The sequence below is a fragment of the Salmo salar genome, chromosome 13 (genome assembly GCF_965601325.2).
Source record: "Salmo salar chromosome 13, fSalSal1, whole genome shotgun sequence".
In the NCBI taxonomy this organism is placed as follows: Eukaryota; Metazoa; Chordata; class Actinopteri; order Salmoniformes; family Salmonidae; genus Salmo; species Salmo salar.
In genome coordinates, this window is record NC_138303.1 from 59,823,247 (window position 1) to 59,967,425 (window position 144,179).

The 144,179-nt window shown below is 42.2% G+C and overlaps 1 protein-coding gene across 4 annotated transcripts; it reads right to left on the reverse strand.

The window, feature by feature from the left end:
* Positions 1 to 27,600: 27,600 nt before the first annotated feature.
* Positions 27,601 to 100,688, reverse strand: gabrg2 (gamma-aminobutyric acid type A receptor subunit gamma2). 4 transcript variants are annotated; one of them, XM_014136810.3, is made up of 10 exons: positions 99,937 to 100,688; positions 93,277 to 93,419; positions 90,880 to 90,947; positions 76,176 to 76,396; positions 75,484 to 75,566; positions 73,516 to 73,653; positions 43,740 to 43,892; positions 38,277 to 38,482; positions 36,976 to 36,999; positions 27,601 to 34,346 (listed from the first exon to the last, which is right to left on the reverse strand). In XM_014136810.3, the coding sequence occupies exons 1-10, from the start codon at positions 100,050 to 100,052 to the stop codon at positions 34,068 to 34,070; spliced, it is 1,431 nt and encodes a 476-aa protein (XP_013992285.1). In that variant the 5' UTR covers positions 100,053 to 100,688; the 3' UTR covers positions 27,601 to 34,067. The 4 variants fall into 4 exon arrangements, with proteins under 4 accessions (XP_013992285.1, XP_013992284.1, XP_045549357.1 ...); XM_014136809.3 differs by having other exon boundaries at positions 27,601 to 34,349; XM_045693401.2 differs by lacking the exon at positions 36,976 to 36,999 and having other exon boundaries at positions 27,601 to 34,349; positions 99,937 to 100,687.
* Positions 100,689 to 144,179: the final 43,491 nt, after the last annotated feature.

Below are 144,179 nucleotides of genomic sequence, written 5' to 3' on the forward strand. Positions count from 1 at the left end.
TAGCTTAGCAATAAAGAGTGTTGGGCCAGTAACTGAAAGGTCGCTGGTTTGAATCACCAAGCCAAGGCACATAGTTAAACCTAATCGCTCAGGAAAAGAGACAGGAAAGTGTTCTTTATAGAACCACACAGGTTCCAATTTGAGCTGTATGAGCATGGTTTTTATGGAACCTTCAAAAAAAAAAGTTATATTCAGCACCAAAAAGAGATCCGCTATGGTTGAAAGCCAAATAACCCTTATTTGGCACTATATAGAACCATTTATTTTAGGTATGTGGGACAGACTGATCCTGCATGGTGAACCCAAGCTGGGTTTCTTAACGCCACGATATGTACAGCACATTGGATTTGGGTTGCGACGACTGTGGGCAGAGTGTACCTCTGACTACAATGAGTCGCTGTCAGACGACACGAGGAAACAGTTGGTGGTTGTATTTGACAAACGTTGTATTAAAAAGTATGTATTTCAGCAAACAAAGAAAGGCACGCAGCTACAGAGGACAAACATACAGTAGGTACAAGGCAAGGGTTTAAAACATTTACAAGTATGGACTGACAGCGACTCGATGTGGTAGGAGGTTCAGTCCGCCCACAGTCGTCTCCCCTCAACTCCATTGATGTGATGTACATGGTGGAGTTGAGAGAAGCTTGGCTAGGTGAACCCATGCACACTGACAAATGCAGCTTTTATTTGCCACCCTATTTATCGTCTCATGTCAAATTCTAGGAAACGCATGAAACGATGTACTGTCCAAAATGTTGTAGTATTTTGGCTAGTGTTGCAAAATGACTTGGGTTCATAACAAATTGTAGACCCTGGTAATGAAGACAAGATTAAAAGAAAAACAAAACACTCACAAGCGACATACATGCTACAAAATATGTACGTTTGACCCACATATACAAAAACTCTAAACCGCCTTTACTCCACACACAGAGACGAGTACAAAGCTCTCCCTCGCCCACCATTTGGCAAATCTGACCATAATTCTATCCTCCTGATTCCTGCTTGCAAGCAAAACTTAAAGCAGGAAGCACCAGTGACTCGGTTAATAAAAAAGTGGTCAGATGAAGCAGATGCTAAGCTACAGGACAGTTTTGCTAGCAAAAACTGGAATATGTTCAGGGATTCTTCCAATGGCATTGAGGAGTACACCACATCAGTCATTGGCTTCATCAATAAGTGCATCGACGACATCGTCCCCACAGTGACTGTACGTACAAACCCCAACCAGAAGCCATGGATTACAGGCAACATCCGCACTGAGCTAAAGGGTAGAGCTGCTACTTTCAAGGAGCGGGTCTCTAACCCGGAAGTTTATAAGAACTCCCGCTATGCCCTCCAACGAACCATCAAACAAGCAAAGTGTCAATACAGGACTAAGATCGAATCGTACTACACCGGCTCCGACGCTCATTGGATGTGGCAGGGCTTGCAAACTATTACAGACTACAGAGGGAAACACAGCCGAGAGCGGCCCAGTTACATGAGCCTACCAGACGAGCTAAATTACTACTATGCTTGCATCAGCTGTTCCAAACGAGTATGTGATCACGCTCTCCACAGATGATGTGAGTAAGAACTTTAAGCAATGGCTTTTTTCTGGTCACTCTTCCGTAAAGCCCAGTTCTGTGCAGTGTACGGCTTAAAGTGGTCCTTTGGACAGATACTCCAATCTCCCCTTTGGTCACTTTGTTGCCTCTCTGATTAATACCCTCCTTGCCTGGTCTGTGGTTTTGGTGGGCGGCCCTCTTTTGGCAGGTTTGTTGTGGTGCCATAATCTTTCAATTTTTTAAATAATGGATTTAACGGTGCTCCGTGGGATGTTTCTGATACTTTTTTATAACCCAACCCTGACCTGTACTTCTCCACAACGTTGTCCCTGACCTGTTTGTAGAGCTCCTTGGTCATTATGGTGTTGCTTGCTTGGTGGTGCCCCTTGCTTAGTGGCCTTTCAGAACAGGTGTATATATATACTGAGATCGTGTGACAGATCATGTGACACTTAGATTGCACACAGGTGGACTTCATTTAACTAATAATGTGACTTCTGAAGGTAATTGGTTGTACCAGATCTTATTTAGGGGCTTCATAGCAAAGGGGGTGAATACATATGCACGCACCACTTTAACTTTTTGTATTTTTTTGATTTTTTTTTTAACTAGTTATTTTTTTTTTTTACTATTTTGTGTATGTCCATTACATGAAATACAAATAAAAATCCATTCAAATGACAGGTTGTAACGCAACAAAATAGGAAAAACACCAAGAGGGATGATTATTTTTGCAAGGCACTGTAGATAGATAGACAGACAGACAGATAGATATATAGATATATATATATTTGTACTATTTTATACATTGTAGAATAACAGTGAAGACATCAAAACTATATAATAACATATATGGAATCATGTAGTAACCGAAGAAGTGCTAAACAGATTCTTCAAATGGCCACCATTTGCCTTGATGACAGCTTTGCACACTCTTGGCATCCTCTCAACCAGCTTCACCTGGAATGCTTTTCCAACAGTCTTGAAGGAGTTCCCAAATATGCTGAGCACTTGTTGGCTGCTTTTCCTTCACTCTGTGGTCTGACTCATCCCAAACCATCTCAATTTGGTTGAGGTCAGGGGATTGTGGAGGCCAGGTCATCTGATGCAGCCCTTACAGAGCCTGGAGGTGTGTTGTGTCATTGTCTTGTTGAAAAACAAATGATAGTCCCTCTAAGCCCAAACCAGATGGGATGGCGTATCGCTGCAGTATGCTGTGGTAGCCATGCTGGTTAAGTGTGCCTTGAATTCTAAATAAATCACAGACAGTGTCACCAGCAAAGCACCCCGACACCATAACACCTCCTCCATGCTTTACAGTAAAAAAAAAAGAAAGACACAAAAAATCTCCAATTTGAACTCCAGATCAAAGGAGAAATTTCCATGGGTCTAATGTCCATTTCTCGTGTTTCTTGGCCCGAGTAAGTGTCTTCTTATTATTTGTGTCCTTTAGTAGTGGTTTCTTTACAGCAATCGACCATGAAGGCCTGATTCACAGTCTCCTCTGAACAGTTCATGTTGAGATGTTTCTGTTACTTGAACTCTGTGAATAATTTATTTGGGTTGCAATTTCTGAGGCTGGTAACTCTAATGAACTTATCCTCTGCAGCAGAGGTAACTCTGGGTCTTCATTTCCTGTGGCGGTCCTCATGAGAGCCGGTTTCATCATAGCGCTTGATGGTTTTTGCGACTGCACTTGAAGAAACTTTCAAAGTTCTTGACATTTTCCATATTGACTGACCTTCATGTCTTAAAGTAATGATGGACTGTTGTTTCTCTTTGCTTATTTGAGCTGTTCTTGCCATAATATAGACTTGGTATTTTACCAAATAGGGCTATCTTCTGTATACCACCCCTACCTTGCCACAACACAACTTATTGTCTCAAACGCATTAAGAATGAAAGAAATTCCACAAATCAACTTTTAACCTCTCTGGGGTATGTGGGACACTAGCGGGACACACTATTGAACAGCCAGTGAAATAGCAGGGAGGCCAATTCAAAACAACAAAAATCTCATAATTCAAATTTCTCAAACATACAACTATTATATCCCATTTTAACCTGTTGGGGCTAGGGGGCAGTATTTGCACGGCCGGATAAAAAAACGTACCCAATTTAAACTGGTTACTACTCTTGCCCAGAAATGAGAATATGCATAGAATTAGTAGATTTGGATAGAAAACACTCTTCAGTTTCTAAAACTGTTTGAATGGTGTCTGTGAGTATAACAGAACTCATATGTCAGGCCAAAACCTGAGAAGATTCCATACAGGAAGTGCCCTGTCTGACAATTTGTTATCCTTCTTTTGCATCTCTATCGAAAATACAGCATCTCTGCTGTAACATGACATTTTCTAAGGCTTCCATTGGCTCTCAGAAGGCGCCAGAAAGTGGAATGACTTGTCTCCTGTCTCTAGGCGAAGAACAGCAGGAGATTTTGTGAGTGGTCAGGCTGGGAACAGTGACACTGGAGATGCGCGTTCATGAGAATTCAATTTTTTTTTCTTTCAGCCTTTGAATGAATACAACGTCGCCCGGTTGGAATATTATCGCTATTTTAAGAGAAAAATAGCATACAAATTGATTTTAACCTCTGGACGGGCTCCGTCCCGTATGCGGGACAGACATCCAGCGAAAAATCTTATCCCCATTAGCATAACGAAATTTTATATATATATTTTTTCAAATATAGGACTATATCGTTTAATAGATACACCTCTCCTGAATCGAACCACGTTGTCCGATTTCAAAAAGGCTTTACAGCAAAAGCAAAACATTAGATTATGTTAGAGGAGTATATCGTAAAAGTAGCCACATAGCCATTTTCCGACCAACCACATGCATCACAAATAACCAAAAAACAGCTAAATGCAGCACTAACCTTTGACAATCTTCATCAGATGACACTCCTAGGACATCATGTTACACAATACATGCATTCTTTTGTTCGATAAAGTTCATATTTATATATAAAAACAGCATTTTACATCGGCGCGTGACGTTGACTAACTATTTTCCCTCAAATGCATCCGGTGAAACAGCGCTACAATTTACTAAATTACTATTCGAAAACATTTTTAAAATGTAATATTGTCATTCTAAGATTTATAGATGAATATCTCTTGAAAGCACCTGTAATGCCAGATTTAAAAATAACTTTACTGGGTAATCACACTTTGCGATAAAAGGGGATGCGATACTCAGAAAAATAGGCTACCGTTACAGGTCAGGGCCATCTTGGAACAATCGCATATCAAATCTACTCTTGTATACTATTGTCAATAATCCCTTACCTTTGATTATCTTCATCAGAAGGCACTTCCAGGAATCCCAGGTCCACAACAAATGTATTTTTGTTCGAAAAAGTTAATCCTTTATGTTCCAATAGCTTGTTCTTGTTAGCGCGTTCTGAAGGCTGCTCCAAAAGTTCCGTCGTGCGCAGGACTCCTCTTTCAACAAAATGCATTTTTTTCTTATTTCTTATTTAGGTTCGTTCAAACATGTCAAACGTTGTATAACATAAATCTTTAGGGCCTTTTTTAACCAGAGCTCCAATAACATTCAAGGGGGACGGTTGCATTGTCTTTCAAAACGTTTCGAAAGGGGAGGGTAGCCAGGGGCGCCGGCGTCATAATGGTGATGGCCCTCCTCATGTGACCACGTTCCACAGACTCTCATTGTGTCAGTTTTCACAGTAGAAGGCTCAAACCACTTTGTAAAGACTGGGGACATCTAGTGGAAGCAATAGGAAGTGCTCAATGAACCATTGCTCACGGTGTGATTTATAGGCAAAGTGATGAAGTTGAGTCCGCAATTCAGAATTCCACTGGAAGGTGAACCTTCAGCCCTGTCTGAGGTCCTGAGCGCTCTGGAGCAGGTTTTCATCAAGGATCTCTTTGTAGTTTACTCCGTTCATCTTTTCCTCGATCCTGACTAGTCTCCCAGTCCTTGCCACTGAAAAGCATCCCCACAGCATGATGCTGCTACCATCATGCCTCACTGCATGACTGGTGCCAGTTTCCTCCAGATGTGACGCTTGGCATTCAGGCCAAAGAGTTCAATCTTTAGGTGCCTTTTGGCAATCTCCAAGTATGCTGTCATGTGCCTTTTACTGAGAGGTGGCTTCCGTCTGGCTACTCTACTATATAGGCCTGATTGGTAGAGTGCAGCAGAGATGGTTGTCCTTCTTGAATGTTCACTAATCTCCACAGAGGAACTCTGTCAGAGTCGCCGATTGCTCAGTTTGGCAAGGCGGCCAGCTCTAGGAAGAGTCTTGGTGGTTCCAAAATTCTTCCATTTAAGAATGATGGAGGCCACTGTGTCCTATATTGGGTCCCACAGTTGACAGTGCATGTCAGAGCAAAAACCAAGCCCTGAGTACGAAGGAATTGTCCATAGAGCTCCAAGACAGGATTGTGTTGAGGCAGAGATCTGCATCAGCATTGAAGAACCCCAAGAACAGGCATTTGTGTGCCTTTCCAAATCATGTTCAATCAATTGAATTTACCACAGATGGACTGCAAAGAAGTTCTGGAAACATCTCTAGGATGACCAATGGAAATAGGATGCACCTGAACTCAATTTCGAGTCTCATAGCAAAGGTTCTGAGTACTTATGTTAATAAGGTTTCTGTTTTTTATTTATAATACATTTGCAAAAATGTCTAAAAACCTGTTTTCACTTTGTCATTATGGGGTATTGTGTGTATTATTGCTGATAATTTTTTTTTAATACATTTTAGAATAAGCCTTTAACGTAACAAAATGTGGCAAAAGTTAAGGGGTTTGAATACTTTCCAAAGGCACTGTACTTCACATTCCCTTTCGTCTACTTGAGCACTGTACACTCTTAGAAAAAAAGGTGCTATCTAGAACCTAAAAGTATTCTTCAGCTCCATAGTAAAATTCTTTGAAGAACACTCTTTGGTTCCAGGTAGAACCCTTTACACATGGAACCCAAAAGAGTTCTCCTATGGGGACAGCAAAAGAACCCTTTGGAACCCTTCTTTCTAAGAGTGTAATCATCTAGTAGTTTGAAGGCCTTGTTACTTTTGAAAGGTTGTGAAATTCATGAATGTTTTTAACCATGTCATCAACCCAAAACTTCAAATAATTTCTCACTTAAAGTGTCAAAACCTTCATGAAATGTGATGTTCATTTTATTCATTATGAAAAAAGGATCAAAGCTGTGTGATCCCAATCATATCTGACAGTGTGACAGCAAGTGTCTTGCATTCGTTTTTGGCTGATAGGCATACATACGTACATAAAAGGCTATGACTCACAACCTCACATATAGCAGAGACATACTCCTCGATTGGAGATCCTTAGATTATCTGTGTCTGTGATTTGATTATTAGCAACAAAAAAAAGGAATCCAGAAATGGATCGATATCATGATGTCCGGACTCCAGGTTCACATTATGTCTGAGCTCTGAGTTTCATCAGAACTGTTAATATGGTGGTTTTTCCACCACTGCCATCTTAAGTGCAGGTGTCACATGACTCTAAAGCCTAGGGGGGCTCCCTTTCCTATCATTCACTCCCCCACTTCCAACAAAGCCATCCCCGCCAGCTGCCCCTCACTATCTGTCAGCAGAACTGACAGGTCCAGGCCTGATGATGGTGGGCTTTCTGGTCCACAGACAGCATGCTCACACCCAGTTCATCACAGGATCATGCTGCCTCTAGACAACGCGGGGTCTTGGCTTTGGTTATCTCAAGCCCATAACTGCAGAGACAGAGGAAAGCCCACAGAGACATACACTATATCCCCACCCACTGTCCACTTGAGGATAAACCACTGCTTTGAAAATGCACGTCCACAGAATTGGCCACTGTGGATGTTGCCCTTGCTGCTTCCTTGTACCACGTGAAGCCAAGGGCCACAGGCTCTGTCGCTCCAACGACATCTCTGTCTGCTTGTGCCGGAGTGGAACACTCCCCGAGGCTAGGGTCCATGGTCGGGTGCTTTTATGTCTCCTCCACTGCCCGTCTGCCGCCCCCAGGACCCCTGAGTCACCCAGCTGACAGCTGAGTCACTTCTACAGGGTCCAGATAGTCTCCCAGAGAGGTGTGTTTGTGTGTGTGTCTGTGTGTCGATTTTGTGTTGTGTTTGTGTGCATGAGTATGTATGTATCATCACGCGCATGTTATGGTTATTTTTCTTGACTTGCGTATGCATCAATATCAAATAAAATCGAATTATATTTGTCACATGCGCCAAATACAACAGTGAAATGCTTACTTATAAGCCCTTAACCAACAATGCAGTTGTAAGAAAAATACCTAAAAAAAATACCTAACAAAATAAATAAAAGTAACAACTAATTAAAGAGCAGCAGTAAAATAACAATAGTGAGGCTATATACAGGGGGTACCTGTACAGAGTCAATGTGCGGGGGCACCAGTTAGTCGAGGTAATTAAGGTAATATGTACATGTAGGTAGAGTTATTTAAGTGACTATGCATAGATAATAACAGAGAGTAGCAGCAGTGTAAAGGGGGGGGGGGCAGTGCAAACAGTCTGGGTAGACATTTGATTGGATGTTCAGGAGTCTTATGGCTTGGGGGTAGAAGCTGTTTAGAATCCTCTTGGACCTAGACTCGGCGCTCCGGTACCGCGGTAGCAGAGAGAACAGTCCATGACTAGGGTGGCTGGAGTCTTTGACAATTTTTAGGGCCTTCCTCTGACACCGCCTGGTATAGAGGTCCTGGATGGCAGGAAGCTTGGCCCCGGGGATGTACTGGGTCGTACGCACTACACTCTGTAGTGCCTTGCGGTCGGAGGCCGAGCAGTTGCCATACCAGACAGTGATGCAACCGGTCAGGATGCTATCGATGGTGCAGCTGTAAAAACTTTTGAGGATCTGAAGACCATTGCCAAATCTGTTCAGTCTCCTGAGGAGGAATAGGTTTTGTTGTGCCCTCTTCACGACTGTCTTGGTGTGCTTGGACCATGTTAGTTTGTTGGTGATGTGGACAGCTCTCAACTTGCTCCACTACAGCCCCGTAGATGAGAATGGGGGTGTGCTCGGTCCTCCTTTTCCTGTTGTCCACAATCATCTCCTTTGTCTTGATCACGTTGAGGGAGAGGTTGTTGTCCTGCCACCACACGGCCAGGTCTCTGACCTCCTCCCTATAGACTGTCTCATCGTTGTCGGTGATCAGGCCTACCACTGTTGTGTCATCGGCAAACTAAACGATGGTGTTGGAGTTGTGCACTGAGCACACACCCCTGAGGGGCCCCAGTGTTGAGGATCAGTGTGGCGGATGTGGTGTTACCTACCATTACCACCGGGGGGGGTGGCCCATTGTGAAAGTCCAGGATCTAGTTGCAGAGGTAGGTGTTTCGTCCCATGGTCCTTAGCTTAGTGATGAGCATTGAGGGCACTATGGTGTTGAATGCTGAGCTGTAGTCAATGAATAGCATTCTCACATAGGTGTTCCTTTTGCCCAGGTGGGAAAGGGCAGTGTGGAGTGCAGTAGAGATTGCATCATCTGTGGATCTGTTGGAGCGGTATGCAAATTGGAGTGGGTCTAAGGTTTCTGGGATAATGGTGTTGATGTGAGCCATGACCAGCCTTTCAAAGCACTTCATTGCTACAGACCTGAGTGCTCCTTGTCGGTAGTCATTTAGGCAGGTTACTTTATTGTTCTTGGGCACAGGGACTATGGTCGCCTGCTTGAAACGTGTTGGTATTACAGACACAGACAGGGAGAGGTTGAAAATGTCAGTGAAAACACTTGACAGTTGGTCAGCGCATGCTCAAAGTACACATCCTGGTAAACTGTCTGGCCCTGCTGCCGTGTGAATGTTGACCTGTTAATCCTCTTAAGGACCTGCCCTTTTTTTCAAATTTCTCCTAAAATGACATACCCAAATCTAACTGTCTCTAGCTCAGGACCTGAACCAAGGATATGCATTTTCTTGATACCATTTGAAAGGAAACACTTTGAAGTTTGAGGAAATATGAAATGAATGTAGGAGAATATTACACATTAGATCTGGTAAAAGATGTATGTTTTAGACTGAGCCAATTAACCATTGCATTTCTGTTCAAAATGTTGTATGAAGACTGCCCAAATGTGACTAGTTTGTTTAATAATACGTTTTCAAGTTCATAACTGTGCACTCTCCTCAAACAAAAGCATGGTATTATTTTACTGTAATAGTTACTGTAAATTGGACAGTGCAGTTAGATTAACAAGAATTAAAGTTTTCTGCCAATATCAGATGTCTATATCCTGGGAAATGTTCTTGTTACTTACAACCTCATGCTAATTGCATTAGCCTACGTTAGCTCAACCATCCCATGGGGGACCCACCGATCCTGTAGAGGTTAAAGAAAAAAATAAGCAAACACGTTTGGTGTTTGCCAAAAGGCATGGGGGAGACTCCCCAAACATATGGAATAAGGTTCTCTGGTCAGATGAGACAAAAATTGAGCTTTTTGGCCATCAAGGAAAACGTTATGTCTGGTGAAATATCTGAAAATGTAGCTAGTAGACTATCCTACCCGTAAACATTATGGATGGACACGTCTCCTGTCATGGATGCCATGGTTGCTCTTAGTTTGAAGATGTAATCCGGAGACAGGTGTTTCTCCATCTCCTTAGCTATTATACTCGAATTCCACTGATTTCAAAACTCGGTCCTCTGAAAGTGGAGAGCAATACTTATGCAGTTTTACTACATGATAAAAAAAATGTTAAATCCCTTGTACAGAATTACCTATACATACTGAGCAGCTCAAATAGACAGAAGTGTGCTATATGGCAGACCAATTCCAACTCATCTCTCAGCATGTCCAGCCTACTCATTATCTCAGCCAATTTACATTTTAGTCATTTAGCAGACACTCTTATCCAGAGCAACTTACAGTAGTGAATGCATACATTTCTTTTTTCCCGTACTGGTCCCCCATGGGAAATGAACCCACAACCCTGGCGTTGCAAACACCATGCTCTACCAACTGAGCCACACGGGACCAATCATGGCTAGCGGGAAGGTTGCTGACTTTTTCTGTGGCTAAACCAACTTGGCTCGTAACTTAACAATTGTATTCGTATATGCAGATGGCATACACATTTGTATTTAAGGCACATGAAAGTTCATAAGTTCGAGACGTCATCTCTGCCCAAAAAACACATTTTGATAAAAAAATAAGTTTACATTCAAATGGCTCTCGTGTGAAGTAGTCAAATGGCTCTCGTGTGAAGTAGTGACCCATGACATACGCCTATTTTCCTGAAACGGGTCACAAATTAGCAAACATTTATAAAAAACATATTTTTTGGGGGTCATTATGGTGTATTGTTTGTAGATTGATGAGGGAAAAAAACGATTTTATAGATTTTAGAATAAGGCTGTAACAAAATGTGGAAACAGTAAAGGGGTCTGAATACTTCCGAAGGCTTTGTATGTATGGGAAAGGTCTAAGAAAATACAGTAATGAAATATCTACATCTTCATCAAGCTTGAAAATGTTATATACAGTACATTATTTTGTTTGTTACACATCAGAATAGTTATTGCGGTGAAATATGAAAATATATTTATTTTGGAGGACATAGAAGAAGACATCTAGAAGAACCTTTACCCTTTACTCTGGCTATTGAATGCCAGAATGTCATAAACCTAACAACATGCTGAGAACACAGCCCCAGTTAGGCCTATAAGCCTTTTGTTTGTATGCTAATAAATTGCAATTACTAGACCCTCTGTAACCTCAGGAGAAGCGTTACAGCCCCTTCGCGGACCTTGATGTCTTGCTCCCAGAGGGCCGGCCTGTCAGAAAGTCCAGGACCCAAATGCACAGAGCGGGGTCGAGACCCAGGGTCTCGAGATTAATGACGAGTTTGGAGGGTACTATGGTGTTAAAATAAGTTTGCAGACGACACTACAGTGGTAGGCTTGATTACCAACAACGACGAGACGGCCTACAGGGAGGAGGTGAGGGCCCTCGGAGTATGGTGTCAGGAAAATAACCTTACACTCAATGTCAATAAAACAAAGGAGATGATCGTGGAATCAGGAAACAGTAGAGGGAGCACCCCCCTATCCACATCGACGGGACAGTAGTGGAGAAGATGGAAAGTGTTAAGTTCCTCGGCGTACACATCACGGACAAACTGAAATGGTCCACCCACACAGACAGCGTGGTGAAGAAGGCACAACAGCCCCTCTTCAACCTCAGGAGTCTGAAGAAATTTGGCTTGTCACCAAAAACACTCACAAACTTTTACAGATGCACAATCGAGAGCATCCTGTTGGGCTGTATCACCGCCAGGAACGGCAACTGCTCCGGCCACAATCGCAAGGCTCTCCAGAGGGTAGTGAGGTCTGCACAACGCATCACCGGGGGCAAACTACCTGCCCTCCAGGACACCTACTTCACCCGATGTCACAGGAAGGCCAAAAAGATCATCAAGGACAACAACCACCCGAGCCACTGCCTGTTCACCCCGTTATCATCCAGAAGGCGAGGTCAGTACAGCTGCATCAAAGCTGGGACCGAGAGACTGATAAACAGCTTCTATCTCAAGGTCATCAGAATGTTAAACAGCCATCACACATTGAGTGGCTGCTCCCAACATAATGACTCAAATCTCTAGCCACTTTAATAATAAAAATATTGGATGTAATAAATGTATCACTTGTCACTTTAAACAATGCCAATTTATATAATGTTTACATACCCTACATTACTCATCTCATATGTTTATTTTGTACTCTATACCATCTACTGCATCTTGCCTATGCTGTTCGGCCATCGCTCCTCCATATATTTATATGTACATATTCTTACTCGCTAGATATTACTGCATGGTCGGAACTAGAAGCACAAGCATTTCGCTACACTCGCATTAACATCTGCTAACCATGTGTATGTGACCAATAAAATTTGATTTGACAAAATATTTGTATGAAGACATTAGCATATCTCCTCAGCCAGTGTGATATGGCTGCTTAGATGATCCAGTCTGCATAGATTAGATCCTACAGTAGGTTAACAATGCCATCCTGTCTGATGTCGCTGTGGTGCCAGTAACTAGGGGTTGGATTAAAATCCGTATAGCTGAAGTATCGCAGAAGATCCACTCTAAAATGTAAAGGTAATTTCCGATTGAGCTGACGTATGCAGCATTTACCATGAATGCAGTCTCCACTACTGCGGGAACATTGCTTTTAATTATCAATCGAGCTATAAAGTGGATGTTCAGCACTATGGATTGAATAGAGCCCTATGTCTACTCTCCACTCCCGGGTGCATGGGCAGTAAACACAGGCCTTTGCCGTTTCACTGTGCTGCAGATTTGATTTCCCCTTTGACGTGGAGCCCGGGTGGGTGCTACAGAGGTGTAAAGCGCTCTGTCACTCCTGGCCTCACGCCCCATCAATCCTGCCAAAGCTCATTGCCATAGTTCATCTGGAACCCAAACTGTGAAACGGCTGGTAATGGTGTCTGCCTGCCTTATCAAACTTTGATTATCTTTAATAGTCACCCAACACTGAGCATGAAATGACGTGCAGCCCAGACCAGGTTTGGAGAGTCTTATTTCACTAGTTATAAATAACAATAAGACAGACACAACTGCAAGTGCTTGCTTTCACAGGAAAGAAGACAGAAACAGTGCAGTGATCTGCCCACCTGGGTCATATTCACTAGCAACCAAATAGAAAAATGTTTACTGAAACAAGGAGGAACTATGAACTTGTCCACTAAGAAACTCTAGTTTTCATTGGAAAACGTTTTGGTAGTGTGCAGTAATTAACATTACCCTGACTGTATGTAATGTACTGTAATAACATTACCTCTTTAGCATTGACTGATACAGAGCTTGTGTTCTGTAACTTCTAACTTCTCCAGGTTCAGTCATAGTGAGGAAGCCACCGTTGGCAGTCTGGCAGATTATGGATTAAAACATTTGCATACCTGGGGCCAGCCCAGCAGGGGGAGCATACTAATTAGCAGCCATAGAGAATGATAGAGGCCTCTAGTGTCCTAAAGCCTGTGTTAGCATAGGCAGCGCCATTGAGAGCTTCCACCATTTTTATGTAGTCAACTGGATGAGACTTCCAACTTATCCCTCCTGGTAACCCTGTTCTAGTCATGTCCAACCAGTTTATCAGGAGGGATCATCCAATCCTGAAGAAGAAAATGGACTACTTCAAAATGGAGATAGCCTCAATGCCGCTGCCCATGTTGTCACGGACGCTATAATGGCACAGATACAAAGATGAGTCTTCTATCTATCTCTATGTAAGCAGCATATCAGAAAAATGGGTGGAACTTCAGATCTGAAGAAAATGAAACACCGGTTGATATTATTTATTCCCAGGGAGTTAGCTTTCACAAAGTGTCAAAGTGTCAATTTAAACCAACGCTCAAACCAAAGAACTGTAAACGTGTGCTGTACCAGAATAGACATTTCATATGTATTTGCCATATGATTTCACCCATTTATTTTCAACATGTGAACTGAATCTGATGATGCCTGTTCAACACCTTTCATGGCTTGGGGATATAGGTTGCAATGAAGTCAAACACACACCGCAATATTTAAACACTTTTTCCCCATGTCACATGAAATTCACAGACTGTTATTTTTTTGCATAATAAAAATATCAGGTAGACTCCCTTTACAGGTAGATGCTTCTTGTTTAAAGAATAAGATATCCTTGCACTGTATGGACAATATTGCATACATCTTTCAATGGGAGTGTTGATGGTATCTGGTCTGTAGTTTAGATCTGGACATGATGAGACATGGATGTTAGTTATTTGGACATAGTAGTGTACTTGTCAGTCAGCTGCCACCATAGTAGCATGATATAAATATACACAAGACCAACCCACCATGAAATTGTATCCAAAGTTTCTCACAGCTATTTGCCTTTGAATTATATAATAATTAAAATGTGCATGTTTGGCATCCAAACAGCAAGCCCAATGAGGTAGAAAGTCTGCCTCTCTGCAACTCCCAAGTGTCTCTCCGTGATGACTGGCAGCTGATGCTTGCTATGCAGTGTTGTCAGTCCCCTTCATGGTCTCTTTCCATCCTGTTCTTTTTGAGGACACATTTTTCATAAAATATTAAATTGGATAAATTATGAACTTCCCCAAAAGCAAGATGGAATAACATAAATTTGAGATGCTTACATACAAACAGGTGTAAATGCCGTTGACAGCTACCCAATAGGGGTGGCAGGTAGCCTAGTGGTTAGAGCGTTGGACTAGTAACTGAAAGATTGCAAGATTGAATCCCCGAGCTGACATGGTAAAAATAAAATCTTTCGTATTGCCCCTCAACAAGACAGTTAACCCACCATTGAAAGGCCATCATTGAAAATAAGAGTTTGTTCTTATCTGACTTGCCTAGTTAAATAAAGGTTAAAAAAAAAAATAGGCCATGAAATCCACATCCCATTTTTCACTCCAAAGTGTAATGGGATCTTATTTTTCTTATTTTGCTCAATGTGACAAACTTTGGATTGGCCAAGTCATTCAGCAGGGGAAAGCAGCATCGACTGTTTTCTGACTATCACCCTAAGCGTAAACATTCAAGTTCAAAACAAAACACCAGCTGATGTCATCAATATTAACTGCATCAATATATTAATATGTCATCAATATTAACTGCATCAAAGATGTTTTTACAAGTTCAGCCAATATAGTATGGCACCGCTGGAGCTAATTAGGGTTAAGTGCCTTGCTCAAGGGGCACATCAAAAGATTTTTCACCTTGTCAGGTAATCAAACCAGCAAAGTTTTGGTTACTGGCCCAACGCTCAAACCACTAGGCTAACTGCTGCTCTAATCGCAACACATACTGTACAGTAGGGTACTAATCATAATCAAATGAACAAATAACAATGAGCAAACACTTTGGGAAAACATTTGGAAACTGCAATGAAAGTGGAAAGTTAAACAGCTCATGGATCTCAGAGTAAGTTTTGTTCAGTTAAGGTTCATTTAACTTCTGTGGCCCTTGAGTGCTTTAGGAGACTGGGAAAATTCTGTTCACAGGTGAGAAAGCATCATGCCTGGCTCTCATGGTATATGAGCAGAAGACTATACCATCTGGATTTAGGTCAGGTGGGTCTATAAATAGAAAAGCACTAACCTCTCTGCCGTGACATCATATATGCTATGATACGTATCTAAGGTGCTCAAGTGTCTTCACCTACTGTGCACCTACTGTGCACTATGTCTTCTGGGGGAAACGATCTTTTATCATGTGTTTATCATAACGTACGATCTCTGCCTATGGCATGTTGGCTAGAGTGGCTGGTGCGTCCTATCTCCTACCATTAAACTGATGTTGTTTTCTTGAACATAATCACCAGAGGTTCAATTAGTATGTAAAAAATGAAAGGCTTAATAACTGGAGAGCCCCACAGGTTTCCTCTTTGAACTTCCAAATGTGTTTGCTTTCAAAAATACACATTTAGAGGGAAATTAAGGGCATACCGAAAGTATCTTGTGGACTTTGATCTTATACCTAAATGGGTTCTCAGGCAGTTACAAAGTTTCATAATATTTTATTTATTTTTATTTAACTAGGCAAGTCAGTTAAGAACAAATTCTTATTTACAATGACAGCCTACCCCAGCCAAACCCTAACCCGGACGATGCTGGGCCAAATGTGTGCCGCCCTATGGGACTGCCATTTTAGAATAAGGCTGTAATTTAACAAAATGTGGAAAAAGTCAAAGGGTCTGAATACTTTCCAAATGCACCATAGGGGAGAGTGGTGTAAGTTGATTCAGCATCACTCCGTCAAGGGAAATATAGTATTATTTCAAACAAAGATATCTACATATTGGGGCAGACGGCAGGGAAAGGTGAGGGAGTGGTGATTGAAGGAAGATATCTTGCAGCCCGCTGGCTTCACCCCCGAGACTTATATGGACTTCCTGCCCCATCGCGGCAAGCCGGTAGTTCGTTAAGCCATTGAGTGCTTGGGGATAAAAGAGGAAGCAGGCTCCACAAAGAGGGAGAGGACCGAGAGGGAAACAAGTGTTATGGAGAGTGTGAGAAGCGAGAGAATTATCTGTACATTTACCCGTTGTGAGCTGGTTGCTGGATTCCCACCGTGTGCAAATATCCCTAATAAATTTCTAATTTGCATTCTAGTTGTGCTCCTTGTGTGTGTTTGGTTATTGAGCTTGGTGATGTGGAAACCCCACACACTGGTGTCTGCTACATTATATTTCACGATGTTGTTTATCCCTGGAAATAATCAGAATTCATGTAAACAGCGAAATTGTGAAAACATGGCTTTCCCCAGGGTAAATTGAGCCCCAGGACTGAGTAAGTAAATCAGCCTACACATTTCTGTACTGAATGAAATGTTACCACTACATTTTAAAAAGCAAACACATTTCAACACAATCACATTCACTTTTTTTGTCTTTTAATCATTTTAAGCATCTTTTAACACAAGTTTAACACCTAACAAAACATTATACTTTTTAAAACAATTTTAACATAGGCCAGATTTTAATAAGTAGCAGACACATCTCAACATCAACTGTTCAGAAAAGACTGCGTGAATCAGGCCTTCATGGTCAAAAAGCTGCAAAGAAAACACTACTAAAGGACAACAATAATAAGAAGAGAGTTGCTTGGGCCAAGAAACACGAGAAATGAACATTAGACCGATGGAAATCTGTCCTTCGGTCTGATGAGTCCAAATTAGAGATTTTTAGTTCCAACCTCCGTGTCTTTATGAGACGCAGAGTAGGTGAACGGATGATCTCCACATGTGTGGTTACCACCATGAAGCATGGAGGAGAAGGTGTGATGGTGGGGGGGGTGCTTTGCTGGTGACACTGTCAGTGATTTATTTAGAATTCAAGGCACACTTAACCTGCATGGCTACCACAGCACACTGCAGCGATACGCCATCCCATCCAGTATTGGGACTATCATTTGTTATTCAACAGGACAATGACCCAAAACGCCTCCAGGCTGTGGGCTATTTGACCAAGAAGGAATGTGATGGAGTGCTGCATCAGATGACCTTCCCTCCACAATCACCCGACCTCAACCCAACAGAGATGGTATGGTATGAGTTGGACTGCAGAGAGAAGGAAAAGCAGCCAACAAGTGCTCAGCATATGTGGGAACTACATCAAGACTGATGGAAAAGCATTCCTCATAAAGCTGGTTGAGAGAATGCCAAGAGTGTGCAAAGCTGTCATCAACGGTTGCTACTCGTTACTACGTGATTCCATATGTGTTATTTCATAGTTTTGATGTCTTCACTATTATTCTACAATACAAAAGTTAAAAACCCTTGAATGAGTAGGTGTGTTCAAACTTTTGACTGGTACTATATATATATATATATATATACACACACACACAGTTGAAGTTGGAAGTTTACAAACACTTTGGTTGGAGTCATTAATACTTGTTTTTCCACCACTCCACAAATTTCTAGTTTTGGCAAATCAGTTACGACATCTACTTCATGCATGAAAAAAGTATTTTTCCAACAATTGTTTACAGACAGATTATTTCACTTATAATTCACTGTATCACAATTCCAGTGGGTCAGAAGTTTACATACACTAAGTTGACTGTGCCTTTAACCAGCGTGGGAAATTCCAGAAAATGACGTCATGGCTTTAGAAGCTTCTGATAGGCTAATTGTCATCATTTCAGTCAATTGGAGGCGTACCTGTGGATGTATTTCAAGGCCTGCCTTCAAACTCAGTGCCTCTTTGCGGGACCTCATGGGAAAATCAAAAGAACTCAGCCAAGACCTCAGAAAAAGAATTGTAGATCTCTACAATCTGGTTCATTCTTGGGAGCAATTTCCAAATGCCTGAAAGTACCATGTTCATCTGTACAAACAATAGTACGCAAGTATAAACACCACGGGACCACGCAGCTGTCATACCGCTCAGGAAGGAGACGCGTTCTGTCTCCTAGAGACAGTACTTTGGTGCGAAAAGTGCAAATCAATCCCAGGACAACAGTAAAGGAACTTGCGAAGATGCTGGAGGAAACGGGTACAAAAGTATCTATATCCACATTAAAACGAATCCTATATGGACATAACCTGAAAGGCTGCTCAGCAAGGAAGAAGACACTGCTCCAAAACCGCCATGAAAATGCCAGACTACGGTTTGTAACTGCACATGAGGACAAAGATTGTACTTTTTGAAGAAATGTTCTCTGGTCTGATGAAACAAAAATAGAGCTGTTTGGCCATAATGACCATCATTACGCTTGGAGATAAAAAGGGGGAGGCTTGCAAGCCAAAGAACACCATACCAACCGTGAAGGATGGGGGTGGCAGCATCATGGTGTGGGGGTGCTTTGCTGCAGGAGGGACTGGTGCACTTCACAAAATAGATGGCTTCATGAGGGAGGAAAATTATGTGGATATATTGAAGCAACATCTCAACATATCAGTCAGGAAGTTAAAGCTTGGTCTCAAATGGGTCTTCCAAATGGACAATGACCCCAAGCATACTTCCAAAGTTGTGGCAAAATGACTTAAGGACAACAAAGTAGCCATCACAAAGCCCTGACCCCATCCTATAGAAAATCTGTGGGCAGAAGTGAAAAAGATTGTGGCCTACAAACCTGACTCAGTTACACCAGCTCTGTCAGGAGGATTGGGTCAAAATTAACCCAACTTATTGTGGGAAGCTTGTGGAAGGCTACCCGAAATGTTTGACCCAAGTTAAACAATTTAAAGGCAATGCTACCAAATACTTTTTGAGTGTACGTAAACTTCTGACCCACTGGGAATGTGATGAAAGAAATAAAAGCTGAAATAAATCATTCTCCCTGCTATTATTCTGACATTTCACATTCTTAAAATATAGTGGTGATCCTAAATCAGGGACTTTTTACTAGGATTAAATGTCAGGGATTGTGAAAAACTGAGTTTAAATGTATTTGGCTAAGGTGCATGTAAACTTCTGACTTCAACTGTATATATATACTCTACCATTCAAAAGTTTAGGGTCACTTAAAAATATCCTTGTTTTTTAAAGAAAAGCTTTTTTTTGTCCATTAAAATAACATAAAATTGATCAGAAATACAGTGTAGATATTCTTAATTTTGTAAATGACTATTGTAGCAGGAAACGGCTGATTTTTTTTCATGGAATATCTACATAGGCGTACAGAGGCCCATTTTCAGCAACCATCACTCCTGTGTTCCAATGGCACGTTTTGTTAGCTAATCTAAGTTTATCATTTTTAAAGGATAATTGATCGTTTGAAAAACCTTTTTAATTATGTTAGCACAGCTGAAAACTGTTGGTCTGATTAAAGAAGCAATAAATGGTGGTCCCGTGTGGCTCAGTTGGTAGAGCATGGTGTTTGCAATACCAGGGTTGTGGGTTCGATTCCCACGGCGGACCAGTATAGAGAGAAAATATTTTTTTTTTTAATGAAATGTATGCATTCACTACTGTAAGTCACTCTGGATAAGAGCGTCTGCTAAATAACTGAAATGTAAATCTGGCCTTCTTTAACCTAGTTGAGTATCTGGAGCATCAACATTTGTGGGTTCGATTACAGGCTCACAATGGCCAGAAACAAAGAACTTTCTTCTGAAACTTGTCAGTCTATTCTTGTTCTGAGAAATTAAGGCTATTCCATGTGAGAAATTGCCAAGAAACTGAAGATCTCGTACAAGGCTGTGTACTACTCCTTTCACAGAACAGCGCAAACTGGCTCTAACCAGAATAGAAAGATGAGTGGGAGGCCCCGGTGCACAACTGAGCAAGAGGACAAATACATTAGTGTCTAGTTTGAGAAACAGACGCCTCACACGTCTTCAACTGGCAGCTTCATGAAATAGTACCCGCAAAACACCAGTCTCAACGTCAACAGTGAAGAGGCAACTCCAGATGCTGGCCTTCTAGGCAGAGTTCCTCTGTCCAGTGTCTGTATTCTTTTGCCCATCCAGTGTGAGATATGGCTTTTTTCTTTGCAACTCTGCCTAGAAGGCCAGCATCCCGGAGTCGCCTCTTCAATTTTGACGTTGAGACTGGTGTTTTGTGGGTGCTATGTAATGAAGCTCAGTGCAAGAGGCGTCACTACAGTCAGCTGTGATTGGGAGTCCCATAGTGTGTTGCACAATTGGCCCAGGGTAGGCCGTCATTGTGAATAAGAATTTGTTCTTAACTGACTTAACTGTTTTATGACTGCCGGCACGCATGGTAATTCCAATAGTTTAATAATCTGCGCCGTGCAGTTAATATTCTTTATTCGAGGATGCATAAAAAAAGTCATATTATTGCAATGTTAATGTGTTGGCTACTCTTGTGCACCATGCACAATAGCTTGTTGATAGTATGGTGTTGGCTATTGAAATTAGTGCCTTTTCTCTTCTTGAACGCTGTTACGTTATGGTTTGTTTAGCAATTATTTCTAATGATTGTGTGCTTTGGTGGGAGTTTCAGGTGATAAGTGAGTCCACTTTGCTTGATTTAGTTGGGTGGCACCAGCCCGATTCTGCATGGAGAGCTCACAGCTCTGTTTTTTAAGAGGTGTGGTCATGATTTATGCTCTTATCTATTCAGTTGTGGGGGTTTGGAGTCAGACACATGCTCTGCTGTACAATAGACAGTTTACTTTGAGTTGAGTCGGGTCTCTCTACATCCTCTCTGTCCCCCTCCCCCTTGCTCTCTCCCTTTTCTCGTCTCTCTCTCGTGTTGATCTGGAGCAGTGGTCACAATAGTCTCCTACTTCCATTTTCTATTAGTTCTATTACTTCTGTTTTCTAAGAACTTTGCAAAAAGGGAATGGGAACAATGTTAAATAAGGAGCAAGGCACTCTCTCACCCTCGGCTTGCATGCCGGCTCCGGTCCATGTCAAACACGTCTTTCAGACTTGGTTAATTGTTTGCGGCAAATATTTCAATATAGCAGGCAGGAGTGAGTACACAATCATTTGATTGTGTTGTTGTATTGGGTGTATCTACCGACGGCCTGTATGGATCCGGAAAGATACGTTGTTTTGTCATTTTTGTTTTACTCTGATGGCAAACACGCTGGGTGATTCTGTGCAGTATTTTGTTTTTTTATGTATTATTTCATACATTGTTAGCCTATAAGCATTTCGCTACACTCGCAATAACATCTGCTAACCATGTGTACGTGACCAATAACATTTGATTTGATCATTCAGAATCCATTGAAGAGCTTGAACATCGACGAGAGATACTTACTAGCTCAAAGAAACATGTTGCTGGTTTCGGAGGATTCAAGCACCGTTAAAGACAACAAATCCAATCAACAAAACAAACCACAGCCAAGTTGGCCAAGCGGATCAATGATGGCATCAAACCATCCCCAAGCACGAGGGCTTGTGTGGAGAGTGGGGAGAGGTTTACGGATATGGATGTTGACTTGTTGAAATCCATCAATGAAAAAACTTGCCAAACTTGATATCTAAAACTAAGATTTTATGTCAACTCAACTGAAACTACTCACAGATGTCATGCGTAGTGTCACTTTCCCCAGAGTCCATTGAATGGGTAAGGCATTTGGGCTATTATTGCATGTTTGGAACATTTTAAGCAAAAGGAAATGGTGAAGAGCAGGGGCAGAAAACTCAGAAACACAGATTTTTTAATGAATGATCACTTCCCTACGGAGATCAATGAAAGGAGAAAAAAAACTGTATCCCATCATGAAAGAAAAGCATTGCCTGAACCAACGAGTCTCCTTGGTGATGGATAAAATGTGCACCAACGGGCAACTGTATTGGGACTCTAGAGCAACTCCCTGGCTATTTTAATCCAACTGTATCGGAACTCTAGAGTAACTCCCTGGCTATTTTAATCCCATGTTCAAATCTGTGTTTGTGTGTTGCAGTGTATCATGACAACTTCAACTATAACAAATACATCATCTATTTATCTTCACTTGACAAGAAAAGGGCTGCATATAGCTCGGGTTAAATGTGTGTAGCCTTCCTAACAAAATACATGAGGTTTTTAACTTGGCAAAAATAAATAATATTGATATTTTAGCTTTGACCGGAACGCATTTGGATGCATCTGTAAATGATGGGCAAATGAACATTCATGGATATAGTCTACTGAGAAGGGACAGGAATAGGAATGGTGGGGGTGTAGCACTGTGCATTCAGAATCCTATACCTTTTAAGAGGAGGGATGACCTTAATGTATGTCAAATAGATGCACTATGGGCTCAAGTACATCTAACTCACCAGGCACCCATATTGGTAGGATGTGTGTATAGACCTCCTAGCTCTAGTCTAAGATGTCCTATCTGGATGACTTATGCACTGGATTTCACCAGGCCACAGATCGTAACAGAGATATATTTATTGAGGGTGATTTTTATATAAATTGGAAGGATCCTAATAATTAAAATATAACAACTTTATTGAGATATGACGAGAGCTGTGGTTTGAAACAAATGGTTAATGATGCTACTAGATCCTCAACTAAGTTAGGTCACCGTTCGGACATGTGCATTGATCTGTAATATACCATTGCTATGCTTAAAAGCCAGATCAATGCCAGTGGGCTGGACAGACCATAATATTAAAATCAAATCAAATCAAATGTTATTTTTCACATGCGCCGAATACAAAAGGTGTACACCTTCCAGTGAAATGCTTACTTACAAGCCCTTAACCAACAATGCAGTTTTGAGAAAATGCAAAAAAAGTAAGCGATAAGAATAACAAATAGTTAAAGAGCAGCAGTAAATAACAATAGCGGGGCTATATACAGGGGGTATCGGTACAGAGTCAATGTGTGGGGGCACTGGTGTCGAGGTAATTGAGGTAATATGTATGTGTAGCTAGAGTTATTAAAGTGACTATGCATAGATAATAATAGAGAGTAGCAGCAGTGTGGGGGGGGGGGGGGGGGGGGGGCAATGCAAATAGTCTGGGTAGCCATTTGATTAGCTGTTGAGGAGTCGTATGGCTTGGGGGTAGAAGCTGTTTAGAAGCCTCTTGGACCTAGACTTGGCGCCCCAGTACAGTCTATGACTAGGGTGGATGGAGTCTTTGACAATTTTTAGGGCCTTCCTCTGACACCGCCTGGTATAGAGGTCCTGGATGGCAGGAAGCTTGGCCCCGGGGATGTACTGGGTCGTACGCACTACCCTCTGTAGTGCCTTGCGGTCAGAGGCCGAGCAGTTGCCATACCAGGCAGTGAAGCAACCAGTCAGGATGCTCTCGATGGTGCAGCTGTAAAAACATTTGAGGATCTGAAGACCATTGCCAAATCTTTTCATGCCCTCTTCACGACTGTCTTGGTGTGCTTGGACCATGTTAATATTGTAACCATAACCATGAGCACCAAGGTTCCAAAGAAAAAAACAAGGATTGTGGTCAAGAGACATTTTAAGACATTTAATCATGAGCTATTTCAAAATGATTTGGCTGCTGTACCCTGGGAGCTGATTTATCTAGAGGATGATTTAAATCATGCTACCGAATGTTTTATTGATTTGCTCACTGAGGTAATGGACCATCATGCCCCAGCAAGAAAGATTACAGTTGATGCTCGTCCATCTCCGTGGATTGATGATCTACTGGTTAAGGCATTTTCTCAAAGAAATGTGGCAAAAGTCTTAGCAGCCAAATCTAAATTAGAAATTGATTAACAGAATAATAGAACACTACGTAATTATGCAGTTCAATTAAATCGTAAGAAAAAAACATTATTTTACAAAAATGCTTTTATTGATTGTAAAAATTATTCTAAGAAGGTTTGGAATACAGTTTAGGGCTTACTTGGTACATCTATCTCACCATGCCCGTCTAGTGTGGAGGTTGACAGGAGAAAAATAACAAAACCAGCTGATATTGCCAATACTTTTGCTGATTTGTCTTACAAAGAAAATGTATTTACTGAGCGATAATGTAAACACCCATTCTTCCAAACAAGCTACTGTCCAATGGATTGATGATCATATTATGAGCAAAAAAATATGCTCTTTTAGTCTACAAATGGCGTTAGTAGAGGTGTTAAACCTGTTGAATTCCTTACCCAATGGTACTGTAAATCTACGGGTTATGATTTTATGGACAATTTTTACTTCGCTATGCTGCTCCCCAGATTGCAGCTCCACTGAAATACATATTTAATTGGGCACTGGAAAAGGGGACATTTCCAAATGTATGGAAGCATGCTAAACTGTGTCCAATCCCAAAAGACAGCAAAGAACCCATTATTCCTGCCAATAGTTATCCAATTAGTCTACTCCCTTTACTCAGTAAGATATTGGAGGGTATTGTGAGTAAACTAATATGTGAGTACATGGAAAAGAATGATCTGATCACAGCACGCTTATCACAAAAACCATTCCACCACACTGCTATCGATAATGGCAGGTTTGTGGGTGTACTATTGTTTTTTATTTTAGTGAAGCATTTGATTTAGTGTATCATGAAATCATTTTGACAAAAGTATTGAATTATGGGTTTAGAAAGCAGCATTGAATTGGGTACAGTCATAGCTAACTGACAGGAAACAGTCCACCTATATCAATTGGTCGTTTTCTTCCCCTCGTGCTATAAACTGTGGAATACCGCAGGGCAGCTGCTCTACAAGTAGATCTGGGAAATATCAGGGAGTGGGTTTGCTGGAACAAACTGGTTTTGAACACAAAGCCAACCAAGGTTATGTTGGTCTGTTCCACCAGGAAAAGGCCAACACAGCATGGGATACAATTATTAAGTATGGGGAGGACAAATTGAGGAAGTGGCAGAAAGTAAACTACTAGGGTTGCAGCTAGACAACTACTCATCTATGAACAATACTTTTTTTAAATGCATGCATGACCAGAAGGAGCTAAATATTTACCAGGAAAGATTCTTAAGCAAACAGCCCAAGCATTAATTGGGAGTCAGGTGAACTACTGTTCTGTGGTCTGGGTAAATGCATCGGCAAGTGAAATTAGGAGGCTGCAGATTGCACAGAACAAAGTAGCAAGGATTGTTTTCAGGTGGAGATGTCATGCACAATGCTCTTGGTTGGTCATCAATCAACAAGATAATTGAAAAAAACATGCTTATTTTATTTCACAATGTACAACATTTAAAAAATACTAGGAATAGATTGTCCATCATCTATTATTCAAACAGACAAGAGAAATAGGCTAAATAATATTTTGATTCACATAAATAAAGAAATGGAATAATTTATCTGAGCAAACCAGAAACCTTTCAATATATATATTCAAACAGTACTTTAGAACCAGGACTGTGGTAGATTAAGGAATCAATCTATATTTTCAGACTGTTAGAGTATTTATCTGGTCAATATGTGAAAATGTGATCGCATTATGAATTGTATTTAATTGTTTAAGGACTCTTGGAAGATTAGTAGAAATGAGGACTAAAATAAAATCAAATCAAACACGTAGGCTTGTTGCACTAGCAAGCAACAAAGGGCGTGTCCCCACCGGCGCTGGATCAAGGTGAGTGCTTTTCTCCTCGATGGCTCGTATAGGTGTCAATGGTCCAAAAAACGATTTGTTTTTGTGCTCAGTTTTATTAGGCACAATCTTGTGTTTACTAATTTACACACCACTATCATTTCTCTCTCTCTCTCATACACACCCATTGTAATAATTATGAAACGTATGTGCTGTTCACAGCAGGCTTTTTAAAAAACTTTTACCACATCTGGTCCTATGCTTAGGCTGCTCATCACTTTAGGAATTGTATTTTATTGTTAGTCTGCATAGATGCATGCAATGCTTTATTATTTACTTTATTTTATTTTACTAATTTAGTAGACACTCTTATCCAAAGCATCTTACAATTAGTGCATTCATCTTAAGATTGCTAGGTGAGACAACAACACATCTGAATCGTTTCATGTAAATTTCCCCTCAAACAAAGTTTTTATCAGCAAAGTCAGTGCTAGTGGGGAAGGGTGATTTCCCCTCAATTTTGGGGGGAGGGATCTACTCAAAACAACTTATGTCTAGGGGGCTTTTTCCCAGACATAGATTAAGCAACGTCTTTGACTAAAACATGCTAAATGGAGCTATCAACCATGTTTAATTAATCAATAAATGCAAATGCTGTGTTATTGACTCTCCAGGTCCATATAGTATTTTATAGGTAGACTGTAGGATCAGAGACATTTATTTTTTTGGACAAACTTCTTTAAAGTTCAGCATGTCTTATAATCCGCATGACTCTAATTCCTCTTTTGTTATGTCCCTGGAATTACTTTGCTCTCCAACCACCTAGCCTATGTAGGTTAGTTAACCTCTATCTTGGCTTGCCAAGCTTATGGAAAGCTACAATCCCAGTGAAAAGCAAGTCCTATAGAATTGACTTTATGACAACATTCCAGGGATATGCACACCTCAATCAACGACATACCTCAATCAATGTATTGTAAGAGTGAAATGTAACTCCAGCAGCATAATAAATCCTGGATATTGCCTCAACTCGCCATGGACCAGATAACAGAATGTTTGGCACCAAGATGATAATAATGTTAATTCAAAAAATGAGTGGCTGTGCTGCATTATTAATGGTGGACCCTTGTAGTTCCAGTTTTTCTTCAGAAGAGCCTGATCCTCTGCAGATGAAAGGCTACCTTTGATAGCGCGCTGTGTAATAACCAGGGGGATCCGCTGCCATCTCTGACCCAGCAGCTGCGACTCAACCCAGGGGATGAGGTGCCAAAGCAGAGGTCTCCCAGCGCCTGCCAGCCTAGCACGCTGCTGCCCTGAAACACATCAAACACTGGGCTCCCGCTAATGCTCCCATTACATCACTGAACAGTCAACCACACCTCAACTCGCAAACCAAAAGATTATTCACATGCCTCCAAATATGCATCTTGTTTTGTTCAGGAACAGCACCAACCACTTTATCGTATATCAATAAGGATTTGAACCTGTTCTCACAAGTATTCTATGGTCTATACAGCGTGAGAAATCAGCAGCAAATTTTAGTTTGTCATGTTTTGATGTATGGTCACATTTGTTTTGTTATACCATGCCATTCCATAGAATAACACAAGGCATTCATGTGACAAACAAGACACATTGATAATGCAATCATTTTATTGTAAAATTCCACAACTGTGTGCAATTCCCTTATGAAAAGGATTTTTTCAGTACATTTAGTATATTATGCAGACCCTAACAATAATCAATCAGTGTCCCTTTTGTACAATACTCAATAAATATACAGAGATGGCAAACAACTAAGATATCAATGGAATTCATAATAGATGTATTTTGTTTTTGGAACCCAGGTACCCAGTACTGCAATTATGGTGTGGTATACAGTAACAGTCGAAAGTTTGGACGCACGTATCATTCCAGAGTTTTTCTTTATCTTTACTATTTTCTACAATGTAGAATAATAGTGAAGACATCAAAACTATGAAATAACACATATGGAATCATGTAGTAACAAAATAAGTGTTACATTTAGATTTTCAAAGTAGCCACCCTTTTCCTTGATGACAGCTTTGCACACTCTTGGCATTCTCTCAACTAGCTTCACCTGGAATGCTTTTTCAACAGTCTTGAAGGAGTTCCCACATATGCTGAGCACTTGTTGGCTGCTTTTCCTTCACTCTGTGGTCTGTCTCATCCCAAACCATCTCAATTGAGTTGAGGTCAGGTGATTGTGGAGGCCAGGTCATCTGATGCAGCACTCCATTACTCTCCTTCTTGGTCAAATAGCCCTTAAGCAGCCTGGAGGTGTGTTTTGGGTCATTGTCCTGTTGAAAAACAAATGATAGTCCCACTAAGCGCAAATCAAATGGGATGGTGTATCTCTGCAGAATGCTGTGGTAGCCATGCTGGTTAAGTGTGCCTTGAATTCTAAATAAATCACTGACATTGTCACCAGCAAAGCACCCCCACACCATCAAATCTCCTCCTCCATGCTTCATGTTGGGAACCACACATGCAGAGATCATCCGTTCACCTTCTCTGCATCTCACAAAGACATGGTGGTTGAAATAAAAAATGTGGACTTATTAGACCAAAGGACAGATTTCTACCAGTCTAATGTCCATTTCTCGTGTTTCTTGGCCTAACCAAGTCTCTTCTTATTATTGGTGTCCTTTAGTAGTGGTTTCTTTGCAGCAATTCGACCATGAAGGCCTGATTCACGCAATCTCCTCTGAACAGTTGAGATGTCTCTCTTGAATGCTGTGAAGCATTTATGTGGGCTGAAATTTCTGAGGCTGGTAACTCTAATGACATCCTCTGCAACAGAGGTAACTCTGGGTCTTCCTTTCCTGTGGCGGTCCACATGAGAGCCAGATTCATCATAGCACGTGATGGTTTTTGTGACTGCTCTTGAAGAAATATTAAAAGTTCATGAAATGTTCCGGAATGACTGACCTTCATGTTTTAAAGTAATGATGGACTGTCATTTTTCTTTGCTCATTTGAATTGTTCTTGCTATAATATGGACTTGGTATTTTACCAAATAGGGCTATCTTCTGTATATCACCCCTATCTTGTCACAATACAACTGAATGGCTCAAACAAATCAAGAAGGAAATAAATTCCACAAATTAACTTTTAACAAGACACACCTGTTAATTGAAATGCATTCCAGGTTACCTCATGAAGCTGGTTGAGAGAATGCCAAGAGTGTGCAAAGCTGTCATCAAGGCAAAGGGTGGCTACTTTGAAGAATCTCAAATATAAAATATATGTTGATTTCTTTAACACTTTTTTGGTTTATACATGATTCCATATGTGTTATTTCATAGTTTTGATGTCTTCACTATTATTCTACAATGTAGAAAATAGTACAAAAAAAAATAAAAAATTGAATGAGTAGGTGTGTCCAAACTTTTAACTGGTACTGTATGCACATTAGACTGGTATATATTTTTTTTTCTTCTCCAGTCTGACAAAGTATATAACTATAGAAATTATTTACATGTGCTCTTCACATAGGTCTTATTTGTAGTTTCCCCCAAATAAAATATCTCTGTCTTCTTTTATCTTTGAATGCTCTGTCTTCCTCTAACCTAAATTAGGTCATGAGATGGTCGAATAGATGGAGGCCAAATTAAAATAAGCTGAGTAATACCACATTACCTAAATGTTAAATATATTCATATTTGTGATTGACCTATATATCGTGTGCACACTATCTTTTATGATTATCTCCTTCCAAGTACCAGGAGAATTCCAAAACCTTTAACCATGTATAATACTGTATGTACCATACCGTATGTGTGTAAACTAACATAAGAAAATAAAGAAATCACAAAAATACAATATCATGTTTTTTTGTGTATAGTAAAGCAACATTTAAATAGTTGATATAAATAATCAAATTTTGTATGCCAGCACCGTTCAATATGACTGGTTGGTCATTGGGTATTTATAAACCACACACATACACTTGATACCTCAGTAACTACTTTCTCACAGTTAAAAACATCTCTACTTTCTGAATGTGCTCGTTCAGCCTTTCTTACAAACAAACAAAAAAAGATGCCCTATGTTAACTCATTCTCTTTTTCAAAGGTTATACTTGAATTAATTAAAGTGTGTCTCTGAGACAGAGGCATTAAGATAAAGCTAATGCACGGTTTGGTCCTTGTGCTTTGATATTTGTTCATAAGCCATAGACCGTGAGATAATGTTATGAGATAATGTTCCGGATGGCTCAGTTAGGAGTGCATTGCACTTGCAACACCAGGGTTGTGGGTTCAATTCCCACAGGGGACCAGTACAGAAAGTGTACGCACTCACTACTGCAAGTTGATCTGGATAACAGCATCTGTGAAATGTAATAATGATAAATGAAGGTATACAAATAATGTCTCATGCTGTATGTGTTAATAGTAAATGATATCTGTTAAATATTATTTCTCTAAGAACACAAAACGCGTTTCTCCCATTCACACATATTTCTCAAAAATCCAGTGCAAAATAACAGTTCATTTTGATGAATTAAGAGATCATTGAATAATATGGGTTTCTGAATGGATGTATCACATTTGTGTCAAAGTTCGACACTTAAAGTTGTTTTTCCACACACTTACATTCCTCTACATTTCAACTGAAGTAAACTATCAAGTGGCCAAAAAATCCATTCCTTTCTGTTCAAGTGAGAAAAAAAACACACACCTTTAAGACAAAACCTTGTACTGAGTGATAGCTTCGCAACAGGTACAAAATAGAGGACCACTAGTGAATGCACAAGGGGAAGAGCTTCAAATTCCACTCACTTTCCACTTCATTCAACTGACAATGGCTAGTACAGTTGTTGCTAAGAAACTTTACAATTTAATGCAGAAACTCTGACGGTCACTTTAGACTAGAGTAGCACATATTTTCAGTACCTCAGGGAGTAGCTAACATCACAGTTGAATGTTTGAAAAGATATTGTCAATTGAGGCTGGTTAATAAGTAACTTTGCCACCTACCTTTTGAGTCATACCATTCAGTGAACTGACTATAACTGGTCTTTAGAGCCTATGTAGACCACAACATAGAAAATACAACAACAACAAGATAAATTCATTATAGAACAAAATTATGTCTCTATGATATTGTTGACAAAGGACATTCTCCATCTCTGTTTCGTTGAGGGCTTTCTAAATAGGGAAACACAATTTCCTTGAAAAATACCCTACAACACTCACTCTACTCTGGACCTCAAAGCCAGTTCCACTCCTTTTTTGAATTGTTCCCCTCTAATCAAGGACTTATTTAGACCTGGGACACCAAGTGGGTGCTATTAATTATCAGGTAGAACAGAAAACCAGCAGGCTCTGGAGCTCGTAGGGTAAGAGTTGAATACACCTGCCCTATAATATCCCACACAGTCCAGCATAATACAATGATAATAATGATATCAATGAAAGGGGATAAATGAAGAAAATAAAACATATCATTGCCCCTTTCAAAAAGTGAAGGGTTTGATAAGTGTTTGTTTCCTTTTGTGATCTACTATCTACATAATATCATGTGATTTACAATATGTACAGTAAAATGTCTTATTCATTTAGATCAGGGTTTCCCAAACTTGGTCCTGGGTCCTCCCAGGGGTGCAAGTTTTGGTTTTTGCCCTAGCACTACACAGCCGATTCATATAATCAAAGCTTGATGATGAGTTATTTAAATCAGCTGTGTAGTGCTAGGGCAAAAAAAAAACGTGCACCCATGGGAGGCCCCAGGACCGTGTTTGGGAAACCCTGATTTAGATTAAAGCACTGCTTTAACATCCTCTGGCTGCCTTTAGCTAAGGTACTCTTTTGGAACAGGTTGGCCATGATTTGGGTATACAAATACCCCATAAGTTGCATTGTAAGCGTTCCATTAGCATATGATGTGAAGCACAAATAGTTTGAGTACTTATGTTGACATTCACAATGTGCTACACTATAAATGAGTAGTGCTGTATTGACACATTAATGATTTAATGATCCATTGTAAACACAGAAAAACAAAACAAACAAAAAATTAATTCCTGAACTTCTCCCAGATCTTTCAATACATTTTCAGCGTCAGATCATTGTAATTTCCACAGTGTTTCTCTTCAAAGAGAGTAAGGCTTATGCATCTGGTCTGGTCACAAGCAGATGCTTTCTTCTCCATGGAGCTGTCATGTTCATCAATATTCCTCAAGTTAAATGGTTTGTTTTTGCCTTAAGTCCCTCTAAACCACCCATTGAGACAGATGGAATGGATCCTGTTTTAATGCAGTGACTAAGTAATGCAGTTCAGTCTTATGACAAATGGGAGTGTGTTTTCTGTCACTGAGCGTTTTGGCATTTTGATGGGTGTATGCATTCAGAACTACAGCCGCTTCCATTGTAGACACTCAATGTGCCAGCTGAATGAAGTAAAACACTGCTTGCTGTGTTTGCATGATATTCACTTCCACCAAGTGGTTGTGGGGGAGAGAAAGGGAGCATAATATGTTTTGATGTAAGAAAATATGTTTTGATGTAAGAAAACCATACATTTGTTTTGATGCCTATTTCTTATCTACACACTTCCCAAAGGAGCCAGCACAGCCATACTTGTGTGTCAATTGAAGATAGCCACCAATAGCAAAGTGTTTGAAAGGGAAGAGTTTCTCAGAGCAGTCTACAAGTTAATAAAAGTTGATATAACAAAGTTTTTCCTGTAGGGTCTGGATTTATCCTCTTGTAATACATATTGGTAGAGATTAACGTTAATTTATAAGACAAAATCTGACTTTGTTGTCTCATTTTCTACTTTTCCTAAAAAGTAAGACGAAATCCAGATAGATAATCAGCAGTGTTCTTTTTTGTATCTGTAGCCAACAATAGAAGACCTTAAATGGGCAATCCACAGTTTAAACAATAACAAACAGAAACCCCACTTCTGTCTTGGTAAAAAACTGAGGGATGGGCCTGCAGAAATGTAACCACTCTTAAATTTATAGACAGAGTTATTGATGCAAGGACTGACCATCCATGAAATCTAAATGATGGATTTAAACATATTTTGAGGCTATACAGTGTTTGTTTACATTTACAATGTTTACAAACATTGGAGTAAAACAAGCTTATATGCTGGGTTGTGATGGGGTACGACAGTTGAAGTAAGCTCATGAGGCCTTTCTAAGTTATATTCTTCAATTATCAATGAGAATATCATTAATTTATATGTCGGAAAATGGATGTAGCAACTGTGGATTGCCCCTTTAAAACGTGTTGATTTTGGGCCTGAAAGGTGCATGCAATAAATGTAAACCACTACATAATAATAAAATATATACAGTGTCTGTACAGTTGACCATTGACCATAAACAGCATTTTCTAGCGCTCTGACCACACATACATTTTTTTATGTTTAACTGTGTAAAAGTAATATTTTACAGTTAGATGAAAGAAACCTAGCTTTTAAATTATCATTGAAAATCATACTTACTGTTCAACCTATATATCTATTAAAGTGCTTTAGATTGAGCTTATTTTGTATTTTGGATGGATGGAATATAGCAATAAATAAATACATATTTTAAAAGATGGGAAAATAAGCTGATGTCAAATCTTCCGTTTGTCTTCTACGGCGCATGCGTGACTTGTTAATGCAAGAAAACGGGAACATGCCTTAATACTTTTTCAGTTTGAATGAAGTTTGTTTCCTGTGAAAATGTTTACTGTGATCTAATATACTGACTAAAGGGCAAATTCCAAAAAAACATTGAAGCGGCCCTGATTGTGATTACCTTCTACATAAACCAATTATCTGATCAAGGGGAATCTGGAAAATGTAGTCATGCAGAATCACTACGGTGAACTTAGGTTCTTGCCTTACCCAAAGCACAGTCGTAGTTCCACTATCAGACTCCAGATCCCTGCATGCCTAATGGTTTTGCTACAACTTTTGCCTCAACCATATAAAGAAATTCTGAGAAATATGAATTAACAAACATATAAAATCAAACAGAGACAAAAGGAAAAGGAAAACATTTCAGTGGGTCCCCTTCTGAAAAAATGGTCTAGCTGGAGCAGAGCGTATATTCTAAGTCTGGCTACACGCTGGATCTAGAGATAGAGATAAGAGATCCAGTAAACCAGGTTAAAGAGACCGAAAGCGGTGGGGAAACCGATGCGAGCGTACGAGTCTATCTTGGCGACACGGATATGTAACCGCCCATGCCGCCAGGCCCCAGAGCGGCAGTCCTCGAAACAGCAGAAGAAGCTGGTGCAGTCCTTGCCGTCTAGGCACTCGTAGCCATACTCCTCATCCCGCTCCTGCATGTGGGTGGCGTTGTTCATCTGGATGGCGGTGGCTGAGCGAGGGCGTATGTCCACCGTAGGTGTCTGCTTTTAACAGAGAGATCACAGTTAGCGACTAGAGTCTAAGAGGCAGCACAGGGGACCTAATTTAGTCTCTCTTTATGTTAGTATACAAAATGTAATTTGCACCTTTACTTGCCAATGGGATCTTTTTAAGCATGTCAGCAAATACATGTTTACATATCAGTGGTACCTGCATTTAATTAGAGTGGCTTAAAGATGACAATGGACTGTTCCCTTTGGAACACGTAATGCAAATTACACCTTAGGGTAAAGCCTGTGAGTACTAAGTTTAGCTTCTGTCAAAACATTGTGTAGTTTTGCTTTATTTAGCAGAAAGATGATGCTAGTGCTGGGCAACCCATTAGAAGATCTGCTGTTGCACATCATGGGAAAACACAAGGAGTATCGTGGTTATCATTAGTCCCAAAGCTAAACCATAGTCCCCTTTCGCATCATGATTCACTCAAATTACATCAGTCCTGCATTATTTGAAGTGAATATTATGAAGGCTTCATAAAGCAATTAAATAAGCTTCATAAGCACTAAATAAATGGGTCACAAATCACCTCTAGCCGTATTTCATGCAAATGTGAACAAATAACTGTACGGTTACGTCACACATATGCCACATTATGAATCTTTATAGAGCATGATATTTGTTAATAGACTATTTGTGAAGCATCTATGTAGTGCTTATGAAGTCTATATGAAGGCTTTATGAAGACTTCATGAGATGCACTTCAAATAAAGCGGGACCAATTCTTGTTCTGTACGTGGATGCCCTTGTATGGATTTCAGAGGGAGGAAATCGGAATTTATTGTAAATCGCTTATGATGTAAGCTGTATGATAAGAAAGACTCCTGAGCAGGGACTCACTGTTCCTCCATCCTCCATTTCCTGTCCCTAAATGGGTTAAATCAACTTCCATTTAAGCCTGCTCACCACTTAAGGGCACAGCGTTTTATTTCTGATGATTCCTAAAATAGGTCAGTGACATCAGTGAGTCCTTTGCTCCATCAGTCAAAAGAGGCACAATTAGCATTCAAATGGGGCATGTTCATGGGCTTTAATCTCAAAGCAACACGGCGCCTTTAAAAAAAAAAAAACTCTCATGATCAACTTTAAGAATGAGTTCTGACCCAGCATAATATTTTCTGTATGAGTCACTTAGAAATATAATGACGCAGTTACATATTGTATTGTCCCGCTTAAAATAAACTGAATGGAATCGCTACTAACTGAACAGAGACAAAGCCCCTAGCCTCTTTCAAAAGCCTTTTTGCTCTTCATGAGCCTTTACTGTAGCTATATTTACAATGTGATGCCGTGCCAGTACTATGTTTAGGTAATCATACTGCTTTCCGAATGTTTGGTCTTTATAAAATGATTCATATGTGTGTCAAGTACCACTTCTCAAATGCCATAAGCATTGGGGTAAATTGTTTAAGGCATGTGTCATCATAAAAGCTCAAAACACTGATTTGACTTTAACTCGCTCCCTGCAGCTCAAATTTGCCCAGCACTAGAACACAAGGGTTATTGTCGTCCCTTTGAAAACGATACATAACCATTGTGTAAAGCATGATTGGCTGGTTCCACAATACTGCCTGATTGATTGACAGCCGCCAGGGGATTTGCAGCAGGGAGCAGCATCAGGTCATGTGACTCGGTTCTCAAAGGGGGGTTGCACGGGAGAAGGAAGAGTGTGGTAGGAGCTAGCTCAAGCAGTGTAACAAACACAGATACTGCAGCGTGGCCGGGGTTTGCAAAACAAAACAGTGGCATTGCAGCTTTAACCGGATGAAAGTAGACAACCTCTAGGGAGGAATGATTGACGGAAACATAGGCTTCTGCTCTGGATCCGTACCACTTTAATCTAAGCTTAGTGTCAGCTGCAGTACATTTTTGTTGTTGATTATTTGTCAATTTAAAATAGCTATAGAAAATGCCCTTCCTATAAATGGCTGGTTCAAATGTTTACTGACAGTATTCTCTGACTAATGGTATTTAAATTCAGTCAAATGACCCATTAAGAAATGTTCTTTCATACCATAGATTAAGGGTGATTCGGGTTTTGAAAGCACACCATCTTCTTTATTCGAGTGTTAAATATAGCTCTTCAGTAGCACCCTGTGCAATGTGAGCGTATCTACTCTGCTGCGTGTGTAGCCATTAAGATGATCACTACTAATGAGGCCTAGCACAGTGTAGGGGTTGTCTACTTCAGTCTGTTAAGGCTCTGCTGACTCTATAGGAAGCGTCAGGTTAAAAGCCCCACAAATACACGGGGTAGGTTAACTGATAGCGGAGAAAAAGATGCCACCGGTTTACAGTCAAAATTGCACAGTGTGAGGCAGAAAGAAATGGGGGAAAAGCCAGAATGAAACCATTGCGTGCCATCTTTTTACTAGTGACGTGTGTGGGCTGGTTGAAAGAGCGGAATGTTGTCACTACACAAGTACGTCTGGCTGCCTCCGCACTTTCCTGTGAGCACTTTGTTTGATGGTATTGCGGAAGAGATTCTGAGGTAAAGGTAAAGAAAGGGTATCTAAAACAGACAAGTAGCAGTGCGATGCGCTAGCTGGGGCCAGAAAGAGGCAAAATGCAGCAGACACATGCAGTCAATAGTTGAAACTAAAGGCAATATACCTTTGAGGAAAAGAGCCGGAGGAGCTTTTGTCCCATCAGGAAACAAAGAATATGTGGAATTAAAAGAAAACAACACAAAAAAAATAACACATGTAAATAAACAAAAACATAGAGAACATCAAAAGAACACAAAAGTAGAAAGAGAACAGTATACTGTAGAGAGACACACATACAGGAGGAGGAAGGTGCATGACAGGATACATCACACTGGAGACCAGGTTGATCCCCAGCCAAATCTACCTTTAGAGATGTGCTATATCCATGATAAAAACAAACTTGACATCAATGGTTTAGGGGTGATATTGATCCTAGTAGGGCTCAAAGCTGACCCGTTACACCAACAAGACAATGTCATTTTTTTGTACAGATAATGGCATTTGTATCTAAAAAAACATATTGAATATGGATTTGTAGTACTTTATACTCTCTTTCTCCATCTAACTTAAAATACCTTAGATTACCTAATCAGTTCCAGTACGCATACATTTAGTAGATTGATTATAAATAACCTGTTGTTGTCCTCATGCATAATGCAAATATCTGAACAAATACCATCATAACATGAAATAGGACATTATTATGTTTTATTTTTCATGAAATGGTTAGACCCTTACACCCAAAGCCTATGAGAAATTAAAGGCTGTTATTTCCTCGATTTCCTGTTTTATTCTTAGCTATTCATGAAGATCAAAAGGAGCTCAGTCAAAGGCTTCTGCATCATATCTTGGCAGACCATGTGAAGAACCTCAGGGAGAACAACCTCGGTGAGAACATCCAGATCATTACTCATTCATCCTGCACACATGTATATCCAAAAGCAAATCTTAGTTACAGAGAAGCTGAAACTGCAGCATCCCATAGCCTGTTCAGTACCTTGCTAGCTAACTCTGGTGCTTTCACTTTAGCCACCATGATGTTGTGGGGATTTGAAGCCCCTAAGAAAACGTCTAGTCATGTGACAAAGGTCTAAATTACAACTGCACAGCTGTGGTGTGGATTAAGGACAGGTTCAATCTCTCCCGTGCCTCTCATGCAGACTGCATGGCACTCACAATGTCTTCTCCCTTAAGGGAACCTAGTAGTAGTAGGCTATACATTACAGTAACACAGTAATACAGTGAGAGTGATTGGTAAAGCTTTCAGAGGCTGGAAATAAGAACTCTGTGAAAACACACTAAGCTCAAATGCTAAATTCTTTGAGGAGAAATGTACACATATACTATAAGTTCCCTGACAGATAATCCGGCAATTTTGTATTCACTACTTGTGGGCCTATTTTGTTTTGGATATACAACACTCACCGGGTTTTTATTTTTCTTGTCCTTTTTTGTGCTTGGCTTCCTGTTGCTCACAAAGTAGTGCAGTGTTCCATACTCTATCAGAGCGGCGAAAACAAAGATGAAGCACACGGACACGAAGAGGTCCATGGCCGTCACGTAGGATACCTTAGGCAGCGACTTCCTGGCTATGGTACTCAGCGTAGTCATGGTCAGCACAGTGGTAATGCCTGTCAATGGACAAGAGCGTCAAGATGAGGGTATAGAGATGTTATAGCAGCAAAGGGTAACATATACCATTTGTGACCTATTTTAAGAAGCTAGGCGAACAGTTGAAGTCGGAAGTTAACATACACTTAAGTTGGAGTCATTAAAACCTTTTTTCAACCTGTCACAAATTTCTTGTTAACATACTATAGTTTTGGCAAGTCGGTTAGGATATCTACTTTGTGCATGACACAAGTAATTTTTCCAACAATTGTTTACAGACAGATTATTTCACTTATAATTCAATGTATCACAGTTCCAGTGGGAATTAGTGTTTACATACACTAAGTTGACTGTGCCTTTAAACAGCGTGGGAAATTCCAGAAAATGATATCATGGCTTTAGAAGCTTCTGATAGAATAATTGACATCATTTGAATTACTTGGAGGTGTACCTGTGGATGTATTTCAAGGCCTACCTTCAAACTCCGTGCCTCTTTGCTTGACATCATGGGAAAATCAAAAGAAATCAGCCAAGATGTCAGAAAAAAAAGTAGACCTCCACAAGTCTGATTAATCTTTGGGAGCAATTTCCAAATGCCTGAAGGTATCACGTTCCTCTGTACAAACAATAGTACGCAAGTATAAACACCATGGGACCACGCAGCTGTCATACCGCTCAGGAAGGAGACGTATTCTGTCGCCTAGAGATGAAGGTACTTTGGTGCAAAAAGTGGAAATCAATCCCAGAACAACAGCAAAGGACCTTGTGAAGATGCTGGAGGAAATGGGTACAAAAGTATTTATATCCACAGTAAAACAAGTCCTATATCGCCATAACCTGAAAGGCCGCTCAGCAAGGAAGAAGTCAGACTACGGCTTGCAACTGCACATGGGGACGAAGATCGTACTTTTTGGAGAAATGTCCTCTGGTCTGATGAAACAAAAATAGAGCTGTTTGGCCATAATGACCATCGTTATGCTTGGAGGAAAAAGGGGGAGGATTGCAAGCCGAAGAACACCATCCCAACTGTGAAGCACAGGGGTGGCAGCATCATGTTGTGGGGGTGCTTTGCTGCAGGAGGGACTGGTGCACTTCACAAAATAGATGGCATCATGAGAAGGGAAAATTATGTGGATATATTGAAGTAATATCTCAAGACATCAGTCAGGACCTTAAAGCTTGGTCGCAAATGGGTCTTCCAAATGGACAATGACTCCAAGCAACCTTCCAAAATGGCTTAAGGACAACAAAGTCAAGGTATTGGAGTGGCCATCACAAAGCCCTGACCTCAATCCTATAGAAAATGTGTGGGCAGAACTGAAAAAGCGTGTGCGAGCAAGGAAGCCTACAAACCTGACTAGGTTTACACCTGCTCTGTCAGGAGGACTGGGCCAAAATTCACCCAATTTATTGTGGCAAGCTTGTGGAAGGCTACCCAAAACATTTGACCCAAGTTAAACAATTTAAAGGCAATGCTACCAAATACTAATTGAGTGTATGTACACTTCTGACCCACTGGGAATGTGATGAAAGAAATAAAAGCTGAAATAAATCATTCTCTCCACTATTATTCTGACATTTTACATTCTTAAAATAAATTGGTGATCCTAACTGACCTAAGACAGGGACTTTTTACTAGGATTAAACATAAGGAATTGTGAAAAACTGAGTTTAAATGTATTTGGCTAAGGTGTATGTAAACGTCCGACTTCAACTGTATGTCACACGTCACAATTTCACAGGAGAATCAATTTTTAAATGTTTATTATTATAATTTTTTTTAAGTATTTGTTTTTTGGCAGAAATCAAATTGTTTTGGTCACATACACATGATTAGCAGATGTTATTGCGAGTGTAGCGAAATGCTTGTGCTTCTAGTTCCGACAGTGTAGCAATATCTAACATGTAATCTAACAATTCCACAACAACTACTTAATACACACAAATCTAAGTAAAGGAATGGAATAAGAATATATACATATAAATATATAAATAGCAATGACCGAGCGGCATAGGCAAGATGCAATAGATGGTATAAAATACAGAGATGAGTAATGCAAGAAATGTAAACAGTTTTAAAGTGGCATTATTGAAGTGACTAGTGATCCATTATTAAAGTGGCCAATGATTTCAAGTCTGTATGTAGGCAGCAGCCTCTCTGTGTTAGTGATGGCTGTTTTACAGTCTGAATGCCTTGAGATAGAGAAATGCCTTCTTGAACATGTGAACTCCCATGTGCCTTAATAACAAACTTGTATGCCATCTGTAAATACGAATACAATTGTTAAATTACAAGCCTAGTTGGTTTAGCCACGGAAAAAGTCAGGAACCTTCCCACTAGCCATTATTGGCTGAGATAATGGGGGGCTTGACATGCCGAGAGATAGGTTTGGATTAGTCTGCCATGCAGCTCGCGTCTGTCTAACATGAACTGCTCAGTATGTGTAGATAATCTTTGCTACCGCAGCTTTTTTTAAAGATATAATGTTAGCCATGGTGAAGTGTTGCTACTACTCTCAACAAAATTACTGTCCTTAATTTAGCAGGCACTATCGACAAAGACGGGGAAAAAGGAAAAAGTTGTGATAGACTACTTTCTGCACACGGTCAGTGTAAACTGGAGTGACTTGACACAAAGGGCCAAACAAGCTGTAGCTAGCTACACATTAAACGGAAAAGACAAAGGACGTCTTACTTAAAGTGGTTCCAGTCTGCCATAATGTGTGCCGTCATCCACGTATACGGGTAAGAGTCTAGCTACATTTTCAGATATTATAAGTTCATAATTCTGTCAGGAAGTCGTTTTTTTGCAAGTTAAATCGTACTGTTCGCTAGCTAAAAAAACATTAGCTCGCTGTCTCGCAAGCTAATGTTACGTGTATAATCTGAGTAGTAATATTATTAGTATATCAGAAAACCATTTACATTGCTAGTTATAGCTTAATGTTAGCTAACTAACATTGAACCTAGTTGATTAGCTTTAGCTACCTGCAGATTCATCCTACAGCATTTCATGCATGGTGGCTAGCTATGACATTCAGTTTGTACTGTAGCTATGGGGTTGGGATTATGGTTTATGTTTAGCTAGCTAACTTCATTGTTTAGCTAGCTAGCTGTGACCAACCACCTAATCGAGGTGGTCGGTCACATTTTTAGGGATGTTGGTCACATTTTTAGGGATTTTGGATTCTAGGATTTGGGGATATTGTGCTGTGGTGGCATTAAAAAATGTAGGAGATGTAGAAGGCTAACATGAAAAGTTGTGAGAGTATTCCTTTAATTATTGTTGATTTATCTACTTATTCAATGGTCTCAGAGATGTGAGAAAATAAGATACAAAAACTCTAAATAAACTTTCTGAAAAAAAATGTATTCTCATAGGAGATTATTAGAATGGAGGAATCTCAGACTGGTTGAACAAAATAAAATATGTATGATATACAGTGGGGATGGTTGAACAATTTTAGCATGCTGCAAATGAATAGAGCTTGCTATTTTATCCTTATGGGTTTTAAATGCATTACATACTTTATTCCAGCAGGTTATACCAAAGTGCTTTATCTGGACATGTAACATATAATCCATATAATACTTATACCCCAAATAAAAGGAACCCAATGAAACAATATCATTTAGTATAGTGATCAGAAAAAAATATTCCGGAACGGGTTTGAGTACAGCATTACGTGAAACTAAAGGATTATTTAATGCAGTGTCTGTTTAATTGCAACCAATTGACACAGTATGATGTATAGTCTCCCATAACGGATGGCATAGCGACCAGCTGTTTTGGTTTGCTTGATCCACAACATATCCATGCTTTCGAATTCAGCCAATATGTTCATACCATGCTTTACCACCAGCCATCTGGTGCATGTAAGAGACATGATGATGTTGAGGGAGACACTTCATCAGGGGAAACCCTTTAACGAAGCACACAGATAGTACAGATATGTCTTTATCGTGTACATCTTCCAACATCCCTGCCTCAAACACACACTCCAGCTCTTCAACAAGTCACTCTAATATATCATGAGGGCTTTAGGCTAATCTGGTTGTTATTTATCTATTTTTTATTCAAAACGAGAGACATCATCATGCCTCAAGATTAATGTTGTAATATCCATAGGGGTGCCTGGAGTGATTGTGATATTTGGTTGGATGGCACTGAAGGATTAAGAATTATGTCACAGCCATTAATCCTTCCAGCTAGCGAACCAACATTTACCTCCCTGTTATCTTTGGGAAGGAAATTAAGCTATTTGACTCCATTTACATTTTGGCAGGCAACTCAATTTGTCATGATATTAGTAAAATGTTATGAAGATTATATAAAAAAATATATATATCTAAGACATAGACACAGGCAGTACATTTACAGGTGTTCCCTGTAGCTCAGTTGGTAGAGCATGGTGTTTGCAACGCATGGTGTTTGCAACGCCAGGGTTGTGGGTTCGATTTCCCACGGGGGGCCAGTACGGGAAGAAAAAAAAAATGTATGAAATGTAAGTTGCTCTGAATAAGAGCGTCTGCTAAATGACTAAAATGTAAATTTAATAATAAATTAACCTCTCACAGTAATAAGGTATTACATTGTTTCTAAAAGTCAAAAAGCACTTCTCTGGTAAGATGTAAATGTAAGAAGTGGATGTCTGTGAACTGGATTGATTTACGTTCAGCAATACTTCCAAAGTTCCTGGTGTGACTGCTTGTGGTCAGGGTCGAGAGGCTTGGAGGTGCATAAGAAACTGACTAAGGAATATGTAACTAAAAGATGACGTTCTCTGAAGATGTCCACCCTTTTGGAGACAAGGGCAGGTTCAATAGCTCACACATTCTCCTCAAACGTTCCCCCTTTTGCTTCAAGCAAAGTTCGGCCCCTGCATTTTTACGCAAAGGCTGCATCTCCCCTGAGCTTTGCATAAAACATATGCGTCAGGCTGGGCTCATAGAATCAAGATGGACTAGTTGCTGAAGCAGCTGCCCTCTCTGGGCGCTAAAGGTCGGTCTCGGACCACAACGAGTCCTATTTTATGAGAGACAGAGATTAATTAGGGACCACACTGCTAATGAACTCCACTGATAAAGCCGCAAAAACGTATGTTTGTGTTGGGGCTAGGTTGGCTGATTATGAAAATGAATGTTTGGCGTGAATCTGATGAGATTAAATACAGGGCAGAGGCAGAATTATCACTCTCTTTTATTCTCTGCTTATTTATCTTGAATTCGATTGAAATCAATGAATTATGGATGAGATTTGTATTGCTTTGTTGTTACCTAAGGATGTTCTAGCAGGTACAGCATCCTTGTTGATCCAGAAGGAGACCCAGGAGAGGACAACGATGAGGGTGCAGGGGATGTAGGTCTGAATGGTGAAGTAACCCATCCTCCTGCTCAGGTCGAAGAAGACTGTCAGAACAACGTAGTCTCCTAAAGACGAGAGACAACAAGAGAGAAAGCAGAACATTGAATCACCATATGGAAATTACACTGAACTAAAATATAAACGCAACAAGTAAAGTGTTGGTCACATGTTTCAAGAACTGAAATAAAACATCCCAGACATTTTCTATATAGACAAAAAGCTTATTCCTCTGAAATTGTATGCACAAATGTGTTTACATCCCTATTGGTGAGCATTTTTCCTTTGCCAATGTGTATGGGGTAAAGGTGGTTTTGCAATGACCAAATGTCGTTTTATTTTACTTTTGTATCTGTTTTGATTGTTTCTCATCACAATTTATTTGTGCTGCTGAGGAGTATTTATGTCTGTAATAAAGCCTGGCTCCCCATTGGGTGAGCCTGGCTGCCAAGTGGTTGGTCCTATGCCTTCCCAGGCCCACCCATGGCTGCACCTCTACCCAGTCATGTGAAATTCATAGATTAGGGCCTAAATGAATTAATTTCAATTGACTGATTTCCATATATGAAGTGTAGCTCAGTGAAATTGTTGCATTTGCGTTTATATTTTTGTTCAGTACACATAATATGCAGGAAGGCAATGCAGTCAATACAACTTGAATCACCATAGAGAAATACATAAATGCCATACAGTCAACACATAAACAGTAGACAGAAGTAGGTAAATATGTGGGATTTTAGTATTGCGTATACTGGAAATCCGATGTGCCCATAACAGCACAACATCCATCCTGAAGACTACATCTCCCCTTATCACAGGGTATCCCTGCCTCCTACACCTTCCGGGATCTGCTCTATTCTGTCCGCTATACGGAGTTACAAAGTTCGTAAGAGTGCCAGCAGCTCACCCTGCATGTGTAGGTTTACAGAGAGCTCACCGTATGATGTACACTAATTGATTAACACCACGATGTAAGCTGTGTCAGAAACCCTCCTGTCCCCTACTATAGTTTTGTGCTTGTAAGCCTGTGAGGCATTGAGCATACTCTCCTAGCCCCTTTTCTGCTCGGCGAGTGGGGCAGCGCTGCTTCTCAGATGGAATGAGAACAGCTGGCTTTATTAATAAAGCACCAAGCAATTTGGAAACCTGGTAATTTATCTCACGAGTAAAAAAAAAAAAGAAACACACGTTGTCTGCCATTTCTGCAAAACACCAACATCTGTGTGCACACAGCAGGACTTTGTGATCAATCCCAGGTTACACCTTTCCTCACCCCCACACTGATGGCATCATTAGATAGCCGAGTACAGCGGCAGAAAGGGAGAAAGAGCACCATTACCGCTCTTATCTCCGTGTTATTTTCTGCTGATGAGGCAGTTGGTAGGAGGAGAGAGAGACATGAAGGATGATCTGAGGGGTCTGTGGTCCACTATTTGTTTTTATTAACATTACATAAGTTAAGGCCTGGAAGTTGCACAGAGAGCCCCTGGCAGCTGACAAACTGCCAGTTAATACATTTATTGAGCTTGGTCAGCAGTGGCTTAGCCACATTGCATTACCCTCCACTATTTATAATGAAGGGCATCGCCAACGGACTCAAATACTACCTTAGTGTAAGACATCCCCCGCTGCGCAACAGTACAGAACATCTCTGGCAGTGTTTCCTACAGTCACTACAGAGAACAGTGCTCTCTTGATAGAGACTTGAGGTGAGGATATCGACAACCTCCTCCATTAGGGATCATGGCTAATGTATCAGCATCAATTCAATAATGCCTTCCTGTTGTCCTGAAACACTCAGCTTTCTTGTTTATCGCCTTGTCTATTTGTTTAGCTCAGAAACCCATTATCTCTCACCACGGCAAACATTATTATTCCGTCAGTGGACAACACAAGAGTTGGAGCTAGCAAATGAATGAGAGGTAAAATGGAGATACGATAGCTAGATATACAGTTGAAGTCGGAAGTTTACATACACTTAGGTTGGAGTCATTAAAACCTGTTTTTCAAACACTCCACAAATTTCTTGTTAACAAACTGTAGTTTTGGCAAGTCGGTTAGGACATCTACTTTGTGCAAGACACAAGTCATTTTTCCAACAATTGTTTACGGACTGATTATTTCACTTCTAATTCACTGTATCACAATTCCAGTGGGTCAGAAGTTTACATACACTAAGTTGACTGTGCCATTAAACAGCTAGGAAACTTCCAGAAAATTATGTCATAACATTAGAAGCTTCTGATAGGCTAATTGACATCATTTGAGTCAATTGGAGGTGTACCTGTGGCTGTATTTCAAGGCCTGCCTTCAAACTCGGTGCCTCTTTGCTTGACATCATGGGAAAATCAAAAGCAATCAGCCAAGACCTCATAAAAAAAATTGTAGACCTTCACAACTCTGGTTCATCCTTGGGAGAAATTTCCAAACGCCTGAAGGTACCACGTTCATCTGTACAAACAATAGTACAAAAGTATAAACATCATGGGACCACGCAGCCGTCATACCGCTCAGGAAGGAGACGCGTTCTGTCTCCTAGAGATGAAGGTACTTTGGTGAGAAAAGTGGAAATCAATCCCAGAACAACAGCAAAGGACCTTGTGAAGACGCTGGAGGAAACAGGTACAAAAGTGTCTATATCCACAGTAAAACGAGTCCTATATCGACATAACCTGAAAGGCCGCTCAGCAAGGAAGAAGCCACTGCACCAAAACCGCCATAAAATGGCAAGACTACGGTTTGCAACTGCACATGGGGACAAAGATTGTACATTTTGGAGAAATGTCCTCTAGTCTGGTGAAACAAAAACATAACTGTTTGGCCATAATGACCATCGTTATGCTTGGAGGAAAAAGGGGGATGCTTGCAAGCCGAAGAACACCATCCCAACCGTGAAGCACAGGGGTGGCAGCATCATGTTGTGGGGGTGCTTTGCTGCAGGAGGGACTGGTGCACTTCACAAAATAGATAGCCTCATGAGGAAGGAAAATTATGTGGATATATTGAAGCAACATCTCAAGACATCAGTCAGGAAGTTAAAGCTTGGTTGCAAATGGCTCTTCCAAATGAACAATGACCCAAAGAAAACTTCCAAAGTTGTGGCAAAATGCCTTAAGGACAACAAAGTCAAGGTATTGGAGTGGCCGTCACAAAGCCCTGACCTCAAACCTATAGAAAATGTGTGGGCAGAAGTGATAAAGTGTGTGCGAGCAAGGCCTACAAACCTGACTCAGTTACACCTGCTCTGTCAGGAGGAATGGGCCAAAATTCAACCAACTTATTGTGGGAAGCTTGTGGAAGGCTACCCAAAATGTTTGACCCAAGTTAAACAATTTAAAGGCAATGCTACCAAATACTAATTGAGTGTATGTAAACCTCTGACCCACTGGGAATGTGATGAAAGAAATAAAAGCTGAAATAAATCATTCTCTCTACTATTATTCTGACATTTCACATTCTTAAAATAAAGTGGTGAACCTAACTGACCTAATACAGGGACTTTTTACTAGGATTAAATGTCAGGAATTGTGAAAAACTGAGTTTAAATGTATTTGGCTAAGGTGTATGTAAACTTCCGACTTCAACTGTATCTGGTTAATCCCATTTACGCATTACATGAGTGCAGTAGACAGTGTGATGAACAAAGTACATAGGGTGTAGCTTTGATACACACACCACTGATGAACACAACCCACATCATGTTTCGATGGGGCTACGCACGGCACGGCAGCAGTGACACATCACACATTATCATGGCCCACGGCTCACCATTCCTGGCTCTCCTCTTTTCTTTTTTCTGTGTTTCAGTAAAAGCCCTAAAAATAGCCCTCCCAAATTATTTAGTGAAATGTAATATTGGGTCCTTGGCATGTGCTGCATAGGTCTCCCTCTATCTCTCCCTCCACAGAATCTACAAAGCTTCTGTGAGGGAAGTAGCCGGCTCATCCCAATGCATTTCTCAGTGCACTCCAGGACATCAAAGGGCCCTGTCTGCTTCTCCCTAATGACAGCCTAGCGTGTGCACACGAATGCCCGCACGCACACGCACACGCACACACACACACCACACACACACACACACACACACACACACACACACACACACACACACCTCAAAGCTCCTCTCTTTCTGTCAGAAGATCTGATCTGTCAGCCCACAAGATAATGGAACAAATGGCGTAGGTGTAGAAATGCCTGTCCTCCTTTAATCTTCACACCGTGGGAATGCATGAAGCAACGCTGCCTTCTCACAGGCAGGCAACTCTTCTGGTGGGACTATACCTAATATATTTATCATATTTCTCTTACTTCTCTTTGACGTGAGAAAATGCAAGGCCCTTATCCAGGAACATTAAAGATGGTTGGAAATCGGCTCAATGGTTTTGGTTGGGTCATGCCAATGAAGATGAAGCCTCTTCAATATTCATGTTGAGATACTGTAGATCTTGGATTCAATTAGCCTATGTGGGTTAAAATATTTCTTCCTCGTCTAATGGTTAGCCTAACTGGTGGGCTATTGGTTGGAGATGTTCTGTTTTGTTCTATTTAAATAGACCTCTTGCTCTACTATAAAACAGAACATTTTAGAAAAAATGATAATGCTGTGAAAAATCCACCATATAGTCTAAACAATGACTCAAAATCGAACTCATTGTTTATATTGAGATATTGTTTTCTGTATTTGTATTAGTATAGCTGCACATTTTCCTGATGCAGGCAATTTAGTAAGAAACCTCACAGATGTAATCGTCTCCTCCTGTAAAGATTTATGGAATGCAATAATAACTTGGCGAGGAAGATCATTCAGAGCACACTGTTAAAACCTCTGGGACTGCTAGATAGAATTAAACACACAACCCAGGCCTCGCTCTGCTCATACTCCAACCATCCCAGATCCCACTGCAACAAGATTACTGTGGTAAAAAAGCAGTTAAATTTCCTATTGTAGATGGAAAGAAATATTGTCTTTGGATGGGTGGAGGAAATGCTGAAACATCAGTCCCAGGTATGTTGCTGGTTGCATATTGCCGGGTCGACTGGTTTCAGGAGATGGGATATGGTAATCCCAGGTTGGGTTGCTGACTAGTAGAAAAGCTGCTGCCACAGGAGAATCTCTCTCACCCCCTATAAATTGGCATGATGGAGACAGGCAGGCTTGGACCTGCGGCACATGTTGTCCGTCCCACGGTCAGAGGCATCTGGTGACAGGATGGCATGATGTCTTGCTATGGCCTCAGCCTCGCTGTCAAGGGTCGGCTATGAGAGGAGACGGTATGCATAACCACAGAGCACCGTCTATGAGAAAGGATAGTAAGCATGACTGTGGGCTCAGCTACAGTATAAGAGGAGATGTTGAGCAGCACAATACACTGGGGAGTGGGGACAGAGCAGTTACAGTGTCTGTCTAGGGTCTTTATTAATGCCTATGTGCGGAGGATTATACAGCATGTCTTAGTCAGGGAATAGTGTGCCCGCTGTTCAAAGAGATTACCACCATGGTCTCAGGTCCAGGATCGGACTACCACATCTGGGGTTTACGTAACCACCCAGATCTGAATTTTAACTCCCGTCCAGTCAGTCCCCACTCCCCATATCTAATACATTTATTTCCTTATCTTCCTCCGCTTGCTACCCATTTGAAGTGGTTTAGGGGGAGACTTATCCCCTTCACAGAACAATCAGAGCGCTGATGAGCAAACTCTAATCCCGGATGTGCTTGGAAAAATAAGATAATCTGCAATTCAAAAAGACAAGATCTAATTAGTGAAGGCAAGCCAATGCGGTGGTTGTCGGTAGACCTGGAGCTTCGACAGTAAGGAGATGCACCCTTATAGCTTAGAGGTATGCAGAACAGTGCAATTAGGGCAGGCTTTCCAAACCCAAAACAGAAGGCATGGGGTCTGTTCAATCATACTCATACTGTACTGCACGTGCTGTCATTTTCTAGTTGTCATAGCAATATTTTCTCTACGCACGGATCCATCCTCGCAAAGTAATAAGTTTAGAGGGGTTTTTCGAGGAGCTCCTACAAGCTGAGAATATTTCACATTTCATTTGGACATGGGAAAGGTGCAAAATAGCTTACACGACAGCTCAGCTGTAATAGTGGAATTATATCACAGAGATTCATGTTGAATGTACCAGCTACCACTATCTTAGAGAAAGGTAATCCTCTCATTGCCTGCAGTCTAAGTGATCTGACATCTAATGTATAGTCTCAGAAATATGATCTGAGTTGGTTGCTCAGATTTCCATGAAGAGATTACATACTATATTATAGTACTATGGAGCACACTTTCTTTTGTAGTAAACAATAAAACGTATGTCAAAAACTAATCAGCGAGCCACAAGTTAAAGTGAGACCAGCAAGTCTCCTCTCACCTCATAATTTCCTTGTTTATTAGCTTGGAGAGCTATTAGGGCTAGAGTGAGTAGGGAGCCATAGACTCCTGTGTCATGTCCATAGGGGTTACTAAGGCACGTGCCCCCTCAGATTTGTCCTGTTCTACATTTTTTAGATGTTTTGACTAAACTTCATTTTTAAGCACACACTTTATCATAATTCATTCTCCCAAGTAAGTAGTCCATTTGTAGGTGCACGGAACAAAGATACCGGACGCTAGATACTCTAGTGCCTGCAGTATCGTCAGTGGAGGAGGAGAGAGAGAATAGAGTGACACTCACAGCGTTGGATTTGATTTTAGCTGCCGGTGATGGGCAAGAGGTATGTTCGTAAATTCATTTGATCAAGTTATGAAGCCTATTGATTCCTTGATGAATAAATAAAACAAACATGTTTTGTTTTTTTCTCTGTAATACTAGCCACCTAGCAATTTTATTGTATGGAAATTCATAGACTGTGAATACAATCCATAGACAGAGATTTGAATACATTTAGATTGTTATTTTCAAAACTCAAATTACAATAAATATATACATAATTATTGACTAAAATGTATTTAATTATTCGGTTATGATACTATATACCAGTGTGGTAATTCTACTAAACTTCTAAAGATTAAAAGTTCTTAAAGAATCAACATGCAACATTAATAAAAATTACAATTAAACAGGCAAAGAGATAAGCTTAGACAGGCAAAGAGATAAGCTTAGACAAACTTTGCGGAAAAAGATACATTTTTTTTACATGGAAAAGGGCATAATGATTATGGTTCTAGATTGCAAGAAAAAAGCTGTTTCAGGTGTTTGAAAAATGCTAAAATCCCCTGCTCTGGATGGGGGCCTGACACCGCCCCCCCACCCCCTCCCCTCCATCCTCACGTACTTCGTGCCCCTCTAAAACAATGGGTGCATGATGTCCCTGCTAGAGCCAAAAGGGAGCCCTGGACTCCTCCCCTCGGGAACATGATGGCAATTTACTGAGCTCTCATAGACTTTGTTTGCCGATCTCAACAAACTATTTCTGTACGGGCCTCGCTTTGTGCACAGGGGCATTGTCATGCTGAAACAAGAAATGGACTTCCCTCAATGTTGGAAGCACAGAATAGTCTAGAATATTATTGTATGCTGTAGCATTCAGATTTCCCTTCACTGAAACTAAGGGGCCTAGCCCAAACTATGGAAAACAGCCCCAGACCAATATTCCTCCTCCACCAAACTTTACACGTGGCACTATGAATTGGGGCAGGTAGCGTTCTCCTGGCATCCACCAAACGCAGATTAATCTGTTGGACTGCCAGATAGTGAAGCGTGATTTATTGATTTTAGGCTTGTGTGCGGCTGCTTGGCCATGGAAACCCATTTCATGAAGCTCCTGAAGAACAGTTATTGTGCTGAAGTTGCTTCTAGAGGCAGTTAGGAACTCGGTAGTGAGTGTTGCAACCGAGGACAGATTAATTTTATGCGCTACACACTTCAGCACTCAACGGTCCCGTTCTGTGAGCTTGTGTGGCCTACCACTTCGAGGCTGAGCCGTTGTTGCACATAGACGTTTCCACTTCACAATAACAGCACTTACAGTTGACCGTGGCAGCTCTAGAGGGGCAGAAATTTGACGAACAGACTTGTTGGAAAGGTGGCATCCTATGACAGTGCCACGTTGAAAATCACTGAGCTCTTCTTTAAGGCCATTCTACTGCCAATGTTTGTCTATGGAGAGTGCATAGTTGTGTGCTCGATTTGGCTGTCAGCAACGGGTGTGGCTGAAATAGCTGAATCTACTAATTTGAAGGGGTGTTCACATACTTTTAATTATATAGTGTATGTGGATTTTTCATATCGGCTTTCTTTTCTGAGTGGCGACATTACATCTAATCAAACATCAAAAATGTTCTATCCCACAAAGGGGAACATTCACTGTAAGCAGACCATTTTCTCTTCTCTCTTGTCATGTAGTTGCCTTGTCAGTGCGCTTAATCCCCATCAATATATCATCTTTGATAAACACATGGGTCAAAACTTTTGGTAACACTTTATTTGAAGATTAGCGTCATAACACCTTATAACACTGTGATAACATGTTATGAAAAGTTGACATAACTTTTCATAACCTGTCTTAACATTGTCATAAGACTGTCATGACACATATTTAGACCTGTTCTGACATATATTGCAACATTTTATGGCTGGTTCTGACACCTACATCAAAACCAACAAAACCTAACAAACTACGAAAACCACACTATTCCAGCATAGCCTACTTGTAAAATAAAATGTTATATAACATTTTCTGAAATTGGCCATTTTATTACCATGTCACACACATTGATGTCATACATGTGCTTACCTCAATGCTCTGTTGCTCATGACTGGAATGAATGCAGGGGCAGGACAACATGTGTGACGTATGACTGACATATGGGGGATGCACTGTGTATACAGTTAGGTCAAATATTATTGCCAACCTTGAGCAAAAAAGACTGTATAAATAAATAATACATACCATAGCACTGCTTGGTATATGATAAATGGCATTGGCACTGTCACAACTTCCGCCGAAGTTGGTGCCTCTCCTTGTTCGGGGCGGCGTTCGGCGGTCGACGTCACCGGCTTTCTAGCCTCCACCGATCTACATTTCTTTTTCCATTTGTTTTGTCTGTATTGTTCACACCTGGTTCTCATTACGTTTTAATTATTTCCATATTTAACCCTCTGGAGCCATCGTGGTTTTGTGCGTGTTTATTGTTGTCAGTTGTCTCATTTACGTGATTCTGGATTTTTGTGACTCTGGATTTTCGACTTTGAAAGAAACACGCACCTTCAAATGGAATCAGCAGGTGAACACAGCCCTCCTCTACCTATGGAGGAGCGCGTCCAGCAGAACACGACTATGTTGCAAAGTCTCGGCACAGCCATGGATCGCGTGCTGCAAACAATGGAGCGATGGAAGAGAGGGGTTTTTCCAGCAACCCCATCATCATCCCTCCAGCTCCCACAACAACCCACATCGCTGTCCACCCCTCCTTCACCTGGATCCAGTGGGATTCGGCTTGCGCTCCCGAGGGTATACGATGGAACGGCTGCTGGGTGTCAGGGCACGTCTTCTGGCACTACGGGGTGCCTGAGGATTTAAAGTTTCTGATCGGGGTCCCCAGTTCACGTCTAGGGTCTGGAGGGCGTTTATGGAACGCCTGGGGGTCTCGGTCAGCCTCACCTCAGGTTTTCACCCCGAGAGTAACGGGCAGGTGGAGAGAGTTAACCAGGATGTGGGTAGGTTTCTGCAGTCCAATTGCCAGGACCGGCCGGCGGAGTGGCCGGCTTTCATCCCCTGGGCAGAGATGGCCCAAAACTTCCTCTGCCACTCCTCCACTAACCTATCTACTTTTCAATGTGTATTTGGTTATCAGCCGGTCCTGGCACCGTTCCATCAGAACCAGACTGAATCACCTGCGGTGGACGAATGGTTTCGGCTCTCGGAAGAAACATGGGATGCTGCCCATGTGCGCCTGCAACGGGCCATCAGGCGGCAGAAGGCGAGCGCCGACCGCCACCGCAGTGAGGCCCCGGTGTATGCACCGGGGGATCGGGTCTGGCTCTCGACCAGAAACCTACCCCTCCGCCTGCCCTGCCGGAAGCTGGGTCTGCGGTTTGTGGTGCCATTTAAAGTCCTGAGGAAACTGAACGAGGTTTGTTATAGGTTACAGCTCCCTCCTGATTACCGTATTAACCCCTCGTTCCGGTGGTGGCTGGTCCGCTCCAGCAGTCTGAGGCACGGGAGGTTCCTCCACCCTCTCTGGACATCGAGGGGGCCTCGGCGTATACTGTGCGAGCCATTATGGACTCAAGGCATCGGGTCTTCAGTACCTCGTGGAGTGGGAGGGGTACGGTCCGGAGGAGAGATGCTGGGTGCCGGTGGAGGACATCCTGGACCCTTCCTTACTGCAGGAATTTCACCGTTTCCACCCGGATCGTCCTGCGTCTCGTTCTCCAGTTTGTCCCCGAGGCCGGTGTCGGTGCACTGCTGGAGCCGCGCGTCAAGGGGGGGGGGGATACTGTCACAACATCTGCCGAAGTTGGTGCCTCTCCTTGTTCGTTCGGCGGTCGACGTCACCGGCTTTCTAGCCTCCACTGGTCTACATTTCTTTTTCCATTTGTTTTGTCTGTATTATTCACACCTGGTTCCCATTACGTTGTAATTATTTCCCTATTTAACCCTCTGGAGTCATCATGGTTTTGTTTTTGTTGTCAATTGTCTCGTTTATGTGATTCTGGATTTTCGTTCTCCTTGTTGGAGGATTGATTTTGAGTAAAGTTACTATTAGTACTCATCTCTGTGTCCTGTGCCTGACTCTGCCTTACCCACATCACCTAGACTCTGACAGGCACTTGGATTGGAACCGGTTTATGGTCAGATGACATGAAAATAGAGCCAGTGGTGGGTTGGGCATTGAAAACCAGAAGCATTTGCAGAAAAGTACCTCATATCTTTTGTAAAAGTTGGTGGTGGATCTTTGATGTTATGGGGCTATTTTGCTTCCACTTGTTAAGGTCAATGCGATGGCATTGTTAAGGTCAATGCGATGGCATCATGAACTTTATCAAGTACCGGGACATTTTAGCCCAAAACCTGGTTGCCTCTGCCAGGATGTTGACACGGTCGGAGGCCGAGCAGTTGCCTTACCAGGCGGTGATGCAACTGGTCAGGATGCTCTCGATGGTGCAGATGTAGAAATCTTTGAGGGGAACCCATGCCAAAGCTTTTCAGTCTCCTGAGGGGGAAAATATGTTGTCGTGCCCTCTTCACGACTGTCTTGGTGTGTTTGGACCATGATAGTTCCGCTACAGCCCGGTCGATGTTAATGGGGGCCTGTTCGGCCCACCTTTTCCTGTAGTCCACAATCAGCTCCTTTGTCTTGCTCACAATGAGGAAGAAGTTGTTGTCCTGGCACCACACTGCCAGGTCTCTGACCTCCTCCCTATAGGCGGTCTCATCGTTGTCAGTGATCAGGCCTACCACTGTTGTGTCATCAGCAAACTTAATGATGGTTTTGGAGTCATGCTTGACCACGCAGTCGTGGGTGAACAGGGAGTACAGGAGGGGACAGGGAGTATTAAGCACACACCCCTGCGAGGCCCCAGTGTTGAGGATCAGCATGGCAGATGTGTTGTTGCATACCCTTACCACCTGGGGGCGGCCCGTCAGGAAGTCCAGGATCAAGTTGCAGAGGGAGGTGTTTAGTCCCAGGGTCCTTAGCTTAGTGATGAGCTTTGTGGGCACTATGGTGTTGAACCCCGAGTCGCTGGTGTGAAAGGCTAACACCTTACGCATTGAACCAATAGGGTTAACCCACTTGGTGGAAAATGCAACATGGCTCATATAGCGAGGATCGCTAACCTGCCCCTTTCGAACGGGAAAGCAAGTCCCCTTCCTTTGACTGCTGAGCCCCCTTACATGTCTGGGCCATGCGTTCCGATGCCTCATGACCGCCATCCCACTTCTGACACCAGTGTAGCGAACGACGGGGCAGGGAAGTGATCCCTGGTCACTGGCTTGATGGGCAAACATTCCTATGCATCGCACCAATATGGTTAACCCACTTGGTGGGAATTGCAACGTGGCCCATATAGTGAGGACCGCTACAATATATTCAGGTAACTGCCAAAATATAGGAAACACCAACATAAAGTGTCTTAATAGGGCATTGGGCCACCACGAACTGCCAGAGCCGCCAGAATGCGCCTTAGCATAGATTCTACAAGTGTCTGGAACTCTTTTGGAGGGATGCGACACCATTCGTCCATGAGGAATTCCGGAATTTGAGATTTTGTTGATGGTGGTGGAAAACACTGTCTCAGGTGCTGCTCCAGAATCTTCCGTAAGTGTTCAATTGGGTTGAGATCTGGTGACTGAGACACACACACACACACACACACACACACATGGAAAGAGATAGCTTGTTTATCTAACTGTGATGAGTTTTCATGTCATTTCGAAGTCTATATTTGGTGTTTGACAGAGTGAAAAACTTGTTGGACTTGTGTAGCCAAGCTAGCTAGCTAAGTCAACAAATGATGGCTCATATTACGTGTATTTACATGTGTATATATGAACCACGCTAATGATATCTATTTTAGAATGTTACTTTTCATGAAATGTTTATCTTACGGTGCACGCTAAGGTTAGCTAGCTAGCCTAGCTACCATTTCGCCCTAGCTTATGTTGTTGTTAGCTGTCCATGGGTTTTTGATACATTTAATACATAGGTGTCTTTTACAATTTGATTGTACAATTATTACTGTATAAATACAGTTAATTGTTAATTGTTGCCTATACAATGCATGGGTGTATATTTAGCTAGCTAGTGGTATTGCACACCACCATCTTTAGTGATTAACAAACACTAGCTAGCCAGCTAAATTAATAGTTGAGATCTAATTACTATTGTAATATGTCATGAAGACATTGTATTTGAGAATGTGTGCATGTGTTTGCTATTGGTATCTAGTCTTAGCTGTCAGTGTATATTTCTTTAGCGGTAACACTGCATTATTCTAATTTCTGTTCTTTACTTAGCTAGCTATTTCTTCGAGAAAGTAGCTAGTTGCGTCTGCATCCAGGGGTGGAGGTGAAGACCTTGAGGGAGAATGCTAGAAACAAACTTTGAATCTAACCTCCTGTGAGTGACCTCAACGATAGAAGGCCTGTTCCAGCCCACTCACATAGAATTACAGTCAAATTACAATAGTTCAATAATCAATGTAATGATTGATCATTATTCTTTGTTGTCTTGGTCTGAGATATCATGGATCTAGTAGCTTTGTCTATGTGAATTTACTTAGTTTTTTTAACTAATCAGGATGCTGAAGACTATATGATCCAAGAGAACCTTTATCAATATGAGCTGAAGGTCTTTGGGGTCAACAAATGGATGAGGGACCAACATCCAGAGCATTTGGAGATCTGCATCCAAGGAGCCAAGGTCTTGAACACTCTTTCTGAAACAGTATAGTTATTTTGTGACTGGGTTTGATGCTTTCATTCATTCAACATGTCACGTCCTGACCAGTGAAAAGGGTCGTTTGCCATGGTAGAATGGTCCGGGCGTGGCAGGGGGGTTGTTTTGTGTGTTTTGGGGGTTTTTGGTTCTAGGGAAATCTGTTCTAGTTTTCTATTTCTATGTTTCGTTTTCCATGTTTGGCCGAGTATGGTTTCCAATCAGAGGCAGGTGTCTTTCGTTGTCTCTGATTGGAAGCCATACTTAGGCAGCCTGTTTTCCTTTGGGTTTTGTGGGTGGTTGCTTTCTGTTTAGTTTGTTAGTATACCTGACAGAATTGTTTGGCTGTCGTTTGTTTTTCTTTGTGAAGTGCTTTCATTAAAAGTAAAAGATGAGCACTCAACACGCTGCGCCTTGGTCTCCTCAATACGACGCTTGTGACACAACAACGTTTAGTTTTTTGATACATTATTCTGTTCTCTTTTAGACAAGCCACATGGAAAAATTAAACATGCAACGATAGTCGCGTCAATTATAGGGATTGGATGAAGCTCAGTGTTAAATTAAAATCTTCCTTTCACCATATCTAAGCCCATATGACACCAATCTCGATGAAAAATCCTAATCAACTTGATTGGAGGTACACAACACACTCGTCATGAGCCGCTCAGCCGTTACCAAGAACCACATACCGTATCTGTTAACAGGGTCATTGGGAATTGATTTTTAAGAGAATTTCTTGCGCTTACCTAGCTCAAATTCTAGACATCCGATTAAAACGAGACTATAGCATCCATAAAGTGACCATTGGACAAAAAAAATTACTAAGTTTGTAGTTGCAACATTTTTATTAAATGTATAATTTATTGCTCTCACATGCTCATTTCTGTCCGTGAAGAACCAACTATGTGCTACCTTTTTGTAGCATTTCTGAAAATGCTAACATCTCTTTTAGCCGAAACTCAGAGTTCTAACACAGGGTTGGTTGCTCGGCAACAACACAGCTGCTTGCACAATGCTGCCACTGCCAGTCATAAGAAGTGTATGCGAACAAACCTAGGCTACTGTTTATAGCTAGCTATATGGTGGTATTCAAGCTTAGGTTAACCAATAAAGGCAAACAGATATTTTGATTAACTAGGTAGCTAATGTTACGTAGCTAACGTTAGCTTGATTATACAAAGCCTAGCATCTAGCTTATGTACCTAGCTAACAGTAGTCAGTTGAAAGCTTGCTAGCTAACACACAGGCAAATAAAGGTAACTAGCCAATGAATGTTTTTGTTTTGATTAGCTAGGTAGCTAGCTAGCTAGCTAATGGAACGTTATACCAGTCAGATGAGAGCTAACATTGGCTAGGTAGCTAACCAACAAGTGAGAAAAGCTATCTAGCTATATTGTTCAGAGTAAGGTTTTTCAAATAAGGCTGAAGTTGTGTAAACTGCTGATCTAGACATTTGTGTGTAATCGGAGCACAAACAAATAAGTACAAATAAACTAGTGAATGTCATTGGCTGCTATGATAGCCAATTAACTTTAGCTAGCTAAGTAACCTTAGCCAATATAGGATTGGAACATTAGCTAATGTGTCTAGCCAGTGTATGCACCACAATAGATTATACTTTCTTACACAAAGCGTTAAGTTTAAAACCACCAAACTTTGGGAAGCTGCCATGATACTCACGTTCATTTGCATTGCACAGACCAAGCTAAGCACGGTAAAATGAGGTAGCCAGATTTCAGACAGGTCAAACACTGCAGTTAGCTATGCTACATTTCCTCGAAGAACAACCAAGACCACTCAAACCATAGTTGAGAAAACAAATAGTTTTGTTAAGAAACATTAAGCTAGTTATGAACCGCATAGTAAATGGCTGAACCCCAAATGCACATGTAAACAGGACCTCAGTTGTGCAGACTTGACTGACAGCATCACTATTTCAAACGTGTAGAATAAATTCCAGCTCCGACATAAGCTCTTTCTCCTGCTGTCTTGTCATTCTTATAATCCAAATGTGTGCTGACTGATCAACACAGTGTCAAGTTACTGTTCAGTTTTCAAGTCACCATGCACAAGTAAAAAGTAGTCAGGGGCCTGCACACAACGGACCAGTGTAAAACAACAACATCAAAATCACTGCATGTGCAACATGCTGTGTTGCAGCCTGATCCCATAGACTAGACGTAACATAGTAAATGTAAATCCGGGACACTGAAATTAGTAGATATATTACCTTTGGTATGGTTACTTAAGACAGAAGGCTACTTAAGGCAAAAACAAGGGTGGTTGGTTGGGAGAAAGGATGGGCATATAACACGAATGTCTAGTAACCCAAAGGTTGAGTTTTCCAATCTCATTATGGAAAACTTTATCCTTTTAGCTAATTGCAACTACTTTCTATTTTTTAGCTACTTTGCAACTAGCTACTGTAGTAGGTCAAAGCTGTGTGCTGGAAAACCTTGGCAGAGCATGGGTGGAATAGGCATTGTGGTGCTCATGTGAATTTCCTTTCTTTTTCCACTTTAGACCAATGCCTATTCTCACTTAAAACATAGATTTTAGTTTTGAATAAAGTTTACACAGGGAAACAATTGCCATTTGTAAACATTATGTTATTTAACTGAACCCATTACATATTTTATTTTTATGCTGTAACTTTAACTTCTCTAGGATAGGGGGCAGTATTTTGACGTCCGGATGAAAGGCATGACCAAATTAAACTGCCTGCTTCTCGGGCCCAGAAGGTAGAATATGCATATTATTAGTAGATTTGGATAAAAAATACTCTGAAGTTTCTAAAACTGTTTGAATGATGTCTGTGAGTATAACAGAACTCATATGGCAGGCAAAAACCTGAGAAAAAATCCAACCAGGCAGTGACCTATAGTTTTTCTATCTAATCCCTATCAAAACTACAGTGTCTGTGGGGTCATTTTGCACTTCCCAAGGCTTCCATTGGCTGTCAACAGCCTTTAGAAACTTGTTTCATGCGTCTACTGTTACTGGGCAGAGAATAGGAGCTCAGTCAAATCAGTGGACTGCCTGGGACCAGTGAGTTGTTTACTGCGCGGGTACACTGTCACGCCACTCCTTATTTTTCCGACGGTAATGAATACGCTATTGTCCGGTTGGAATATTATCGAAGTTTTATGTTAAAAAGACCCTAAGGATTGATTGTAAACATCGTTTGACATGTTTCTACGAACGGTAATGGAACTTTTTGACTTTTCGTCTCTGGTTTTGCGCTCTCGCGTTATGCCTTTGGATTAGTGATCTGAACGCGCAAACAAAATGGAGGTATTTGGACATAAATATGGAGTATTTTGAACAAAAATAACATTTCTTGTGAAAGTGGGAGTCCTGGGAGTGCATTCCGACGAAGATCAGCAAAGGTAAGGGAAGATTTATAATACTAATTCTGAGTTTAGTTGACTCCAGAACATGGCGGGTAACTGTATAGCTTGCTTTGATGGCTGAGCTCTGTACTCAGAATATTGAAAAATGTGCTTTCGCCATAAAGCTATTTTAAAATCTGACACAGCGGTTGCATTAAGGAAAAGTGTATCTATAATTCTTTCAATAACTGTTGTAAATTTTATCAACGTTTATGATGAGTATTTTTGTAAATTGATGTGCTCATTCACCGGAGGGTTTTGGTGGGAATACATTTTCTGAACATCACGCGCAAATGTAAAATGTTTCTTTTTTTATTTAAATATGAACTTTATCAAGCAAAAAATACATGTATTTGGTAACCTTGAGTCCTGGGAGTGTCATCTGATGAAGATCATCAAAGGTTAGTGATTAATTTTAGCTGTATTTCTGTTTTTTGTGACGCCTCTCCTTGCTTGGAAAATGGCTGTGTGGTTTTTCTTGTCTCGGCGCTGTCCTAACATAATCTAATTTTATGCTTTCGCCATAAAGCCTTTTTGAAATCGGACACTGTGGTTGGATTAAGGAGAATCTTATCTTTAAAATGGTGTATAATACTTGTATGTTTGAGAAATTTGAATTATGAGATTTTTGTTGTTTTGAATTTGCCGCCCTGCTATTTCACTGGCTGTTGATAGCTAGCGTCCCAGATGTCCCAGAGAGGTTTTTAACACCTGTTTAATAGTCATGCTGTTAACATTATGTCAATTTATGTTAGTGTCGATTCAGGGCTGTGCTATAGATAGGCATTAAAGTGTTATGACCATAACCATATTGTGCAACATTACCTGGACTAGCTAAATACACTTTATGCCACTGTCATGAAGCATTATGACCTTCATATGTGACTTTACTTGAACTAAGTAAATACACTTTATGACACTGTCCTGAAGCATTATGACCACCCTGTGTCACTTTACTTGGACTAAGTAAATACACTTTATGACTCTGTTAAGAAGCAGTATGACCACCCTGTGTCACTTTAAATGGACTAAGTAAATACACTTTATGACACTGTTAAGAAGCATTATGACCACCCTGTGTCACTTTAATTGGACTAAGTAAATACACATTATGACACTGTCAAGACAATTATTGCCAATTCAGGAAATGTTATATAACAAACATACTGTTTACATGTAAGCTATGGTGTAATAGAATGACTTGCCTTGTGGGGTAGCCAAAAAATAACACAATATTTGCCACAACAGGTCTAAATGTATTTGTCATGACAGTGTTATGACAATATTAGGATTGATTATGACAAGTTATGTCAGCTGTTGTGACATATTACGACATGGTTATGACTGTTATAACATGTTATGATGCTTCAAATAAAGTGTTATCAAACTTTTATATCTACGATTTCTGATGACACCCCCATTCTTTTGTGACATCGTTTCACACTTTTCCCAATAGTAAAGTCCAGGAGAAAAGGTGATTTGCACAGGTAATAGTATGAATATTGACAGTTTTTATTTTTGAAAGCAACCGTGAAGTGACATTTAGTTGACAAATATACTGAACAAAAATATTAACGCAACATGTACAGTGTTGGACCCATGTTTCATGAACTGAAACAAAATATTCCAGAAATATTAAATTTTTCTCATATTTTGTGCCTGTTGGTGAGCATTTTTCATTGCCAAGATAATCCAAACATCTGATAAGTGTGGTATATCAAGAAGCTGATTAAACAACATGATCATTACACAGGTAAACCTTGTGCTGGGGACAATAAAAGGACACTCTAAAATGTGCAGTTTTGTCACACAACACAATGCCACAGATGTCTCAAGTTTTGAGGGAGCGTGCAAATGCCATGCTGACTGCTGGAATGTCCATCAGAGCTGTTGCCAGATAATTTAATGTTCATTTCTCTTCCATAAGCCGCTTCCAACGTCGTTTCAGAGAATTTGTCAGTACGTCCAACCGGCCTCACAACGCAGACCACGTGTAACCACGCCTGCCCAAGACCTCCACATCTGGCTTCTTCACCTGCGGAATTGTCTGAGACCAGCCACCTGGACAGCTGATGAAACTGAGGAGCATTTCTGTCCTTTTGTAGGAAAAGACTCATGGCCTGGCTGCCCATGGCTGCTCCCCTCCCCGGTCATTATGGCCTAATGAATTTATTTCAGTAAAATCGTTGAAATTGTTGCATGTTCCGTGTTATATTTTTTTCATTATTCACTTCTGAATCAGCCAAATGATGGCTTAGAGAGGTGTATTCTCAGGTTGGTGTGGCATGAGCCTTGCTACATGAAGTGATATTAAAGTGTGTGCTGGCTGGGCTAGTCTAGCCCCCTGACGGTCCCCAGTGCAGCTCTCCCAGCTAAGATAATGATATGCCAGGATGTGGCAGCGTGGCAGCCTTGCCTTGCTGGCTGCACCAGAAGACACTGGGGAGCGGGCCAACCAGCAGCTCCCTAACAGCCTGGCCTGTTTATACACTATACCCCTCTCGCCTTGCAGCCTCCATCTCGCGCCAGCAACAAACAACTGTCACGCAGCCTCAAAATGTCCCACACTCACAAATGATTTTATTTCTGCTCAATGTATTCCTGTGTCCTAGTTTATTTCTCTGACTCGCGACGAGGCAGGATGCTGCCGTTACACTTTAGAAAATGAGGGAGAGAATCAGTGGAAAGTCAAAACTGTTTGGAATTTCACATTTCAATTTGTCTGTTTCTCTCTAGCCCCCCCGCTCCCTGTTTCACTCTCTCTATTTTGCGATATCCCCCTCTCTGGCGCTACAGAAGCTCCTAATATGCAGGTGTTAGTCAATAGTGAGGAAAACAAGCGGTTATTTTCCCAATTCAATCTCTTTTTTGGCTTATCAGGAGCATCAATGTCCAGGTGTTAATTATAGGCTTATTATAGGACTGTCACAGGCTGGATGTAGAGGGAGGTATTTTACTCAGCAGAGAGGATTGTGTCTGAATCACAGCCTCAGTCTCTACTCTTCTCATCACTGGCATCACCCAGGAGGAAGACAGGGGTTCAGAGACCTGCTCTAGCACAGCTGTTCCGCCTTGGTAAATTGATTATGCAGTACATTCGGAAAGTATTCAGAACTCTTCCCCTTTTCACTTTATTTGGAATGGCAAGCCAGACAAAATAAAACATGCTTATTTATATAATGAATATGAGTTTGGTAATGGTATTTTATTAGGATCCCCATTAGCTGTTGCAAAAGCAGCAGCTACTCTTCCTGGAGTCCACATAAAACATGAAACATGACATAATACAGAACATTAATAGACAAGAACAGCTCAAGGACAGAACTACATCAATTTTAAAAAATACATACAATGCTTTCGGAAAGCATTCAGACCCCTTGACTTTTTCCACATTTTGTTACGTTATAGCCTTATTCTACAATGGGTTAAATAAAACATTTACTCAGCAATCTACACACCATGCCCCATGATGACAAAGAAAAAAAGGCATTTAGAATTTTTTGCTAATTTATTACAAATTTTTAAAATAAATATCTTATTTACATAAGTATTCAGACCCTTCGCTATGAGACTCGAAATTGAGCTCAGGTGCATCCTGTTTCCATTGATCATCCTAGAGATTCTACAACTTGATTGGAGTGCACCTGTGGTAAATTCAATTGATTGGACATGATTTGGAAAGGCACACACCTGTCTATATAAGGTCCCACAGTTGACAGTGCATGTCAGAGCAAAAACCAAGCCATGAGGTCGAAGGAATTGTCGGTAGAGCTCCAAGACAGCATTGAAGGTCCCCAAGAACACAGTGGCCTCCATCATTCTTAAATGGAAGAAGTTTGGAACCACCATGACTCTTCCTAGCGCACGGCCAAACTGAGCAATCAGGGGAGAAGGGCCTTGGTCAGGGAAGTGACCAGAATCTCTAGAATTCCTCTGTGGATATGGGAGAATCTTCCAGAAGGACAACCATGTCTGCAGCATTCCACCAATCATGCCTTTATGGTAGAGTGGCCTGACGGAAGCCACTCCTCAGTAAAAGGCACGACAGCCCACTTGGAGTTTGCCAAAAGGCACCTAAAGGACTCTCAGACCATGAGAAACAAGATTCTCTGGTCTGATGAAACCAAGATTGAAATATTTGGCCTGAATGCCAAGCGTCATGTCTGGAGGAAACCTGGCACCACCCCTACGGTGAAGCATGGTGGTTGCAGCATCATGCTGTGGTGATGTTTTTCAGCGGCAGGGACTGGGAGACTAGTCAGGATCGAGGGAAAGAATAACAGAGCTAAGTACAAAGAGACCCTTGATGAAAATCTGCTCCAAAGCGCTCAGGACCTCAGACTGTGGTGAAGGTTCACCTTCCAACAGGACAACGACCCTAAGCACACAGACAAGACAATGCATGAGTGGCTTCGGGACAAGTCTCTGAATGTCCTTGCGTGAACCGGATCGAAAATCTCTGGAGAGACCTGAAAATAGCTGTGCAGCGATGCTCCACATCCAACCTGACAGTCGTTGAGAAGATCTGCAGAGAAGAATGTTAAAAACTCCCCAAACACAGGTGTGTCAATCTTGTAGCTTTAAACCCAAGAAGACTCAATGCTGTAATCACTGCTAAAGGTGCTTCAACAAAGTAATGAGTAAAGGTTCTGAATACTTATGAAATGGTGATATTTCAGTTTTTGCTAACATTTAAAAAAAACTGTTTTTGCTTTGTCATTATGGGGTATTGTGTGTAGATTGATGAGGGGGAAAAAACAATTTAATCAATTTTAGAATAAGGCTGTAACGTAACAGAATGTGGAAAAAGGGAAGGGGTCTGAATACTTTCCAATGCACTGAATACAGTGTGTATCCTTCCTAACCCTTTTAACATAAAAGTACGTGGGTCCTGGACTTTCTGATGGGCCGCCCCCAGGTGGTGAAGGTAGGAAACAACATCTCAACTTCACTGACCCTCAACAAAGGGGCCCCACAAGGGTGTGTGCTCAGTCCTCTCCTGTACTCCCTGTTCACCCATGACTGTGTGGCCATGCACGCCTCCAACTCAATCATCAAGTATGCAGACGACACAACAGTAGTGGGCCTGATCACCAACAACGACGAGACAGCCTACAGGGAGGAGGTGAGGGCAATTGGAGTGTGGTGTCAGGAAAACAACCTCACTCAACGTCAACAAACAAAGGAGATGATCATGGACTTCAGGAAACAGCAGAGGGAGCACCCCCCTATCCACATCGAAGGGACAGCAGTGGAGAAGGTGGAAAGTTCCTGGGCATACACATCACAGACAAACTGAAATGGTCCACCCACACAGACAGTGTGGTGAAGAAGGCGCAACAGGATGCTGAAGAAATGTGGCTTGTCACCCAAAACCCTGACAAACATTTACAGATGCACAATCGAGAGCATCTTCTCGGGGCTGTATCACGGCCTGGTACGGCAACTGCACCACCCTCAACAAGCAAGGATCTCCAGAGGGTGGTGCGGTCTGCACAACGCATTACTGGGGGCAAACTACCTGCCCTTCATGACACCTACAGGACCCGATGTCACAGGAAGTCCAAAAAGATAATCAAGGACAATAACCACCACTATCATCCAGAAGGCGAGGTCAGTACAGGTGCATCAAAGCTGGGACCGAGAGATTGAAAAACAGCTTGCATCTCAAGGCCATCAGACTGCTAAACAGCAATCACTAACTCAGAGAGGCTGCTGCCTACATTGAGATCCAATCACTGGACACTTTAATAAATGGATCACTAGTCACTAAAAACAAAGCCACTTTAAATAATGCCACTTTAATAATGTTTACATATCTTACATTACTCATATCACATGTATATACTGTATTTTATACCATCTACTGCACCTTGCCTATGCCGCTCAGCCATCGCTCATCCATATATACTGCTCAAAAAAATTAAGGGAACACTTAAACAACACAATGTAACTCCAAGTCAATCACACTTCTGTGAAATCAAACTGTCCACTTAGGAAGCAACACTGATTGACAATAAATGTCACATGCTGTTGTGCAAATGGAATAGACAACAGGTGGAAATTATAGGCAATTAGCAAGACACCCCCCAATAAAAGAGGTTCTGCAGGTGGTGACCACAGACCACTTCTCAGTTCCTATGCTTCCTGGCTGATGTTTTGGTCACTTTTGAATGCTGGCGGTGCTTTCACTCTAGTGGTAGCATGAGACGGAGTCTACAACCCACACAAGTGGCTCAGGTAGTGCAGCTCATCCAGGATGGCACATCAATGTGAGCTGTGGCAAGAAGGTTTGCTGTGTCTGTCAGCGTAGTGTCCAGAGCATGGAGGCGCTACCAGGAGACAGGCCAGTACATCAGGAGATGTGGAGGAGGCCGTAGGAGGGCAACAACCCAGCAGGAGGACCGCTACCTCTGCCTTTGTGCAAGGAGGAGCAGGAGGAGCACTGCCAGAGCCCTGCAAAATGACATCCAGCAGGCCACAAATGTGCATGTGTCTGCTCAAACGGTCAGAAACAGACTCCATGAGGGTGGTATGAGGGCCCGACGTCCACAGGTGGGGGTTGTGCTTACAGCCCAACACCGTGCAGGACGTTTGGCATTTGCCAGAGAACACCAAGATTGGCAAATTCGCCACTGGCGCCCTGTGCTCTTCACAGATGAAAGCAGGTTAAAACTGAGCACATGTGACAGACGTGACAGAGTCTGGAGACGCCGTGGAGAACGTTCTGCTGCCTGCAACATCCTCCAGCATGACCGGTTTGGCGGTGGGTCAGTCATGGTGTGGGGTGGCATTTCTTTGGGGGGGCCGCACAGCCCTCCATGTGCTCGTCAGAGGTAGCCTGACTGCCATTAGGTACCGAGATGAGATCCTCAGACCCCTTGTGAGACCATATGCTGGTGCGGTTGGCTCTGGGTTCCTCCTAATGCAAGACAATGCTAGACCTCATGTGGCTGGAGTGTGTCAGCAGTTCCTGCAAGAGGAAGGCATTGATGCTATGGACTGGCCCGCCCGTTCCCCAGACGTGAATCCAATTGAGCACATCTGGGACATCATGTCTCGCTCCATCCACCAACGCCACGTTGCACCACAGACTATCATCAGGAGCATGCCCAGGCATTGTAGGGAGGTCATACAGGCACGTGGAGGCCACACACACTACTGAGCCTCATTTTGACTTGTTTTAAGGACATTACATCAAAGTTGGATCAGCCTGTAGTGTGGTTTTCCACTTTAATTTTGAGTGTGACTCCAAATCCAGACCTCCATGGGTTGATAAATTGGATTTCCATTGATTATTTTTGTGTGATTTTGTTGTCAGCACATTCAACTATGTAAAGAAAAAAGTATTTAATAAGATTATTTCATTCATTCAGATCTAGGATGTGTTGTTTTAGTGTTCCCTTTATTTTTTTGAGCAGTGTACTTATATGTACATATTTTCATTCACCCCTTTACATTTGTGTGTACTAGGTAGTTGTTGGGGAATTGTTAGATTACTTGTTAGATATTACTGCACTGTCGGAACAAGAAGCACAAGCATTTCGCTACACTCGCATTAACATCTGCTAACCATGTGTATGTGACCAATAACATTTGATTTGATGTGATTTTTGACCAGATTAAAGGCACTTGATAAATGTGCTATGAACATCACTGTCATCGCTGAGTAACTGTTTTTATCTGGAAAGGAGAACCTGAAATAGCGTAGATGTACTGTAAGTATAGTTTATGCACTTGTGTTTCAAGTGGAAATATCTGTTGGCAGGAATATGTGTTTTTTATTTCTACTTCATTCATTCCACTGCCCTGTGAAAGGGCAACTTTGAGCTTTCACTTCTTCTTGGTCATCTTCTTTAACAGTCTGACACCTTCTCTCCTTAATCTGCTTTTGATTACTTCTATCGAACCAGGTGCAAGACCATTACCACGGTGCCCCTGGGATGATTCCCAAACCTCTCCCCACCACAGTCACTATATTTCCACAAGGTTTGTCTCTTCACCCTAAGTGGGGATTGCCTCAGTAAATATCCCGTGTTGGTATTTGGGTTTTGTTTGTTTCTTTGCCGGCCCCCATTGCAGGACTGAAGGGCTAAAGAGCGGAGAGAACAATGACGCATTAACCAGGCGGGCGGGCGGCGTTATGCCCTGTGTGCTGTGCTTGTCCCTCGTCCCTCACCCCTCAACCCGGTCACTTCCTTTCATCCACAATGCCTCCAGATTTCATCTGCAAACTGTGGGGCTCCATAATCGGAGGAGGATGATGATGTGTCCCGAGGCTTTTTCGACTCCAGCTAAATCACACAGACTGACGCACACAGACAACAGAGCTGCACGCCACAGTATCTAAAAGGTCACTCTAAGAATAGCACTCGCACAAAAAAACACACACACAAATACATAACAAATTAACCATCAGCTACTCTGTTTAAAACCATACTATGACTCATCTTAGAGAGATAGAGGGGGGGAATGTGGAATATGGAAATTGAAACATGCCGAATGCGATTGATTCTTTTTACGGTTGAGAGTATAGCTCTAACCCAGGCTCTGTTTAAACAACGGTTTTCCAATTCATTTATTCTGTTAATGTGCTAAGCAGGAGACTAATGAATGTGATACACCCATATACTAGCCCTACATGTCCTTTTTGATACTCATAGACCCCAGTTCCTTTGCCAATACACCTCATCCCTATTACTTGCCTGTCTCAGCCTTGTTACCCACTTTCCTTAGGCCTGTGTTCCCCAAATCACAAACAGTAACCTATATTCAGCTTTTTGCTGCACATCCTAATCCTGTTATTTGCATATCTTAGTCCTGTGACCTCCGACCTGTATACGCTAATCATCTTATAGAAAACTCATAGCACAGTGGTATAACACATGTCCCAACCCCATTCACTTTTTTCCTACCGCAAACTTGAATGGACATTTAAATGGACAATAGACATCCATCCAGACCCTTTACCAGTATGAGCCTTGTGTATCCCTAAACCCCATTACTCATATAAACCAGGTAAATCCATGGGCATACTCATATAGAATAGGTTTACCCTAGTATTCTTACAGACCAGGTGTACACTTGCATGTCCAACCCAATATTGATAAAAAAATATACAAAAAAACAGGTCAACTGAAACATGTCAGCCTCAATTGTCATAAAAATAGGAGTACTCCTGCATTTCAGCACCAAAATGTATACAAATCAGGTCTACACCTGTATTTCAGCTCCAAGTTACTTACCTACAAAGTCTGCGCCTGTGCTTGAACTCAATTAGTCAACTTAGCCAGGCCTTAATGTGCTGAAGCCTGAATACTCATAAAGTGTATACCAGGTCTATCCCCTACACCTCAGCTCCAGTACTCCTACCAACCAGGTCGACACCTTTGACTGAGTCCCAATACTAATATAAACCAGATCTACATCTGCATATCTCAGCCCAAAAACCCATACGAACCAGGTTTACACCTGTGGCTATTCAGCAAGATCTAACATTGTGCAAAAGACACTAAACAAACCTATTGACATTAAATATGTGTTTAGTTATTACCCAAGTTCAGTTTATGGGTCTATACATGGCCAATTCCCCCTCAAAAATAACAAAATATGGCATTTTACAGTCAAAACCACTGATTTAAACAAATGTAAAGGCTAATGGATAATGGTACAATCATCTGTAACATCATCTTGATCAAGTATATCCGTAACCCAACATCAAAAAATAAATAATCTGCTATGATTAAATATACTGTATATAATAAGTTAGAGCCACTGTATTTTCCCATTGGTAACAATTATATTTTCATATCCCACAAGCATCATGGATTCAATGTATTGAACATGAAGGCCCATATGTAAACTAGATCCTTTAAACATTATATTTACAAAGAAAATATTTTTAAATGTCAACAATGTATGTGTTTTTTAAGCTGTTGAATAGTGACTTGTGGTGCCAAATTAGTCTCTGAAAGTGCAACTTTTTGATTGTGGTAACCTTAATAAAGCATAGTATAGGACTTATTTGTTGATAAGTACAACTTTAAGTTCTCTAGAGCCTGTAAAGTACAACAAAACATTTTCTCTCACTATTGTGACCAATGGGACTAAATAGGTCAACGCAAATGCTCAGAAATGTGTTTGGCAAGGGACTAATCAAATGGAAGAAAACAACAAGGTCTGACACAACTTGCTCTCAAACAACTTTATCTTCCAGCCCCCCCCCCCCCCCCGGCTTAGCTGGGTGTAGCAGCTCCGTACCCCCGGCTTAGCCCGGTGACTAAAGGGTTGAGTTTGCATTAAGGTTACCCAAGTATGGAGGCAGACACTGCAATGACTTACAGACAAATCCTCTAGTGTGTTGTCTGTTTCTCACTCTCGGACTGCTTGCCCATGTAAAGCTAGTTCCTTAGTTGTCAGCAGCAATGGGCAACAGCATGGGGCTAGATCAGGACACTGTCTGAGGAGGATGTAGGGATCCGCAGGTAGACTGGTGGCCCTCAAGGGGCCTTAATGTGATGTGACATAGTGAAGGTCTAAGTTTGTTGACATTGCCAGAGGATGAATACCAAATCAAAGCAGACACAGCCTCCTTATAAAGCAAACCTTAGTAAGAAACAAACATCTTGTTTCTCTGTATCCTTGTGCTCCCCCTAACTGACCTATTTTACAACCGGTACAGAACTCAATAAATCACGCTAATCAAGTGACTCTAATGTCTTTATGTGCTTATGGCCAAACTTGAAATAAAACTCCAGCTATGTGCTCTGAATGTACAATATACCTAATGCCCTACCAGTAGTCAACATTTCCCATATCAGCACAAATGGAACGGTAGTTAAAATACAGAGTGCAAGGGCATGATCCCTCCTCTGCTACCTCTGAATACATTTTCACCAGATGGTGTGTTCCAGAATCTTAAACAGAGGCAAACTCCACAATGGACTACACCATTACAACAGGGGCATTCACTTTCCCTTGTTACGTAACAGAACACCTATTTTGTTTATCTAACCAATATGTCATTAGAATAGAAAAATACTTTCCACTTAGTCCTCCCCCACACAGCATCTATTGCTTGAAAGCAAAATCAGTCTGATTATAGTACACTATTTCCAATCAATGTAATTCCCTCTCAGTTGTATAGACAGTGAGTGACTTTCCAAGACATTGTATCGTACCTCTGTTTTGTTCACCGACTTCAGAGAAAGTATTATCCCGGGGATCTAAGGCTAGCATGTGAATATAAAAGGCAACAGCTGTCGGAGCAGCTGTGCATGGTAGATATAGAGCGCTTCTTTGTCATTTATTATTTGTTTTTAATCTTTACGAAAATGATGCGTGCCAGGTTTCGTCACACTGTACGCATACACTGACAGGTCTGAATGACTGTGGCTGCCCATTCAGTTTATCTTCTCCATACACCGCTTTACACTTTCAACAGGTCAGGTTACCTTTCACTATCTATACATGCAATAGTTCACATGATATACAGGCTACTTATTAAAAGAGTACCTCAAACACAACCTCCTGATAACGGCTATATGCCGAAAGGAGTTGGATCTGTTGTCATCAAAGACATTCTGTTCATCTTTCACAATACTAGTTAGGACCACGACATGGAGTTTTTGAAAAATGAATAGGCTATCTGACATCTGTACCCTCTTAGAAAAAAATGGTACCAAAAGGGTTCTTCGGCTGTCCCCACAGGAGAACCCTTTTTGAGCCAAAAAGGGTTATTCAAAAGGTAATCCTATGGGGACAGCAGAAGAACCCTTTTAGGTTTCTACGAGTGTAGCCTAATCATATGTGTAATGACACCAGTATTAAAATCAATAACCAAAAGAGTCAATATAATAAATGCATCGTACATTATGTCCCCTTCGCAGTAAATGGAAAACTAACCGGAAGTGTCTTAGAACATAGCAAAATGTGTACCTTCGGTACAACAACAATTGCCTTCTAAATATACAGAGATGTAATCTGAAGAAAATGTAAGACCTAATTGCTCTACTAAAGCATGTCGGATACAATCACGTCTGTTTCTTTAGGCTAGGGAGATAGTCCTAAACAGATGAAATATAGATCCATTCTGCGTGATCAATATCCATTTAAGCGAAACATCTAAATAAATGAAGTATCTTTTTAAGATCTTTCTTAATTTGCACTCCATCCCTCCCTCCAGAAGCCAAAAAGACTCTTGCCACATTATATGATAATTGTAACAGATTGTGTTTCCTCTGGTTATCACTTCTGTAGCTGCCATTTAGGGGAAATAACTGCTAAAATGGCATTATATCTTCATGACTGTCACTATTTAGGTTTGGCCTTTTAGAGGAAACTTGTCAGCCATTTTGTGTTGGCCAAAGGAGAAGCTCCCTGTCAGGCTGTACACCAAAGAATATCACTGTGACTACCCAACCAATCCACGCATTTCTATACAAGCCTCTTAGCACACCACCACATATAATAAGCATTCAACAACTAAAAACAGCCTCTGATAAACTTTAGCTGCCGAGGAGCCATTTTCCTCAGGTTAATTCATTTCCTGCTTTGTTTCTAGTGGAATGCACCAACAGACAATGTGTGCATGCAAAATGTCCTGTGTGGCTCAGTAGGTAGAGTGTGGGGGACCAATACAAACAGAATACGAAAATGTGTGCACTCACTACCGTGAGTCGCTCTGGATAAGATCATCTCCTGAAATAATGCATGTGTTTTCCTCTGTTACTAGGCACAGAGTATTTTAATTCACCAGGGTGCACATATCATGCACGCTGCATGCGCCAGAAAGGGGGGCTCCTTGAGTAAACCACAGCACATTCAGAACAGGGAAGCTCAGAGAGAGAGAGAGAGAGAGACAGAGAGTGAAAGAGATAGAGGAAAAAGAACGAGACCATTACCTGACACGGTCCTGACGATCTCGGAGGTGTTCCTCAGGCCAACAAAGGAGAACTGGTAGAGCCTCCAGGAGCGGATGTCTCCCACCTCCACGGAGCTCCTCTTCCACTTGTACACTATCTCCTCTCTGGGGTAGCCATCTGAACAGGGGGGTTGACCATTAAGCTCTAGACATTACTACCTGGTGGTCTATGACTGAATTCATCCCATATTAAAATGTGTTGCACAGGTGATGTGTTACACTATGTACTTCTGTAGCACTCCAGTGGTTATTAGGTTTAAGGCCACTGTAATGTAAAGTGGACAATGAATATTCAGTAACATCGTACGGTGCAATCCTAAATAGTGACTGGACACTAATAACGACTGACCTTGAGTCAAGTCTTTGTTGATTTCTGTCCAGAGAAGAAAACAACAATGCTACATCATGCTAAATGGGGTGATTTAATGCACCTCAACTTTCCCAAGTGCAAGTTTTTTTTTTTTTTTTAACACATATGATTGAAGGTTGTAGTCTTTATCTGCTGTCCACATTAAGGCCATTCTATCCTTCCAAAGATGCTTCCATGGCTATGCTTTCAGGATACATTACAAAATGGTTGCAGTGAATGTGGCACTCTTTCTCAGTGTGTGCTGAAAAAGATATGCTGCATCGTGTGCTGCAACTGAGGGAAGCTAATGCACTTCCAACTGATTTCAGCCACTGGAATCATCCGTGGCTTTCATCAATTTTAAATGTGTTTTTCTCTTCTGTTTTTAGAGCTTCAACTCTCATTTCTCTTTCTTGTTGCCCTGGAGCTATTTAGGAACCTCTCTCTCTCTCTCTCTCTCTCTCTCTCTCTCTCTCTCTCTCTCTCTCTCTCTCTCTCTCTCTCTCTCTCTCTCTCTCTCTCTCTCTCTCTCTCTCTCTCTCTCTCTCTCTCTCTCTCTCTCTCTCTCTCTCTCTCTCAAGACTGTCCCATGGTGCATCTGTAGCTCACTTACAGGCTCATTACCACGAATCCCATCCCCACCAGCTCCTCATGAGGAACACTGGCTGTGGTCTCTCTCACCAACCCTGCCTGCCTGGCTACTGTATAGTGGTGTAAAGTACTTAAGTAAAAATACTTCAAAGTACTACTTAAGCAGTTTTTTTTAGTATCTGTACTTTACTATTCATATTTTTGACAACTTTTACTTTTACTTCACCACATTCCTAAAGAAAATTATGTACTTTTTACTCCATACATTTTCCCTGACACCCAAAAGTACTCGTTACATTTTGAATGCTTAGCAGCACAGGGAAATGGTACAATTCACAGACTTATCAAGAGAACATCCCTGGTCATCCCCACTGCCTCTGATCTGGCGGACTCACTAAAGACAAATGCTTCATTTGTAAATGATGTCCGAGTGTTGGAGTGGGCCCTTGTCTATACATAAATGTAAAAAACAAGAAAATTGTGTCGCCTGGTTGACTTGATATAAGGAATAAGAAATTATTTATACTTTTACTTTTGATACTTAAGTATATTTAAAACCAAATACTTTTACACTTTTACTCAAGCAGTATTTTACTGGGTGACTTTCACTTTTACTTGAGTCATTTTCTATTAAGGTATCTTTACTTTTACTCAAGTATGACAATTGAATCATTTTTCCACCACTGCTAAATGTACTGGATCTAAACTCCTACGGTTTGGAGGTCAATGTAAAAACGTATTGCTTCTCCCTTCTCAAAATGTACTCCTGTCTCTTTCCTTTTCCCCTATCTCACAATAGTAAAAAGGGAAGAAAAAAACATGGGAGCATTTTGTCCACTGTGCTGATGTCTTCATCAGCATGGTATGGTGCTTGTTTTTGGCTGCCACTGCTGTTGCAGTTGGAAGCGGGCATGTGGACGCCATGCAGAGAGATATATAGAGTGTATGTGAGCAAGAGAGAGAGTGAGCGAGACGGTGGGGTAGTAGAGAGCATATGGCCAGACTTACAGCTTGAAAACTCCAGGGGACAGGAGTGCTCATCCATTGGAAAGTTGTTCAGTTTAAGCTGGCACTCGGCATCAATAGTCAACCTGCAAACAGAAAAACACACCGTTTACTGTGCTGGTTGGGGTTGTCAACAAAGCGTCTAACATACTTCTGTTTTGTAACAATCCTGTCTGATTTCTACCATTCAGCGGACTTGAAAGTCAGACTCATTAAACCTTCTAAATGACAAAATGGGCAATAATGACATTACTCATCCATCCACTTTTGTCATGTATCATTCTATTCAGCATTAGGACGATACAATTAGCCATTGGTGAGGTTGGAGTTCCCCAATGAATTAATGAACTGCGGTTGCATTCTGGGAGAACATCAATCACAGCTGGGTTGAGGAGTCCAGTCCAGCATAGTTCCTCCTCTAATTAGACAGTATGAGAGAGTTATCTAGCTAGATAGTAGATACCGTTCATCCTAGACCACTGCGTTCTCTAGACTAGACCACATCAGTACTGCCAGGCCGAAGCTACTCTCCTTTCTTAACCGGGGGCACCAAATTAAGATAATTAACGTGTTCCAAAGCTCAATCAGTGCCGATAGAGAACTACCGCCTGTCAGATACAGTCAACTGGAAACAGTCTCTGTTCCCTCATTTGTGTCAGGGTCATCCATCGGTGCTTCTTCATTGGACATCTCACCGCAGTGTGTAGAGTATCCGTCCATCATTCCAGATCCGAAGCATGCGATTGGGCGTGGTGATCCAGTGGGCATCGGCCTTCTTGGAGTTGCGAAAGAAGGTGTCAGGGATCCAGATCTTGCCCACCATGTTGCTGTTGAGACGCAGGACCTTCATGGTGCTGTTGAACTTCAATCTCCGGTCATACCACGTCTGGGCAAAAAAGATGTCGATGGTGTACTCCTGCGGAGAAACAAAAACACAGGCTCGATTCAATCAAACCGGCATTGCGGTATTACGCAGTAGCTATTTCTCCTAAGGCCAAATGAGATCAGATAATGTTTTTTTGCTACTGTAACAACCTGCTACTATTACAAGGTAGACAACCCTCACAGGTAGATGTATCCCATTTCAGAATAAGAACTACGTGCACAGGCAGTAGTTCATAAACTATTGGGCTCTGTGTCAAAAGACACAAAGCCCATCACTATGGCAGTTTTGAGTGAATTCCATCCACAGTCATCCTTTATATACATGTTAAAGTCTGTGTTGAAATTTAACAACGAATAAAAACATTACCATTGAGCACCCTGGGATCCTTAACTAGATCCGAGTGCCCTGAGACCCTTAACAGGAACGAGAGTCATCCAGAACTGTTAATACAAATCACTCTCCAGGTTCCACCAAAACGGTTTATTCTGAGGGCAGTTTTACAACTACATTTAAGCGTAATGCTATGTTGGAAGAGCACTTTCTCTAAGAAAAATGGCTTCCTTTCAGGCCATGAATCCTTTGTCCTGATGAAATAGTGGTGCTGAACTGGACCCTATCAACCTGAAAATGAAATGTTTAACGGGGTAAAGAATGGCTTCCCTGGGGCGGCAGGTAGCTTAGCGATCTAGCAACTGGAGGCTTGCCAGTTAGAATTCTGGGTCTGACAGGAAAAAATCTGTTGGGAAGTGAGCTGGCAACCGGAGGGTATCAAATCCTAGAAGTCATTGCCTGCTGTTGTGCCCTTGAGTAAGGCGCTCAACACCCCACAAAAACAGCTCCCTGGGTGCCCACTGTGGCAGCTCATCGGACCTCTCCAAAACCTGTGTGTGTGTCTTTCGGAGGGGTTGGGTTAAAAGTGAAAGTCACATTTCGGTTGGATCTTGTGTGCAATTGACAAATAAAGTGATCTTAACTTTCCATTGTAAAGCAGTAGCATTATCTAACCTCATAACCTCCCTGAAAAGGGTTTTCTGCAGTGATCACTGTCTCCCATTCAACAGGGCTGGGATATACAGGTAACTTCCTCCACTTCTCACAACTCTTCCAGTCCTTCTCTCTCCTCCTCCCCTCATTCTCGTCCTCCTGGCTTGGGCCACCACAAGCTGCCAGGACAGCTTCAATGCACCTTGGCATAGATTCTACAAGTGTCTGGTAATCTATTGGAGGGATGCGACACCCTTCTTCAATGAGAAATTAGATAATTTGATGTTTTATTGATGGTTGTGTTAAATGCTGTCTCAGATGCCACTCCGGAATCTCAATTGGGTTGAGATCTGGTGACCGACACACACACACACACACACACACACACACACACACACACACACACACACACACACACACACACACACACACACACCACACACACACACACACACACACACACACACACACCCTTAAAAACCCCTATGCTCCTTTGAGACCCCTCTTTCAAAGACACTGAGAACTGTTCTTCTATGGTAGCCAAAATAATGGGCAACTGGGCAGTTTTGTACATGATCCTAAGCATGATGGGATGTTAATTGCCTATTTACCTCAGGAATCATACCCGTTTGGAAGCACCTGCTTTCAATATACATTGAATCCCTCATTTACACAAGTGTTTCCTTTATTTTGGCAGTTACCGCCATGCAGTGCCTTCAGAAAGTAATCATACCCCTTGACTTATTCAACATTTTGTTTTGTTACAGCCTGAATTCAAAATGGATTAAACATATTTCTGTTATCACCAATCTACACACAAAATCCCATAATATCCCATACATTTTGCAAATGTAATATATCTATATATCTATAGCTAGATCTAATGTGCATACAGTACCAGTTAAAGGTTTGGACACACCAACTCATTCAAGGGTTTTTCTTTATTTTTACTATTTTTACATTGTATACAAATAGTGAGAACATCAAAACTATGAAATAACACATATGGAATCATGTAGTAAGCAAAAGTGTTAAACAAATCAAAATCTATTTTATAATTGAGATTCTTCAAAGTAGCCTCCCTTTGCCTTGATGACAGGTTTGCTCACACTTGGCATTCTCTCAAGCAGGTTCATGAGGGATGCTTTTCCACAGTCTTGAAGAAGTTCCCACATATGCTGAGCACCTGTTGGCTAATTTTCCTTCACTCTGCGATCCAACTCATCCCAAACCATCTCAATTGGGTTGAGGTCGGGTGATTGTGGAGGCCAGGTCATCTGATGCAGCACTCCATCACTCTCCTTCTTTGTCAAACAGCCCTTACACAGCCTGGAGGTGTGTTTTTTGTCATTGAATGTTAAAAAATAAATGATAGTCCCACTATGCGCAAACCAGATGTGATGGCGTATCATTGCAGAATGCTGTGGTAGCCATTCTGGTTAAGTGTGCCTCGAATTCTAAATAAATCACAGAGAGTGTCACCAGCAAAGCACCCCCACACCATCACACCTCCTCCTCCATGCTTCATGGTGGGAACCACACATGCAGAGATCATCTTTTCACCTACTCTGCGTCTCACAAAGACACGGAAGCTAGAACCAAAAATCACAAATTTGGACTCATCAGACAAAAGGACAGATTTCCACTGGCCGAATGTCCATTGCTTGTGTTTCTTGGCCTAAGCAAGTCTCTTCTTCTTATTGGTGTCCTTTAGTAGTGGTTTCTTCGCAGCTTTTCGACCATTAAGGCCTGATTCACGAAGTCTTCTCTGAACAGTTGATATTGAGATGTGTCTGTTACTTGAACTCTGTAAAGCATTTATTTGAGCTGCAAACTGAGGTGCAGTTAACTCTAATGAACTTATCCTCTGCAGCAGGGTCTGGGTATTCCTTTCCTGTGGCGGTCCTCATGAGAGCCAGCTACATCATAGCACTTGATGGTTTTTGCGAGTGCACTTGAAGAAACTTTAAAAGTTCTTGAAATGTTCTGTATTGACTGACCTTCATGTCTTAAAGTAATGATGGACTGTCATTTCTCTTTGCTTATTTGAGCTGTTCTTACCATAATATGGACTTGGTCTTTTACCAAATAAGGCTATCTTCTGTATACCATCCCTGCCTTGTCACAACACTACTGATTGGCTCAAACGCATTAAGAAGGAAAGAAAGTCCACAAATTAACTTTAACAAGGCACACATGTTAATTGCTGAGAGAATGCCAAGAGTGTGCAAAGCTGTCATCAAGGCAGAGGGTGGCTTCTTTGAATAATCTCAAATATAAAATATATTTTGATTTGTTTAACACTTTTTTGGTTACTGCATGATTCCATGTGTGTTATTTCGTAGTTTTGATGTCTTCACTATTATTCTACAATGTAGAACATAGCAAAAATAAAGAAAAACCCTGTATTGAGTATGTGTGTCCAAACTTTTGACTGGTACCGTAAGTATTCACACCTCTGAGTCAATACTTTTTAGAAGCACCTTTAGTAACAATTACAGCTGTGTTTCTTTCTGGGTAAGTCTAAGAGCTTTCCACACCTAGATTGTGCAACATTTGCCCGTTATTCTTTTCAAAATTCTTCAAGCAATGTCATATTGGTTGTTGATCATTGCTAGACAACCATTTTCAGGCAGATTTAAGTCAAAACTGTAACTCGGCCACTCAGGAACATTCACTTTCTTCTGAGTAAGAAACTAGATTATTGTCCTGCTGAAAGGTGAATTCATCTCCCAGTGTCTGGTGGAAAGTAGACTGTACCAGGTTTTCCTCTAGGATTTTTTTTGCCTGTGCTTAGCTCCATTCCATTTCTTTTTTACCCTGGAATACACCCCAGTCCTTAACAAGTATAAGCATACCCATAACATGATGCAGCCACCACTATGCTTGAAAATATGAAGTGGTACTCAATAATGTATTGTATTGGATGTGCTCCAAACATAACACGTTTTATTCAGGACTGAAAGTTAATTGCTTTGCCACATTTTTTGTAGTATTACTTTCGTGCCTTGTTGCAAACAGGATGCATGGATGTTTTTGAATTTTTTTATTCTGTACAGGCTTCCTTCTTTTCACTCTGTAATTTAGGTTAGTATTGTGGAGTTACTACAATGTTGTTGATCCATCCTCAATTTGATACTATCACAGCCATTAAACTCTGTAACTGTTTTAAACTCACCTTTGGCCTCATGGTCAAGTCCCTCAGAGTTTCCTTCCTCTCTGGCAACTGGGTTAGGAAGGATGACTGTATATTTGTAGTGACTGGGTGTACGGATACACAATCCAAAGTGTAATTTATAACTTCACCATGCTCAAAGGGATATTCAATGTCTGTTTTTTTACCCATCTACCAACAGGAGCCCTTCTTTGGGAGGCATTGGAAAACCTCCCTGGTCTTTCTGGTTGAATCTGTGTTTGAAATTCACTGCTCAACTGAGGGACCTTACAGATAGTTGTATGTGTGGGGTACAGAGATGAGGTAGTCATTCAAAATCATGTTGAACACTATTATTGCACACAGAGTCCATGCAACGTATTATGTGACTTGTTAAGCACATTTTTACTCCTGAATACTTATTGACTCAAGACATTTCAGCTTTTCATTTTTAGTTAATTTATTTAAAAAACTCTAAAATCATAATTCCACTACGATTTTATGGAGTATTGTGTGTAGGCCTATGACAAAAAATCAAAATTGTATCCGTTTTAAATTCAGGCTGTAACACAGCAAAATGTGGATAAAGTCAAGGGGTGTGAATACTTTCTGAAGGTACTATATATGAAGGGTATTCAATAGAGCACTGAAGGAAGGGGAGAGCAGTGCATGTGGTGTGTGTGTGTGTGTGTGTGTGTGTGTGTATAGTCGTGTGCGTGTGTGTTTGAGAGAGAGAGAGAGATGAGATTGAGAGAGATGAGATTGAGAGAGATGAGATTGAGAGAGAGAGAGATGAGATTGAGAGCGTGAGAGGAGAGAGAGAGAGAAAGGAAGAAAAAGAGGGAAAGCGAAAGAGAGAAAATAGAGATGGGCAGAGAGGGGGTATATTATTTGATTACTATTTGACAGTTTTATTTTTTTCATTATGCTTTATGGAACGGTAGAGCCCTGAGGTTCAAAAGTGATGTGCGGGTAAAAAAAAAAATCTGGGGAGTTGTGTGTGTGAGAGGGCATAGAGGCATTACATTTTCTACAAAGCTTAGCCTAACAATAAAGCCCAAATCCACACCAAAGAGTCATAAACGAGATAAAAAGCAACTCTGTTACCCAGAACACACTTATGCCAATGCAATAGGCCACATAAAAAATATATAAATAAACAGACAGCCCAAAGCCAATGACATGGCTTTTCATTTGGGCCTTGCCAAGAGGGAGCTCAAATTTTCTCTCTATCCCACCTCTGTCTCTCAACACAGTAGGGGGGTCCATACCATTCCACCCCAGCCTGATCTACAGTGAGGGAAAAAAGCATTTGATCCCCTGCTGATTTTGTACATTTGCCCACTGACAAAGAAATGGTCAGTCTATAATTGTAATGGTAGGTTTATTTGAACAGTGAGACACAGAATAACAACAAAAAAATCCAGAAAAAAGCATGTAAAAAATGTTATAAAATGATTTGCATTTTAATGCGGGAAATAAGTGTTTGACCCCTCTGCAAAACATGACTTAGTACTTGGTTGCAAAACCCTTGTTGGCAATCACAGAGGTCAGACGTTTCTTGTAGTTGGCCAACAGGTTTGCACACATCTCAGGAGGGATTTTGTCCCACTCCTCTTTGCAGATCTTCTCCAAGTCATTAAGGTTTCGAGACTGACGTTTGGCAACTCGAACCTTCAGCTCCCTCCACAGATTTTCTATGGGATTAAGGTCTGGAGACTGGCTAGGCCACTCCAGGACCTTAACCTGTTAGGGCTAGGGGGCAGTATTGACACGGCCGGATAAAAAACGTACCCGATTTAATCTGGTTACTACTCCTGCCCAGTAACTAGAATATGCATATAATTATTGGCTTTGGATAGAAAACACCCTAAAGTTTCTAAAACTGTTTGAATGGTGTCTGTGAGTATAACAGAACTCATATGGCAGGCCAAAACCTGAGAAGATTCCATGCAGGAAGTGGCCTGTCTGACAAATTGTGTTTCATCTTGGCTCTTTTTATTGAAGACTGAGGATCTTTGCTATAACGTGACACTTCCTACGGCTCCCATAGGCTCTCAGAGCCCGGGAAAAAGCTGAACGAAATCGAGGCAGCCTCTGGCTGAAACACATTATCGCTTTTGGCAAGTGGCCGATCAGAGTACTATGGGTTTAGGCGCGTGCCCGAGTCGACCGAATGCTTTATTTTCTTTCGTCTGTTTACCTAAACGCAGATTCCCGGTCTGAATATTATCGCTTTTTTATGAGAAAAATGGCATAAAAATTGATTTTAAACAGCGGTTGACATGCTTCGAAGTACGGTAATGAAATATTTAGAATTTTTTTGTCACGAATTGCGCCATGCTCGTCACCCTTATTTACCCTTTCGGATAGTGTCTTGAACGCACGAACAAAACGCCGCTGTTTGGATATAACTATGGATTATTTTGAACCAAACCAACATTTGTTATTGAAGTAGAAGTCCTGGGAGTGCATTCTGACGAAGACAGCAAAGGTAATAAAATGTTTCTTATAGTAAGTCTGACTTTGATGAGTGCTAAACTTGCTGGGTGTCTAAATAGCTAGCCCTGTGATGCCGGGCTATCTGCTGAGAATATTGCAAAATGTGCTTTCACCGAAAAGCTATTTTAAAATCGGACATATGGAGTGCATAGAGGAGTTCTGTATCTATAATTCTTAAAATAATTGTTATGCTTTTTATGAACGTTTATCATGAGTAATTTAGTAAATTCACCGGCAGTGTTCGGTGGGAATGCTAGTCACATGCTAGTCACATGCTAATGTAAAAAGCTGGTTTTTGATATAAATATGAACTTGATTGAACAAAACATGCATGTATTGTATAACATAATGTCCTAGGGTTGTCATCTAATGAAGATCATCAAAGGTTAGTGCTACATTTAGCTGTGGTTTGGGTTTATGTGACATTATATGCTAGCTTGAAAAATGGGTGTCTGATTATTTCTGGCTGGGTACTCTGCTGACATAATCTAATGTTTTGCTTTCGTTGTAAAGCCTTTTTGAAATCGGACAGTGTGGTTAGATTAACGAGAGTCTTATCTTTAAAATGGTGTAAAATAGTCATATGTTTGAAAAATTGAAGTTTTTGCATTTTTTAAGAATTTGAATAACGCGCCACGGGATTACACTGGCTGTTGAGTAGGTGGGTCCCACCTAGCCCATAGAGGTTAATGTGCTTCTTCTTGAGCCACTCCTTTGTTGCCTTGGCCGTGGGTTTTGGGTCATTGTCATGCTGGAATACCCATCCACGGCCCATTTTCAATGCCCTGGCTGAGGGAAGGAGGTACTCACCCAAGATTTGACGGTACATGGCCCCGTCCATCGTCCCTTTGATGCGGTGAAGTTGTCCTGTCCACTTAGCAGAAAAACACCCCCAAAGCATAATGTTTCCACCTCCATGTTTGATGGTGGGGATGGTGTTCTTGGGGTCATAGGCAGCATTCTACCTCCTCCAAACACGGCGAGTTGAGTTGATGCCAAAGAGCTCCATTTTGGTCTCATCTGACCACAACACTTTCACCCAGTTGTCCTCTGAATCATTCAGATGTTCATTGGCAATCTTCAGACGGGCATGTATATGTGCTTTCTTGAGCAGGGGGACCTTGCGGGCACTGCAGGATTTCAGTCCTTCACGGCGTAGTGTGTTACCAATTGTTTTCTTGGTGACTATGGTCCCAGCTGCCTTGAGATCATTGACAAGATCCTCCCGTCTAGTTCTGGGCTGATTCCTCACCATTCTCATGATCATTGCAACTCCACGAGGTGAGATCTTGCATGGAGCCCCAGGCCGAGGGAGATTGACAGTTCTTTTGTGTTTCTTCCATTTACGAATAATCGCACCAACTGTTGTCACCTTCTCACCAAGCTGCTTGGCGATGGTCTTGTAGCCCATTCCAGCCTTGTGTAGGTCTACAATCTTGTCCCTGATATCCTTGGAGAGCTCTTTGGTCTTGGCCATGGTGGAGAGTTTGGAATCTGATTGATTGATTGCTTCTGTGGACAGGTGTCTTTTATACAGGTAACAAACTGAGATTAGGAGCACTCTCTTTAAGAGTGTAAGAGTGTGCTCCTAATCTCAGCGCGTTACCTGTATAAAAGACACCTGGGAGCCAGAAATCTTTTTGATTGAGAGAGGGTCAAATACTTATTTCCCTCATTAAAATGCAAATCAATTTATAACATTTTTGACATGCATTTTTCTGGATTTTTTTGTTGTTATTCTGTCTCTCACTGTTCAAATAAACCTACCATAAAAATTATAGACTGATCATTTCTTTGTCAGTGGGCAAACGTACAAAATCAGCAGGGGATCAAATACTTTTTTCCCCTCTCTGTATGTCTCAGAGCTAATGAGCTTTCACAGTCTAAAAAAACAAGTATAATCAAAGTCAGGATATCGAGGCCTACTGTACATGAAGCCTCAGAAATCAATTCAGTTCATCCTGCATTGCTGCTCCTGTACATCAGTATAACATTTACATCACATACTTTGTAGCATTTTTTTTTTTTAAGAATAAGCTACTTAATAACAAAGCAGTATTCTATACATAACAATGGTTGTTGTAAAATATACGTCAATACATAAATACGTGTTCATAAATAATAGTCTACACTTGGAATAAAAACATAGACTATATATACAAAAGTATGTGGACCCCTTTCAAATTCAGATATTTCATCCACACCCATTGCTGACTGGTGTATAAAATTGAGCAGACAGCAATGCATCTCCATTGACAAACATTGGCAGTAGACGATTCTGTGCTTCCAAATTTGTGGCAACCGTTTGGGGAAGGCCCTTTCCTGTCTAAGCATGACAATGGCCCCGTGAACAAAGCAAGGTCCATAGAGAAAGGGTTTGTCGAGATTGGTGTGGAAGAACTTGACTGGCCTGCAAAGAGCCCTGACCTCAAACCCATCGAACACCTTTGGGATGAACTGGAACGCCGACTGCGAGCCAGGCCTAATCGCCCAACATCAGTGCCTGACTTCACTAATGCTCTTGTGGCTGAATGGAAGTCCCTGCAGCAATGTGCCAACATCTATTGAAAAGCCTGCCCAGAAGAGTAGAGGCTGTTATAGCAGCAAATGTGGGACCGAAACCGTATTAATGCCCATGATTTTGGAATGAGATGTTTGACAAACAGGTGTCCACATACTTTTGGTCATGTGGTGTATTATGGATAACCTATACGTTACCTGTTCGGCTGACATGTTTCTTTCTTGAAAATATTTATTTTAACTACTGATAGTTATTAGGTCGACTACTGTAGGCTGTCTGTCTCGTAAAGGGAAAACACACCGCTACTGTTGCTGCTTGCTGGCTGTCAATCAAATGGCAAGGGGCTTGCCCAGATTCCGTCTGTCTGTCTCATATCAAACAAGGGATTCCGTGGCTAAGGTAAAACAGTAATTAAATTAATTGATTATTCATGTACATGAACTATACATTGACACATTAAACCCAAAACTAGAGGTATAACCTGGAAGCGGTCTTTATTGTCGCGGGAGATTTTAACCAAGCAAATTTAAAACATATTTTTCCAAAGTATCACCAACATGTATCCTTCCCCTTGAGAGGAAACAATGTGCTGGACCATGTGTAGCAAACATGCATGATGTGTACAAAGCCATCCCCCGCCCCCACTTTGGCCAATCGGGTCACGTCTCTCTGTTCCTATTCCCCACCTACAAGCAGCAACTCAAGAATTAGCCACCAACACAAAGAATAGTGAGACGCTGGACAGAGAAGACAGACTCAATGCTGCAGGACTGTTTTGAGAATGCAAATTGGAAGATTCATCCACCCAGGACTCATCTATCAACATTGAGGAATATACAGTACATAATCAGTCACAGGCTTCATTAGGAAATGTGTTGATGATGTTGTACTCGCAATAATCCGGACATAGCCCAACCAAAAACCCTGGATGAACAGAGAAATCCGTACCATGCTGAGAGCCCGTACTGCAGCATTCAATGTCAGCAGAACGAACCCTGATGACTCGGTGACACGCGAAATGTACAAGGCAACCAGGTACGAGCTCCACAAATCCATTAGAGATGCAAAAAAAAACAATACAAACTCAAACTTGAATCGATGTTCGACAAGTCAGATTCACGAAGCATGTGGCAAGGACTACAGGCTATCATGGACTACAAAGGCAAATCCAGCTGTGTGGTGCCCACCAAAGCTTCCCTCCCAGACAAGTTTATCACATTCTATGCTCGCTTTGAGGCAGACAATATCGAGCAATCCAGGAAGACTCTAGCTGCTCTGGACAACAAGGTGCTTTTGCTCTCAAAAGAGTAAATATTCACAAAGCCTCCAGCCCAGATGGTATCCTTTGCCGCGTCGTCAAAGTGTGTGATGACCAGCTGGCTGGCGTCTTCTCGGACATCTTAAACCTGTCCCTGTCCCAGTGCCCAAGAAAACCAAGGTGACATGCCTAAATGACTATCGCCCCGTCGCACTTACCGCTGTCACCATAAAGTGTTTTGATAGGCTGGTCATGGCCCACATCAGGGCCAGCATGCCAGGCACACTGGACCCAGTCTAATTTGCCCACTGCTCCAACAGATCCACGAAAGATGCCATTTCCATCGCTATTCACACAGCCCTAACACATCTGGAGAAGACGAATACCTATGTGAGAATGCTGTTCAATGACTACAGTTTGGCATGTAACACTATTTTTCCGTCTAAGCTCCACACCAAGCTCAGACTCCTGGGTCTGGACACTGCAACTGGATCTTCCTGATGGGCAGACAACAGGCTGTGAGGATTGGCAACAACAGCTCCTCCACACTAACTCTTAACACAGGGGCCCCCCAGGGGTGTGTCCTCAGCCCTCTGCTGTACTCCCTGTTCACCCATGACTGTGTGGCTTTGCACAAAGCTAACTCCATCATCAAGGTTGCTGACGACAACATGATTGTAGGTCTGATAACCAATAACGATGAGTCAGCCTACAGGGGGGAGGTAAGTGAACTGGCCTTTTGGTGCCAGGACAACAACCTCTCCTTCAACATCAGCTAAACAAAGGAGTTGATTGTTAACATCAGGAAGCAGAGGAGGGAACACGCCCCGATCCACATCAACGGGACTGCAGTAGAGAGAGTCAGCAGTTTTAAGTTCCTCTGCATCCACTTAACATGAACCAACAACACCACCACTTTTGTCAAGAGGGCACTGTCGTGGAAAGTCATGTATCCTGAGAGAGACCTTGTCATTTCTTAAAACAATCATCTTTATTTAATATAATTATTGCAATAATGTAGCTGGTCGACCACACACTCCAAAGTGTGTGTTGCAGAGAGCTTAACCTTTACAGAGGAATCCTGGTTCTTATATAGCTGACACTAAGAATGCTTAGTCGTGGCTGGTTCCACCCATCCCATGCAGGCCACGGGGCATCATATGCCACTTTGGGTTAATCTCGTGCTTATCTGCACTTGATGTTGTTTTAACCCCATCCGGTTTAGTTTCCCAAATACAAGAATGAATAGGAACAATGAGGGATTGTTCTACTCCTAGGCTATCGCAATCTCGGTTATACCCACCACATCTTGTCTATGGAATGCAGGCTGTAACTGTAATTGTCAGCTCAAGCCCCCAGAGGCCCAACTCAGTCCCATAGACACAGGTGAGAGAGTACTCGTTGTAGCTATTCAATGCATTATAACATAATCTTGTCATTTTTCTCTCATAGTGCAACAGCGCCTCTACTTCCTAAGACGGCTGAAGAAATTTGGCATGCCACCCCTGGTCCTCTCCAAATACTACCGCTGCACCATCGAGAGCGTCCTGACCGGTTGCATCACGGTCTAGTATGGGTGGTGAAGATGGTCCTGTACATCACTGGGGCCGTGTTCTAACCCATTCAGGACATCTACTCGAACCAGTGTGTTGGGAAGTCCCCCAACATCATCAAAGACCCCACACACCCCAGGCATGAGCTCTTCACTCCCTTACCGCCGATCAGACGATATTGGAGCATGAGGTCTGATACCAACAGGCTCAGAGACAGTTTCTATCTACAAGCCATCAGACTGCTAAACACTTGAACTGGACTGACCACCTACACCTTAGCACACATGCACTCACATGCACTCACTCACGCACTCACCCACACAGACATCCACACATCCACACACAAACACACACATATATACATGCATGTTACACACACATCACAAGTGCTGCCACCAGACTCTTATTTACTATTACTAATACCGTGCAATGTAAACCCTGATACATGTGTAAATATTGGACTATAAATGGTGTCTTCCTGTATTATACTTATGCTAAAATGTCTATTCTATTCCACTGTGCCATTTACTTTATGTTGTTAATCTTATTTTAGAAAATAAGGAAAAGCCGCACACTCTAAGAGCTCAGATGCAAAAATGTAATAACCAACGTTTCGACAGCAAAGCTGTCTTCATCAGGGTATCATCACAAACACTGGGAGATGAGTCATTTATATAGTGTCAAGAGACACACAGGTGTTTGTAATCATGGCCAAGTGTGGCCTAATATCATTGGTTAACTCAAATATATATGTAAAAAAAAATGGCATACAAAGAACATACAAAAAGACAAACAAATGGATAGCATACGATCATAGCATTTGTAGTCTAAAATGTATCTAACAAACAATTACAATGGCAAAATCACAATAATCACAAGAATGGCTTCAGATCAAAGTCTATGTTGAGACCGAAGGGAGCAAGGGTCTTTAAATTAAAGATCCAGGCAGCCTCTCGTTTTAACAATAAATTATCAAGGTCACCCCCTCTCCTCGGGAGGGTGACATGTTCGATGCCAATATAACGCAGAGACGAAATCGAATGGTTTGCTTCCAAAAAGTGGGCCGCAACTGGGTAAGTCAAGTTTTTGCACCTAATGGTGCTACGATGCTCTGAGATACGTACTTTTAATTCACGCTTTGTTTTACCCACATAATTTTTACCACAAGGACAAGTTATAAGATAAATAACTGCCTTAGTGGAACACGTAATAACACCTTTAATTGGGATAGATTTCCCTGTTTGGGGGTGTTTGAAGGATCTACATTTATAAGTGCCATTGCATTGAGCACAGCCATTACACTTGTAATTTCCATCCAGTATGGGCGCAAATAGGCGTTGTTCAGGAATATCTTGGGGTGGTAAATCAGAGTGTACCAATTGGTCTCTGAGATTTCTGCCCCGCGAGAATACGACCAGGGGAAGGTCAGAAAACACATTACCGAGATTATCATCATATTTCAGAATGTGCCATTCTTATTTTATAATTTTTTGTTGTCGTTGCATTGTTGAGAAGGAACCTGGAAGAAAGCATTCATATGACAAGACAAAAAAACTCAAAAATATCTTCGTACAGGACATTTCAACTGACGACCCACCCAAGCAGGCCTTGCTCCAAATGGACGGTCCTAAGAGCTCTGGCAGAGTGAGTAGTCCTAGTGCATACCATACTATTCTCCATTATGTTCATGCTTTGAGACACCCCTGCATCATCAGTCGACCCATAATCCTCTTCTCTTTAGAAAAGCTAGCATCCTCACCCCAACAACAGCTATGTGATTTATTGTGAACGTACCTACAGCACTGATTACATCTAAACGTACAGAGATCAACGTGGTCTTCACACATGCATGTGCATGCACACACATAGGCACGCTCACATGCAGACAAACACACAACGCACACATACACAGCCTCAAGGTGATTAACAGGAGATCAAAACCGTGACTGTCTCTTAACCCTGTGATGACAGTAAAAGAGCCACACTTGTGTTAAGACTTTCTGTGGCTTGGTGCTCGCTGATGATGGAGATGAGAGATTGTTGTGCTGAATTACAATGAAATACGAACCTCAGCAGGGATTTCAGTTAAAGTACAGGCTCTTCAAGCCATACCCATCCTGCCCTATTTTTACAGCTCAGCTTAAGGCCTGTACTCCGTCTACAAATAGCAACAAATAGCTTATTCCATCAAGTTAGTATGGGCTTACTCCATTTAATTCTATATGTTTATCCGACAACCATAGCCAAGTAAATGCAACAAAAGCCATGATATTACCTTGAGCAGGAATTAGGCCATATTATCTCAAGTTTGATGTATGCAATCCATGGCATGACATGAAAGCAACACAAGCACAACACGATTATGTCATTCATTACATAACGCAATTCATCAACATTACAACTTCAAATGAATCTATGATGCCAAATGTATGGAAAAAGTGCTATGATGAGACGATAAACAAAAAGAATTCACCAGCTACCGAGATAAAATATTACTGTAGCATCAGAGTGTAATTTGAGAGACGGGACTAGTATACTCACCATATTGATAGCATTTACTGGGCCGATACTGTTGACAAACATGTCCGTGTGGATCACGGTTGGTTTGACTGAAAGAAGAAAAAACAAGTGTAATGATGCACATTCGATGAACGATGGGGTATTCTGTGTTTAGGTGTTGTTGATGTCTATCTTTCTGTCTTTCTTATGTCAAGGCTATATAGCTTCTGGTGCTGTAGCAGTTAGTGTGTATGAGTGTGAAATTATGGTATGGTGTTAACTGTCCATGGTGCTGAAAATAGACTTTTCCATACCCTGAACTGAATGCTCTCTCTCTCTAAATATATATATATATATGCGTGTGTGTGTCTTTGAAAAACACCCAAAATATGGTGGCACACAAAATTAAATAAAGACATTCCACGCCACTTTTGAGAATGATAACATTAATGCGGTTATATAAACAAACTTCTACTTTCATCCTTGGAATACTCATCAAAGGTGCAATGACGTGTAAAACCTAAAGCAAAACAATAAATGAAGCAAACTATCAGTACGTCCATTTGGATGTCCGATTTCATTTTGCTCCTGGATGGCTTCATATTATATCTTGTTTATACCTGCACTCTATGAAGCACACCATTTATTTTCACCCATAACGACAATCCATACTGTGCCCTTGTGATATCATAAATCGAGTAAAGGAACATGTCTTTCCCCGTCTATCTCTCTTGTTTGCTCTATTGCTATACATAGACTGCAGCGGCATTAAAATTGAATGAGCTGCAAAATGGACTTCAAAAGAACTTTGGCACAATCTGCAATGAATCCAAATCCCAGTTTTCAGTGCTTGGAGGAGAAAAAGCACTCTTGGTTGTTGTTAGCTAATTATAACCCACTGTATCTGTGCAGTGGTGTAAAGTACTTAAAGGGATACTTTGGGATTTTGGCAAGGAAGCCCTTTATCTACTTCCCCAGAGTCAGATGAACTCAACAATTTTTATGTCTCTGTGTGCAGTTTGAAGGAAGTTGCTAACTAGCGCTAGTGAAATTACTAACTAGCGTTAGCACAATGACTGGAAGTCTATGGGTATGTGCTAGCATCCCAACTGCCTCTGATCTGGCGGACACACTAAACACACCGGCTTTGTTTGTACATTTTCCCCTGGCTATCCATAAATAAAACAAAAACAAGAAAATTGTGCCGTCTAGTTTGCTTAACATAAGGAATTTGAAATTATTTATACTTTTACTTTTGATACTAAAGTATATTTTAAACCAAATACTTTTTGACTTTTACTCAAGTAGTATTTTAATGGGTGACTTTCACTTTTACTTGAGTAATTTTTCTATTAAGGTGTCTTTACTTTTACTTAAGTATGAAAATTGGTTACTTTTTCCACCACTGTATCTGTGTAATTCTGACAGTATGGGAGAACATGACAGGGTGCAAAATCAGATCATGTTTGATGGTAAGATGGTGGCGGCTGCCTCAGTACACTCTTAGAAAAAAAGGTGCTATCTAGAACCTTTAAGGGTTCTTCGGCTGTCCCCATAGGAGCACCCTTTGAATAACCCTTTTTGTTTCCAGGTAAAACACTTTTGGGATCCATGTAGAACCCTTTCTACAGAGGGTTCTACATGGAACCCAAAAAGGTTATACCTTGAACCAAAAAGGGTTCTACATGGAACCAAAAAGGGTTCTGCTATGGGGACAGCCGAAGAAACCTTTTAGAACCCTTTTTTCTAAGAGTGTAGATATACTGCAGCTACAGATGTAGGATCTTAATCTGATCACTCTGTTGTCGCTGAGAATTTTCCTGCGCAGCAGGAAATGCAGATGAGCTTAATGATATACACACATTCACTGAACACCTGCACTAACACATGGTTACATTAACATTATTGCACTTTTCTCGTAGCCTAATTTTGGTCAGTTAGTAGCCTAACCACTGATCATGCAACATTATGGACTAAACATTCAAATCCTGTCACTGCAGAATAATTTTCCTGCGACGATATGGGTCAAATTAAGATCTTACACCCGTATATGCATTCTCTGTCTGAACATGGGAGCTGAGCCCAGCTGCCAGGGAGAGAAAGCTACTTCGCTGGCTCTATACTTGGCCCACAGCAGTGCAGTGACAGACAATGCTAATAGGCCCATGATGCATTACCAGCCAGTCCAGGTTTCACAGCTGACGCTGCCTCTGCATAACAATGCTGCATGAGTCATACTGTGGTGGGCCTATGGTCCTGTAGTCTGAATGGGCTCATTGAAATGAGATGGCTGTCTTTGACGATGCTATCAGTGATGATGGTGTCTGCTCATCCCTCATGGCTTGTGTTGACGATGTTGATGAGAATGAAGATTGGTAACGGGGAGGGCGGCCATAGCAGCAGCAGCAGCCAATCAATGTGCGTTGGTATGACACCTACCTCCTATATCTGGTCGCAGTTTGTTATCGTAGCCATCTAGTAGGCTGTTTAGGATGTTGGTGACATCGCTCTCGTACACTTTGGGAGTCAACACCCAAGTTTTGTTTGTCACTTCATCATCGTCATTTTCAGTCTGGATGGAGCTGAGGAGAGAAAAAGGGAACAGAGGAAATATGAATAAATGATTTTTCCACCAGCGCTATAAGCAGCGAGGTCAAATGAAAAGAGAGAAAATCAGCGACTTTCCACAACATCAGCACAGCAAAGACCACCACATCACGCTAGGCTACGCTTGCTATGCGTTGAGGCTCCGTTCTTACAAATGTGCACTTCCCTCTGGTTGAAATTAAAGGACAAGCCAGAAACGGGATAAAAGGGAAGAACTCCTGCTGATTGCAACTGATCTCTATGTGTTGCCCTACATGAAAGTCCTCACAAACTTACACCAGTCCTACAGCGCGGCTGGAACTGAGGATAATGGCAATGAATAGTGCCATAGTCCCCAAAAACACAGTTGTGAGAAAAGCATGGCGAGAGAACATTCCGTTACCAAAACCCTTTCATAAAACATTGAATAAATGCAAGGTACACACAGTTGACCTGTTGTTCCATTTCTGAGATTTTGTAAAGACAACCAAGTCCCCAAAAACCCAGTTAGGGGAGAAACATGGGGAGAGATAATTCCGTTACCAAAACCCTTCCACAACCCTGAAGAAATACAAGGTACAGACAGTGTTTCATTTGGGAGATTTTGTAAAAGGATTCTTTGGTTTTTCTGCACTCTTTTCAGTGCTCAAGCAGAAGGGTCAGTCTTGAGACTTGGCTCACATCTGTAAAACGTCTCAATGCATTAAGACGTCTCAACAATCCTCATAAATGTTTGTTTCACACAGCCAAGAGTCAGCTAACTGAATTGCATGCTGAATAAAATGTGTTTTGAAATGGGTCTGGGAAACTGAGGCTGGAGACAGATATATAGGCTAATAATGGTGCATTGGAGTACACCACAGATGAGCTTGATCTAGAAGTGCTAATGGCAACAAACTGCCATGGAGTGTGTGATCAGCCTAACAAACACAGATTGTGGGTTCTGGGAGGTTGTTACTGCCAATGGCACAATACGATGGAATATGAAGGATTTCCATTGTATCAGAACTCACAGCTCCAGAGCTCACCCCAACTCAGTAACCATGGCATCTGAGGGATATATAATAAACAACCTTGAGAACAGCCAGCCACCGGAAGCCCTTTGAGCAGAGAGAGGCTTTTGAGCTTTGAATTTTTTTTTCTTCCATGGTGCAAAAACAAAAGACACACATCACATATCTCTCTAATGGCTTTTTCATGCACTTAGGTATGGTGCAGGATATCGTGTTTTGACTACCAGTCTTCCTGAGGCAGCATTAAGTGCTCAATATTCCTATGTGGCGGCACCACCCTCACATTAAAACTTCATAGACGGATTCAGGACAGCTTGGATCTTTTTGGGCCATCTTGGACACTGTAAATGGATCTGATTTGAATCATAGAACTAGAATGTACATTGAAATAGAATGAACATTTTAGATCTGTGGTTTTAATCTACTACAGAGTTGAGCCAATAGCATTCAGGTGCTGTTACTCGGTTATAACAGAACTCTGTACTGTCAATGGAAATCCTCCAGAAGTGGCTGGATGAAAGAGAAATCTGTGCATGTACCTCAGACAGATCTGAAGTATCAGTGGTTCATTTGGTAAAGGGAGGCCCATAAATATGTCCAAGCTAGAGTGTGATGCTGGAGTGCACTGGAGTGCACTAATGTTATTGTAGCTACCTCTATTGAGAAGGGCCTAGCTAACCACAAGAGGACTGTTTCCTACTGTATACTCAAATGTTTAAATTGTCCTTTACAGTGGTTGCATCATGTGAAAACTGTTATCAGATGAAAAGAGAACTCAAACGTCAGCATGTGAAGCACGGTCTTCATGAAACCATTTAGGATGTATTTGAAAATGCAGGTTACGTGAGTACTGTTAAATATGCTGTCTGATTAAATGTTTATCAAAACCAAGAATTCATCAAATACCAATATACATTTAAGACACCCAAATCAGTGACTAAACCATCATTTCAAATGTTACAAAAAAGGCTGTGATAATTTTGATGTGTACTTAAAATGGTCTCTTGAGCATAATATTATTATGTGGAAAAATCCCTGCTTCCCTGTTGATAGTATGTCACGTTTCCGTAAGCTATCATTTCCCTGTGTTTGCGATTGTGGCTAATGCTGGCACGGCCCTCCGAACTCTCTTCCCATGCAGCCAACCACACACAAGACACTAGGCAATCACTAGTCACCATTCTTACAATCATTACACCTAATGAAGACTCATTATGCTAGCTAGCACAATCTTAATGAAATACAATAACACAGACTGCCTTAATGGAGGTCCTCACACCAGTTTGCGTGTTATTGCTATAGTGAAGGTACTAGGATATCCCTGGTGGAACAATATGAAAATGCCTATGTTTGTTCATTTCATGGAAAGTGAGATTGCAGTTTCGCAGAGATTTTGTCAAATGGCTTCCCTCCCGGTGCCCTGTCCTGAGGACACAGAGCTATTAGTGACAGATCAACTGACCTGTGGTGGCCTGCCCTGATTATCTCACCTCTTGCAGCAGCGATATTCGTGAACTCAGATGATCCTAACTAAATGGAATCAGACAGATTAGAAACATGAGGATTTCTTTTCCAACAATACATTTTTTTTAAAGAGATGTTCTCAATGAGACTAACCTGGACAAATAAAGGTTAAATAACTAAATAAACAATGATGAAATAAAACTTAGGGCAGATTAGGCCAATTTGAGAGGCACAAGACTCTTGGTTTAATTTGTATCAACAGTTCAGATAAGAAAAAAAGGAACGGCAGGCCTACACACAGGTTTGTGAGGGAACTAGCTAGCAGAAGATGGTAAATCCAAGTCAAAATCCAATAACACACTGAAGCTCAGTCCCTGCAGGATTTCTCAGGGATTTTTTTGTGAAATTTGCAGGCAAAAATGTTTGATTTAGCTGTAGCGATTCGGACATTTTGCATGGAAATATGCAATGGTTTTGTCCAATTTGTCGCGAAAATGCACTGATGAAGGAAAACGTTTGCTGACGAGTCGCTTGATTGAACCATGTTTTGCGGTAAATGTGCGGATTGGTCGAAATTGCAAGCCTTATTTTTGTACTGCGGTGATGGGTCAGTTTTATGCAATAATATTGTGAGTAACTGATTTTTTTTATGCGGAAATAGTGCGGCGATTGGTCAAATTTGCAAGCCCTACCATAATATGCAGGGAATTTTGCAACAAAAAAAGTGATCGCAGAATCCTGGAAGGACTGAAAGCTGATTGGTTAAAACAGAACAGCTCAACTGAAAGATGGGACTACGTAGGCCTTCTGTAATTCTCTACACATTAAGTGTCATGCAGGTGTGAATTTAAGGAAGTAGGTTATATGTATAAATACTGTGAAAAAGTATCATCCTCAGTTTACCCACTACAGTAGGCTTATACCCTGTGCCCTTTGAAAATAAACTTGCTTTTTAGGATTAAGAATAGGCCCAGCGGCCCATATTCAGAGTGTCTTTCAGGATAATTGTAAAACACTACCCACAGGCTAACACAGCAGTGACCATCCTGAGATACCTCACAGTCAGCGGTACCTTATGCACCAGGAAAATGAAGTGTCCAATGCAAAAGTATATATAAATCCCTGTGGTCCTACTTCAGGATTATTGTAATACTGACTGGAAGGTCCTGGCTACATGTGTTATCAGTTCAACACTGAGACCCAAATCACAGTCGTATCCCAGAATCTAAAACTGTCCTCACATTTCCCCCATGGGTATCTGAGACGACAAACTCTGAGTCACGGCGGAGAAGTAAAGTCCCCTCAGGTTTTACCAATACATTACATTAAATTACTTCACATTACATTACCTATATATTACATGACATTACATTCTTCACATAGAAATGCTTTCAACCAGGGAGAGAGAAGCTTCATCTCTTCATATCTTGTGAACAATTGTAAAAATGTGTTCTCAAAATAATGCAGAAATACCCAAAGCACATAAATAGATGTGCATGGCCAAACCTACAGGCCTTTCTATCTCCAATTCCTTCCATCAAGGAAAACAGAACGAGCCAGCCACTTCATTCATTGAAGTTTTGCCCAGTAGAGACACGAGACACCTGTAGGTCATTGTAACATAGACATTCTGAGGGATCACACTATAGATGCAGTTCGTCTGACATATAAGTTGTGTAATAGCAACAGATGCTATGATCAGGGCCAGTTTAACCCAATGGGCAACATGGGCTCCAACCCAGGGCATTGCTTCTGGCATGCAATACAGTGATTTACTTGATTTAAGCCCTTGGTTCTTATAAGCCGTTGACAAATGTACTCCATATGCCATACTGTAGTTGTGTATTGTTGTCATCTTTGACAAAAGGCTATTCAACCTGTCCAACATACATCCAACATTGTTGACTATGTCAAGTGAGATGAAAGAGAGTATACAGCGAGAGGACACATCGAGAGGAGCAAATTAACAATAGATATTTTGACAGTAGCGCCATGCTGAGTTTTGCTGTACTGGAGCTCTGACTTGACCATCTAGTTAGTACATGGTGTGGGTACAGTGTGTTTGCCTGAAATGGTTGCATAATGTACCAAACACGACACATTTATTTGATAAGGCACACCAATGAGATACAGCTTAATACACCTATTGTTTTCTATGCTTCTGGCCTAGGGCCCACCTTAATCCAGCACTGTCAGGGCATGGCTTAATAATCATATTGTGATAATCCACTCAACACAGATTACCTGACCTGTGATGATCTATTGACCTTTTGAAATCAGAGACATCACAACAGAAAATGCCTGGGTGGGGTGGGGTCCAAGGGAGGGCCACTAGGCTACAGGTAGTCTCTCATTGTGACACTACTTTGTACTGGCAAAGCCTTGGAACTTCCTGGGCTTACAGATACTTCCTGGGGATTACATCAGAGGGCACGTGTTTCCCCTGGGTGCCGGTGCTACCAACAGTGAACTATGGGTGGTCGTTGGAGCATGGCCCAGTATACTGTAAACCAAATAGTTGGAGTGGAAGTTTGTTATTGTTATGAGTATCTTATTGTATGAGTATGTTATTGTTATGAGTATCTTATTGTTATGAATATCTTATTGTTACTAACAGTGGTTTCATAGGTCATACTCATACTCAGTATTGAAATTCAAATAGCTAGTAAGGAAATTGTAGTAACAACTTTACCCTTCAAATAAATGTGTCAAAATAAAATCCCTATGTCTTTTGTAGGGACAGGCCAAACCTTACGTTGTACCTAGCCTTGACAGCCTATACAGTGTTGCTCTTTCACAGGTGCCTGTGTATGTATCATGTAAGTATTCTTCCTAGAATATACTAACTAGAATGCACATTTACAGTGTCTTTCTTTGATAAACATGAGCTGCAATCAAGGTGTTCATTACATTTCATGCATCTAATTAACATGCTCATGTGATCTGTGATATGATATAACCAAAGGTCCCAGATGCATATGCAAATCCTACTGTACATTTCGGAATTCTTAACCACAGAATCCTATTCAATTAGGGTCGAATCACGTTAAAGGCTGAAATATGTGTGAATACAATTGCGCACACAGTGCAGACATTTTAATCTAGGCCAGAGAGCTCCATGGTCACATTTTCCACGATGGTGATTGAATGAACACTGATCTATCACCCTCCATTTCTCACCCTCAAGGAGCACACAAGACAGAAGCGATGTGAGCCCTTAAACCATCTGCTTCCTTCTCAAGTGTTCACATTTTCTTGGTGCAATGGCTGCCTTTTCGTGACAAGTCAACTGAGAATTTTCTTTCCACAGATTCAGGAGTTAGCAGTGAATCAGTATAATATTCTCAAACGTTAAGACATCGGGATGGTTTGTAGTCACAGTCCATCACCTTAAAAACATTCTGGGAATGGTGGTGCTTTGGAACTTGGAACATAAGGAACATACATCAATAGACTATACCCTCACCAGGTCTTCACATATGCAATTAGGTTATACAGTACATGCAAAAAGTCGCTTACATTTGCAATGGTTCAATGTATAGATATGGTATGCTATTTTATACATATTTGTTCTTGTTCATGGCAATGGCTTGAAATATTATTCAGATCTGAATAGCTTTGCCCAGTAGCCTACAGAACCGTGATTATATTCCTTCTACAACGAATACACCCGTGAAAATAATGGACATCCTGCAGAATCTCCCCAAAAACGGCTCTATTGGAATCACGTTAAACATTACAGTGAATGACCTGGCAGGGCCAACACTACCTAACCAACCTGTTAACATATCATTGCAATGTGCGAAAACAATGGTTGACATGTAGCCTAACTAAACGAGTTCTGGTTCTGTAACAAGCCCCCTGTAATAAGCGACAGTGTTTGATCGTGTATGAGAGAAAGCATAAGACGAAGATTCGAGAGAACATAACATATTGAAATAACTGGGCTGGGCTCTCATTCTAGTAAGGGAGGAACAAAAACATATTCGCCCGGCCATACATGTCTCTGGTGACTGCATTTTAATAAAAGCCTTACCTTGTAGGAAGATTAGCGAATAAAAACACCCAGAGAAATAGCTTCACAGGGAAGGAAGCATTCGCCATCGCTGTCGAGCATTTAGATGCTACATTTGTAGGAGCCATTATCACCATCTTCTTTTCCTCTTTATTGCAGATGGACGGGTCCCCTTATTTACTGTCTATCCTCACTGTGATACATTACGCAAATAGCATAAGCGGCTCGCGTTAGCATTCGGTTCGGGAAAATGTAGACCTGCTGCAGTGTTGAGGAAAACGGTCACAAAACTGATTGAATCGAAGCAAGCTTGACCGATCATACGAAATAATAGTAAAAACTACATAAATACAACGGTTCCGGAATAGCCTAATATCCCAATTCTGAGAAATATATTGGATCGTCAGTCTGAATGCAGATTAACTCTGGGGTCAAAGAGGAACGGATGCACGTTGCTGCACCACAGATCAACACATGCGTGGTTTCATCGCGCGGAAGCAGATATGTGGAGAGATGAACATAAAACCTTAGCTTGCTACTGTCCTTAAAAAATGCACCCTAAATTGTTTTGGGTGTTATTTTGCTAGACCATTAATGCCGCATAAAATGTTGAGAGAGAGTTGGTTTGGCAGGTTTGAGCGTGCGACAGACGTGTATTCAATTGGGTGCTACTAAATAGATCCAGCAAACAGCTGATATGGTGGTAAGAAGTATCCTATAGCTAAATCTTTCACATCGTAAACAATGGAAACAATATGTATTTCACTGAGCTGAATATGTAATCTAGGCTATAGCCTACGCGACTAGTTGCCACCATGCGCAGATCCCTTACGGTTTTGCTTTCAGCACCCCGGACAGCTCCCCCCCAGGTTTCCGCCTGGGATTGCAAACCTATTATCAAGAATTACGTTACGATGGTTGTGATATGAAGATTTTTTTTAAAATGAATCTTCAAAATGGAAGCTAGAATATGACACTTTTTTTTTTTTTGCAAATGGGTAGATTTCCATAGGAAAGAAAATATATGACACGTTTTAGTTGTCAAGGTGCTTGATGTAGGTTACGCTCTTAGAAAAAAAAGGTGCTATGTAGAACCTAAAAGTGTTCTTCGGCTGTCCCTATATGAGAACTCTCTTGAATAACCCTTGTTGGTTCCAAGTTCATGTTCTACATTGAACCAAAAAGGGTTTTACCTGGAACCAAAAAAGGGTTTTCCTATGGGAACAGCCGAATAACCTTTTATGAACCCTTTGTTCCAGTAGTGTAAATGGTCTTGGAGGTTTGTAGTTCAGGGCTATTTTAACAACTGTCTTGTTAGCTGTAATGTATGAGCACTGTGGTGTTCACTGGTCTCTTTTAGTCTCCAAATGTGTTTAACACAGGGATTAATGTTCTTATTAATGTTCTTATTTGCTGTAATTCATTCTGAGGTCACATTGGGTTATTTACTATAACATAAAATCAGATAATATAATTTGTCTGACAGTTATAACTAAATGGTCAGTCCCCATTTACATTCACCTGGGGGAGACCCCCCCCCCCCCCCCCCCCAACACACACACAAAAAAAATGTGTTTGAGAAGTGTCTACAAGTTTGTGATGTCATCAAAGGCATCACATGTGCTTAGCAGTCCTTTGAGGTTTGCCACTTTGGCTCTGATCTAAAGCAGTATTGTGCTCACTGGAAGAATATGTACAGTACAATATATGCATACATTAATTTGTGGAACATTGGCACATCTAAGCAGCATATCCTATGGTACAGTAGCCTACATTTCTAGAATCTATTCCACGGGAAATTGTTTCAATTAATGTGCAACAAGGTATGTATTTAAATCAACCAAATGCATAGCCTACACCATGAGACAACACATGACATTTGACCCTGATGTCATGTGCTGTCCTAGGGTTTGTCTTGTGTTTTCCCTTCACAAATCAAATATTTTTGCCCAGCACTAACATGCTCAGTGTTTCCAAAGAAAATATTCTGAATTGAAAACAAACAAACATTGTCAGAAAATCTTTCTCACAAAAAAAATATAATCTTTCTCATCTGAATTCAACAGGAACAGATGTATCCAGTAGTCTACATCTTTTAATGGGATGCTTGCCAAAATCCCTCTGAACACTTAGCCCACACGCATACACAACAACAGACACGCAACGCTGAGGGTCCTATGAGGATAGCGGCGAGTAATGTTTGCATGTATCAATTCCACGTTGTATAGTAAATACTGTTTCATTCAGATACACATCAGGATCCAGTGTCCTTGCATCAACCCCTATGCATATTAGCATTGACAGATCAGTTTAGTTTCACTATCTGGTTAAAATTCATCCCATTGAATGGCTAGCCTTACCAGCTGCCTGTGTCATGCATAGATAGTGAGGTGCCTTGGTTTAATTAACAAAACCATGTACTCGTTTGTAACAATTGAAGCTCGGAGGGATATAATTATCTGTGGGAAATTTGAATGCTGGTTCACCAGGTCTACAATAATATCGTCAACAAGCACTTTTAATGAAAAGAAAGGGAGTATGCTGTCATATCTTTTAGCGCCACATGAATGGTTTTGAACCCAATTTCTCAGCTGCGCCTGATGCTTAAGTTATCAGAGTCACAAGCAATGTACTGCACGCGACATGTGGAAATGCTAGAAGTTTCAGTCTCATCGCCACCCACATATCTACACTGATGAGGAACTACATTTAGAGTGATGATAACAAAACCTCACGTGCCCATGTTTATATAACCCAGCAAACTTGTGCTTTTTGCACTGACCTGGAAAATAATTGGGATTTAATTAATTACAGAATCTAGTCTCAGGCAAGCCTCATGTTCCCCAGCCACGCCGGCTATATAACGCTACTGGATCTGTGTTGCTCCTAAAATTCCATTGTGTTTCTATTCGATGACTTAAAAAAAAAAAGGGATTCTGAATTCTTTACCTATCATAACCCCAAATAAATACAATCGAATGGTACCAGTGTAAAATAATTCTTCGCTGTTCCGTTGTTTTTAGACAAATTACATAGTTTCATCTGAAAAAAAAGAGGTCTTTGTAGATTATATGCGGTACAGTGAAAGAGCTCTGCGATGTGCAGAGAGGAGGTCTTGGTTTGATCTACAAGGGCAAAGAAGACAGAGGACAGCATTATTATTCATCTCCTACTGTCGTTGTTACTTTATATTCTCGCAATGACCCCTTTAACCCTTAGCCAACACATGGTACATTGACATCCAATGGATAGTGAAGAAGTCTATACTTAGCTTTCAACCTGTGTAGAATAAAACTTCCTGTTGGAGGCTAATTATAATACATTTACAACTAGTGGGTGTAAAGTCCATAAGCATTTAATGTCACCTGGAGCAACACCACGAACCACATAATACAGGTATGAGCCTGTGTATTATTTATTTTATTTCTTGAGGGGAGGCAGATTACACAGCCTGAGTACACAGCCCAGGTTGAGGGCTTTATCAATCAGTTGTCTGCAGATTAATTCAACTCTTATTGTTTAGTTCGGTGTTATATAAATGACACAGCTCTCCTGGTCACCCCACATAGACAGACATGATGAACAAAGAGCTTTACAACAGCTTGGAATGATTGCTGGATTAATATACAGATTCTAGGGCTTTATGTCAATTTCCTGTCAGCTAATCTGTGTACCATACTGGTGGAGCACGAATTCCAATAGTTGGTCACATACATTGTTTGCATTTTCATATATGAAAGGGATTAATTAATTATCTACATGGGCCCTTCATGCTGATATGAAGTCAACAAACATGAATGTATAAATAGGAACATTTGTTTAATTTGCATAGTGGGGGAAACATCCTTTTTGTACAGATCACTGATAGACTTAATTCTTTATCAGCTTCAGTAGAATCAGCCACGGCATAACTCACTTCCACTGTGGTCTTTGTCTACAAAGTAGTAATACAGTCTCAACCACTCCTTCCCATACCCAGCCTCCATGTTCTGAGGTTGCCAGAGCCCTCTCTATTTGTCATCATTAAACACAAGATAATAAGGCACCAGTATGCTAATGTGAGTCTGGCTAACTGCTCACATGGACCTAGACTCTATAGTCTGTTGTTCATCTGAAAACATCCATAATAACACAGACCCCAGGGACTGATGCATCAGCATCACACTCCCAGGCAGGCCACCATGTCATTGGTACTGTCATGGACACTGCTCAGGTCACTGCTAATCCCCAAAGATGGTACAGAGATATTGATTTGGTTGGATGTCGATTAGATGCTTATTTTCCAGTGGTCATTGCTGCTCGTTTTAATTCATTCAATATTTCGGGTAAAGTAACCTCTTATGCACTTCTACAGCTACCTTTTATGTAGCACCGCACGTGTGTATGTGTTTGACAATCAATGCATAAAACTGTAACTGTGTCCTTTCAATGAACACGAGTGATTGTAGTTACAGTAGCTTAAACAGGCAAACTGCAGTTGCACAGTACACAATAACCATTGGAGATGGATCAAGATAGGATTTTCCTCATAACACTGTCTGGGCACTCAGTCAAGTCAAGCACAGGTTATTTTGGATTTTAAGAGAGGCAGGTTGCATGGTGAAAGAGTTGGTTCAACGGTCACAGAAGGAGAGTGATTCGGGAAATGCTCCCTCCACACGCATTCATCTGTCCTGTCACGCATACACCTGTGCTGTACTGCCTCCCTGGATTCTCTCCCTGGGCTCTCTCCGAAGAGGGCCTCCCTGTACTCTCTCCCTAATACTCACCTGGAAATGCACCTCAGCAACAACCACTTTCCATTTCAGCCTCCTCTTAGCTACACCACCCCTTCACACTCTATTGACTAGATTAACTGAAGGAATTGGTCAATTGTTGTGTTAGGTTGTTGTTCCTGTTCAATGTGCATCTTTGAACACCAATCATAGCGTTAAGTGCATCACCAATATTTAAAATGTTTTTTTTCCCCCTTCTTGTATCATGTATTTTTAAGGGCATTCTTTTAAGGGATTCTTATTAATCTTTGATAGGCTGCCATTTTGGAGACCGTGCAGTTTGAATACATTGCGAAGATGCCACACTTAGGTTACACCACTAGCCTTTCAGGCGGATATACTTAGAACATTGTAATGAGGGTAATCGGTTCTGAATCATTTACTCTGTAGTTTGGTGGTTCCAAACTTCTCCCATTTAAGAAAGATGGAGGCCACTGTGTTCTTGGGGACCTTCAATACTGCAGACATTTTAGGTAACCTTCCCCAGATCTGTGTCTCGACAAAATCCTGTCTCGGAGCTCTACCGACAATTCCTTCGACCTCATTGCCTGGTTTTTGCTCCAACATGCACTGTCAACTGTGGGACCTTACATAGACAGGTGTTTGCCTTTCCAAATCATGTCCAATCTATTGAATTTACCACAGATGGACTCCAACTAAGTTATAGAAACATCTCAAGGATGATCAATGGAAACAGGATGCACCTGAGCTCAATTTCGAGTCTCATTGGAAAGGGTCTGAATATTTATGTAAATAAGGTCTTTTTTGCATAAATGTCTAAAAACCAGTTTTCGCTTTGTCATTATGGGGTATTGTGTGTAGATTGGTGAGGGAAAAAATGAATTCAAACTATTTTAGAATAAGGCTGTAATAACAAAATGTGGGAAAAGTAAAGGGGTCTGAATTCTTTCCGAATGCACTGTATACACAGCTAAGTTTGTTCAAGTCAGAGCATTGTTTTAAAAAGTAAGGTAACGCCAGAATTACCATTGGTAAGGGAGGAGCAGACATATTTGTCTCCAGTGAGTGCTTTCTTATGTACATGGACTTATGGGGCCATTAGAGATACTAGACCATGCATTGTCTGCCAGACAGAGTTTACCTCAAAATCTTTGAGCGGTCCGGGTTATGAAAACTCATCTCGGTACATATCAACTGCCTTTAAAATTGCAGATCACGACATGTCTAAATTTTTATGTTGGTTTTCAAAAACTATTTATGTACTCACCAATGGAGGCCCTAAAATTTGAGATAAAATCAAGAGGAATATGTACTTGTTTCCTAACCATCAGGTAAAAAGTACATATTCCATTTGATTTTAAGTCTCTGCACCTATAGTAGTTGATCAAATCAAATCAAATCAAATGTATTTTTATATAGCCCTTCGTACATCAGCTGATATTCTCAAAGTGCTGTACAGAAACCCAGCCTAAAACCCCAAACAGCAAGCAAAGCATGTGAAAGAAGCACGGTGGCTAGGAAAAACTCCCTAGGAAAAACTCCCTAGAAAGGCCAAAAACCTAGGAAGAAACCTAGAGAGGAACCAGGCTATGAGGGGTGGCCAGTCCTCTTCTGGCTGTGCAGGGTGGATATTATAACAGAACATGGTCAAAATGTTAAAATGTTAAAATGTTCATAAATGACCAGCATGGTCAAATAATAATAATCATAGTAGTTGTCGAGGGTGCAACAAGCACGTCCGGTGAACAGGTCAGGGTTCCATAGCCGCAGGCAGAACAGTTGAAACTGGAGCAGCAGCACGGCCAGGTGGACTGGGGACAGCAAGGAGTCATCATACCAGGTAGTCCTGAGGCATGGTCCTAGGGCTCAGGTCCTCCGAGAGAAAGACAGAAAGAGAGAAAGAGAGAATTAGAGAGAGCATATTTAAATACACACAGGACACCGGATAAGACAAGAGAAATACTCCAGATGTAACAGACTGACCCTAGCCCCCCGACACATAAACTACTGCAGCATAAATACTGGAGGCTGAGACAGGAGGGATCAGAAGACACTGTGGCCCCATCCGATGATACCCCCGGACAGGGCCAAACAGGCAGGATATAACCCCACCCACTTTGCCAAAGCACAGCCCCCACACCACTAGAGGGATGTCTCCAACCACCAACTTACCGTCCTAAGACAAGGCCGAGTATAGCCCACAACGATCTCCGCCATGGCACAACCCAAGGGGGGGGCGCCAACCCAGACAGGAAGACCAGGTCAGTGACTCAACCCACTCAAGTGACGCACCCCTCCCATGGACGGCATGGAAGAACACCAGTAGGCCAGTGACTCAGCCCCTGTAAAAGGGTTAGAGGCAGAGAATCCCAGTGGAAAGAGGGGATTTGGCAAGGCAGAGACAGCAAGGGCGGTTCGTTGCTCCAGCCTTTCCGTTCACCTTCACACTCCTGGGCCAGACTATACTTAATCATAGGACCTACTGAAGAGATAAGTCTTCAGTAAAGACTTAAAGGTTGAGACTGAGTCTGCGTCTCTCACATTGGTAGGCAGACCATTCCATAAAAATGGAGCTCTATAGGAGAAAGCCCTACCTCCAGCCGTTTGCTTAGAAATTCTAGGGACAATTAGGAGGCCTGCGTCTTGTGACCGTAGCGTACGTGTAGGTATGTACGGCAGGACCAAATTGGAAAGATAGGTAGGAGCAAGCCCATGTAATGCTTTGTAGGTTAGCAGTAAAACCTTGAAATCAGCCCTTGCCTTAACAGGAAGCCAGTGTAGGGAGGCTAGCACTGGAGTAATATGATCAAATTTTTTGGTTCTAGTCAGGATTCTAGCAGCCGTATTTAGCACTAACTGAAGTTTATTTAGTGCTTTATCCGGGTAGCCGGAAAGTAGAGCATTGCAGTAGTCCAGCCTAGAAGTAACAAAAGCATGGATTAATTTTTCTGCGTCATTTTTGGACAGAAAATGTCTGATTTTTGCAATGTTACGTAGATGGAAAAAAGCTGTCCTTGAAACAGTCTTGATATGTTCTTCAAAAGAGAGATCAGGGTCCAGAGTAACGCCGAGGTCCTTCACAGTTTTATTTGAGACGACTGTACAACCATCCAGATTAATTGTCAGATTCAACAGAAGATCTCTTTGTTTCTTGGGACCTAGAACAAGCATCTCTGTTTTGTCCGAGTTTAAAAGTAGAAAGTTTGCAGCCATCCACTTCTTTATGTCTGAAACACAGGCTTCTAGCGAGGGCAATTTTGGGGCTTCACCATGATGACTTTCATTAAACGTTTGACCACACAAACAAACCTGCTCCCAAGACTGTTAAGCCATATCATGATACCCAGGAAGTCTATTTACACCCTATATCTAGGGCTGATGTATTGCTCTGGTCCAAACCTATCCAAACGAAATAAATTCACTGCATCTCAAGCCCCCTCCTCCACCCAAGTGTGCTGATATCACACACATCTGTAGAATAGTGATGCAGATACATTTAACACTTAACCTTTTACTGCAGTGGGCTGAATCAGGGTCACACAGAGTGTTTCTTGATAGTCTTAAACAGATCTACTTGGAAATAAAAGTATACACCTCACAAACATGGTTATGGGCTTAAAAAAAGAAGACACCTGTACCATGTCAGATATACATTTCAGAGGTGAAATGTATTGCATTTTGAGTTTGCATCCTAATATTACATTTTATAGACTGAAATAAAACAAAACCGTTTGACATAAACACTGAATTTTCAACGTATTTTTTTTGTACTGTTCATTAATAACACTGAGGCCACTAGGTCAATTGACTGCTGGAAAGTGGCACGTAGCCTATTACAACAAGGATAGTACTGTAGTCATAAGTACACAATCATGACCAAAAAAGTTCCTTAACTGGGGTTGAATGAAAAAGTGCACTCCTCCATTTTGTAAGCACACTAAAGCTACTTTATGTCTCTTTCTGAAAGGCTGGCATCTCTTCCTTTTGGACTGTGAGCAGTGGGGGTGCCTGTGTGGCTATTTCTAACCTCTCTCTCTCTCTTTCTTTGCTGTGATTATGGGAGACGTCAGCAGGATGATTTAATTGCTGCTCTGATACAGTATTTGTGCTGCTTAAATTAAGCAGGTATAATCTCCCCTCCCTAAGGTAGATCATGTTGAGTTTCCCCTTCCGGCTTAGATATTATTTGCGGGGCCTCTCTGTAGGGAGGTAGCAATTCAAATAGACATCATAACTATTGCCTTGTATGTGAGGCTTTTTAGCTATACCCAAAAGGAGATTACAAATGGGGAACAGGTGATTAGCCACGTGAACGTTTTATAGTCTCGTAGACCAGAGTATTATTAACAAAAAAAGAACTGTGAGTATAGCCTGCTTTTTCAGTCCTACACTAACCCTTAATTAATCAAAGATGGAATCTGATATAAAGTATAAGTAATGTCAACACACAAATACAGTATGTAATTCTGTTGCCAAAAGATTCAGCTGCTTTAGGATGTTGCTTTAGGATGTTGTCAAAGCGCTCTTTCCCTCCCGATCATTCATGGTCTGTATAATCAAGATTAGCATATCCTCAGGCAGATTGCAAACTCCTCGACACCCTATGGATTTCTCTGATTACGAGTTTAAATCTTCAACTCCTCATGTTCTTGTTTTTACCCACACTCTCTCCTAAATGACGAAACATAAACTAAACTGTTTGCTTGATGAAATGCCAATCTAATTTTCTAATAAGATGCCAGCATGAATTTTTTATTTGAATTGTCATCCAAAAGTATTTACGCCTCCATAAATAATACTAAATAATCCTCTGGACTAAATTGCCCTTTCATCACATGCAACAAGATATGTTTGATGTGGATAAATATGTAAATGAGAAGAGTTACTAATCAAATGGTAAAAAATAAGGGTCTGTTGATATTTGAAAATAAATTACTTCCCCTGCCAAGAATAAGTGATTATTGCAAAGATCAACACTCCTTTACCAAGTGAGCAAATACGAGGTATTACTCAATGTCCATGTACAGTATTTGCTTCATTCAAGTACTGCGACTGGGCCAATTAGACCTAATAGAATAAACTAACAGATTTAAATAGAGACTCTACCCAAGACCAACACAAAACAGTGACTTTTTAGATTAGCAGTACAATGCAATTTCTGATCTCAGATTTTAGAGCCTAAAATAATTCATATATCTTCAACTTCTGTTTACTATGGAAGAAAATGAGCCATGTTCAAGCGGTGTTTAGGGTCATTTCCCTGTCCATGTTTCTAATCAACTACGTAACTAAATCAAACTAAAGCCAAATAATTATGTTTCTGTTTCTTGAGGTGAACATGAGGTGCCCATGTATGTATGGCATAGTTGTTATTCACGACAAACAGCAGAGTAGTTCTCGAGAGCAGCGTGACTCATTTCAGGTTTCTTGGAGCAGCAATCTCTGAGATGGTATTGCTCTGCCAAGTTGTGGTGAATTATTTAGTTTTTCCCACTCTTCTCCCATGTCTCCACTAACCTCTTGACCCCCTCTGACAGTGGGATAGGATGATATCGAAGGCTCTCAGAAATGACTATTATTTATTCTAGAAACTATAACAGTTTTTCTTGTTCACGCATCACATCCTGCCATCAAAATCATTGAAAAGTTAGATTTCTCTTGGTTTGTGAATCCATGATCCAACCCTTTGGACTATTCTGTAGGATGACGCCAAAATGAAAGACATTTCCTTTTGAAATAATGAGTCCCTGATCTTTCCTGTTTATGTAATAGTGAGAATGAATTTTACCCATGCCAGTAAGTGGGTTTTTATAGCCAGGGAACATTTAGCCACATACACTATCATCTGCTTTGGATTTTAATGACAAATGGAGCCCAATGCCTGGAAATGCATGCATGCGGGACAATCATAAAGTCATTTAGCCCTGAAATGTTACCACAATCAGTACAAAGACAGAATGTGCCATCAAAGCCATTGAGATAACAGTGGGGAATTCAATTTGTAGAGCCTGCAATTGTTTGTGTCTCATTTAATAACAATAAGATTTGTCCTTCATAGAAGTCAGAACACTGCAAAACGGTCAGCAGATCACTGCTGTCCCTGGGTTGAGATAATGCAATACAGTATCGTCGAAAAACACAGCATGTCTCTAAACAGGAAAATAATTCTGCAGCAATATTGATCCAAATTGACATGCATGACCAACATGGCTGATCTGTGGGCACACACAATTCACAGCAAATGTTGAGTTATGAGCATTGTGACAACCAACCTGTGTGACAACGAGCCCCTGAATTAACAGAATGACACATATCTCTGTGTTCAGTATTTCTCAATGCTGCAGAATTGTGATGAAAATCCCGTGTGGCTCAGTTGGTAGAGCATGGTGTTTGCAACGCCAGGGTTGTGGGTTTGATTCCCACGGGGGACCAGTGTGGGGGGAAAAAAATGTATGAAATGTATGCATTCACTACTGTAAGTCGCTCTGGATAAGAGCGTCTGTTAAATGACTTAAATGTAAAATCTAGTTTATTGCCCAAGAGATGTTTGGTAGATCCCAGCCTTTTCTGCATTCTCATCAGGTAGTTATATAACTCTTGTTTAACCCAAACCCATAGATTTCTCTCACTGTGAATACAGACAGCAATAGTTACTCAGCCAACAATTGTTCATTCATCCAGATTTTTTGAGTGTCCACCATTTTCTCCCTGACTAAGGGGATAAAGACGAGTGCACGTGTCGTCACCAGTGGACAAGAGATAAATAACCTTTACGACTGTTTCTACTGCTGAATATAGAGATCTAACCTTAATTTTAGCTGCTATGTCAAAATAATACTTGACGAAGCATGAAAAGCGTGTCAACTCAAATGATGAAATAAAGAAAGTATTTAAAGCCCTTGACTTTTTCCATATTTTGTTGTGCTACAGCCTGATTTTAAAATAGATTCAATTGAGATTGTGTGTCACTGGCATACACACAATACTCCAGAATGTCAAAGTGGAATTATGTTTTTCTAAATTTTAAGAAATGTATTAAAATGAAAAGCTGAAATGTCTTGAGTCAGTAAGTATTCAACACCTTTGTTATGGCAAGCCTAAATAAGTTCAGGAGTAAAAATGTCCTTAACATGTCACATAATACATTTCATGGACTCACTCTGTATGCAATAATAGTGTTAACATGAATTTTGAATGACTACCTCATCTCTGTACCCCACCCTCAGTCGAGTAGTGAATTTTAAACACAGATTCAACCACAAAGACCAGGGAGGTATTCCAATGCAACAAAGTGTGGAATACGTACAATGCCTACTTTCTGAAGGCACTGTATATGTATTTATGGTTGATTTTGCTAATACGGCACAAAAAGTGTCACAAGCGTCGTATTGAATAGACCAAGGCGCAGCGTGGCTAGTGCTCATTCTTGATTCTTTAATGAAGAACACTTTACAAAAATAACAAAAACGACCAACCATTCCGTCAGGTACAACAACTAAACGGATAATAACCACCCACCACAAGAAGACCAAGCAGCGTGGGAGGAAGAGCGGGACCGAACACTATGGCTCAGAGATCCAAGATGGGGCAGGACTGTAGACTAGGCTTGGAGAGTATCGTCGCCTGCCGGAGGAGATAGAGGCAGCGAGGGCGGAACGGCGATACTGGGAGGAACGGCTGGGACGGCAAGAGGAGGCTGAGAGGCAGCCCCCCAAATTCTTTTGGGGGGGGCATACGGGTAGTTTGGCTAGGTCAGGGGGGAGCCCTGACCTAACTTCCCGGGCATATAGAAGAGAGCCGTGGAGCAAGCCGGAGCCAGTTAAGGAGTCAAGCGCGGAGTTCGACGCGAGATTCCGGAGAGTGGTACTGGCGGAAAGGGCACTGCGGAGCGGGCGTGCAGAGGGGCGAGAAATGCATTACGGTGTGATGCACACTATCTCACCCATCCGCACGCACAGTCCGGTGCAGTCGGTACGGGCTCCGCAGCGTTGCCATGTGAGAGTTGGCCAGCAGCCAGGAAGAAGTGCGCCGGCTCAATGCATCTGGTCTCCAATGCATCTCCTCGGCCCAGTTTATCCTGCGCCTGCTCTACGCACGGCAGCCCTCATTCCCCAGCACAGCCCAGTTCGCCATATGCCAGCGCTTCGCCCGTGCCGGGCTACAGTGACCATCCAGCCAGGACGGGGTGTGCCAGCCCTGAGCTCCAGACCTCCGGTGCGCCTCCACGGCCCAGTGTTCCCCGTACCTGCTCTGCGCACCCAGTCTCCCAGTCCAGGGAGACCGGTTCCAGCTCCCCGTAGGAAGCCTCCAGTGATGATCCATGACCCGGAGCCTGTAGGGATGATCCATGGCACAAAGTCTCCAGTGATGATCCACGGAACCTACGGTGACGCTCCTCAGCCCGGAGCCTCCGGCTATGCTCCTCAGCCCGGAGCCTCCAGCGACGTTCCTCAGCCCGGAGCCTCCAGCTACGCTCCTTAGCCCGGAGCCTCCAGCTACACTCCTCAGCCCGGAGCCTCCAGCGACGTTCCTCAGCCCAGAGCCTCCAGCTACGCTCCTTAGCCCGGAGCCTCCAGCTACACTCCTCAGCCCGGAGCCTCCAGCGACGCTCCTCAGCCCGGAGTCTTCAGCGACGGTCTGCAGCCCGGAGTCTTCAGTGACGGTCGGCAGCCCGGAGCCTCCAGCTACACTCCTCAGCCCGAAGCCTCTAGCGACGCTCCTCAGCCCGGAGTCTTCAGCGACGGTCTGCAGCCCGGAGTCTTCAGTGACGGTCGGCAGCCCGGAGTCTTCAGCGACGGTCTGCAGCTCTGAGTCTTCAGCGACGGTCTGCAGCCTAGAGCTGTCACGTCCTGACCAGTGAAACGGGTCATTTGCCATAGTAGAATGGTCAGGGCGTGGCACGGGGGTTGTTTTGTGTGTTTTGTGGTTTTTTGGTTCTAGGGGAATTTGTTCTAGTTTTCTATTTCTATGTTTCGTTTTCCATGTTTGGCTGAGTATGGGTTCCAATCAGAGGCAGGTGTCTTTCGTTTTCTCTGATTGGAAGCCATACTTAGGCAGCCTGTTTTCCTTTGGGTTTTGTGGGTGGTTGCTTTCTGTTTAGTTTGTTAGTATACCTGACAGAACTGATTGGCTGTCGTTTGTTTTTTCTTTGTGAAGTGCTTTCATTAAAAGTAAAAGATGAGCCCTCAACACGCTGCGCCTTGGTCTCTTCAATACGACGCATGTGACAAATAGAAGTTAAATGTTTTTGAAAATGAAACCTCTTGAAACTGCTTTTTGTCTATCAAAATATTTTCTTCACTGTCTGGAAACAAGATTTAGTAGTGGCTGAAACCATGCTATTTAATAATATAAAGATGTTTATCAGTTTCCCCAAATACCCGAGGGGAAATGTCATTACCACCACGTCCTAAAATTTGCAATTTTAGTTGAAAAGGAAATTACATAAATTGTGCCTAAGGTATTTTCTATAACATTTCACCAGATATTTTTGACATCTTTATTCTTTAAACAATTCAGAAGTTTTCTTAATTATATGTATTCAATGTTGTAATGTCTAAATGTCCATATATGCCTTGATGATACTCAGAAACATGTATTTATCACATCAAAATCTTAATATGTTATGTTCTTTTAGGAATTATCTTGAACAAGTGAATATATCATCACTGTTAGCTAGCCAACTTCTACCGACTAGCAGCACCGCAGAAACTATTACATTACAACGCAACGACTTGATTAGTGTGGTGTTAGTGTTAGTTAGCCAGCTACATAGTTGTCTGTGCTGTCTCTGTATCTAAGATAATTGTGTAGTTTGAGTTTGAGTATTATCGAGGTGTGCTAGCCAGCCGCGACGCGGCGCCAGACTTACTCAACACACCTAGTCATCATTAACCCACTGCCAGATAGCCATCCGTTACCGACTAGCAGCGCTGTAGTTACTAATACTTCACAACGGAACGATTTGACTAGTGCAGTGTTACCTAGCGAGCTACCTAGTTGTCTTTGTCATAGCTTGATAATTGTTAATTGATAATTGTTAGCTAGCCAGCCATCGAGGTTAGCTAGCCAGCTATTTCCGTCCCCCGCGACGCCATTTTTCCTAACCTAGCCAACTATTACCGACGAGCAGCATTGTTGAAACTAAATACACTACAAGGAACGTCTTGATTAGTATTATGTTAGCTAGCTAGCTACAAAGTTGCTTTGTATCATGACAAGGTGTAGTACTGAAACTACCGAGGTTACCTAGCCAGCTACACGTTCAAAGTCAACAACGCAGCCACTGCTAGCTAGCCTACTCCACCAGCCAGCAGTACTGTATCATTTTAGTCAATAACATTTTTGCAACGTAAGCTTAACTTCCTGAACATTCGAGACGTGTAGTCCACTTGTCACTCCAATCTCATTTGCATTAGCGTAGCCTCTTCTGTAGCTTGTCTACTATGTGTCTGCCTATCCCTGTTCTCTCTCCTCTGCACAGGCCATACAAACGCTCCACACCGCGTGGCCGCTGCCGCTCTAACCTGGTGGTCCCAGCGCGCACGACCCACGTGGAGTTCCAGGTCTCCGGCAGCCTCTGGAACTGCCGGTCTGCGGCCAACAAGGCTGAGTTCATCTCAGCCTATGCTACCCTCCAGTCCCTAGACTTCCTGGCGCTGACGGAAACATGGATCACCACAGATAACACTGCTACTCCTACTGCTCTCTCCTCGTCTGACTACGTGTTCTCGCATACCCCTAGAGCATCGAGCCAGCGGGTTGGTGGCACTGGAATCCTCATCTCTCCCAAGTGGACATTCTCTCTTTCTCCCCTGACCCATCTGTCTATCTCCTCATTTGAATTCCATGCTGTCACAGTTACCAGCCCTTTCAAGCTTAACATCCTTATCATTTATCGCCCTCCAGGTTCCCTTGGAGAGTTCATCAATGAGCTTGACGCCTTGATAAGTTCCTTTCCTGAGGATGGCTCACCTCTCACAGTTCTGGGTGACTTTAACCTCCCCACGTCTACCTTCGACTCATTCCTCTCTGCCTCCTTCTTTCCACTCCTCTCCTCTTTCGACCTCACCCTCTCACCTTCCCCCCCTACTCATAAGGCAGGCAATACGCTTGACCTCATCTTTACTAGATGCTGTTCTTCCACTAATCTCATTGCAACTCCCCTCCAAGTCTCCGACCACTACCTTGTATCCTTTTCCCTCTCGCTCTCATCCAACACTTCTCACTCTCCCCCTACTCGGATGGTATTGCGCCGTCCCAACCTTCGCTCTCTCTCTCCCGCTACTCTCTCCTCTTCCATCCTATCATCTCTTCCCTCTGCTCAAACCTTCTCCAACCTATCTCCTGATTCTGCCTCCTCAACCCTCCTCTCCTCCCTCTCTGCATCCTTTGATTTCCTCTGTCCCCTATCCTCCAGGCCGGCTCGGTCCTCCCCTCCTGCTCCGTGGCTCGACGACTCACTGCGAGCTCACAGAACAGGGCTCCGGGCAGCCGAGCGGAAATGGAGGAAAACTCGCCTCCCTGCGGACCTGGCATCCTTTCACTCCCTCCTCTCTACATTTTCCTCTTCTGTCTCTGCTGCTAAAGCCACTTTCTACCACTCTAAACTCCAAGCATCTGCCTCTAACCCTAGGAAGCTCTTTGCTACCTTCTCCTCCCTCCTGAATCCTCCTCCCCCTCCCCCCCCCCTCCTCCCTCTCTGCGGATGACTTCGTCAACCATTTTGAAAAGAAGGTTGACGACATCCGATCCTCGTTTGCTAAGTCAAACGACACTGCTGGTCCTGCTCACACTGCCCTACCCTGTGCTTTGACCTCTTTCTCCCCTCTCTCTCCAGATGAACTCTCGCGTCTTGTGACGGCCGGCCGCCCAACAACCTGCCCACTTGACCCTATCCCCTCCTCTCTTCTCCAGACCATTTCCGGAGACCTTCTCCCCTACCTCACCTCGCTCATCAACGCATCCTTGACCGCTGGCTACGTCCCTTCCGTCTTCAAGAGAGCGAGAGTTGCACCCCTTCTGAAAAAACCTACACTCGATCCCTCCGATGTCAACAACTACAGGCCAGTATCCCTTCTTTCCTTTCTCTCCAAAACTCTTGAACGCGCCGTGCTTGGCCAGCTCTCTTGCTATCTCTCTCAGAATGACCTTCTTGATCCTAATCAGTCAGGTTTCAAGACTGGGCATTCAACTGAGACTGCTCTTCTCTGTGTCACGGAGGCTCTCCGCACTGCTAAAGCTAACTCTCTCTCCTCTGCTCTCATCCTTCTAGACCTATCTGCTGCCTTTGATACCGTGAACCATCAGATCCTCCTCTCCACCCTCTCCGAGCTGGGCATCTCCGGCACCGCGCACGCTTGGATTGCGTCCTACCTGACAGGTCGCTCCTACCAGGTGGCGTGGCGAGAATCTGTCTCCGCACCACGTGCTCTCACCACTGGTGTCCCCCAGGGCTCTGTTCTTGGCCCACTCCTACTCTCGCTATACACCAAGTCACTTGGCTCTGTCATATCCTCACATGGTCTCTCATATCATTGCTATGCAGATGACACACAATTAATCTTCTCCTTTCCCCCTTCTGACAACCAGGTGGCGAATCGCATCTCTGCATGTCTGGCAGACATATCAGTGTGGATGACGGATCACCACCTCAAGCTGAACCTCGGCAAGACGGAGCTGCTCTTCCTCCCGGGGAAGGACTGCCCGTTCCATGATCTCGCCATCACGGTTGACAACTCCCTTGTGTCCTCCTCCCAGAGTGCTAAGAGCCTTGGCGTGACCCTGGACAACACCCTGTCGTTCTCCACCAACATCAAGGCGGTGACCCGATCCTGTAGGTTCATGCTCTACAACATTCGCAGAGTACGACCCTGCCTCACACAGGAAGCGGCGCAGGTCCTAATCCAGGCACTTGTCATCTCCCGTCTGGATTACTGCAACTCGCTGTTGGCTGGGCTCCCTGCCTGTGCCATTAAACCCCTACAACTCATCCAGAACGCCGCAGCCCGTCTGGTGTTCAACCTTCCAAAGTTCTCTCACGTCACCCCGCTCCTCCGCTCTCTCCACTGGCTTCCAGTCGAAGCTCGCATCCGCTACAAGACCATGGTGCTTGCCTACGGAGCTGTGAGGGGAACGGCACCTCCGTACCTTCAGGCTCTGATCAGGCCCTACACCCAAACAAGGGCACTCCGTTCATCCACCTCTGGCCTGCTCGCCTCCCTACCTCTGAGGAAGCACAGTTCCCGCTCAGCCCAGTCAAAACTGTTCGCTGCTCTGGCACCCCAATGGTGGAACAAGCTCCCTCACGACGCCAGGACAGCGGAGTCAATCACCACCTTCCGGAGACACCTGAAACCCCACCTCTTCAAGGAATACCTGGGATAGGATAAAGTAATCCTTCTAACCCCCCCCTTAAAAGATTTAGATGCACTATTGTAAAGTGGTTGTTCCACTGGATATTATAGGTGAATGCACCAATTTGTAAGTCGCTCTGGATAAGAGCGTCTGCTAAATGACTAAAATGTAAAAAAAAAAAAACATGTAAAAATGTATATTATAAAGTTCACACATGGTAAAAGTCATAAATATCAATTGTAATTTAATACAGCTTTGCCTCAAAAATATGTACTGTGTTGGTAATGACTTTATATTGTGGCAATGACAGAGTGTGGTGGATTTTACATTTCATATTAAACAACCAATGAAAAATACCATTAAACATTTCAATGTCACAGTTGTACATGTTTAATTTTATTGAAGATATAGACCAGACCATTCGTTCCGATTTATCACAAAGGTGTTCGATGGGGTCGAGGTCAGGGCTCTGTGCAGACCAGTCCACACCAATCTCAACAAACCAAGGTTAAGAACCTCACTTTGTGCATGGGGGCTTTGTCATGCTGAAAGAGGACAGGGCCTTCCCCAAAACTGTTACCACAAAGTTGGAAGCACAGAATCGTCTAGAATGTCATTGTATGCTGTAGTGTTTTGATTTCCCTTCACTGGAACTAACGGGCCTAGCCCAAACCATGAAAAACAGCACCAGAACATTATTTCTCCATGCCCAAACTTTACATTTGGCACTCTGCATTGTAGTAGGTAGATTTCTCCTGGCATCTGCCGATCCCAGATTCATCCATTGGACTGCCAGATGGATGAAGCGTGATTCATAACTCCAGTGAACACATTTCCACTGCTCCAGAGTCCAATGGCAGCTAGCTTTACACCACTCCAGCTGACGCTTGGCATTGCACATGGGGATCTTATGCTTGTGTGCATCTGCTTGGCCATGGAAACTCATTTCATGAAGCTCCCAACGAACAGTGATTTTGCTGACGTTGCTTCCAGAGGCAGTTTGGAACTCGGTAGTGAGTGTCACAACTGAGCACAGACAATTTTTATGTGTTACGCGCTTCAGCACCTGGAGGTCCAGTTCTGTGAGCTTATGTGGCTGAGCCGATGTTGCTCCAAGACGTTTCCACTTCACAATAACAGCACTTACAGTTGACCAGGGCAGCTCTACAAGGGTAGAAATTTGACAAACTGACTTGCTGGAAAGGTAGCATCCTATGACGGTGCCACGTTGAAAGCCACTGAGCTCTTCATTACGGGTATTGTACTGCCAGTGTTTGTCTATTGAGATTGCATGCCTGTGTGCTCAATTTTATACAACTTTCAGCAGCGAGTGTGGCTGAAATTGCCAAATACACAAATTTGAAGGGGTGTCCACAAACTTTTGTATATACACTACAGTTCAAAAGTTTGGGGTCTCTTAGAAATGTCCTTCTTTTTGAAAGAACATTTTTCCATAAAAGTGTTTCCATCTACAATAGTAATTTACAACATTAACAATGTCTACACTGTATTTATGATCAATTTGATGTTATTTTAATAGACAAGAAATGTGTTTTTCTTTCAAAAACAAGACTTCTAAGTGACCCCAAAATTTTAAACGGTAGTGTATATATACAGTGCCTTGCGAAAGTATTCGGCCCCCTTGAACTTTTCGACATTTTGCCACATTTCAGGCTTCAAACATAAAGATATAAAACTGTACTTTTTTTGTGAAGAATCAACAACAAGTGGGACACAATTATGAAGTGAAACGAAATTTATTGGATATTTCAAACTTTTTTAACAAATAAAAAACGGAAAAATTGGCCGTGCAATTTATTCAGCCCCCTTAAGTTAATACTTTGTAGCGCCACCTTTTGCTGCGATTACAGCTGTAAGTCGCTTGGGGTATGTCTCTATCAGTTTTGCACATCGAGAGACTGACATTTTTGCCCATTCCTCCTTGCAAAACAGCTCGAGCTCAGTGAGGTTGGATGGAGAGCGTTTGTGAACAGCAGTTTTCAGTTCTTTCCACAGATTCTCTATTGGATTCAGGTCTGGACTTTGACTTGGCCATTCTAACACCTGGATATGTTTATTTGTGAACCATTCCATTGTAGATTTTGCTTTATGTTTTGGATCATTGTCTTGTTGGACGACAAATCTCCGTCCCAGTCTCAGGTCTTTTGCAGACTCCATCAGGTTTTCTTCCAGAATGGTCCTGTATTTGGCTCCATCCATCTTCCCATCAATTTTAACCATCTTCCCTGCCCCTGCTGATAAAAGCAGGCCCAAACCATGATGCTGCCACCACCATGTTTGACAGTGGGGATGGTGTGTTCAGGGTGATGAGCTGTGTTGCTTTTTACGCCAAACATAACGTTTTGTATTGTTGCCAAAAACTTCGATTTTGGTTTCATCTGACCAGAGCACCTTCTTCCACATGTTTGGTGTGTCTCCCAGGTGGCTAGTGGCAAAGTTTAAACAACACTTTTTAATGGATATCTTTAAGAAATGGCTTTCTTCTTGCTACTCTTCCATAAAGGCCAGATTTGTGCAGTATACGACTGATTGTTGTCCTATGGACAGAGTCTCCCACCTCAGCTGTAGATCTCTGCAGTTCATCCAGAGTGATCATGGGCCTCTTGGCTGCATCTCTGATCAGTCTTCTCCTTGTATGAGCTGAAAGTTTAGAGGGACGGCCGGGTCTTCGTAGATTTGCAGTGGTCTGATACTCCTTCCATTTCAATATTATCGCTTGCACAGTGCTCCTTGGGATGTTTAAAGCTTGGGAAATCTTTTTTTATCCAAATCCGGCTTTAAACTTCTCCACAACAGTATCTCGGACCTGCCTGGTGTGTTCCTTGTTCTTCATGATGCTCTCTGCGCTTTAAACGGACCTCTGAGACTATCACAGAGCAGGTGCATTTATACGGAGACTTGATTACACACAGGTGGATTCTATTTATCATCATTAGTCATTTAGGTCAACATTGGATCATTCAGAGATCCTCACTGAACTTCTGGAGAGAGTTTGCTGCACTGAAAGTAAAGGGGCTGAATATTTTTGCACAGCCAATTTTTCAGTTTTTTATTTGTTAAAAAAGTTTGAATTATCCAATAAATTTCATTCCACTTCATGATTGTGTCCCACTTGTTGTTGATTCTTCACAAAAAAATTACAGTTTTATATCTTTATGTTTACAGCCTGAAATGTGGCAAAAGGTCGAAAAGTTCAAGGGGGCCGAATACTTTCGCAAGGCACTGTATATATACTGCTCAAAAAAATAAAGGGAACACTTAAACAACACATCCTAGATCTGAATGAAAGAAATAATGTTATTAAATACTTTTTTCTTTACATAGTTGAATGTGCTGACAACAAAATCACACCAAAATAATCAATGGAAATCCAATTTATCAACCCATGGAGGTCTGGATTTGGAGTCACACTCAAAATTAAAGTGGAAAACCACACTACAGGCTGATCCAACTTTGATATAATGTCCTTAAAACAAGTCAAAATGAGGCTCAGTAGTGTGTGTGGCCTCCACGTGCCTGTATGACCTCCCTACAACGCCTGGGCATGCTCCTGATGAGGTGGCAGATGGTCTCCTGAGGGATCTCCTCCCAGACCTGGACTAAAGCATCCGCCAACTCCTGGACAGTCTGTGGTGCAACGTGGCGTTGGTGGATGGAGCGAGACATGATGTCCCAGATGTGCTCAATTGGATTCAGGTCTGGGGAACGGGCGGGCCAGTCCATAGCATCAATGCCTTCCTCTTGCAGGAACTGCTGACACACTCCAGCCACATGAGGTCTAGCATTGTCTTGCATTAAGAGGAACCCAGGGCCAACCGCACCAGCATATGGTCTCACAAGGGGTCTGAGGATCTCATCTCGGTACCTAATGGCAGTCAGGCTACCTCTGGCGAGCACATGGAGGGCTGTGCGGCCCCCCAAAGAAATGGCACCCCACACCATGACTGACCCACCTCCAAACCGGTCATGCTGGAGGATGTTGCAGGCAGCAGAACGTTCTCCACGGCGTCTCCAGACTCTGTCACGTCTGTCACATGTGCTCAGTTTGAACCTGCTTTCATCTGTGAAGAGCACAGGGCGCCAGTGGCGAATTTGCCAATCTTGGTGTTCTCTGGCAAATGCCAAACGTCCTGCACGGTGTTGGGCTGTAAGCACAACCCTCACCTGTGGACGTCGGGCCCTCATACCACCCTCATGGAGTCTGTTTCTGACCGTTTGAGCAGACATGCACATTTGTGGCCTGCTGGAGGAAATTTTGCAGGGCTCTGGCAGTGTTCCTCCTTGCACAAAGGCGGAGGTAGCGGTCCTGCTGCTGGGTTGTTGCCCTCCTACGACCTCCTCCACGTCTCCTGATGTACTGGCCTGTCTCCTGGTAGCGCCTCCATGCTCTGGACACTACGCTGACAGACACAGCAAACCTTCTTGCCACAGCTCGCATTGATGTGCCATCCTGGATGAGCTGCACTACCTGAGCCACTTGTGTGGGTTGTAGACTTCGTTTCATGCTACCACTAGAGTGAAAGCACCGCCAGCATTCAAAAGTAACCAAAACATCAGCCAGGAAGCATAGGAACTGAGAAGTGGTCTGTGGTCCCCACCTGCAGATCCACTCCTTTATTGGGGGTGTCTTGCTAATTGCCTATAATTTCTACCTGTTGTCTATTCCATTTGCACAACAGCATGTGACATTTTTTTTCAATCAGTGTTGCTTCCTAAGTGGACAGTTGGATTTCACAGAAGTGTGATTGACTTGTGTTGTTTAAGTGTACCCTTTATTTTTTTGAGCAGTGTATATATATATATATATATATATATATATAGATAGATAGATAGTGTATGTCCTTGTCCTTTTCTTGGTTGATTTAGGGGGCAACTTATAGACAAATAATTAATTAAAGTCAGTAATAACCACAGTAAGTCACATAAATAGACATTAAAATCACTCAATCATCCTAACATATTACAAAATGTGATGGTCTTATTTAGCAAATAAGTGTTCAATTTCAACATAACCATGATCGTATATGTAATTTGTGTCTTTTCAGGCCTTAAGATAAGTAAAAATTGATGAAATAATACATTTTGCCATTACCACCACATTCTGTCCTTAACATCACAGTTCATTATGTGGTGGGAATTACATTTTTACTGTATTTGGTAATAAATTGTAGGGATTCCAGCATGCACACTCTAGCGGAACAGCTACCATACAATGTATCCTAAATACACAGAACTAAAACATAATTTAAAAAAATCGAAAATATTTTGATGAAATTATAGCCTATTTGTTAATGATGTACAATGGTCTTATTTACCTTTATTTTTCTATAATATCCCGGCAGCAATTTTTTAAATTTTCCTTCATGACATCCACTGTCACTATTCATATCAATGGTAACCAAGTACACAAACTTTTGATAAAAAGTTATTATCATGTAATTTACTTGTCGTGGTGGTAATGGCACAATACTTAGAGACCACTGTATTTTGTGTAAAAAAGTAACAAATGGCTTATGCACATCTAATATGTATATAGTTTCCATTTATTTGTCATTTTTTTTAAACAGGTGCATTAAATATCTATTTGTCAAGACTTTTGCAAGTGGGGTACATAGCAGAATGTCAAAAGTCTGGGTGTGAGACAAGACAAAAACACTGCAAGACATGAAATGGTTTTGAAAATTCAATCAAAAAACAGATTGAAAGCTGGAAAAAAAGTTTAAGGTTATTTTAGTCTCCACTTAATGGATGTGAAGAAAAAAAAAATAATGGATGTGAAGAAAGAAAATCTAAATGAACATTTTATCTTGAAAATCTAATCTTGAGACACAAGACAGCCCATAATTGCAAAATCACCCTCATATGTGTCTGGAGGTTGTACCACATACATCTGTGAATTAGGGAAGATGAAGAGATGTATTGCGATTCATGGATTAGCACCTGATGGTTTGAGACTGAACAATTTAATATTTCTGAATTTTGAATATCAAATTGCATTTCTAGTAATCTTTCATGTGAATTTTTAATCAGTGCAATTTAGACCGCCTTGAGGACTTAATTCATGTATTGCAAGGTTGGATGTATATTTGTATGTTTCACAACATATTGGAATGATTTGGGTTTTGAGCTGAGGTAATAAACAGTTGTTGTGTTCTTTTTGTGGTGGCAGACAAAATTACTTAATTTCTTACCAGCAAAGCTGTAAAAGGTCTGGGTGTAGCTGGTGCAGAGGAGTCAGGCGCAGGACAGCAGAGATGAGTAATAAACATAACTTTACTCAAAATTACCAAATACATGTAGTAATACAAAGCCCACACAAAAGGACCGAAATACATAAAACAAACACGCACAAAAACCATGGGCAAAACAGAGGGTTAAATAATGAACATGTAATTGGGGAATTGAAACCAGGTGTGTAAAACAAAGACAAAACAAATGGAAAATGAAAAGTGGATCGGCGATGGCTAGAAGGCTGGTGAAGTCAACCGCCGAACGCCGCCCGAACAAGGAGAGGGACCGACTTCGGCGGAAGTCATGACAGTACCTCCCCCTGACACTGAACTCGGGGACGACCCGGAGGACGAGGCGCAGGGCGACCCGGATGGAGACGGTGGAACTCCCACAGCAATGAAGGGTCCAAAACGTCCTCCACCGGCACCCAGCATCTCTCCTCCGGACTGTACCCTTCCCACTCTAAGAGGTACTGAAGGCCCCTCGCCCGACACCTCGAGTCCAGTATGGCTCGAACAGCATATGCCGGGGTCCCCTCGATGTCCAGAGGGGGCGGAGGAACCTCCCGCACCTCAGACTCCTGGAGTGGACCAGTCACCACCGGCCTGAGGAGAGACACAAGGAATGAGGGGTTAATACGGTAATCAGGGGGAAGCTGTAACCTGTAGAAAACCTCGTTCAGTCTCCTCAGGACTTTGAATGGCCCCACAAACCGTGGGCCCAGCTTCCGGCAGGGCAGGTGGAGGGGCAGGTTTCGGGTCAAGAGCCAGACACTGCGGTGGCGATCGGTCGCTCGCCTTCTGATGCCTCCCGGCCCATTGCAGGTGCACATGTGCGGCGTCCCATGTCTCCTCCGAGCGCTTAAACCATTCGTCCACCGCAGGAGCCTCGATCTGGCTCTGATGCCAAGGTACCAGAACCGGCTGATACCCCAGTACGCACTGGAAGGGAGAGAGGTTAGTGGAGGAGTGGCGGAGCGAGTTTTGGTCCACCTCTGCCCAGGGGATGAACGCCGCCACTCCCCCGGCCGGTCCTGGCAATAAGACCGCAGAAACCTACCCACATCCTGGTTTACTCTCTCCACCTGCCCGTTACTTTCGGGGTGAAAGCCCGAGACCCCAAGACATTCCATGAACGCCCTCCAGACCCTTGACGTGAAATTGGGGACCTCGATCAGACACTATATCCTCAGGCACCCCGTAGTGCCGGAAGACATGTGTAAACAGGGCCTCCGCAGTCTGTAGGGCCGTAGGGAGACTGGGCAAAGGAAGGAGACAGCAGGACTTAGATAACCAATCCACAACGACCAGGATCGTGGTGTTACCCTGTGATGGAGGAAGATCCGTGAGGAAATCCACCCATAGGTGCGACCACGGCCGTTGTGGAACGGGTAAGGGCTGTAACTTCCCTCTGGGCAAATGCCTAGGGGCCTTGCACTGGGCGCACACCGAGCAGGAGGAAACATAAACCCTCACGTCCTTGGCCAAGGTGCACCACCAGTACTTCCCACTAAGACAACGCACCATCCGACCGATGCCAGGATGACCAGAGGAGGGTGACGTGTGGGCCCAATAGATCAAACGGTCGATGACATCAGACGGAACGTACAGACGTCCAGCTGGACCCTGGGGAGGCGTGGGCTCTCTACGTAACGCCCGCTCGATGTCCGCGTCCAGCTCACACCACCGGTGTCACCAGGCAAGAGGCCGGAAGTATGGGAGTGTGATCCATGGACCGCTCCTCTGTGTCATACATCCGGGACAGTGCATCTGCCTTAGCGTTCTGGGAACCTGGTCTGTAGGACAGGGTGAAAACACAACGGGTAAAGAACATGGCCCACCTTGCCTGGCGAGGGTTCAGTCTCCTCGCCACCCGGATGTACTCCAGATTGCGGTGGTCAGTCCAGATGAGAAAAGGGCCTTCAGAGCCTTGACAACAGACAACAGCTCCTGGTCCCCCACATCATAGTTTTGCTCCGCCGGGCTGAGCTTCTTCGAAAAGAAAGCACAGTGGCGGAGCTTTGGTGGCGTACACGGCTCCTATCCCAGCCTCGGACGCGTCCACCTCCACTATGAACGCCAAAGAGGGATCCGGATGAGCCAGCACGGGAGCCGAGGTAAACAGAGCCTTCAGGTGACCAAAAGCCCTGTCCGCCTCAGCTGACCACTGCAGTCGCACCGGTCCCCCCTTCAGCAGTGAGGTAATGTGAGCCGCTACCTGACCAAAGCCCCGGGTAAACCTCCGGTAGTAGTTGGCAAACCCTAGACACCGCTGCACTTCCTTTACCATGGTGGGAGTCGGCCAATTACGCACGGCTGAAATGCGGTCACTCTCCATCTCCACCCCTGAGGTGGAAATGCGGTACTCTAGGAAGGAGACGGACTGTTGGAAGAACAGACATTTCTCAGCCTTGACGTACAGGTCATGCTCCAACAGTCGACCAAGCAGCCTGCGCACCAAGGACACATGCTCGGCGCGTGTAGCGGAGAATATCAGAATGTCGTCGATATACACCACTACACCCTGCCTGTGCAGGTCCCGGAAAATCTTGTCTACAAATGCCTGGACGACTGAAAGAGCATTCATCAACCCGTACAGCATGACGAGGTATTCATAGTGCCCTGAGGTGGTACTAAATGGTGTCTTCCACTCGTCCCCCTCCCAGATACGCACCAGGTTGTATGCGCTCCTGAGATCCAATTTTGTGAAGAAGTGCGCCCCGTGCATTGACTCTATCGCACTGGCTATGAGAGGCAGCGGGAAGCTTTACCTCACAGTGATTTGGTTGATACCTCGATAGTCAATGTACGGGCGCAGACCTCCATCCTTCTTCTTCACAAAAAATAAACTCGAAGAGCCAGGTGAAGTGGAGGGCCGAATGTACCCCTGCCCCAGGGATTCGGAGACATATGTTTCCATAGCCGCCGTCTCTTCCTGTGACAGGGGATGCACGTGACTCCTGGGGAGTGCTGCGTCTACCAGGAGATTTATCGCACAATCCCCCCGTCGATGGGGTGGTAATTGAGTTGCCTTCTTCTTACAGAAGGCGAGAGCCAAATCAGCATATCCAGAGGGGATGTGCACGGTGGAGACCTGGTCTGGACTTTCCACCGTAGTAGCACCGAAGCAAACCCCTAAACACCTCCCCGAGCACTTTCATGACCACCCCTTGAGAGCCCTCTGTTGCCACGAAATAGTGGTGTCATGACAGGCCAACCAGGGTATGCCCAGCACCACGGGAAATGCAGGAGAATCAATAAGGAAAAAACGACTTCTCTCCCTGTGACCCTCCTGCATAACCATGCCCAGTGGAGCGGTGGCCTCCTTAATTATGCCTGACCCTAATGGTTGACTATCTAGGGCATGCACAGGGAAGGGCATATCCACAGGAACAATGGGGATCCCTAAACTATGGGCAAATGCTCTGTCAATAAAATTCCCAGCTGCGCCTGAATCTACGAGTACCTTATGCTGGGAGTGCGGGGAAAACAAAAACATGTGAGCAACAGGGGGCTCTGAGTGAGCCTGGTGCCGACTCACCTGGGGTGACACGAGAGTGCCTTGCCTGCCGTCTCGACTTCCAGAGGAACCTCCCCAGCACCGACCAGCAGTGTGCCCTCTGCGGCCCTCCTCCGGTCGCTCTAAGCGCAGAACCTCCCAGCTCCATGGGCGTCGGAGCGGAGGTGCTGGGGGATGGAACTGACAGGCCCCGATCCAGACGTCCGCGGGTAGCCAGCAGGTTATCCAACCGGATGGACAGGTCCACCAGCTGGTCAAATGTCAGAGTGGTATCCTTGCAGGCCAACTCCCGACGGACGTCCTCGCACAGAGTGCACCGGTAGTGATCAATCAGGGCCCTGTCGTTCCATCCCGCACTGGCGGCCAGGGTCCGGAAGTCCAAGGCAAACTCCTGTGCGCTTCACGTCCCCTGCCTAAAGTGGAACAGACGTTCACCCGCCACTCTACCCTCAGCCGGGTGGTCAAAAACTGTGACCTCCGTGTAATGGTCTAACACTGCTTCTCCTTCCCCGCATACGGCGTTGGCCCACCCAGGGCTTTCCCTGAGAAACAGGAGACGAGGGCTGACACGCTCTCACGTCCTGAAGGAGCCGGGTGGACGGTCGCCAGGTAGAGTTCCAGCTGGAGTAGGAACCCCTGGCATCTGGCAGCTGTCCCGTCATACTCCCTCAGGAGCGCGAGCCGAATCCCACTGGGACTGGGTGAAGGAGGGGTGAATGGTGGTGGCTGTTGTAGTGGTGCCGGTGGAGACGCTGGCAGAACTCCTCCTCTCTCCCATCGGTCCATTGTCTGCAGCACGCGATCCATGGTGGTGCCGAGATGTTGCAACATGGTCGCATGCTGCTGGACACGCTCCTCGACCGAAAAACGGGGGTTGTCTGCTCCTGCTGACTCCATTTACAAGGTGCGTGTTTCTGTAAAAGGTCTGGGTGTAGCTGGTGCAGAGGAGGACAGCAGAGATGAGTAATAAACGTAACTTTACTCAAAATTACCAAATAAATGTAGTAATACCAAGCCCACACAGAAGGACTGAAATACATAAACAAACATGCACAAAAACCATGGGGAAAACAGAGGGGTTAAATAATGAACATGTAATTGGGGAATTGAAACCAGGTGTGTAAAACAAGACAAAACAAATGGAAAATGAAAAATGGATCGGCGATGGCTAGAAGGCCGATGACGTCAACCGCCGAACGCCTCCCGAACAAGGAGAGGGACTGACTTCGACGGAAGTCGTGACACAACTATTTTACTTACTCATCACCATTCCAACTATTTTACTTACTCATCACCATGACACAGAACACTTAATTAAGAATATCACAAATATATATTTTTTTACAAAACAGAGAGTTAAATGGAATGGGTTAGTGCTAAATCCAGAATGTTAAGTATGGCCCTGTGTCATCTTAGGTAAATATACAGTATATGTCTCTCTCTGTCTCTGCTGCTGCGTGTGCTAGGCTGTGTGTAACAAGGGCTCTTTATCCCTGGGGGTGCAGCAGCAGGAGGTGGGGAAAGGTTAGGCCTCGTGCTCAGCGGCCTTCAAAGACCCCTGTGAGAAGTACAGCTAAAGCTGGCTTGTTGAGGCCCAACCCCTGGGCTTCGCTTCACCTGCCAACTGTCAACACTGCAACACTGGCTACAGTGCCAGTGCGAAGAAGTGGAACACGTAAGGACTGGCTCTGACATGACCTTAGATACACCTCCTGGCTCCTGAATACACTAGTTGGCCCAGTAGAGAATGGACAGTCTAGACGATAGAGGTTGACAGATTTTTTGCTCTTGACAAGGCCAGGCGTCACAAACTGGTTTGTCCTTTAATAATTCTTTGACACATCTGAAACTTGACTTTGGAGAAGATATGCACTTGACTTTGTTGAAGATATGTCACTATGAGTGTCTTTATGCCTGCCGCCTTACCCCAGGCCACCATGTATCACCTGGCAAGCCGAGACAATATTGGGTCTAATTTGGGAGAAGTGCCTTAGGCGGCGTGTGATGCATGCGTTCAGATTTAGACTCTGTCCACCTAACAGAGTGTGCCTGAGTAACTGCATAGCCCATGTCAAGGCTTCTGAGGCACAGAGCGTTGATGTTACATGTGTGTTTACTGTTTTACAATGTGAGTGAACACTGCACTCTTAGAAAAAAGTTTTTGGATAGAACTGAAAATGGTTCTATGCTTACTTCATATATTTTATGGCGTCCTTAAGTTTTCTATATAGAACCGAAATTGGTTTCATATAGAACCCTATATGGAACCGAAGGGTTCTACATGGTTAATTGAAGAAGAACACCTGGGGTTCCCCTGTAAAAGGGTTCTATATAGAACCATTAGGGGTGCCATATATGAAGCAAGCAATAAAACCCTTTTTGATTCTATCCAGAACCTTATTTTCTAAGAGTGTGTTCTATTAATCTTCAATTCATGTACTGATACAGAAAATAACTAAATGGCAGACTCCATTTGTTAGAGTCAGAACTGATCATTTGCATTGATCACAATGCTTACAGATGAAATTATGAGAAGGCCAAAATTTTGATTTGAAAGATTTTCAATTATGCAGCAACCCTTTTATGCCCACATGTAAAGGTCAATTTCAGCTTCAGACTGTGAAGTTTTGAGTAATACGTCTGGAGCTACACAGTCATTTTTTTGTACTTGGCCAGAACGAATGACAAATAATGCACCCTGGCAGCAATGTGTATTAACTTCTGATTTGTGCTGCATTGGGTTATTTATGAGTTAATCAAATATGCATTAAGCCTAATTTACAATATCTCTGTCTGGTTGAAAGTGCTCTGGCTGAGATATGCAGCGTTTCTCTCCGCATTAGATGCACTTATTTTAATTGGTCCACACCTTAGCCTAACCCTCAGCTGTCTACTGTCTCGGTCAGGGGGCCCATTTCTCCAACGTAAAAACAATTACTCGGCCATGTGATTACATTTAGTGGAAAGGAAACCCTCTCACTTGAGCATAATAGATTTAGGTAAGAACTTTTCTGGAGAGCGTTCAAACCTGGATTAGAATATTTGCACCTCCTGCCTCTCTGCCTCCACTACTCATACTCCAGCGTTGAGTGCAGCATTTAACATCTCCGGCTCCGTGGGCTGGATGGGAACAGGCGGCGTGTCAACAGAGGGGGCCATGAGATAGCGCTGCCCTCGCCTCCCCTGTCAGCGGCGTATCTGATCCCCTGTCAATCAGCAGCTAACCCACCATAGTCTGGCCCCAGCGGACCCACAGCCTGAGTACACACTCTGCTGCCTAGCCTGTGTTGGGAAGGCTTAAAGAGGAAGCCTTGTGCTCCATTTCAGCTTTGACACATGCGTTTTACAGATCGTTATCTCCCCGTCACACCACTCGGCTATTTGTGTCTCCTCCTCACAGGTTTCATAGTGATAATGAAATATTTAGAGCTAACATTTTACCAATGTAAACCCTATGACCTGAATTTAGTTGGAATCGAGTTGAAAGCAGCAACGTCAGTGGTCATCATGACTTTGGGACATGGCAGTGGGACATTATTCAGTGATGAAAAATCTACTTCTCCCGCTGTAGTCTCAGTGAGCAATAGCAGCAGAGTCTCTGGGTGCATTGAGACTGGGCATGAGTTATTAATGTAATACAAAATAAGACTTCATATCACTCCACAATAACCACCCCAGGGCATAATCTGTTTTTATGATTCCGAAAGAAACAACAACACAAATATATGTTATTCATTACAGTATGCAGTATTAATATATCATCTATTTCCTCTAAACCATCAGTGAAACCATGAGTATTACTTTTTCTCCCAATTCAGGTACAGAAGTACACAGAAGAAATTACACATCATATGAGCTCAGGCGCAAACTCGGTCCTGCAACTCAAACAAACAGATATCCATACTGCCAAGCTATCCTCCACCACAGCTCTGCATAAAATACACCTCAGCTCAGACTCTCAGCTAGTCTCACCTGTGAGACCAGAGAACTATAGCGGGCAAAATGTCAGTGCCTTCCAAGTGCAGGAAACATTTCATGGAGCTGTGGCCAAGATGGGCTGCACACCTACAGTGAGCTATGACAGCCAGTGACGGCCTGGTTAATTTACTGCCACAGAATTCTTCTGAGTTGACAGTCCCTTGCTGCACTTGGTAATATTGACTGGATTGATAGAGCTAGGCTGTTTCTGACTGTACGTGTCTGCCTGCCTGACGCATTGCTTCACACACCACCAAATATTACAACAACTCCCCCTACTGGCTTTACTGCAGTGAGATGAGCTGATGAATTATGGAGTGTTTGCTGAGGTTCTCTCCTCCTCTCTTTCTCTCTCTCTTCCACGCTCCCTCTCTCTCTCTCTCTCTTGCTCCCTCTTTCTCTTTCGTCTCTTTTTCTTCACACTCTTTTAAACTCTCTCGCATTCTGTCTCTTTTTCTGCCCTCCTTTGTTGCTATTTCTCTCTCTCCCTATTTCTCCCTCTATTCATTTTGTTACATCAACTTGCCTTTTTCCCCCCTCTTTATTTGTTACTTCACTCTTACAACATTTCTTGTATTTGGCAGTGTAAAGCACAGCCTTCAGTAAAGGTAATAAACTGTGGGAGAGGGGGAATGGTCGCCATGCATTCTGAGTAATACTCAACGACAGTATTTGTCAATGTCCATTTCTCAAATAGTGTTGGAACGGTTTGGTCAGACGGCTGAAATTTGAATATTTATGAGAGTTGATGTCACCCAACTGCAATGGTATGAATCAATATGGTCTGGCGTCCTTCTCAAAGTCAGCCATCAGTATTCTAACAGTGTGTGCAGTGTCACACACAAAGTCAAAGGACAACCAGACTAAATGTGATTTTTGCTTCACGATAAAGACTTAAAGATTCCAAGTTTGACTCGTTCAGTGGCTGTCATCATGCCAGGGGTGCGCGAGCTGTGAGCCAAATCAAACAATGTAAATAAACAGACTAAAAAAGGTCTGTGGGGGAAAAAAACAATAACATCAACATAAACAGGCAGTGTGTAAAGGTTAGCCTGCAGCAGAGCACACAGGTCAATGACATGTGATTGAGGACATTTCATTTACTTCTAATTTATAAACCCCAGCCAAGTTCCTGCATCTTCAAAAGAAGAAGGAAAAAAGGTGTGTTCTGAATCAACTGGAGCTTAAGTGCTTCAAAAAAATAAGCAAGGCTTTCATGCCCTGAGTCCTCAGGCAGAATGTCATATTGAGATAGTTTCGTATTGCCACACCTCCAAAATCACGTCAGTTTGAATGGTCCGCGGAAAGATGTTGATTGGTTGTTACATTTTAAGAACCCTCTCCCACATGACCGTGGAAGGGGTTCTGAGTGTTATGTGCGTCACTGTTTTCCGTCCAGGTAGTTGTTGCCTATGCTAGTTTCAAATGCTAGTTTTCAAGTTATCAAGTGTGGCCGACAGTCTGCAATTTATATTTATTGAAATGGAAAGTGGATCACGCTGGTAAAGTCAAACGTCACAACATGTTCTAAACCGCTGTGGTGACAAACACACTTGTTTTCCTTGTCTCCATTTGTCTGCATGGCTGCCGGTTTTACATTGTTAGCACAAAAAACATTGTGAAGATTGCTCATTATTTAGTTTTTGAAGGGACACATAAAATGGAGGCAGTGGGAGTGCCTATTCATGTAAGGAAATGCATTTTTAAATGTAAAAACATTATGTAGGCCTCTTTGTAGGCTAGCTCAGCTAAGCTGCTAGTTAGCTAGCTAGCTTTACACACTGTTTAGCTAAGTGAAGTAAATGTAATCAGCTAGCTAACGTTGTATTAGCTAGCTTTCTTAATGTAATCATTGTAAATTAGAAGTGGTCTCCAAACGCATTTCTAGATAACAGCCATGGAAGAGGGCGACATTGCAGCTCCAGCTGTCAGTAAAGGGAAAGTGTAGGCTACTGCACAGGGCAGGTTCATTTGTGGGAGGACATTATGAAAAGATTCTCCAGTTCAAGTCTCTAGAGGGTTAAACTTTGAGGACAGAGAGATAATAGCAGCATACATTACTATTCAGTGCTGTCTAATTTGATTATAATGAAGCCTATTTCTTTGTAATGTTTTCTGTCCTCAGATATGGAAAGCTGTGAAAGCCTGTTTGCAGATGAAAAGAGAGGTCCCAATGAATGTCCAAAGAGACTAAGGGTATATCCTATGCGTTATAAAGTGTCTTCAGAAAATATTCACACCGCTTGATTCTTTCCACATTTTGCTGTGTTACAGCTTGAATTCAAAATGGATTAAATAGATTTCACCCATCTGCACACAATACCCCATAATGACAAAAAGAAAACGTTTTTTTTTTAGAAATGTTTGCAAATTGATGAGTCAAAACTGTAACTCGGCCACTCAGGGACATTCTTGGTTAGCAATTCCAGTGTCAATTTGGCGTTGTGTTTTAGGTTGTCTTGCTGAAAGGTGAATTCATCTCCCAGTATCTGGTACAAAGCAGACTGAACAAGGTTTTCCTCTAGGATTTTGTCTCTACTTAGAGCCATTCCATTTCTTTTTTTCATCCTGAAAAGCTCCCATTCCTTAACGATTACATACATACCCATAACATAATGCAGCCACCACTATGCTTGAAAATATGGAGAGTGGTACTCAGTAATTTGTTGTATTGGATTTGCCCCGAACATAACACTTTGTATTCAGGACAAAAGGTAATAGATTTGCCACATTTTTGCAGTATTACCTTAGTGCCTTGTTGTAAACAGGATGCACGTTTTTAATAGTTTTTATTCTGGAGAGGCTTCCTTCTTTTCACTCTGTCAATTAGGTTAGTATTGTGGATTAACTAGAATGTTGTTGATCCATCCTCAGCTTTCTCCTATCACAGCCATTAAACTCTGTAAATGTTTTAAAGTCACCATTGGCCTCATGGTGAAATCCCTGAGCAGTTTCCTTCCTCTCCGGCAACTACTTCTGTGCATTGGAAAATCTCCCTGGTCTTTGTGGTTGAACCTGTGTTTGAAATTCACTGCTAGACTAAGCGACCTTACAGATAATTGTATGTGTGGGGTACAGAGATGAGGTAGTCATTCAAAAATCATGTTAAACATTATTGTTGCACAGAAAGTGAGTTTATGCAACATATTATGAGACTTGTTAATAAGGACATTTTTACTCCTGAACTTACTTAGGCTTTCCATAACAAAGGGGTTGTATACATATTGACTTAAGATATTTCAGCTTCTAATTTTGTATTAATTTGTAAACATAAAAAAAAACATAATTCAATTGAATCCTTTTTAAATTCAGGCTGTAACACAACAAAATGTGGTTAAAGTTAAGAGGTGTGAATACTTTCTGAAGTCACTGTATGTGTAGGCCTAGCAAATGTTGTATACAAAGATAAAGTTAAGCATCACACACAACGTACACTGAACAAAAATATAAACGCAACATGTAACAATTTCTATGATTTTACTGAGTTACAGTTCATATAATTTAAATACATTAATTTGGCCCTAATCTATGTATTTCACATGACTGAGAATACAGATATCCATCTCTTGGTCACAGATACAGTACCTTAAAAAAAAGTAGGGGCGTGGATTAGAAAACCAGTTAGTATCTGGTGTGATCACCATGCGCCTCATGCAGCGCTACACATTACCTTCGCATACATTTGATCAAGCTGTTGATTGTGGCCTGTAGAATGTTGTCCCACTCCTCTTCAATGGCTGTGCGAAGTTGCTGGATATTGGAGGGAACTGGAACACACTGCTGTACACGTCGATCCAGAGCATCCCGCACATGGGATGCTCTGGACCGTATACTGGTGAATATTCGGGCCATGGAAGAACTGGGACATTTTCAGCTTCCAGGAATTGTGTACAGATCCCTGCAACATGTGGCCGTGCATTATCATGCTGAAACATGAGGTGATGGCGGCGGTATTTCTATGCATTAAAATCGCCATCAATAAAAGGCAGCTGTGTTCGTTGTCCGTAACTTATGTTTGTCCATACCCTAACCTAACCGTCACCATGTGGCTCTCTGTTCACAACATTGACATTGCAAACCAATCGCCCACACGATGCCATTCACGCTGTCTGCCATCTGCCCGGTACAGTTTAAACTGTGATTAATCCATGAAGAGAACACTTCTCCAGCGAGCTAGTGGCCATCGAAGGTGAACATTTGCCCACTGAAGGCGGTTACATTGCCGAACTACAGTCAGGTCAAGACACAGGTGAGGACAACGAGCACGGAGATGAGCTTTCCTGAGATTGTTTCCGGTAGTTTGTGCAAACCCACAGTTTCATCAGCTGTCCGGGAGGCTTGTCTCAGACGATGCCGCAGGTGAAGAAGCCGGATGTGGAGGTCCTGGGATGGCGTGGTTACATGTGGTCTGCAGTTGTGAGGCCGGTTGGACATACTGCCAAATTGGAGGCGGCTTATGGTAGAGAAATGAACATTAAATTCTCTGGCAACAGCTCTGGTGGACATTCTTGCAGTCATCATGCCAATTACATGCTCCCTCAAAACTTGAGGTATTTGTGGAATTGTGTTGTGACAAAACTGCACATTTTAGAGTGGCCTTTTATTGCCCCCAGCGCAAGGTGCACTTGTGTAATGATCATGCTGTTTAATCAACTTCTTGATATGCCACATCTGTTAGGGGGATGGATTATTTTAGCAAATGAGAAATGCTCACTAACAGTGATTTGTGCACACATTTTGAGAGACATTTCTGGGATCTTTTATTTCAGATCATGAAACATGGGAACAACACTACATGTTGCATTTATATTTTTGTTCAGTATATGAAACTATTATAATTGGAGCAGGCCAACCCTGCTGGATGTCTGCTGGTTGTGCAGGGTTCTATATCAGCTCAGCATTAAACCTGTTAGGGCTAGGGGGCAGTATTGACACGGCTGGATAAAAAACATACCCGATTTAATCTGGTTACCACTCCTACCCAGTAACTAGAATATGCATATACTTATTACATATGGATAGAAAACACCCTAAATTTTCTAAAACTGTTTGAATGGTGTCTGTGAGTATAACAGAACTCAAATGGCAGGTCAAAACCTGAGAGATTCCTTTACAGGAAGTGGCCTGTCTGACCATTTCTTGAACTTGTTTTCCATCTCTATCATTTACTAAGGATCTCTGCTCTAACGTGACACTTCCCACGTCGTCCATAGGCGCTCAGAGCCCGGGAAAAAACAGAATGTCGTCATTCCAGCCCCAGGCTGAAACACATTATCGCCTTTCTCAAGTGGCCGATCAAGGGACACTGGCTTATGCGCGTGACCCCGACCGCCCCCGCCTTTGGGATTTTTTCCTCTGTTTGCGGAAAAGGAGATTCCCTGTCGGAATATTAGCGCTTTTCTACGAGAAAAATGTCGTAAAAATTGATTTTAAACAGCGGTTGACATGCTTCGAAGTACGGTAATGGAATACTTAGAATTTTATTGTCACGAATTGCGCCATGCGCGCGACACTTCTTTACTATTTCGGATAGTGTCTGGAACGCACGAACAAAACGCCGCTATTCGGATATAACGATGGATTATTTTGGACCAAACCAACATTTGTTATTGAAGTAGCAGTCCTGGGTGTGTATTCTGACGAAGACAACAAAAGGTAATCAAACTTTTATAATAGTAAATATGATTATGGTGAGTGCTAAACTTGCCGGGTGTCTAAATAGCGAGCCCGTGATGCCTGGGCTATGTACTTAGAATATTGCAAAATGTGCTTTCACCAAAAAGCTATTTTAAAATCGGACATATCGAGTGCATAGAGGAGGTCTGTATCTATAATTCTTAAAATAATTGTTATGCTTTTTGTGAACGTTTATCGTGAGTAATTTAGTAAAATGTTAGCGAATTCCCCGGAAGTTTGTGGGGGTATGCTAGTTCTGAACGTCACATGCTAATGTAAAAAGCTGGTTTTTTATATAAATATGAACTTGATTGAACAAAACATGCATGTATTGTATAACATAATGTCCTAGGGTTGTCATCTGATGAAGATCATCAAAGGTGAGTGCTGCATTTAGCTGTCTTCTGGGTTTTGGTGACATTATATGCTGGCTTGAAAAATGGGTGTCTGATTATTTCTGGCTTGGTACTCTGCTGACATAATCTAATGTTTTGCTTTCGTTGTAAAGCCTTTTTGAAATCGGACAGTGTGGTTAGATTAACGAGAGTCTTGTCTTTAAATGGCTGTAAAATAGTCATATGTTTGAGAAATTGAAGTAATAGGATTTTTAAGGTTTTGAAAATCGCGCCACAGGATAGCAGTGGCTGTTACGTAGGTGGGACGAATTCGTCCCGCCTAGCCTACACACCTATTTCAACACTAATGAGTTGATAATCAAGTTTGTGATTTCTGGGCTGGAATATAAGTCTGCACACCCAGTAGATGAGGGATCAGTGGAGCAAGGTTCAGTTACTTTCCCTTTCTTTGGCAGGGGGATGATAGTGGACATCTTGAAGCAGGTGAAAATGTCAGAAACACAGGGAGATGATAATCGCCATTGCACATTGCCCTCATCCACCTGGACAAATATAATGCATATGTGGGGATGCTGTTCATCGACTACAGCTCGGCCTTCAATATCATTGTGCACTCTAAGCTCACCACAAAGCGCACTGCCCTGGGACTGAACTCCTCCCTATGCCACTGGGTCCTGGACTTCCTGAAGGGCCGCCCCCAGGTGGTGAAGATAGGCAACATTACCTCCTTGACACTGATTCTCAACACGGGGCCCCACAAGGGTGTGTCCTCAGTCCAACGCTGTACTCCCTGTATACCCACAACTGCATGGCCTCACACAGTTCCAACTCCATCATCAAGTTTGCTGACATAATGACAGTAATAGGCTTGATTACCACCCGAGGACGAGACAGCCTACAGGGAGGAGTTGGCCCTCTGACGGTGTGGTGCCAGGTATTCAGCCTCTCCCTCAATGTCAGAACAACACAGGATCTAATTGTGGACTTCAGGAGGAACAAGTCTGGGCATGCCCCCATCCTCATCAACAGGACCACCGTGGAGACCGTTAAAAACTTCAAGTTCCTCGGCGTACACACCTCAGGAGCTGAAATGGTCAAACCACACGGACACCGTGGTGAAGACGTAACGACAGCGACTCTTCAACCTCAGGATGCTGAAGAAATTTGTCCTGCCCCCAGGGACCCTCACAGGGTTCTACAGGAGCACCATCAAGAGCAAACTGTTGGACTGCATCACAGCCTGGAACGATAGATCCAGTAAAGTTGAAAAAGGCCACATCCAAATGTAGAGTCCCTTGGATGAGTGAGGAAACAAATCAATTACAGAGAAATTGCAGAACGGCAGAGAGGAGGTGGAGAAAGTCAAAGTTGCAGGTCCATTATGATATACTGAGAGAGCAACTTGACATAATCCTATAACATTAGGGTATCAGTCAAGCAAGACCTGACGAGAAGTTTGATGACATGTGACCAGCCTACCAAGCAAAGGCACTATGGATTTATTTACCCTGTTTGACACACAGACATGGTGAGGAAAGTGATATCACAACTTAAGTCTTCTACTTGCCTTCTCAATCCTAACTGCACCACCTTCTTCAAAATAGTTTTTAATTGCACATCTAAACAAGTGCAAGCTGTTGTTAATCACTACCTGTTCACTGGAACTTTCCCCACTGCACTGAAAACTGCTATCGTGAAACCCCTTCTGAAGAAAAGCAATTTAGATTATTCACCTCTTAGCAATTTTTGGCCAATCTCCAACCTTCCATTCTTAAGCAAAATTCTGGAGAAATTGGCTTTCAAACAGCTAAATGATTTTTATAAGTGCCAATTGTATTTTTGAAAAATTCCAATCTGGTTTTCAGGCCCAGCACAGAGACAACCTTAGTTAAAATGATAAATGTTCTTAGAGCCAACACAGACGCCAAACAGCTCTCTGTTCTTGGATTTAAGTGCTGCATTCAACACTAGCGACAATGATGTCTTTCTGGCCAGACTGTAGAGGTGGGTTGGCCTCTCCGGTCCAGTTCTAAATTGGTTTAGGACCTATTTAATTTAGAGTTTTTTGTCACCCTTGGTGAACATAACTCAGAGAAAATACATATCACACGTTGCGTTCCACAAGGTTTTATTTTGGGTCTGATACTGTTCAGTTTATATAGTATGTTACCCCTCGGCAGTGTTATCAGAAAGCACATTATTGATTTTCACGACACAGAACTTTACATTTCTGTGTCACCAGAGGAATTTTGCTTCATGGATAAATTATTAGACTGTGTTAGTGATTTAAATACTTGGATGGCTCACAACTTTCTCCAACTAAAGCAAGACAAGACCGAGGTACTTATTGTTGAGATAATCTGGCCACACATTTTAATTCACGGGCAATAAAGATAAAACACCAGGTAAAAAACATAGTGTGTTATTTTAGATTCTGAACTTACACATTAGGAATGTGACCAAAATAGCTTTTTACCACCTGAGGAGCACTGCCAAGCTGCGGCCGTTTCTCTCTCAGGCTGATGCAGAGAGACTCATCCATGCTTTTATTACAAGTAGACTTGGCTACTGTAATGCTCTCCTGTCTGTTCTATCCAGGAAAGCCATTGGTCAACTGCAAAACATACAGAATGCTGCAGCACGGGTACTGACCAAGACCAGACGGAGATCACACGGTTTTAAAGTCTCTGCACTGGCTGCCTGTGAGTTTTAGAATAATTTTGAAGGTTATTCTATTGGTTTTTAAATCAATCCACAATTGTTGAACCCCAATCATGTCAGACATGCTTTTGAGTTATGTACCCAGTAAGTCCCATGCCTGAGGTCTTCTGGCACTGGCCTTTTAAGTATCCCAAAGCCTAGGACCAAGAGGCATGGACAGGCAGCCTTTAGTTACTATGCCCCCAGCCTCTGAAACAGCATGCCAGACAACCTGAGGGTGGCCGAAACTGTAGATATATTTAAAATAGATCTTAAAACATACCTTTTTAGCTTAGCTTTTTTTAGTCGTTCAGTTTTTGTTATTCTTTTGTTTTTTATCCTCTTATGTTTGTTGTGTAGTAAATATTTCTGTTTATATTTTCATTGTTTTTATTAATTTGTTTTCCCTGTGAAGCACATTATGTTGCATTCCATGTCTGAAATGTGCTATATAAATAAAGCTTGATATGATTTGATTTGTTGTCATCTAACAAATGTAAACGCCTGGAGTTTGCGAAAAGGCATTGGCACTTGGATTGGAACCTGTGCTTTGGTCAAGTGACATGAAAATACAGCTCTTTGGCCACGCACAACAGACATGTCCGCCATGCTAAAGATCCAGGCTGGACAAATGCTCTGGGCCAAGGACCATTTCCAATGCTGACTGCCCGCCAGCTGAGTCAGATATATCCAAAGATATCCTATTAAATTACTATTATTACTAGTATTCTAATTCCTAATTCTACGAATGCATCGCCCTGAGGGTGGGACAACCCTCAGGTTTAAGGCATTGGTCACTCACATACAAACCCAATGCAGTATTCAAAGCTTTAACATTCACACCACTCTACCATGTACAGCATTGGTCTAATAGCCTCATTAAAAAAGGAAATGGAACTATTTTACAGTTTTACACAGTATCCAAAGTGCCCCAATTACTGTGAAAATTCGTTATTTATCCGCATGATCGCTTTCACTTGCAATTTAATGGGATAAAGCCATAACATTTCCTCTTCTATCTAAGAAATGTATGTTCACAAGGAAAGGGGTCAAGACATCTGAATTGGGATTCACGGCTGGCACAAGGAAACTAAATGAATGTAATGCAATGATCCTAAAAAAGGAATTTCTAATTATGTTACATAACTTCTATTATATAATGGTCTGTAAACAAACAGCGTAGGTCTAGCAACTCACAAAAATAACATCTTCCTGGTCCTGGATGACAGAATGGCTAGTACCATTGTTTTTTTTGTATCAAGTTTATTCGCCATGTGCACAGGATACAACAGGTGTAAAACAGTACAGTGAAATTCTTACCAAGAGGGCTCTTTCCCAACAATGCAATGAACATAACAATAATATATACAGTACCAGTCAAAAGTTCGGACACACCTACTCATTCCAGGGTTTTTATTAGTTTTTACCATTTACTACATTGTATAATAATAGTGAAGACATCACCATATGCTTTTGAAAATGTATGTCCTTTAATAACCGTATTTCATGTAATTCTACGCCATTTTACATAACTGGAGATTTTGGCATAATCTTTTTTAATACTGCTTTCAAAACAACTGGAAACTCTGAGCTGGAAAATCTCTGACTTCCAATATCAGTGAGTTCACAATAACTGGGAAATCGGGATAAAACAAGCTCCGGCTGGGAAAATGTGTTTTGAACGGTCATCCAACTCGGAATTCCAAGTGGGGAACTCTGGCCTCTTTCTAAAGCGTCGACTTTCAGACCTGAAGATCTCTGACGTCACGATTCAGAGTTCCCAGTTGTGTTGAAAACACCATAATACCGCACAAATTATTGAAATGACAGGCTACTTTGACACTGACAAACAGAGAATATGAGATCAATGAAAACGCCCTTGTCTTGAATCCATCAATAGCCTAGGCCTAGGTGTGTGGAGAGACATATTGGATGCTACAATATGAGGAGGAAATTATAGTCCTTAAAATGCTTTCCAGTTTCACTGACTCACCCAATGATGTGATGGCCTATGCGCTCATGCCAAAAGCCTCTTTCACTCTTGTTTTACTTTGTAAAACAATACTTGGAAGTTGATCAAATATTTTGGTAGCCTACAGCTGACAGATTATAGTCTTCCCTTTTCAGCAGAAGCCATTTGCTTTCCGAACTGTGTTTTTCCGCAAGGAAGGCTATTTTAAATATTATTTTAAACGCGGCCAGTTATATCTCGATGCTGTTTGTTGACTGACAGATTTTCTGCGCATTCCCGACTGTAGACTGTGACTTGTTATTGGGCTATACTCCACAGCTAGGTTACTTTTAAAATAAGCTATTTATCCTCAGTGGCAGGAGAATTAACTAAGAGGCAACTCGAATGAACTTTGATTGTGTTTATTATATTTTTTACATTGCAAAAAGTGACAATTATCTTCATGCCAGGAGAGGTACCAGATCCGGCCAAATAGGTTCCGGAACGAAACAGTCCAAAACAGAGAGGTGGCAGATCCTGTTCCGGCAGGATACGGCTCAAATTAAGCACTGGATGTGTCATATCGTTCCCTGAGGATGGATGACTGTGACATCAGCCACATGCAGACACAAAGGAGGCAGGGGCGGTGTGATGCCAAGGTCTTTCCGCCTATCTCCATCTCTCAGCGTTCCTGTACACGACAGCCAAATGAGTGGTCATCATCCACGCACACCCAGCCTATTCCTAATCCTATCCACATAGTTGGTTACATAAATGGAACATCAGAACCAGAGTGATTTTCCACACAGAATGGCGGGAAAATAACAAATTAGTATTATACAACACACACAGCCATGCACGCACACATACACATAAAAACATTCATGATCTCACAAGCTTTTTTTTTCGCACAAAAGGGTAACAAAAAGTCAACAGTAAGTAAGTACTCTTTGAACAGGATGTGAAGTCAACGGCAGGTTGCAGCACAGGGATTCTTTCCTTTTCTCTATTTACAGCTTTCATCTCTTCTCCGTTCCTCTCCGTTCCTCTCCCTCTCTCCAACCCCCCTCCCTCTCCAGAGAGACAAAAGTCAATTACGGAAGTTGAAACAGATGAGTTGTTTGAGTAGAGGATCAATGCGATCTGCCTGCGGTCAGGTTGACCCGAGTGACAACTTCAAAAACAAAGCACTGGGCCCAGAGTGAGAGAGGGTCTATGCGTTCTAATGAGTAACCAAGGACATACAATCTGCTGATGACATCATTATGGCCTGGTCGGATTAATCCCCATCCTCCCCTTTCCACCAGGCTGACGAGACTTGCTGTTGGCAACTTTTTGCCTCATTATTTGATCATGATGCGCTACAAAGTTCAACAAAGTAATGGGAAGTCCATTTAGAGGGAACCTGTCACAGTGGCTTTCCCAGCATCTATTGTATGACTAACATTATCTCTAATGCGACAACCACTGTAGAGCAGCTCTTAGGTTAATGCTGCTGTCTTGCACTGCCCGGCACATCCGCGTTCAGCATTTCATTTTGTGTGGTATGTACTGTAGCATTATTGCCATGATAACACCCTTGGGGCATCTCACTATTTAGGCCCCTAAAACATTTATACTTTACTTTTTTAAATCACTTTGGTGCAGTCTTCACTAGTATGTTGTATATCTTCACAACTCTAAGCACAAAATTGTAAACAGATAATTTTGCTATTACTTAATCCGACATTTCTTAATTGA

Coding starts and splice junctions, on each gene's coding strand:
- gabrg2 (XM_014136809.3), bottom strand. CDS start 100,052: ATGGTGATAATGGCTCCTACAAATGTAGCATCTAAATGCTCGACAGCG. Junction 73,654..75,483: donor TCCCCTGGAGTTTTCAAGCT/GTAAGTCTGGCC, acceptor CCCCCTGTTCAG/ATGGCTACCCCAGAGAGGAG. Junction 38,483..43,739: donor ACCTGCTAGAACATCCTTAG/GTAACAACAAAG, acceptor GTCCATTGACAG/GCATTACCACTGTGCTGACC.